The sequence below is a fragment of the Arvicola amphibius genome, chromosome X (genome assembly GCF_903992535.2).
Source record: "Arvicola amphibius chromosome X, mArvAmp1.2, whole genome shotgun sequence".
In the NCBI taxonomy this organism is placed as follows: domain Eukaryota; kingdom Metazoa; phylum Chordata; class Mammalia; order Rodentia; family Cricetidae; genus Arvicola; species Arvicola amphibius.
Genome location: NC_052065.1, coordinates 19,567,203 through 19,711,381, shown reverse-complemented (window position 1 = coordinate 19,711,381; position 144,179 = coordinate 19,567,203). Strand labels below are relative to the sequence as shown.

At 39.8% G+C, this 144,179-nt stretch overlaps 2 protein-coding genes and 1 pseudogene across 5 annotated transcripts; 2 read left to right on the top strand and 1 right to left on the bottom strand.

Annotated features, from left to right (window-relative positions):
* The first annotated feature begins 25,534 nt into the window (after positions 1 to 25,534).
* Foxr2 (forkhead box R2) lies at positions 25,535 to 26,440 on the top strand. Its single transcript, XM_038315938.1, has one exon. The coding sequence runs from the start codon at positions 25,535 to 25,537 to the stop codon at positions 26,438 to 26,440; it is 906 nt and encodes a 301-aa protein (XP_038171866.1).
* Positions 26,441 to 36,778: 10,338 nt separating this feature from the next.
* Positions 36,779 to 75,170, top strand: Rragb (Ras related GTP binding B). Of its 4 annotated transcripts, XM_038317252.1 has the most exons (11): positions 36,779 to 37,389; positions 38,175 to 38,208; positions 41,843 to 41,942; positions 46,492 to 46,575; positions 48,416 to 48,482; positions 50,856 to 51,078; positions 57,058 to 57,153; positions 59,281 to 59,403; positions 61,770 to 61,861; positions 68,767 to 68,882; positions 70,277 to 75,170. In XM_038317252.1, the coding sequence occupies exons 1-11, from the start codon at positions 37,298 to 37,300 to the stop codon at positions 70,372 to 70,374; spliced, it is 1,125 nt and encodes a 374-aa protein (XP_038173180.1). In that variant the 5' UTR covers positions 36,779 to 37,297; the 3' UTR covers positions 70,375 to 75,170. The 4 variants fall into 4 exon arrangements, with proteins under 4 accessions (XP_038173180.1, XP_038173178.1, XP_038173177.1 ...); XM_038317250.1 differs by lacking the exon at positions 46,492 to 46,575 and having other exon boundaries at positions 70,503 to 75,170; XM_038317249.1 differs by lacking the exon at positions 46,492 to 46,575.
* A 536-nt stretch (positions 75,171 to 75,706) lies between these two features.
* Positions 75,707 to 85,802, bottom strand: LOC121677016 (annotated as a pseudogene).
* Positions 85,803 to 144,179: the final 58,377 nt, after the last annotated feature.

Below are 144,179 nucleotides of genomic sequence, written 5' to 3'. Positions count from 1 at the left end.
AAAAGCGAGTGTGAGGGCACAGGAGGAGGTTGAAGTGGGAGAGACAGAAGTAGAAATGATGGAAATACAGTACTCATGTATGAAACTGTCAAACAAAATTAAAATTTAAAATTTAAAAATCAGGAATAGGAGTGAAAAGGGGACCATGATATGGTGAAATAACAGAGACAGTAGTAGGGTAAAAAGTAATTTAAGAGAGAAATGGGAGTTGGAAGTAACTTGAAGAGGGGAGGAAGCTCACCACAGAGGAAAGTGAGAGAGAAGGGTACAATAACGGTAAGGATGTCTGACGAAGTCCTAAGTAATCATATTACCTACTTACCTAAATTACATATAATACATATAAATCTATGTGTATAAATATACTCATATCGCCATAGTTTAAATGAAATCTTCCCCCAGGGCTGGCAATGCTCTCATGAAGAGCCATAACCTATCTTTAAAAAGTACCAGGCGTGAGAAGCCCCCTTATGAGTTGTTGGTTATGGGAGTCCAAGTGACTCCCCAAGCATTATAGGCTATTGTTACTGCCCTTGATTGCCCCCCCCCCAGCAGTGGAAGGTAAGGCCCTATTGCTGAAGGCACCATGCACTTTAATACGGAGCCCAGAGGCTCCTGAGCTGGAACTAACCTGAAAGCCTCTTCCCTGAGGACTAGGTTTCATAGGACCTGATGATCCCATGCAAGATTCCAAGGGAGAGAAGTGACCAATGGTCCTACCCCAAATATAAGACTGTCTGAGCTAGTGTCTAGTGCTGTGACAGAACACCATGACCAAAAACAACTTGGGAAGGAATGAGTTTGTTTGGCTTACATATCCCGAGTCACGGTACACTGAGGGAAGCTAAGATGGGAACTCAAACCAGGAAGGAGGAGGCAGAAGCTGATTGCAGAAACCACGGAGGTTTACTGCTTACCGTCTTGCTTTCATGGCTTGCTTAGCCTGCTTTCTCACAGAACCACCAGCCCAGGGCTGGTACCATTCACAGTGGGCTGCAGCCTCTCCATCAATCACTAGGTAAGAAAAGACCTAAAAGACTGTCTTTAGACTGATCTTACAGAGGCTTTTTTTTTCAATTGAGGTTCCCTCTTCTCAGATGACTCTAGCTTGTGTCAAGTTTACAAAAAACTAGCCAGTACATAAACTACCACAATGACCAGCATGCCATGATAATCCTAAGGGTATAATTATAGCACTCCATATCTTGGCAGTAACCAACAGTTCTCTAATTGGACTTAAGTCCCATGTAACATGAGGGAAATCATGCCTGGTACTGGAAAGCTAGCCAACTACCAGGATCTAATGAGGTGATGGATCATGGAGGAGAACCTACCACCAATCCTTTTCTAAATCAATATAATTGCTAACTGCATTCTAAACACTTATTCTTATACTGGCAGGTAAGTGTGGCTCACACCCCTCAACAAGGAAACTTCTTTTTGTAATAGACAGAGACTATTACAGAATACTGCAACTGATCAAAATGCAGAGTACAAATGATTCTGTAATGCCCAGCCCCAACTAATCCATCTGCAACACAGCTCCTATACCTGAGGCTCAGGGAACACTGCAGAAGAAGAGACAGAAAGAATGTAAGAGCCAGAGGAACAGAATGTCTTCTGCTTTGAGATTGTGTCTCCTAGAAATGTCAGGGAAGCTATACCCATGAAGTCTTTTTTTTTATTTCTTATTTTTTTTCTCATTTCTTTATTAAAGATTTCCATCTCCTCCCCTCCTCCTCCCCCTTCCCTCCCCTCCCTTCCACCCATACCCCCACTCCACCCCTCTCCAAAGACAAAGAGCCATCAGGGTTCCCTTCACTATGTTAAGTCCAAGGTCCTCCCAGCTCCCCCTAAGTCCAGGAAGGTGAGCAACCAAACTGACAAGGCTCACAGTGAGCCCGTCCATGCTGTAGAGTTCATGTTCATTGCCGTTGTCCTTGGTTTCTCAGTCCTCCTTCACCGTCAGCCACATTCAGAGAGTCCGGTTTGGTTCCCTGTTCCATCAGTCCCATTCCGACTGGACTTGGTGGTCTCCCATTAGATCTGTCCCACGGTCTCAATGGGTAAAAGCACTCCTAGCGGTCCTGGCTTCCTTGCTCATGATCTCCCTCCTTTTGCTCCTCATCAGGACCTTGAGAACTCAGTCCGGTGCTCCTATGTGGGGCTCTGTCATTTTCTCCATCCAATGCCAGGTGAAGGTTCTATGGTGATATGCAAACTTGTGCAACCCATGAAGTCTTAACAATATGACTGCCTAAATAAAACCAATAGTCATGAGATGGAAGTTTGATGGGAACCCTAACCTAGATAAAGAACTACATGCAAACCAGGAATGCTGAGAGTGGGAGAAATAGTCTTCCCCAAGAAAGAGCACACCAACTGATCACACAATGCCAAAGAGGCAGCTCTGAAATCACAAACATACAAGTAATGGACACATTGGGCATGTGTGTGTGAACATATAAACATATGAATATATATGTTAATATGTGTGTGCCTGTGTATACCAACAATTGAAAACAAAAGGCCAGAAGCTGTAAATGTGAGAGAGAGCAAGGGGATAATACATTGGAGGAGGTGGCAACAGAAAAATAAAAGGGAAAATGTAATAATATTTTAATTTCAAAAATTAAAAATTAGATTGGAAAGGGGACATATAACCAAAACCACATAAATAATACCACATAAAGAATGAGACACAAAACAGTGACATAAAAGAAACTAAAAATTAAAACAACACACACTACCAAACATAAAGAAACAGAAAACTCGAATATATTAAAAAATAAATTGTAAGATTCATTTCATAATCAAAAATCTACCGAGGATCAGATGGCTTCATAGATAATATGGTTGCCTAAACAAGACCTGAAAAGCGATAACACCAGTTGACATGCCAACATGGATGGGGGAAATTTCACATGGCCCCACCCCAGAAGAGCAGCTGTATGCAACTGATAGCGGCTAAGACAAGAAAATTCATTCTTCTCTAAGTACGAGACCACTGAAGTGCTCAGCTTCTTACTTCTTACACATTTACTTAGGAGCAACACTAAAGTTGGAGAGAGAGGTAGGGAGAGGTAGAGGGGGAAACGGGGGGGGGGAATGAGAGAGAGAGAGAGAGAGAGAGAGAGAGAGAGAGAGAGAGAGAGAGAGAGAGAGATATTGACTGCCTCGCTCTCAGGCCAGCCTACATAACAAGACAGTCTCAAAATATTAAGAATCAATAAAGTTACAGGCTAAAAAAAATATGCAAATTTTAGTCATATGTTTGTGTTCATTAATGATGAGCTAACTAGAAAGAAAATCAGGAAGTCAAATCCATTATGTTTTCAAAAAATAAAAATATTTACTTATAAATTAACCTAAGAAAGAATGTAAGGAACCTATGTGCAATGTATGTTTGCCTGTAGCAGGATCCTTTGTAAGGAGTAGTTTCTGTATTCACCTCAGTATGCACCTGTATTTTCCATATACCATAGGCTGACTCAACTCAAGGCTCTTCTACTAAGAAGCCTTTTCATTTCCCCTCGTGTTCCCTCTTTTCTCTTCTTTTGGTCTTTCGATAAGGAGTTTATGTCCTGGATGGAACTCACTCTGTAGACTAGACTTGAACTCACAGGGACCCGCCGGCCTCTGCCTCCAGAGTGATGGGATTAAAACTAAAGGCATGCGCCACCGCCCCACCCCCGCATCCCTAATCCCCCACCCCTATCCCCACCCACAAGCCAGGAGGCCTTTCTTTATTTATGCTCACCCACAGCAGTGAAGCTACTCCTTGTAAGGCCTGCACTCTTTACGTATGGGTTCTCAACATGCGACAGGCAGATTTACGGTTGACGCAACCACGCAAAGATACGCTTTATTTCTATTGGCAGGTTTAAGAGTAGTCCCCGCCTCCATGACTTTTTTATTCACAGGCCAAATCTAATACTTACGTCAGCAACGTTTTCATATAAGAAAGTCAGTTGAGACCTCCTTCTGGAATGTTCCCTCGGCTTTTGCTAGGACAGGCAATAAAAGGTTTCCCCAGCTAGTTCCACTCGTCTGTGCAGCTCTGCGACATTAGAGTCGTTTGTCTTCAATATAGGTAGGCTTTTGGTGATAATTTCACATACCCGTGGTCTCCTGTCAATATTAGTACTCCTCTAGGAGTTTACTCAAACTTTCCACAATTTTGTTTTAGTCAATTTCCTGAATAGCATTCGGTATTCCTACAAATATTATATTTCTAAAAGCTGCAGAATATTCTTTAGTGTGATTTTGCTGTTTATTTCACCGGTTTCTATACCGACAGATATTGAGCCATTTCTTTTTTCATATTCCAACATATCTGTAAAAGTGGCATAGTCATGTGTCTCTGTGTTAGCAGTTTTGGGTCTTCAACTGTATCTCGTGCTTTCTTTAAATGCTGATACTTTTCTAGGATGTCCACCTAGAAGCCAACAAATCTTAAGGTACCCCCCTGATTGTAATTTTTATGGGGGAACATGCCATGGTGCATGTGTGGTCAGAGGACAACTTTCAGGCATCTGTTCTTTCCTTTCACCGTTAGGGATGAAACACACACACACACACACACACACACACACACACACACACACACACAAAGAAAAAGGAAAAAAAGAAAAAGAAAAAACAAAACAAAAAACCATCTTTTGAAGTTAACCCATACAGAAATGTATTTATGTATTTGAGATTCTGCTCAAACTTTAGCAGAATAGTCCTTTATAATGTTTATATTCAAATTTACATAGCCCTTTGTTCTCAGTGGCTATCAGGTTGCTTACTTGCTTTTTTGTTTGTTTGTTTATTTTTTGAGACAGGATTTCTCTTTGTAACAGCCCTGGCTGTCCTGGAACTCCCTCTGTAGACCAGGCTGGTCTTGAACTCTCAGAGATCTGCCTGCTTTTGCCTCCCTAGTGCTAGGTTTAAAGGTGTGCACCACCACTGCCCAGTCACTTTTTGTTTTACTATTTCACTGTCTTATTTTTTTTTTATTTTTTAGTCAGTCTTCCTCTGAATAAACATCTGCCCAAAAGGGTACCAGTCAAGCTTCTTTGAAAACTTGGTTCACATCAATGTTCTGACTTTGCAACTTTTCCCAAAGTTTATCTCCTCTAATTCAAACTGTCTCTTTGCTTCTCTTTAATACAGGCTATGCTTGGGAATATATGTATACACACAGAGACACACACACACACAGAGCAACAACAATTAAAAAAGAGAGAAGCCATGAATTTGAAAGAGAGCAAGGAGGGGTGTATGGAAGGTTTTGGAGGTAGGAAATGGAAGGGATAAATGATTTGATTATATTATACTCTCAAAAATAAAAGAAAAATAGGAGGTGCAGAAATAAATTGATAAATAATAACCTATGTAAGACATAATGCCAGAAGATAAATGTGTATGATGAATATGGAATAATCTCTCTTGTATATATACTTAAAACTACAATTTCTAAGTTCTAACCCCTAGCTACTTTCAGAATGGCTGCCTATATGTGTGTGTGATGTCACCTTTTGTGTTGTTTAGCTTGAGCTTCCTTTAATAATAATGAGGTCTCTAGTTTTTTTGTTACTTGGGTCTTTGTTTTTTTTCCTGCAAATAGAACTCTGTATGTGGTTTGCCGGTTCGACGAAGTTGCTTGCTCTTTTCTTATTGATATGCCGGAGTCCCTTATGTGGTCTTAAGTCTTTAATGTGTTCTTAAGTCCCATATGCATTCCTGAGTCTCTTAGGTCATCCTGTTTGTGTTTTCTATAAATCTTCACGAATTTAGTAGCTTATTTCTACCCTTCATTTACATTTTTGTGGTGTCTTCAAGTAGCCATGATTTTTTAAATTTTATGTAATTGAATTGTTGTCTATTTCTAAGAAGTCCTTCCTTACTCCAAGTATACAGTGAATCCTTTTCTTTGTAGTTTAAGAAGAATTCTAGCTTTGATTATCTTACACTTGTGTCTTCATTTATTAACCAACATATATATTGAGGCTCCATATTTTTTAGGCAATAGGAATATCTAATTGAAATAGATAAATGTCAGTCCCCATTGACCTTACTGTCTAATGGACTTAGGTAACAGATAATAGTTTGATAGCATAGTAGGGAATGAGTGCTAAGGAGACAGAGTGCTTTTCATAGGACTTAGTTGTGGACTCGTGTTGTTCTTTGTCTTTCCCCATTAATAACATGGCTAAGTTGTAGTCTAGATCTATAACAACTCTTGGTCACTGGTATGACAAATCCCTTTACTGTACTTTCTTTTTGTAACTTTAAGTATTTCCTTTTCTCTACAATATTGGGATTAACTTTAAAAGATTTTGGTTTTTTTCAATACTAAGCATATATATATATATATATGTGTGTGTGTGTGTGTGTGTGTGTGTGTATGTGTATATGTATATGTGTGTATATATACATATATATGCATAGTACATAGCTTTTCATTATTATAGGCAACTTTTATGGTTTTGATTTTTTTCTTTCCTCCCCTTTTGATAGGAGGCATCACTGATATTAGATGTGTTTGGGTTTTCAAAGCAATTGCTCATTTGTAACTATAAATTCCTTCTGAATACCACTTTATTGCACCTCAAAAGTTTAGAATACCATTTTATTTTTGAGCTTAGAATATGTTGTGATTTTCATTCTGGATATTTTTCACTGCTGAGGATTTTATTCATAAATTGTTTTTTAATCATACATTTTTGTTTAGCATGTATAAAGTACATGATACTAACGACTTGTAAGGTGATATTTCAACACATATATTCGGCACGAGCTAATTGAATACATTCTTGTTTTATCCACTCAATGTCTCCACCACTTCCCAACCTCAGGCTGTCCCTGCTCTGCATTTAGGCAAACAATTTTGGCTTCTACATTTGAAAATTTGCAAATTTCAAAAATGTGACACTCACATTTCTTCATCTGGATGTAACATAATGACCTCCAGTTCCCAATCATTTTAATGAGAAGATTTTGAAGATTCTAAGCATTTTTTTTGCTTCATTATGATTGCATTTGATGACGTTTTTCATGTCAGCAATGAAGCATTTGTGTGCTATAGATTGTTCAATGTTTTCAAACTTCCACTGTGTTTATGGCAAATTTTTGTAAATTCTTAAAATTTTCTTAAATTCTCATTTTCTGTTTCTTGCCACTCTTTTCAGTTGCATTCTTCAAATCTTCCCAGTATTATTTTTCTTCATCTGTTCAACAGAGGGGTTTGAATTTTGGCTTGTTTGTGCAAATGTCTGCTTGCTTTCTATCAGTTTTGCTTCATACACTTTTCCTAGTTTTTACATGCATTCAAATATATGGCTTATTGTTTTCTCCATTGTTGTGGAGTACTCCTTTTTTGCAAGCTTTTTTATTTATTATGTATACAACCTTCTGCCTCCATGTATGCCTGCACGCCAGAAGAGGGTGACAGATCTCATTACAGATGGTTGTGAGCCACCATGTGCTTGCTGGGAATTGAACTCAGGACCTCGGGAAGAGCAGCCAGTGCTCTCAACCACTGAGCCATCTCTCCAGCCCAGAGTACTCCTTTTTAAATGCAAACATACATTTATTTTTATTTATGTGTACTTGTGTGTGCCTGCATGAGTTTCTGTGTACCCCGTTCGTGCCAGGTGCCCATGGAGGCCAGAAAATGTTGGATCCTCTAGCACCACGGTTCCAGGTGGTTGTGAGCCTCCTGATGTAAGTGCTAGGAACTGAACCCAAGTCCTATGGAAGAGCAGTAAGCAAATACTCTTAATTGCTGATCCATCTCTTCAGCCCTGGAACATTCTTTTTATTATTGATATTGTTTACTGCTTATTGTATTTCCCTTATAATATTGCTACATGTCCAATTTCTGTTTTGGTAGAGCTTTTTTCTTTTTTCTTTTCTTTTTTTTGGGGGGGAGTATTTTTTCAAGACAGGGTCTCTCTATGTAATCCTGGCTATCCTAAAACTCGCTCTGTAGACCAGACTGACCTAAACCCACAGAGATCTGCCTGTCTCTGCCTGGACTTAAAGGCATGTGCCACCACCACCTGGCTGATATAGCTTTTTAGTTTTTTCATTAATTTCTGTTACCTACATATATGTATTTTTTAAAGATAGGACATGATAAAGATACCTAATAGTGACCTCTAGCTTCGGAGCATGTGCTCATACAGATGCGCATATACACACATATACATGCACAAACACATCTATAAACAATACACATCTTATCTTTTTAATATGTTAATTTTTGCTTTTATTAAGAGTAGCTTTAATAGTCTATAACTCAATTCCAAAAATCTTTTTAGATATAGTTGTGGTCTCTGAATGTAGCCTATGATTAGATGTGCAGGCTCCGTGGTAGCTTCAGAACACCTGCTTTTGGCCTTCTTGTGGGGCAGTGACTTGCTTAACCCTGGACCCAACTTGTGCCTGCACCAGCCTGACCAGGGACTCCAGACCTGGTGTGGGGCCTGCACTATCAGCCTCAGCAAGAGGGGAGAACTGTTGGTGCTGTTTGCCTGCAGCTTGGCATAGCATGTCACACTGGTACCAAGTTTGTTATAGAGATATGCAGGTTTAACTTCTGAGACAAGAAAATGTATGACAGATTTGTGTGACCAAGATCCCTCCAGATGCAGACTACTTTGTAATTGATAGTGGGACTGCCACCTGATGCTTACAAACCATAGCCTGCTACCTTGTGAAGATGTACAACAAACCCCTGAAATGTAGAAACGATCCACATGTCAAGATAGAAAGGAAAGATGCTAATGACTGGCTGGCTGTGTGTGAACTTGAGCAGATAGCATGATCCATTTGATGCTTCCAGAAATCTACAAATCAGAAAAATTACAGGCTGGCCAGCGATGGTAGTGCATGCCTTTAGCCTTTAATCCCAGTACACGGGAAGCAAAGGAGGGCAGACCTCTGAGTTCCAGGCCAGTTTGATCTACAGCATGAGTTCCAGGGCAGCCAGGGCTACACAGAGAAACCCTGTCTCAAGAAACCAACAAAAGAAGAAAAGAAAAGAAAAAAAAAAGACAAGAATGAAAAATTACACTCTATGTTCTTGTTTCTTTGCTTGCTTGCTTGTTTGTGTTTTTGAGACGGGGTTTCTCTGTAGTTTTGGAACTTGTCCTGGAACTCAGTCTGTAGACCAGACTGGCCTCAAACTCACAGAGATCCGCCTGCCTCTGCCTCCCTAGTGCTGGGATTAAAAGTGTGTGCCACCACCGCCCAGCTCTATGTTCTCTTGATGACCAGTCAGCTCATATAGCAGTTGAGCTGAGGCATTACCTGAAGGCTTCATTCTTGGAGGAGTAGCTGCCACTTCACCTCTGACTACAGTGGAGTTCAAGTGAGAATAAAATGAAGTGAATGTCTTTCATCCCTTAGACGTGACCTAACCACTTGGAGATGTAGGTCCTAGCCCCCACAGCTCGATAGCTACAGGGCTTGTGAATTTTATGGACACTCATGATGGCAGCTGTGGAGAGGCTGTAGGTAAATTAGCTGATAGACTAGGAACAATAATTGAATCCCAATTTTTAAGCACACTGTCTCTACTCTTGAGATCCTAGCAAGAATACCTTGGGTAGCATTGATCTTATGATTAGCTCAAGCACTCTGCTCAGATTATTTATTTTAAAGGCAAATCTTATTTGCCAAGGGATGACTGAAGCTTGAAAAAATGGCAGAAAACCTCCCACCCACATCAGCCTACTGCCCCCCATTCTGTTTTTCCAAGGTTACTTGAGAGCAGTAGTAGTAAGAAACAGGACATTTTGGAGGTTAGGATAGCTATAACCCTTCCAGAATACCCCAACTGCTAGAAGAAAGTAGAATTTTAGGGGGAAAAACATGAAAAACTGTAGTTCTTAGTTCTGATTAAATAGCATAATCAGGGTTCACATTAACATACCAGGGACTGAAAATAAACTTTCTCAGTAGGTTTGCTACCTAGTGTAATCTATACATTCACAGTGAAAGAAGAGAGAAAGCAAACAAATAAATAACCCTCAAGAACTCTCCTTGGAAAACATAGAAGCTGTGGCTAATGATAAAAACCTTATTCTGTGTCAAGGAATCTGGAAGATGAAGTTGCAATTGAGGTACATTGTAGACTAGAAGTGATTCCTATTTGGTCAGTGCAAAATTCAATTATAGAGTTTCTCTTCAAGGGCTGGAGAAATGGCTCAGTGGTTAAGAACACTGACTGTCCTTCCAGAGGTCCTGAATTCAATTCCCAACAACCACATGGCTTACAACCATCTGTAATGAGCTCTGGTGCCCTCTTCTGGCCTGCAGGGATGCATATGGGCAGAACACTGTATATATAATAAATAAGTAAATCTAAAAATAAAATAAAATAATTATTTAAAAAGTTTTTTAAAAAAATGGTTTAGAGTTACTCTTTGTACCAGATACTACAAAGTATCAATGTTCAAGTGAAAGCAGAAAGCTAACCGTGAAGAAACATGGATGAATTGCAACCAGCAGATCCAAATCCAGCACCTGCCAGTGAAGAGTTCTGACCTTGAACACATCTCCCCCGAATTCCAAGCAGTTCATGGTGTTTTTAAAAAAGCAATTTAAATTCATTGTATGAAAAACTATGAATGCTAGATGAATTGAGCTGTTAAAAAGGGCACTTTTAGCTAAAACTACAAAACAAACTGGTTTTCAGAAATGTTTAGGAAAAGATCTTTTGATAATCTTTTTTTTTTTACTCAGCGGGATTAATTTGTTTGGATTATTTTGTTTATTGATATATTTTTCATTCATTTATATTATTGTATATGTTCTCTGTTTTTCATCTTCTTTCTTGGCTTCTTAGTCACCCTCTTCTGTTTGGATGTTATAAATGACATTTATATTCTTATTATTTTGAACTTATTATATATAGATATATAAATGGATACCAAATTGTACAAAATTCTATCAAAGCCATCAGTAATCCTGTCCTATTGCCTAACTGTGACAGTGTCCTCAGTATGCTTGAATCATCTATCTAATTCTTTCTCATTTTTGGATATTTTTATATTTTTCTGTTTTCAACACAAAGTATTAAATATAACTTGTTGTCTCTTTTCATCTGTTTTCTCTGTTTTCATTTGCTTATGGCTAAAACTTATTGTATATTTTTGCACGTAGTGGTGATCTCTAAGAAACCTCTGACAATGTCTTTATGTTGTCTTCCCACTTGACTAATTCAAAAAGCTCAAAGATCTACGTTATTTCATTTCAATATTTCAAATATTTGTAGCATCCACTGTTACCTGCCCCATCTAATTGATGGGCCTTTAAAAGAAAGGGTTTTGGAACCTGCAAGTTGTTCTTAAGGTTATTTTTACGGTTCGTTGTCATCACTGTATAATTCTTTTTACATAGGACACGAGTAAACTATTGCAATAAAAGCTAGAAATGAACTGCAGGAATGAGTGAGCACAGACTACAAAGAGAATAAGAAAATACTCTCTGGCTAGACAGATGATCTAAAAGTTATTCTGGATGGCATTTACATATATGCATCCATTTTTTCAAACTCGGTCAAATTGAATATGTACATCCCATGCATTATAGGTATTATTTCTAATTGTAAATGTGTAAGAAGGCGGCACTACTTTGTAGTAAGCATCCCACACAGAGATCTCAGCACCTTCTGTGTAGAGTCAAATATTCAAACATCTTACTGCAGAAAGGTCTCGGTAGAGTCCGTATAAACTATTGGGGAAATTCTTCAAAGGAAAGAAGTATTGGTATCTGCATGTTCTCCAAATTACACAGCAAGTTTGCATCAAACAGAGCTACAGTCTCCAGTGCCATCATTACATTGTAAAATAAACTGGTGGCTTTGTGCCTGCACTCTGGCTTTAACAATTAAAGTCTTAACATAACTAATTAGTCCGCTTCTGCCACAGCCTCAGCACCAGGGTCTACTATTGTTTCACTGCTGCAGCAGATTAGGGTTAAATTGTCATCTCTTTAGTTAGGCGCATTCCTCTGAAGTCTGGATTCTAAAGGCATTGTAAAACCCATTTCTTCATCATTGTGATGAGTTCATTTGAAATAATCCTTTAAATATGGGTGATTATTTTAGATAAATAACATGTCAGGAGGTGTCTGACGACCTCTCAGAATTCTGAGGACCACTATAGCCCATAAGCCCTTCCCGCTATTTCTTTCTTTTCTGCTATGAGGTCTTTTTTTCACTGCATCTAGGAGTGTTTTGTGCTGCTGGTTTAAATATGAAAATGACATCACTACTCAAATCTAGATAATTATCAGTAGTTTCTTTTCAGTTATTCATTCTTCATCATTCACCTTACACTCCTCTAAAGAGCCTATTAGATGGATGCTCCATAATCTCGGTATAGCCTCCATTTCTTTGACAGTGCTTTTGTATTGTTATTATTCCTACTATATGTTGACTGAGTCCATGAGTACTGGTATTTCCCATTCATTGATCTCTTCTGTGACCACGAAATTTTTATTTACCTATTGGAAAAAAAAGTTACATTTATTGTATGCGTGCGCGCGTACACACACACACACACTTGTGTGTGCACATGCATGTACCACATATGGAGGTCAGAATATAACTGCTTCAGGCATTCCCTGGGAACCCGAAGGCCACTCATGCCAGGGAGATGGATAGGCTAGCTGCAGATCTTCGCTTCTCCCTCTGCTCCTCCAAATCCAAACCCCCATTCCCAGCCTTTCAGCATAACACCTGCTGCAGCCTCCCTTCCCCCTCTTCCCCATCTCCAGTCTATCGTGCAAATCTTCCCCTGCTAACCTCCCTGCGGCCCTCCCCCCCCCCCCCCCCCCCGGCAATGCTTATCCCAGCCCCCAACTCCAACAGACACTCCCTGGAAACACACAGGCCACTCCTGGCAGGGAAGCAAGTAGGCTAACTGCAGATATTCAGCTATCCCCACTCTCCTCCAAATCCAATCCCCCAGCCTCAGCCTTAGCTCTGCAGCAAACCACCTGCTGAGGCCTCCCTTCCCTCCCCCGCCCCCATCTCCATTGGATGACACAGACCGTGCCCTCCTAGTCTCCCTCCCCCACTCAGTGCTTTATCGCAGACCCCAACTCGGGCAAGCATTCGCTGGAAACCCGAAGGCCACTCCTGGCAGGGAAGCAGGTAGGCAGATCTCCACCTCTCCCTCTGTTTCTCCAAATCCCCCAGTCTCATCTCCAGCTCTGGAGCAGATCACTTGCTGCAGCCCCCCTTTTCCCCTCTGCCCCCATCTCTAGTGGATCCCACAGATCTCCCCCGCCCCCGCTCTCTCTTTCCCTACCCATTGCTTTATCCCAGCATCTCATTCCAGCAGGCACTCCCTGGGAAAGCACAGCCAGAGGAACAGGTGGGCTGACAGCAGATCCTCACCTCTCCCTCTGCTTCTCCAGGTCCAATCCTCCCAGCCTCATTCCCAACTCTGCTGGAGAACACCTGCTGCAGCCTTCCTTCCCCTCTCCCCATGTCCAGTGATCACCCAGATCTTTCCCTCCTTTTCTCTCTCCCTCCCCTCATTGCTTTGTCCCAGCCCCCAACACCTGCAAGTACACCCTGGGAGCCTACTGGCCACTCTGGGAAGCCAGTGTGCTGACTGCAGATCTCCATCTCTCCCCCCATTCCTCTACCGTCCCCCAGTTACACCCCCAGCGCTACTGAGGATCTTTTGTTGTGACCTCCCCTCACTCTCTACCCCCATTCCTAGGGGACTAAGCAGATCCTGGTGGAAGATTCTGCCTTTCTTCCTCCTGTGCACCCCCTTACCTCCCCTAGCCTATCTCCATCCCTACCTGTTAGCTCCCAATACTCAGAAACACATTTTCATTGGAAACCCTGACCCCGATGGCCACACCTATCAGGACCCCAGATAAATTTCCTACAGGGCAACAAACTGAGCAAAACACCCACCCAACAAAGACAAGACCAGTTATCAGCACTACAATCTTCCCAAACCCGGATGCTGAGACTCCAGCATAAAAACACAATCAATAACAGCCAGGGCAATATGGCTCCACTAGAGCCCAGCAACCCTACCACAGCAGCCCCTGAATATTCCATCATACCTGAAGCACAAGAAAAAGACCTTCAAACAATCTTTATGAATATTCTAGAGGTCCTTAAAGAGAAAATGAATAAATTCCTTAAAGAAATCTATGAAAACACAAACAGTGGAAGGAAGTGACTAAAACAATAGTTCAGGACCTGAAAGTGGAAAAGGAAACAATGATGAAAACATAAACTAAGGGAAATCTGGAAATTAAAAATTTAGGAATTTGAACAGAAACCTCAGAGGCAAATCTCACCAACAGAATACAAGAGATGGAAGAGAGACTCTCAGGCTTTGACGACACACAAAAACGTTAAAGCTAAGAAATTCCTGGCACAAACTATCCAGGAAATCTGGTACACTCTAAAAAGAACAACTGCAAGAATAATAAAAATAGAGAAAGGAGAAGATTCCCAGCACGAAAGCACAGAAAATATTAAATCATAGAAGAAAATTTGCCTAACCTAAAGGAGGAAATGTCTATCAAAGTACAAGAAGCATACAGAACACCAAATACACTGGACCAGAAAAGAAAGTCCCCTTGAGACATAATACTCAAGACATTAAATGGGAAAAAAAAGAATCTCAAAATCTGCAAGGGAAAAAGACCAAGTAACATATAAAGGCAGACCTATTAGAATTACACCTGGCTTTTCAATGAAGATCCTAAAAGCCAGAAGTCTTAGCTAGAGCAATAAGGCAACTGGAAGAGATCAAGTGGATACAAATGGGAAGGAATAAGTAAAGTATCTTTATTTGCGGATGATATGATAACATACATAGGTGACCCTAAAAATTGCATCAGGAAATGCCTACAACTGAAAAATACTCTTCAGCAAAGTAGCTGAATACAAAATTAATTCACAAAAATCAGTAGCCCTCCTATATACAAATGATTGACAGAAGAGAAAGAAATCAGGGAAACAATGCCTTCCAAAATAGTCTCGAATAATATAAAATATCTTAAGGTAACTCTAGTCAAGCAAGCGAAAGGTTTCTATGATTAAAAAAAACTTCAAGACATTGAAGAAGAAAATTGAAAACATATCAGAAGATGGAAAGATCTATCATGCTTATGGATCAGTAGAATTAATACAGCTCTCTCATGCCTATGCGTCAGTAGAATTAATACAGTCCTCATGCTTATGGATCAGTAGAATTAATACAGTAAAACTGACCATCCTAACAAAAGCAATCTACAAATTCAATACAATCTCCGTCAAAATGCCAACACAATTCTACACAAACCTGAAAGGACAGTATTCAACTTCATATGGAAACAACAACAAGAAAATAAGAGAGCTAAAACAATCCTGTACAATAAAAGAACCTCTGGAGGTGTCACCACCATCCCCAATTTCAAGTTGTACTACAGAGCTATAGTAATAAAAACAGCATTTTGTAGCAATAAAAAACAGTATTGGCACATACAAAAAAGACGTGTCGATCAGTGGAATCGAACTGAAGACCCAGACACAAATTCACACACCTATGGACACTTGATTTTTCTATATAAAAAAAAAAGCCAGAAACACACCCTGGAGGAAAAAGCACCTTTAGCAAATGGTTTTGGTCAAACTGGATAGCTGCAGGTACAGTGATGCAAAAAAAAAAAAAAGATCCATACTTAGCACCCTACACAAAACCAAGCTCCAAGGCTCCAAGTACATCAAAGACCTTAGCATAAATCCAGTTACACTGAACCTGATAGAAGAGAAAGTGGGGAAAAGCCTTGAATTCATTGGCACAGGAGATGACTCCTAAACAGACCACCATTAATTAGCACAAGTACTAAGGTTAACAACTAATAAATGGGACTTCATGGAACTGAAAAGCTTCTGCACAGCCAAGGACACCGTCAGTCAGACAAAATGACAGCCTACAGAATGGAAAAGGATTTTTTAAACATATTTGATAGAGGACAAATATCTAAAATATAAAGAATTCAAAAAACTAGTTATCAAGAAAATGAACAACCTAATTTAAAAATGGAGTACAGATCTAAACACAATTCTCATAAAAAAGAAATTCAAGTGACCGAGAAACACTAAAATAAATGTTCAACATGATTAGTTCTCAGGGAAATGCAAATCAAAATTACTTTGAGATTTCACCCTACACCTTTTTTTTTCACAATGGAAGAAAGAGGGCATCTTCAACAAATGGTGCTGGCATAACTGGATGTCAACCTGTAGAAGAATGAAAGTAGATCCATATCTATCACCATGCACAAAACTCAAGTCCAAATGGATTAAAGACCTCAATATTAATCTGAACACACTGAACCTGTTAGAGGAGAAAGTGGGAAGTACTCTACAACAAATGGGCACAGGAGACCGTTTCCTATGCATAACCCCAGCTGCACAGACATTAAGGGCAACATTGAATAAATGAGACCTCCTGAAGCTGAGCAGCTTCTGTAAAGAAAAGGACATTGTCACTAAGACACAAAGGCAGCCTACTGACTGGAAAAAGATCTTCACCAACCCTGCAACTGACAAAGGTCTGATCTCTAAAATATATAAGGAACTCAAGAGACTAGACTTTAAAATTCTAATGAACCCAATTAAAAAATGGGGCGCTGAACTGAACAGAGAATTCTCAACAGAAGAAGTTCAAATGGCCAAAAGACACTTAAGGTCATGCTCAACCTCCTTAGCTATTAGGGAAATGCAAATCAAAACAACTTTGAGATATCATCTTACACCTGTCAGATTGGCTAAAATCCAAAACACCAATGATAACCTTTGCTGGAGAGGTTGTGGGGTAAGGGGTACACTCATCCATTGCTGGTGGGAATGCACACTTGTGCAACCATTTTGGAAAGCAGTGTGGCGGTTTCTCAGGAAATTCGGGATCAACCTACCCCAGGACCCAGCAATTCCACCCTACACCTTTTAAAATGGCTAAGATAACAAAAGTGAAAACTCATTCTGACAAGGATGTGAAATAAGAGGAAGACTCCTCCATTGCTGGTGATTGTGCAAAATTGTACAGCCACTATAGAAATCAGGGTGGTAGTTCCTCGTGAAGATGGGAATCAATCTATCCCAAAGTCCAACTATACCACTCTTGTGCATATACCCAAAGGATGCTTAATCCTACCACTGAGACACTTGTTCAACCATGTTCATTGCTGCTCTTGTCATAATAGCCAGAAATTGGAAACAACCTAGATAGCCATCAACAGAAGAACTGATAAAGAAAATGTGATATATTTACACATCATGAAATTGGCAGCTAAATTGGTGGAACTAGGGAAAAATCACCCTGAGTGAGGATCCCAAACCCAGAAAAAAGAATACGGTATGTATTCACTTATATGCAAATATTAGCTGTTAAGTCAATGGTAATCAAGCTGCAATCGGTAGAATCACAGAGGGTATGTATCAAATAAGGGACTATAGGGATCAGATGGATCTCATTAGGAAAGGCAAATGGGAGAGTTATGAATGAATTGGGGTGGGCTGGAATGGGAGGATAAAATGGGAAGAGGAAACAGAGAGGGAGATGAGGGAGGGAATACAGGAAGAGACAACTAAATTAAGGACAATTTGAGAGGTAGTATGGAAACTTAATGTAGTAGAAGCCTCCTAAAATATATACATATATGAAGGTGAGTCAAATGAAATAGACAAATAATGGGGAAGACAGAGTCCCAACTGGCCATCTCTTGTCACCAAATGAAGCTTGTCAAAACTATAGGTTGCTCTCCACAAACTGACAGCAAGGTCCCATTGTTGAAGACAATACCAACACAACTCATTGACCATGGAGAAGTCAAGCTGGTGCCCACCTAGAGCCTTCACCCCTATGTTCCAGCATCTTTAGTACAGGGAAATACTCTGAGGGCTACCAAACAAGAAATGTAAACACCAAGCCAGCCACAAACTATTGCCTACAATAGTGTCCTGCCTACAAGATGCTAAGGCAATGGTGGCACAAAGCTTGTGTGGGTGGGGATAGATCACTCCTCAACCTTGTGAGTCCTGGGAATTGAACCTGGGCCATCGGACTTGAGATCAGGTACTTTGCCCATTGAACCATCTCACTGAGTGATTTCTCACATTTTAAATGACTTCCTTCTCATTTATGTATATGTTCCTTTCTTTATATGCATTTTAATATATCCAATTTTCAAATATCATAAGTAGATGGATTTATTGTAACATGTATGCATTATATAGTTGTTAGGTTTTCTTATTAATAAATTTTATGTATTTATGATGAGTTTTCAGTCTAATTTTAATTAAAACTTGATTTTTTATTCTTATATACCTTTACTTTTTAGTTTATGTGCCTTGTGATGATTAATCTTGATTGTTAACTTCATTGGGTTCAAAGGCATCTAAGAGATCAGTAATGTACACTGGGTATTCCATGAAAGCATTTCCATAAAAGATTTAGTACAGGGACTTCATCTTTTAGGTAGTACCATCCCATCACATAGACTTGCATTGAAAACAGAATAAGATGGGAGAAAGGAGAAAGGCAGTGGAGTCCAGGCTAGGGCTCTCACTCTCTGTTCCTGTTGTGCAGTCGGAGGTGTTTCCCCCCACCCCCTTCTCTCCTTCTTGACTTTTGGAATCAGTTTTTGGGAAGAACTTTTATAAGTTGGTCATACCAGCTAAAGAAAGCATAAAACACTGTAAGTTGAGTATCATAGGTAGTAGAAGTGGGTTCCCAGATCAGGGTGCGTATATAAATATAGTCAGGGAAGACTATGTTTAGGAGGCTTTAGGTAGCCACGAGCACTGTATTGGGAATTAGACTAGAGGGCATTCAGTCAGGCAAAGAACTTATGTGTATTTTATCTTATACCCTAAGACTGTGGAAGACTGGGTTAAAATGCAATGGACTAATATGGTACAGGAAATTTTATGGCATACTAGCATTGAGCTTTGGAAAAGTTGGACAGACTTGGTATTTGCCTAGAAAAGAGAAGCCTATTGAAGCTTAGTAGATTATGGCAGCTTTAAGCATTAGGACAATTAAAATGAAGTCAAGTAATTTGCATCATGGCAATAGGAACAATGACTTGAGGGAATCTGAGAAATTGGCCAGACCCCACCCATTTCCATGTCAAGAATGCAAAGGAAGCCGGGCGGTGGTGGCACACGCCTTTAATCCCAGCACTCGGGAGGCAGAGGCAGGCGGATCTTTGAGTTTGAGGCCAGCCTGGTCTACAAGAGCTAGTTCCAGGACAGGCTCTAGAAACTACAGGAAAACCCTGTCTCGAAAAAAACAAACAAACAAAAAAGAATGCAAAGGATTTTTAGTTCATTGGAAATACTGTTTAGAGGAGAGAATTGGTAGGATAGGGCACACCTATGCAAGTATTTCCAGAGTTCAACTACTCAGGCACAAAGATTTGTTCTGAAGTTTGTTGGGGCCAAAATAAGTCTTTCTCCAAGTTGTTCTGCATATGTGTTCTTCCACAATGAACAATATCTAATGCATACTCCATTTCTTCCTAAAATAGTTTTGGTTGCTCCCTGCTGGCACTCGAACTTTCAATACACTGCTGGATGTCAGGAGGAGGATTCTGGGAGGATTACTGCCACACTCTGGACTTCTAATTCCTGCTTGGTGTTCAAAAGGTCAGCAAGTCAATGACTTCAGCTCTCTCATCAGCTGTGTAAAGTTTCTGAGATTTGTTGCCTTGTGTGATGTATCTCTTTCTCTGTGCAATTTTATTCCTTATATGTTTGAAGAAAAGATGAGGGGTTTACCAAAATATGTGAGCTCACTCTGTCAAGTTAAACTGGCTACTATATACGTAGACATTGAACGTATGGGTACTGCTGTGAATTGCCCTCTTGAGAATGACAAAAAAATGACAGATGATGTGGTGTGAAGTATGTACTAGACCTAAGAGCCTGACACTTCTCTATGGACTCTATATTTTTACAAGTCATTTAATACCTATTATAAAACGAACTCTTGCAGTGGATGCTGTGACATTTGCCCCAGGACAGCCATCTAGACAAGCTTTTTATTTGATTTAATTTTGGTTTTGTTTCACAGAACCTCTTTTGCTTATCCAGAAAGGTGAGGCCATAACTTTAGAAGAGAAGTAGTAAGAGATAAAGGAGCTATTAGCCTTCAGGCTGTCTTATAATTTAAAAGACATTACAAATAAGTTAGGACATAATTTTAGGGCATTTAAATTGTTAAAATGAATAAAAAAATTGCCTGAGACTTTTGAAGTCATAATGCAGAGTTCAAAGAACCTTTAAAATTAAGCATTAAAACCAATTCTCAAGAATATTTCCCCATATAGTCTCTATAACCAGTCCTTCTTATCTTCTAATATGGTTTATGTATGAAACATTCATGATTAGCCTATACTTCAGACTGGAGAGATGATTCAGTGGTTAAACACATGCTGTTTTTCCAGAGGATCCAAATTTGGTTCCCAGCATCCCTGTAGAGAGGCTTACAACCACCTGCCACTACAGCTCCAGAGGCTCCAACAGCCTCTTCCAGCCTCCACAGGCACCTACACATATGGACTTACATACATACACACACACACACACACACACACACACACACAGAAATAAATAATAAAATAAATTTTAAAAATATTTTTTAAAGAACCCATATTTCTCTTCAAAAGAATAACATAAATAAGATCTTATATTTATGGAACTTCATATGTCAAACATTAAAATTAGGTATTAATATACATTATAAATTAACTTACATTATTTCATTTTATATCAGTGACTAATTGGGGTAAGTTTTTTTTCCTTCCTTCCTTCCTTCCTTCCTTTCTTTCTTTCTTTCTTTCTTTCTTTCTTTCTTTCTTTCTTTCTTTCTTTCTTTCTTTCTTTTTTTTCAAGACAGGGTTTCTCTTTTGCAGCCCTGGCTGTCCTGAACTCGTTCTAGCCTGGCCTTGAACTCACATGCCTACCTCTGCCTCCCAAGTGCTGGGATAAAAGGTGTGTGCCGCCACAATCCAACAGGATAAGTTTCTTATTATGCTTATTTCATAGATGAGGAAACTTAGCATGTCCTGGCAGAGATAAGTTGATGAATAAAATGACAGTAATTGATTCTCGATGCCTACTATAGTTTCTTACAAACATGGCTTCAAACATACCTATACTGTGTTCAAAATTCAGTTCTGTTGTGACTTTTCTTGCATTTATTTGTTTATATGGGGGTGTTCAGATCACACGTATATGTGGAGGTCATAGGACAACTTCATGGAGTCAATTCTTTCCTTCCATCATGTGACTCTCGGTGATCAGACTCATGCCATTGAACATGACGGCTAGTGTCTTTATCAACTGAACCCTCTTGCCATCCCCAAACACCACCAATTTTGGTACCTGGATGTGAACTTTAATCTGATTGCTAGAAAGAGAAACTAGTAAAATAATAAATTCCTGTACATGCTTTTTGTACACCGAGGGCAACTCATTACTATTTGTGTTTTTCTTACTGCTCAACTTTATTAAATTCAAGTAGCTCATGAACCAGATGTTCAAACTATTTTTAAACCACCTTTTCTTGGCCATCTAAACATTGGTTATCAACTTGATGAACTGACTATCCTAAAGGTTATAAACAGTAACTACAAATTTAATGTGGCTTTTCTAGAAGCAAGTTAAACTGCTTAAGACGTATATGAAGCCTACACAAATACAGCAATTAAAAATACATCACATACTTCCTTTTAAGTCTACTACAAGATATAAAGACAGTGGGTTTAACTTATTGTTTTTTATTCCTGCACTTGTACTTTTCCTCCTCTCTTTAACGTTACACTTGCTTTATTTTGATGCCTTTTCAGGATTTTACTTCTTTTGAATTTCATTAACTTTACCCAACTACCTAAAACACACATCTCAGCCTTGCCAAGGTAAAAGAGTAAAACTGATTTTCTGGGCTCATCTTATAGGTGGAAATGTGTGCGGTGGGTTGGGAGTTTTGCAGAACAGCACTTCATTTGCATCTCTTAGAGCTGTTTCTTTGCAACTTGTTTCCATCAAAACTGAGGCATTCTTTAATTTATGCATGGCTTGTAATCCCCATTATCCTGACCTCTTACTATAAACTTAGTCTTTTAGCATTATTCAGATTTATAAATTCATTATTTGCATTTCATTATAATTTGCAGATAAATTTGTAGATAAGGGATGGGATCTTTTTTGATTATTCTCTTCTTTAAAATACATTTTAATCTACTGGGTTTTTTCTACCTGATTTTTATGTGTATCCATCAGTGTTTATCATTCTTCCAAGTTCTTAGTTATGTGTGAGTCCCTCTATACAAGTGTGTGATTTCTGATTAATAAATGATTCTTCTGTATAAATTAGAAAGAGGCACCTCCTGCAGAATGACAGCCCCAGAACTTGGGTGCCTGGTTTTGAAAACAAAGACTGGACAGATTTTCATTTTCTATTTTTGCGCACCCTTGAACTTTACACAATCTAAATATTTATACATAACAGCCATTGATATGATACTTGTTTTTTCCAAAATAATTTATGATTAACTCATTGCTTTTCCTGTGTTCTTTCCTGCTTAGCCACTTATAGAAACAAGTATATATCTGTATTTGCATATGCTTAAATAGTCATGCATTTTGCTATATAAAAAGAGCAAACCTTAACTACTCTGAAATATTTGTTCTTTTCATAAGCTTTGAGTATATCATCATATACTCAGTCTTTTACTAAAATAGTTTAAATTAATGACAATACATGTGTTCAAAAAATAAAATTTAGTTATGGAAGCCTCTTGGTGGTTTTCCGTTCTTTTAATACTGCCTCTGACATTATTGAGACAATTCAGGAGATTCGTAATAGCAAAAGGATTTTTTTTTCATGACCTAAAACATTAGCTATCTCCTTTACCAGTTCTTTAGAAGAGAAGCAATATCAGGGCAGAGGGATGCTTTGGAATATCGAAGGAGCTGGGTGTGGTGTCTCACACCTTTGACCCCAGCAATTCAGGCTAATGAGATGTCCCAGTAGGTAACCACACTTGCCGCCAAGCCTAATAACCTGAGTTCCAGGGGAAGGAGAAAACTAACTCCTGAGAATTGTCCTCTGAGTTCCATTTCCATGCTCTAGCATGTGAGCTCTCTCTCTCGCTCTCTCTCGCTCTCTCTCTCTCTCTCTCTCTCTCTCTCTCTCTCTCTCTCTCTCTCGCTCTCTCGCTCTCTCTCGCTCTCTCTCTCGCTCTCTCTCTCTCCCTCTCTCTCTCTCTCTCTCTCTCTCACACACACACACACACACACACCTGTGCACACATACACGAGAATACACAGTAATGAACTGGTTTTATTAAGCACTCTGAGAATTGAGCTCTATTCTCTAAAGATGAAAGAGATATTCTGTAACAGTAGAGCCTGCCTTTAAAGAACAATGGGCTGCGTTGACCAGATACGCTAGAACTATCTGCATTATCTATACAGCATGGGGTTTTTATTATTTTTACCTAAAGATGTCTCTTTTTAGTAATGACAAATGTGGTGTTTTTTTTTTAAAGGTCTGGTTTTTCTCAGTACACCTTTAATGGATTTTAAATTGTTTCATATCTGGTCAAGTTAAGATTTTTAAGAACTTCATTTTTAATTTGTAATAAAAAGTTTACAACTTGATTTTTTTCAAAAATGTCAACAAACTGCAAGCACCTGTTAATTAATAATAATAATAATAATAATAATAATAATAATAATAATAATAATAATAATAATAAATAGAACAATGGGCTGCTGAAAAACTCAGATATTGCCAGGATGTCTGGAAATTGGCACAATCTAAGTATTTCAGTTTCTATCGCATGCTTTCTCCAGGCCAGTGCCCTACTGTAAAAGGGATCCATTTATATGGAAGTGAAAACAGCATTTCTTCAGTCTTAAAAGATGAGAAGGGATCCAGCAAAACAATTTAATGGATAAAGGTGCTTTCGGTGCAAACTCCATGACTTGAGATAAATCCCTGGAATGAATATAAAGATGGAAAGAGAGAATCAACACCACAAAGTTTGCCTCTGACCTCTACAGACACAATGGCATGAATGCCCCCCTTCTCATACACACAAACAATAAATAATACTTAAATGATGAGTAGGTATTAGCTAAACCAAGGTACTTGGGAGAAGGGCATTCTATGGAGAAGCTCTTGATCAAACGGACACAGGAAAAAGATACAGTGAAAATCCTAGCTGGTTAGTATTTTTGACACATGAATTATGAAGCAATAATACTAAAATGATAGCTATGTTGTAGGATTCTGTATTGTGATACAGAATCAACAGAAATTAATGTAGTGAGTAAAGGCACAAGCTCTACATAGCTTTGAAAGTCAGATTCACCATTATTTAGCTGTGTAATTTATTCTTAGAAGTTTTCACTACATAAGGAGAGAATGATTGCTTATTTTATAGAGTAATTTTTGGCATAGAGTTAGTCATGTAAAATACTTACAGAATTCAACAAATATTGTCAATTCATGCTATTGTTATTAATTCTTATATTTGTGCAGTAGAAAAGTCATTCTAGATATTTATACGAACAGTATTTTTGACCAAATTAGTACCTGAAAATAGGAAAGCATAGGGAATTAATGCCCTTTAGTAGTTGCCATGGTCATTTGCTGGAACCTTTTCTGATATAGTCCTATATAATGATTTTAGTGAAATCATATACTTTATAGATTTTTTGAGACTAAGTGGCACCTTCCTTTTGTTTCTTCTTGAGAATTTCTTTAACATGAACCTACATGAAAGGTAAGCTCTCCGATGATGTAGCAAACCTTTGTCGGTGCAGTGTTTAAAGTACAGCTTAGAAACCATAACCTAGGAAGACACGCTGGAGAAGTAGAAGCCTGCAGTCAGAAGAGTGCAGAAAATAGCTTGAGTGTGAGTCTAATGGGCAGCCTTCTTATAGGTACAAATATAGTCTACAACTCAGTTTTGTGCTTACTTTATGTAGTACATTGGATAGATCAGCAGGCCATGGGTATTGTAAAAGGCTAAGAAAGGAGTATAGATCCAGCTGGCCTGTATTTATTTAGGTATGCAGTTCTAAATATTCTGTAAATGTCATTTCCCATATCTGTGACATAGGGTTAATAATATGTACCACGTTATCTTACAGAGCTATCAAGACACCTTTTGTGGTCAACAGTGAGAAAACACTTGGAAAAGTTGGAAAGCAGGTTTTTCTGCTAAAATGGTCTTCTTGGTTACTGTTTTGAGCTGTGTTCCAGAGAGCTAAGGCTTCTCTGAGCCAGACTTCTGATCAGTGAAGTTATCAGTGTCCTCGTGAGAGCACTCCCAGCAGGCCTACTGGATAGATTGTACTATAGCTGAGACATCTTGTGTTAAATAGTGCCCTAGCCAAAACAACAAACAACAAACTAACAAACAAAAACTTTCCAAAGTGCCAGAGAGACTTTACAGTTTGAAAGTTTCCCTCCATCTCTCTCTAGGAAAGATGGATGTAAAGCTGAAAGAGCGGGAGTTTTGGTACAGTCTCCATGGTCAAGTCCCCGGAATGCTGGAATGGGACATGGGGAATGAATTTTTCCTGCCTTGTACCACAGATCAGTGCTCTTTCGCTGAGCAGTGTCTTGTCAAATACAAAGTTCAACTGCTAAAACCACCAGCACTGCCTCAAGAGAGGAAACCCAATCCTGATGATGATGATCCCCCCACGGAACCCAGCTTGTGGATGTGGGTGAATCCCAACATGGTGTACCCCGCCAACAGCAAAGAGGTTCCAAATCCCAGTCGTAGAGTTCTGCCAAGTGCACCAATCCCAAAGACTGATGAGTCGAGCTGCTTAGGGACTCAGAGGGTGTTACAGTCCCTGTCTGTTCTCCACACTGAGCATTGTCAGCGACAAAGGCTGCCCGTTTTATCCACTGAAGCTTTCACAGGGCAGGAGACTGAGGAACAGGGATGCACGTCCTCTAAGAAATACACCAAGAAGCACACACTGTACCTTGACCCACACCTGGACAAGGAGTCCTGGCCACGCCCTCCTCTCAACTACAGCCATCTAGTTGCCCTGGCATTAAAAAGCAGCCCTTCCTGTGGCCTCAATGTGCAACAGATCTACAATTTTACTCGACAGCATTTCCCCTATTTCCGGACTGCACCAGAAGGCTGGAAAAACACCATTCGCCACAATCTCTGTTCCTTGACCTGCTTTGAAAAGGTGCCAGTCCCCGTTGAGGAGGAGACAGATGGAAAACCTCGCGCGTTCCTATGGAAACTCACTGACGAGGGACACCGCTTCTTTCAGGAGGACACCCGTGTCTTGGCCTATGCTCGAAAGGAGAGCATTAAGCAGTGCATGCGCCAACCAGAACTGATAGACCTTCTCTTTCAACTTTAATGTTTTCTTCTTTTCTTGTGTGCGTGTGTGTGCGTGTGTGTGTGTGTGTGTGTGTGTGTGTGTGTGTAAGTGTGCGTATGCATGCTTTTGTATGTGTGGGCACATGTGTGTATAGGCCCAAGGTTGACATTGAGAATTTTCCTCCATTGCTCTTCCACCTTATTCTTTGAAGTAGGGTCTTTCAGTCAAACCTAGAGCTTATAGATACTGTTCGTTTTACTAGCCAGCTTGCTAGGATCCCTTGTCTCTGCTTTCCAAAGGCTGGGATTGTAAGCAGGTCCTCATGCCCACCCAGTTTGGCTCTGGGGATCTGAACGCAGTTCCTCTTGCTTGCATGGCAAGCACTGTAGCTGCTGAGCCATCTCCCCATCCTCCTCTTTCGTCTTTGAAGTACAATTGCTCACTTTCTGGAACAGTGCCCTGCTTACTGTACCGGACTAACCTTTACTTATTCGTAATCCTACCCTATTTGATTAGTGCCAAGCCTATCTCTAGCCACCGTTAAGTAGTCAGAGGCAGCTACAGATAGGGCAGAGATTAAATCCAGATGTAGAATGATGGAAAGTTCCACAACAGCTGCAATTGCTCTGTGCTTTGGGCAGAGACAGAAAATCGTAGGAACGATGGCAGACAAGCTAAGGATAGAAGAGCATATTACGTTTATTGGAGTAAAGTGTGAAATATAAAGGACAAATGCAAAATAAACCCAGGCTATGGGAACCTTGGGTGCCATGTGAAGGTATATGTGCATAAAGAGAGCTAGACTTGGTGTTTAAAGTCTGGAGACTTAAATATTCCCCTCTACCATTCATCAATTGCGTCTTCTTTTGGAGTGACCTAACAGCTTTGTTCTCTTGCTATCCAGCTCTGGTAGTGACAAATGCAGGCAGCTGTTATTTGGTTGAATATTGAAAGTCTTTAAATTGCTTTTGTATTAATTCTAAGCTTTTGGATGACATTGTATGGTGCTCATTCGTGTTTTTCACCAAACTTTATTTGAGAAAATGTAAAGTCCATCTTTAGGTGTTAAATGCAAACCCATATTTGTGAAGCCTAGATAATTTGTGTGTAATTAAAAAGAGGTGGGAAGTTGCCATGGAAACAGGGAGACATCCTTCCTGGAAGCAGGAAAGCATTAAAATTGAAGTGCCTTTTGAGTTAGGGTTGAAGAATAAATGGGAATTCGCTGAACACATAAACTGGTGTTTATTATAGGGGCAACATTATAGGGGCAACAGTGTGAATCCTGTTAGCCAGGTGTTTGGCGAATTCTAGGAACATACATACACTAGAGCCCTGAGTCACTGTATTAAAGCTAAGCAAACAGCTTGTAAGTTGTACTTTGTGTGTTTAGGGCTCTACAGTACTAAAGACATAATTTGTACATTGCTAAAAAGCACAAATAAAATACCAACATAACAAATACTTCAGCTTTTGGCTTTCTAATTTCAAAATTCATTTTTGTAGGTACTAAGTTCATTAAATTTAAATAGTTTTTGCCTTTTGTGTTAATGCATTTTTAAATATATGCTAACATCTAGAAAATAGCTTTTAAATATGTATTTAGTTGCCAAGTATTCAATGAGAGTATTAAAATGTCTTTACAATATAAAAGCAGCTAATTTAATATGATTACAATAAGGGAGATTTTAATGACTTACTACAGTAGACACAAAACTGCTTAGGTTTAATTGCAAAGGGTGAATAATCAAGCAAAATTATTTCTGAAAGTAATTGTAAATGCTGCTTCTGTAACATAGTTACTTTGAAAATGTTGATAGGACACTCGGGAAATAATAACATTTTCTAGCTAAAAGACTTGATGTTTGTTTCTTGGCTTTCACAAAATGGACACTTCCGAGTGGAAGATGCTGTTCTGAAACTCAGAAGCCTTTTCCTTATAAGCATGATCCCTGATGTGTCTGTTCTGTGTTTTCCACAAGTGAGACTCTTCATAGACCCTCTTTGTACATTTCCTATGGAGAGAAACATCCATTTTAGGAAGTCAACCATGTTTGCAACCTGACACCTTTAGGTTTTCCATCCCTGGAGTGGCTCTGGTCCTTCCTTTTGCTCTAGCTCCATGAATAAAGCAGTCACTCGCCTCAGATGATTCCAGAGTCACTGAGTTTCTCTTATTTATTTGAGCCCTTTGAAGTTAAACAGAATGGAAAAACAGATATGCAGTTGGCATAGGATTATATTCTCCTAAACAGTGTTATCTATAGGTTTCATTTGTCTCATTTTAAGACTTACCACACACACACACCCCCCCTCCGTGTGCATGCTGGCATACACATGGATGTCCAGGGTTGATATCTGTAATCATCCTCAGCCACTCATTCACCTTTTACACTGAGCTTCAGTCTCTCACTCAAACGCAGGTATCACAAATTCGACTAACCTTGCCTGCTAGATTACTCTGCAAATGCCCTTTCTTCTGCTTCCGAGGCTGGAATTATAGGCAGGCTACTACACCCATCTGGTATTTGTGTAAGATTTTGGGGATTTGTACTCTGGGCCTCTCACTGGATCAGGAAGTGCTTTAACCCACTTAGCCATCCCCCAGCACTGAGAATTGCCTTCAATAAGAATCAGGTAAGTAGCATGTTTATACTCCTTGTTTTGTGTTTTAAAATTTACTTTTATTATTTTTAATGATATAGGTGGGGGAATGTGTAACCCCCGCTTGGCAGGGTCAGCTATTCAGGGTCCTCTGAAGGGGCGCTAACCTGCAAGACATGAGCTGTAAAAGAGGAAGGAGACCAAGCAAGATTCTATTGTCAAGGTCTCCCTTTATTGGGGTGAAAGTTACAGCTTATATACCCTTGAATGGGGTGGAGGTAGGTAGGCAGGAACTCTGCCGGGGTGGAGTAAGCCGAAGCATGTGATTCATTAACATTGGAGTAAGGGGTGGGTTCCCTTAACAGATGTGATCCATTAGCATTGGAGTAAGGGGTGGGTTCCGTTAACGGATAGCTCTCAAGATAGTGGGATGAGGGGTGGGTTCTCTGTAAACATCCTTAGGACAATGACCTCTGCTATCCCTGTCAGGACGATGTTCCCTGACAAATCTATCCTTAGGAAAATGGTCCCTGACAGGAATGTGCATACAAATGCAGTACCCCGGGAGGCCAGAGGCCTAGGATCCCCTGGAACTGGAATTACAGGCGGTACTTTGTGCCATGTGGGTGCTGGGAATCGAACTTAGGGCCTCTGGAAGTGCAGGAAGTGTTGTTCTTAACCTCTGAGCCATCTCCCCCCAATCCATGCTTTATTTTTAACCTGGAGAGCTTTTGTCATCTTCATCGTCTATAAAAAAACAGTATAAGGATTTCTGTTAAATCTACCAAATCTCCACCTTTAATTTTTCTAGATCTCACAAGTTCTTTATATCGCCAGGCAAAATACCTTTGGATATTATCCCTGCCATCACCTAAGTTTCAAGCTCTTGCATTTGGGAACATTTGAAAGCAGCAGGCAATGAAGCAACTCCTTTCTGTGTCACCACTAATGTCTTAGTTTTTTTCTTCTCTCAAAAGACTTGTTTCTCTTATTATCCATGTCAAGATAACCTTTATGTCATTTAAATCATTTTCATAAAAGGATTTGCTGCTTCCCCAGTGGGTTCTCACCAGCCCTGAACACTTGCACTTTCCCTTCAAGTAGTAAGTTACTTCACTGACATCAACAGCATTCTAGCACGAAGGCAAGAGATGCAAATGGTACTATGGTACTGTGATATTAATTATCAGCTCTTTTCTGATGATGTCAAGTTTTCCTAAGACAATGTTCTGCTCAGGGAGGACCCATAAGACTGAATCTTTAGGGAAGGCAGCAGGGAGCAAGAGTAGCTGTTGGGAACCCTAGCAGACTGTGGAGTTGCATTCTTTGTTGTTTGTTAGTTTTTTTGAGACAGGCTTTCTCTGTGTAGCTCTGGCTCTCCTAGAATTTGCTTTTTGACCTCCAATTCACAGAGATCCGCCTGTCTCTGCCTCCTGAGTGCTGGAACTAAAGGTGTGAACCACCACCACCTGGAACTAAAAGTGTGTGCCCACCACCCACAGAGTTGTGTTCTTGAATGATGATGGGAACATATACAGGGCCTATTATAATCTCAGGTTTCAGGACCAGTAACAGGATTTCAAGAAGGGAAGAGGAGCCAGACAGGTGTTTGAGGTGTCCAGAACAGGGAGAAGTGGGCTGGAGAGCTAAGCCTCCAGCTTCCTTTGTCTTCACGGCCATGAAGCCAAGCAGCCAGGCTCGGTGACAGCATCAGTGAGACAACTATGAAAAGTACTCTTGGAGACAACTTAGTTGTTTCTTCCCATTGTGGAGCCTGTGTCTAACCACCCATAATGCCTTGTGGCTGTCGCTAAGAATGACTTTGGAGCATATATCTAGTCAAATATCAAATTGAATAAGACAGTCAAAGTCATTGTTGTCAATGGCGCTGCAACAGGACATTTTTTGAAAAAGAATAACTTGTATGATTGAAACCTGGAGTTCAATGCACCTTCAAGCACCATAAGTCTTTCTGGTCTCTTTTGCTAACCATTATGTCTTAATTAAAACAGCAAGCAGAGCCAGGCAGTGGTGGTGCACATCTTTAATCCCAGCAGTCGGGAGGCAGAGGCAGACAGATCTCTCTGAGTATGTGACCAGTCTAGTCTAAAAGAGCTAGTTCCAGGACAGGCATCAAAGCTACACAGAGAAACTCTGTCTTAAAAAACAAACAAACAAACAAACAAACAAATACAGTAAGCAGCTAACCATTCCTGGTTTAAGGAGGTGAGAGGGTTCTAAAAAGATAAAATGGATAATGGAACTAGACATCATTTTCATTTTGTTTCTATTCAGCCAACCTGCAGGGATTTATTTTAGACAAAAAGACCTAATTTTTATTTCATGACAAATTGCCTCGTGCCTTAGGAAAGGTAAAACAAAGAGAAATGGAAGAGGGATTGCTCCCCTAAGGTTAGTCTGATAGCATATATAGAGGCTGTGGGTTTGGCCAATTGTCAATGACTATTTTACTTCTATAAACAAATTATTTGAAAACCCCTTTCTTGTCACCTGTAAAATGAAAATAAAATTAACTTCTGGAAAGTACATTACATGGAGCAGTTATCTGAAGTGGCCTGCTACATGATACATCCTGATTCTTCCTCAGAATTTATTACCGCACACATAATTACATGTTCTTGCCTAGAGGTCACCCTGGCCCAGTAGCTGGCTTCTCTCTTTGACATAGGAATGAAAATGTCTAGACTTCTTGTTTAGCTTATTATAGACAAAATAGAGAAAGATAAGATTGGCCCAATTATCATTTAAAACAGCTAAAAGACCTCATAGTAGATCTTTTAAGTCATGTGAGCTTTAGTGAGGAAACAAGTTTGAATTCTTAATTCTGTCATCTGGACAGTAAATAGGAATATATCAATCATGCAGAATAGAAATGGCCCGAAAATATATAATATAAGAAATTAAATTCTAACCATTTCACAACAATTCTAAAACTTCTTTATTCAATCATTCAGAATAGATAAAACATGAATCTAACACAAATACAAAATGACTAACATACCTCAGTTGGTAGTAGCAGCCTAGCATGCACAAAGTCCTGGATTCAAGCCCTAGCAGTTCATATAACTGGTGTGGCGACATATACCTATATTGCTGACACTCAGGAGTTGGAGGCCAAAAGATTAGAAGTTCAGTGTTATCTTTGGTTATGTGGTGAGTTCAGCGCCAGCCTGGAACACACCACATCCTACCTCAAAAAGAAAAGAAAAAATTAAAATATATATTGGGGCTGGGAAGATAGCTCATTCAATCAGGTGTTTGTCATGCAAGAAAGAAGACATGAGTTCAATCCCCCAACACACACCTAAAAACACTAGGCACAGTAGTGCATACTTATTCTCCCAGCACTGAGGAGGTAGAAATAGGCAGATTCCAGAGGCTCTAGCCAGTGAATCACAGTTGCCATTAGAAATTTAGTCTCAGGCTTCTGAGGAATGACACCTGGGGTTGACTTCTGGCCACACACCTGCACACACATGTAATTTTTTTCCCTCATTCATTAAGAAAACTTCACATGTTACAATTGTTTCTAAGACAAAGTCAAACCTCAGGTTTGTATCATTAAAGGAACACTAAGATGAACTGCAAGTGTTTTTTTCCAACTAGAGATGGGAGAGCTCAGTATACCTGGGCCTAAAGGACACATGTGCACTGTGCTTTCCAGGTCCTTACAGGCCGAGAGTTTCGAGGGAACTCAGACAATAAACAATGCTCAATTTTTGACAATCAAAATGACACAATGAGCAGTTTCTTGTTGAAATACAAAATAGCTCTTTAGTCTTCCCTCCATTTTTTAATAAAAAATAATTTCAAGGAAACATTATTTTTGCTTACAAAGTCCCAGCAGTGACCTTATTAGAGTGAGTCTCATACTTTTTCCTCTTCTAGCAGGCTTCATGTGGGTTCCCAGGTGAAACTTGAAACTTTCTGGATGCTAGATAGCACAATCATTGACACACAATTCCCCCACAATACTTACAAATTCGAGAAAAATCTCTTTCAAAATCCCCAAACATACTCAGCTGGTTGGGCCCATCTGGGAGTGACTTTATTTACGTACTTGAAATTTTGGGGACCTTGTAAGCTTGGTGCCATTCTGACTTTCTCAGTAGAGCTTTCGAAAAATTGATCCCAGAAAGGCAACCTTAGGTCTCTAAAACTGCATGCTCTTATCAAATTAAATGAGTTTTGTTCTCAAACCTGACATAGCAGTTGAAAACGACAATCTAACAACTGTCCAATTATATCCAGGTAACAATGAAGAGAGACTCTTGTTGCCTCTTCTTATGTCAAGTTACCTTGCCATTAGCATAATTATATTCAGTAAAAGCTTCCAAATTCTGGTGGAGTCAGACAAAGAGACAAAAAAAATTAACTGTTTTAACTTTGAAAATCAAGATGAATGAATTAAAGTGCTCAGCAGTGACTTTTTTCTTCATAAGGAAAACTAAGATCTATAGCCACATTTTAAGATGAACGACTATGCGGAAAGTCAACAAGAGAGTGGTGTAACTTTCTAATATTCATAGACCTAAGGAATCGTAGAAAGAGAAAGAAAACATCCTGACATATGGTACTCAAGCTTCACGGCTGCAGGAAGTGAAGACCACCCTTTGCAGGGAAGAGGCAGACTCCCAGTAAACTCTCCCAGTGTGGATGCTGGCGACTCAAGTGTCTAAGTCCTCACAAAATTGCAGCCCACTTCTATAAACAGTGTGAAAAATGCACAATAACCTTGCCTTGGGAAAGGACCTTACATCATCTCCCAGTGAGCCACCAGGGTGCTGCAGCCAGAAGTTGTCTCAACAAGGAGCTATTGTGTGAGCTGGCTATTGAATGGGTCAGAAATTCCTGCATTCTCCCCCTCTGTGGGAACCTGGAGAGCCTATTGCACTGGCTAAGGGATTAACTGCCTAAACCCAATCTGTCAGTAAGAGTGATTGTGAATAGAGCCCACTTAGTGCGTTGCTCTGTAGGGTATGTGTGCTGTAACACAGCAGGGATTGCAAATACTGCTTTCCTAAACCAGATCAGCCTTCCTGTGTAACACTGGTGGCGTGGCCAGCAGCATGTAGACCCGTGGCCAGGACTAAATGCAGGTGCCCATGAGATTTCCACCATCCCTCCCCACTGTACTATGCTCAGTGCTTCTTACTGGTAGGGTGATAGGGGCTACTATGGTTCCCATAGGCACATGCTGAGGGGACCTTGAGCAACCTGAGAGCTCTGGCCATCACAGTAACAGCCAGGAGCACAAGCCCAAAGATATTGAGAGGAACTATGCCTGATTTCAGCTCTCTTCCTGCTCTTGGGTATACACCAAGTCAAGGGCCAAATGCCAGACTTCACCAGCTTCCCAGAGGAAAAAGTCATGCTATGACACTCAGGCAGGATCCTTCTGCATCAGTCTCCTGAGCATCTGGGATAACAGGTCCATCTATCTCACCAGCAAGAACTCTTCTTCAGATGAGCACGTGATCTTACATTATCTATGTCAAGGAATTTAGGAAAATTGAAGCTCTGAATCCTTTGTGGGAACTCACCAGTTTCCTTGAGTGTTTTTTCCCGTGGAAAGCATGAATACAGGTTGGGATCTTTCTATTGGCATCTTTTCATCACTTCCTCAGAACACTTTGACATGGACGTGATCTCATACTATGTACCACTTACTGACAGAATGTTTCTTCTTATACGATCTTCTCACATCCTTACAAGTTTATGCCTCAGGGCTCTCAGACATTCAAAGTGAGAGTATATTGGGTCTTTTGGGCCAAGCGCCATTCTGCCTTAGGTCATTTTTTTCTTTGTAGCAATGAGTCAGTGTTCATAGTAAGAGAGTTTAACAGAGCTTGGTTGGAATTTGTTCTGCCTACAAACAGTGGTTGAAATATAAGCAACTATTTTCACTTTTCTCTACCTCAGATTACTATCTGTAAAGTACAAATTTAGTGTGCTGCTCTTTAGAGGCCCCAAAGTTTTAATATATGTACTCTAAAGTCATCCTATTTACAGTTAACTTATTTCTCTTTTTCGTTGAAATGCCTCTGTCTCAGTTTCTTTTCTGGGCCGGAGATAAAATACTCTGACGAAAGCAACTTAAGGGAGAAAGGGTCTGATCATTTTGTTTGGATCAGAGTTTCATGGTACAGTCTGTCATGGTGGGGAAGCCATGGCGGCAAGAGTATGACAGAGCTGCTTGTCGTTCATCCACAATCAGAAGGGAGAACAACAGATGCACACATGCTAGTACTTGGCTCCCTTTCTTCACTCCTACAGTTCATGACATGTCGTCTAGGGAATGGTGCCACCCACTTAAGCTCCAGTCACCTCATCTTGGTTAACATAATTAAGATAATCCCAGAGATTATTACTCAGAAGGCAATCTCTCAGGTGATTCTACATTTTTTCAACCTGGCAATTAAAATCAATCATCACAATATTGTACATATTTACAGTACATACAATGTGATGGGGTGATGATAATTTTATGAAGAGCATAAATCTTCAGATTAGGTCAATTCAATCAAATCAAGATAGAATACACATAGTAAAGCCATAAAAACCAACTATTGCATCACCCCAGGGACTAGATACACATATGATAAAAACAAGAGTGAATTGAGATTTACCAAAATCCAGGATAGTCATTACATCTGGAAAGGAAGATGAAAAAGCTCAAAATATATTAGTAAGTTCTTATACTCAAACGCCTTATAGGGTGAATGGAGTTTTTTTTTTTGTTTTGTTTTGTTTTGTTTTGTCTTTTTGGTTTAGTTTTTCAAGACAGGGTTTCTTTGTGTAGCCCTGACTTTCCCGGAACTTGCTTTGGAGACTAGGCTGGCCTCTAACGTACTAAGATCCACCTGCCTGTCTTCTGACTGCTGGGATTAAAAGCGTGTGCCACCAACACCCAGCTGTGCATAGGTATTTTTGTTCTCTAAATTACACACACACACACACACACACACACACACACGCACGCAAATATATTTTGATAAGTAGAAAATTTATGAACTACTTCCATTATTGCCAAGGGGCATTTAGAAGTATTCCTCTCTTATTAATTTTCAGGAACATCTTGGGAAAGATGAGGAATGTTTTTTCTTTAGATTTTGAATAGAATTTAGCTATGAAGCATGGTCTCTTATCAGTTTTGTACTTTCCTAACTTCTTATGAGAGTACATTCTCTTATGAGAATTTATTTTCCACACTAAATTCTGTATGAACAAGTATTACATGTTAATCAGAAAATTTAAAAACACATTTGCAATTTTTTTAAAGCTAAGTGGTGAATGTGCTACACCCTGTGTGTGTTTTGGGTCCTGGCAATAACAACTTATTGAGAATTTTCTATGTGAAAGACAGTTAAAAGCACTTTACATATACTAATTTTTTTAAATTATTAGAACTGCCATATGGGCTAACGGAAGGAAAAGTTACCACAATAGCCTTTTCTGCACAAACTCCTAAGCCTGAGCAGCCGTGAAAACAGGTACCTTGCTGGTACTGAAATTGCAACCTTCCCCTTTAACTCTGAGCAGCGGGTGGGCGGGGCCACGTCCGCCAGTTTCCCAGTGCCTGCAGGCGGCCTTCAGGGCCTGTGGCGCGGAAATGCGAGTCCGGGCCACGTGACGGCGGGCGGCACTCTGGCTTCCCTAGAGCCGTCTCTATGGTATTCTCCCCAGCTCCCCCAGCCCCCCCAGGATAGCGGCACGTGACCGGCCCGGACTACGGCAGGTTCCCACGTGATCCTGGCCTGCAGTAGCGTGGCTGCGGTGAGGCTCCTGCGCTCCTGAAGGGCGGGCACAGAAGTCAAGGCGGCCTCAGGCGGATTCTCACTGGTGGCGAGGTTGGAAAGAGCCCCCAGGCGGTGACCGCTTTGCTTCTGCAGCTCGGGTCAGCTCGTTCCGTTAGCTCAGCCTTCGCGGGCTGCGCTGAGGGACCAAGTTCCCTTTGGGTCTGGAGCCCTTGGGGAGTGAGGCTCCAACTCGGGACCAACTCCTCAGCCACCTTGCCCTCCCTCTCCTCCATCTCTTCTTCGCACGCCGCGAGTCGCTGGTCCCTTTGGGCTGGCCTGCTCGGCCGTGCCAGAGACTAAGTTCGGGGCGGTAAGGGTAACTGTGGGAAACGCGGCCCCCCAGTGGACAAAGGCGGAGGCAGGACTAGAGCAGGCCCAGGGCCGCGGGCGGTGAGCAGAGGCAGTTGAGGAGGTGAGCCGGAAGACAAGAGTACTGCGCATTTAGAAGGCACTGTGAAGGACTTGTTGCGCGATGGAAGAATCTGACTCCGAGAAAAAGACGGAGAAAGAGAATCAGGGCCCAAGAGTGGAGCCTCCACTCGGGGAACCGGAAGGATCGCTTGGGTGGGTGAAGGGTATATTATGTTGTACCTAGGAGGGAGGGTGTGCTAATTGGAAAGAGTATGGCGAACGGCAACAACCCCTAACCTCCAGGGATAAATTGCTGTAATTTACCCGCATGGTTGATTGATATCATGCCCTTGATGATAGACGAAAACGGAGACCAGAAACAGCCCTTTGCCTGTAGCTGAGATTCCTGGTTTATGCGTAGTGCTCTAATTGAGGCAGTTCTGAGTTGTTTTGCGTTTTCTACAAAGGTGATTTGGTGATATCACCTCGTTAGTGCTAAAAAGGGGGAGAGGACATTTACTGACCAATGACGTACAGTTTGATATGCCTGTTTGAGAGCTGCGTTATATGTACTTGATGCCTTTAATGAATGAAATGCAGCTTGGAAGGACGATTGAAGGTCCAAAGATGCTTCCAGCTTTGAAAATGAGCTAAATTAAAAACATAGTATTCAAATTAAAAATATTGTTTGACTTATAAAAGTGCAGAGTATTGTGTTAGTTTTATGACAAATATCAGATCTTGAATTTAAATTGTTTTTATTTCTAAATATGTCTTCCCAGGAAGCATCTCCTGAGCTAACGAAGGAAACAGGGAACATAGACCCAGTTTTATAATTTAGAAAAATGAAGACTTCTGAAACGAGGTCTCCTGCGTACTTAGCTGTTTTAAACAGTATTTTTCTGCTTCTCTCCGTTTACTTGCCTTTTTTTTTAAAAAAAACAAATTTCTAAGGCAATTAGATCATGGAAACACTGGCTTTTGGTTTATATCTACAGGTGGGCAGTGCCAAACGCAGCCATGAAGAAGAAGGTAAGATGTGTTAGGTACATTAGAAACATGAAGAAAAAGGTAAGAAGTCACAGTTCAGGAAATCTGTCTTTTTCTGGACTGTGGCAATAATTTATATGGTCTTTTGGACTCTCATCCCTTTATTTACTGCCAGATTCCATTTGTCTAAAATTAATCTCATGGAGTCAAGCCATATACAAATATTACACAGCCCTCTGCGTGCACATTGATTCTTTAACACAAATCAAATGTTCCATGTGTTTTGCTAGTTGGAATTGAATGTTCTTTGCTTTGCACTTCATTGGGACTTAGTTATTATCCCTAAGACTGTAGCTCTGAAGCAAATTTCTTGACCTTTGTGAGATTTCGTGCCACCTGTGAAGGGGTCATAGCCCTCCCAAGACTATTAGGAACTTTACATGAGTAAACTCCCTGTAGAGCTCAAATATAATTATCCTTGCCTTTTCATGAAAAGGCCTAATACTTTTAGCCTGACTTCATCTAAAATTTAATTCTGTGCCTTAAGTTTGCTAGGAGGATGTTTTTGATGAAATGTCTGAAGTTGCTATCAACAGGATGCCTAAAAATGCCAGAACTCTCTACATGATTAGGTAAAACTTTGATTTAACCATTTTACAGTGTACATGCATTAAAGAATCAGTTTGTATCCTCAGAAATATATAGTTATTGTTTCAATTACATTTTTTTTTGCAAAGGACGGGAAAACTTCCATATTAATTTTATACTGGCTAAACAGTTACATTTTCTTAGGGAGGTAAAGCTATAAATTGTTGGGTTGAATAAATCCATGTCCGGTATGTTTTCATTAATGTTCCTTATATTTTATTAATGTTCCTTGTAATCAGATATTGCAATAAAATATATTGGGACTGAAGGTAGAGACTAGGTATCCCTTTCATTTGAAAATGAGATGGTTATGAGAATTGTATTTCATCATTTTTGTGTTTAGAAGAACTCTTTGAAAGTCATTTTTAAATTTTTTTATTCTGCACACCAACCACAGTTTCTCCTCCCTCCCCTCCTCCTCTCCCCCTCCCCCATCCTCTATTCACTACACAGAAAGGGTAAGGCCTCCTGTGGTGAGTCAACAAAGCCTGGCATACCAAGTTGAAGCAGGACCAGGCCCCTCCCCCCTGTATCAAGACTGAGCATGGTAACCCACCAAAAAGTCAGTTCATGTTCCAGGGATAAATCCTGGTCCCACTGCCAGGGGCCCCACAGAAAAACCAAGCCACACAACAGTCACCCACATTCAGAGGACCTAGTTTGGTCCTATACAGGCTTCTCAGCTGTCTCTCCAGAGTGTCAGCAGTCTCTGTGGGCTTCCCTATCATGATCTCGACCTCCTGCTCCCTGCTCATTTAACCCTCCTCCCTCTCTTTCACTGGACTCCCAGGAGCTCAGCCCAGTGCTTAGCTGTAGATCTCTGCATCTGCTTCCATCAGTTACTAGATGAAGGCCTATGATGACAATTAGGGTAGTCCTCAATCTGATTACAGGGAAAGGCCAGTTTAGGTACCCACTCCACTATTGCTAGGAGTCTTAACTGGGATCATCCTTGTGGTTTCCTGGGAGTTTCCCTAGCCCCAGTTTTCTCCCTAACCCCATAATGGCTCCCTCTATCAAGATACTGCTCTCATTGCTCTCCCTCTCCATCCCTCCCCCAACTTAACCGTCTTGGTCCCTGAGGTTCTCATCCTCCTTCCATTCCCCTCTATCCACCCCCACCCCAATTTACTCAGGAGATCTTATCTGTTTGAAAGTTATTTAGTGCAAGAATATGTGGCATTATTCACAGGTGTCTTTCTTGTGTTAAATCCTAACACAAGAAAGAGACAGTTGTCATTGCATTTTAGTTTTAATGGCTTGTTCATTTTTTGATGAAAATACTTCAAGCTTTTGTTATTTATTAGGTACTGGAGATAAAAAAGGGCACAAAGGATACAAAGAGACTCCCTCTGGCCTTCAACAGTTTGAAGTCCCGAGAGAGTTCCCAAAACAAGGGACTACAGAGCTTTATGGTCTGCAATGATATAGTAGGACCACTAGAGGGCAGGCAAGATACCTAAGTCAGCCTAAGGCAGTGGTTCTCAACCTTCCTAATGTCTTGACCCTTCGATACAGTTCCTCATGTTGTGGTGACCCCCAACCCTAAGATTATTTTTGTTGCTACTTCAAAACTAATTTTGCCATTGCTATGAATCATTATGTAAATAACTGTGTTTTCCAATGGTCTTAGGCAAACTCTGTGAAGGAGTCATTCAACCACCTTGTAGGGGTCACACCCCACAGGTGAGAACCACTGGCCTAAGGCATTTGGGCCAGAGAAACTATGGGGAGGATACTGGAGATTGAACCCAGGGTTTCACTTGTAGGAGGTAAATACCCTAGTACTGAGGCACATCTTCAGCTCCAGAGAAAATTCCTGAGATGATTGTTAAACCAAGTGTTTGTTGAAGGATAGGTGGGACTTAGTTAAAAGAAGACTAAAGGATGGTAGAGAATACAGAGTGAATACAGACATAGTCAGGACTCCCTAGAGGGCTGGAAACAAAGAGACTATATGCTATTCATTTAAATGTGACTGGATACTAACAGTTCTGGGCTAGGAGAATCAGTAGGTGAAGAAAGAAGTAGATAACCTAAACCAAGAATGGCCTTGTATATAATTTTAAGTGCCCAATTTTGTGGGGCATAGGAAAGTTAAAAAGAAAAGACAAAAAACTGATGAAAGAAAGTTATAGAAAGATGTGAAAGGGATGAGATCATGGGCTGGAGTGAAAAGAACTGACCTTGAACAGAGAAGTAGGAGGACCTTTTCAGTTACTCTGAAATCTGCTATATATATATATATATATATATATATATATATGTATAACCTTGAATTATAGGAGAATAGGGTTAGTTTCCTGTTAAGATGATAGTTTTCTTTTTAAAAAATTTATCTTAATTATTTTTTCAAGATTTATTTTTATGTGCATTATTATCTGTTTTCTGTATGAGGGTGCCAGATACCCTAGAACTGGAGTTATAGTTGTTAGCTGACATACTGTAGGTCCTGGGAATTGAACCTGGGTCCTGTGGAAGAGCACTCAGTGCTCTTAACTGCTGAACCATCTCTCCAGAAAGATGGCATTTTTCTAACATTGTTCTAAATAAATATTATGTATAATAACAAGGAACTGCAGAGATGGCTCAGTGGTTAAGAGCATATATTATTCTTCCTGAGGACCTGAGTTTGATTCCCAGCAACCCCATCAGGTGGCCTTAAAACTGCCTGTCATTGCAGCTCCTAGAGGACCTCACATCTCTGACATCTGCAGGTACTTGCATTCATTCATGTGAACAAACCTCCCACACACATATGCAAAATTAAAATAATAGAAATAAATCTTTAAAAATATTATGCAGAATAACAAACTCACTGCCATTGTATTGCTAAAATGATGTGCACCTGGTAGCAGGTAAGTGCTTGGCCTTTGGAATGTTATTTGGGGAAGATAATGAACTAATTACAGGTGTCCGTACTGGTCATTGGTACTTACACTTCAGGAAAATGCCAGCTACAGAGGACAAATGGATCCCTTTACACTAGATTTGTTCTAGATTACTAACGTTTTCCCTTTGTCTTCAGGTGCTGTTAATGGGTAAAAGTGGATCGGGTAAGACCAGCATGAGGTCTATTATCTTTGCAAATTATATTGCCAGAGACACACGTCGCCTTGGTGCAACAAGTAAGATGTTTCATCTTATTGTAAAGCAAGGTGACCTTGGCTATTAATAATCCGCATAACACACTTGATTGCAGCAGCTTCGGAATGCACAGGTTGATGAATTGGCTTTGGAGCATGCTTTCCCTTTTTGCATTTCTCCTCAGAATGCGTGGTCTAATTCTGGTTATTATTTCTCACTATCCTTGGGAACTGCTCTCTTTTCTAGGTTGCTTGCAAAGTGGGATGCTCTTAGCTAACTTCTTGTGTATCCTGCTGTTTCTTAGGCAAGAATAGGGACCCTTTGCCTGCTTATTTTGTGGGGAGAATGTTTGTTTGTAACTTTTTATTCCAAGGGGAACATATAGGCATTAGCTAGCATACAGTAAAACCGTATGTAAAAACGGTTTTTAATGCAGGAGTTGGTCCTTGTCCTTATTAAAAGGAAAACTTGGAAAATAGTAAGGAGTTCTACATTCTGCCATTTCTCTTTCTTTATACACCTATAGCTTCTCTTTGGAGCATCTACTCTGAGTCTAGCACTTTGTGACTAGACTATTAGTATAGACTTCTGGGAAAGCATGGCTGCCAGAACAATGAATCAAGAATCCTGGGAATACATTATACTGAATCAGATTGTTATTTCATTCTCAAGCATCTAAACATTTCTGAAGTCTGCTTTGTTCTTGGCTTCTGGCTGAGGAAGGCATCACTCTGCTTAGACTTCAGAGATTTCAGTCTGGGTTTCTAGCATCTTTAGTATGTTTAGCGACAAGTTAGCATTGTTCTATAAGGTGTCCCAATCTGATTTTAAGAATAATAAACATCTTTTAAGCACATTATGCTCCAGACTCTGAGATATAAAGGAGAAGAAACTTTATTTCTGCTTGGGGTTGGCATATAGTGTAGACTTCAATAATTTGAGCAGAAACTTGGTGATTAGAAAGCTGTTTCCGCTGGGCGGTGGTGGCACACACATTTAATCCCAGCACTAGGGAGGCAGAGGCAGGCAGATCTCTGTCAATTTGAGGCCAGCCTGGTCTACAAGAGCTAGTTCCGGGACAGGCATCAAAGCTACAGAGAAACCCTGTCATGAAAAAAGAAAGAAAGAAAGGGGGGGGGGCTGGAGAGATGGCTCAGAGGTTAAGAGCATTGCCTGCTCTTCCAAAGGTTCTGAGTTCAATTCCTGGCAACCACATGGTGGCTCACAACCATCTGTAATGAGGTCTGGTGCCCTTTTCTGGCCTGCAGGCATATATTGTATACAGAATAAATAAATAAATGTTTAAAAAAAAAGAGAAAGAAAGAAAGCTGTTTCCTAGATAGAGTCCCAAGTCTACTTTCCTTTCTATTCTGTTCTCTGCACATATTTGAGAATACACAATATCTCAATTTATCTTATTCATTCCCTGCCTCCGAAATTTTGTTATCCTTACTTTAAAACATCTCTGGTTCCTCATTTGACATAATTTTGAATGTTTTTAAGGACTTGTTCAAACTTATCACTATTTTTCTTATACGACATGAATGCAAATGTGGTTTTATCAGAACAAGACAGGCCTACTACATCTCTTATTTTGGGCATTACTTTGCTGTCAGCATGGTGAAACTCTACCTTCTTGTTTTGAAGCACCCTTCATTTTACGGAATTGTAATAAAAGCCCCCATTCATATTTGCATATATTTTATTCAAGCATACACATCGTTTGGTTTTTGTACAGTTCATAATTTGAACTTAATAGTGAATCCTTACATTAAATGGCTCATGTTTATTTTAGAATCCAAGCCATTGGGTTACAGTTTTCTTATGCATAATAAAAAGGAGTTCATATTTTCATTTTAATTACTTATTCTCTCACTTGATGTGGTTCTTATCCTTTGTAGTTATATACAGTTTTATTGATAAATATCTGTTACTGTAAAAATGTTGGTTCAGATAGTTTCCTATGGCTTGTAGCACTTGTAGAGCTGATTTCTAGCCTCTAAAAAGTGTACTCGTCCAAATGTTTTTCTGTGTCTTGATTTGATACATTCAAACTTTATCTTCCAGATTGAATAGATAGGCCTCCTATCTGTGTGTTTTTAGTAGAGTAGAGATGCTTATTGAAGTACTATGACTTTTATTCTTGCTCTCATTTACTTTAGTTTTCATATTACCTTTATTCTAACAGATAATGAAAGTATAACTTAAAAATCACATTCTGCTAGTAAGTGTCAGACTTGGGATATTTGTCTGTGCTCTTCTTTATTATGACACAGCCTGTTTATATTTCCACTACTCAATTCCTAGAAAATTTTTTCTTCATATTTTAAATCCTATACACTTCGTTGAAACATCTTTTCTTAGTACCACTGATTTCCGTTTCTAACTAATCAACAGTTGGTTTATTACCATGAATCCGACGAATAGTTTCATAGCAAGATTTTCACTATTGAAACTGCTGAAAATAATGTTGATATAATTCAGCAGCATTATAAGCATAATGTTGCAAATTATATAATCTTGTTCATTAAAATAGGCTATTTATTATTCAACAAGTATATACCTAGCAGTGTCTCTTGCCAGACTGTCAGTAGGATAGGGCACTTGCCCCTAAGAATATGTCAAGTAGTAAACTGATTGGTTAATATTTCCTGAATTTCCTTAGAGAGTATAAATACAATGAAAAATATTGGTATTAATGTTTTAGCATATTATCAAAACTGGTTTGTCACTAATGAAGACAGATCTGTGTTTGTTGCTAAATGTATAGATGAGTTCAGATTACATATAGTGCATTGCTTTTTATTTGTTATCCCTTTTGATGCAGCTACTGATTTTCTTTAAAGGTAGCAAAAAGAGTACTACTTTTACAATGTTGTTTGACTTTAATGTATTAGTATTTTACTGGTTTGTCATTCCTAAAAAAGTTGTTTTATTTTGTTAAATTTAAAGCCTCCTGCATTTTGAAATTTGAATTAAAGAAGAAACCATGATGTAATTAATTCATTAGCTAGATGTTAAAATGTGTTTGTTGGGATGGTAAATTTGCCACTAAAATGATTATGAAGTATTTTAATATCAAACACTGTTGACAGCTCCAAGATTTTCTGTCTTCTCAAAATTCTATTCTCTTGGCTTTTTATTTAATACTTTATTGCCCTGATTTTCTTCCTTTATCTTTAACCACCCCTCCCTGCTTTTTAAAAAAGATAATCTTTATTATAATGTTTTCTTCTTTCTGCCCCGTAAGTGTAAGTGATTCCCCAAAGCTTCGTTCTTTATTCTTTGCAGTTGCTCTCATGATAACAGAGCAAGAAGGTTATAAAGAACCATGGGGACACACAGTAATACAACATTTAACCGGGAAGCAGGAAATGGGATTTATATGTAAAATGCTGTATAAGCCGAGATTGACATATAAGATAGTCAACCTATGAGAGAATTTTAAACAGTAAAATAGTAGCATGATCAGAGCTACAGTTTTAATTCAAAATAATACTTGTGAAAGCTTCAAATGTTATTTAAATATAAAAAGTCTACTTTGTTTTTTATTGTCAAGCCACTTTCCTAGAGACAACCACCATTAGTGCTTCTCAGGTTACCATTCTGACCCTCTGCTCAGTGCATACAAAATTATGCATGCACAGACATGGTCTTTTTAAAGAATGGTATAAAACTCAGCAATTTGGAGGAATTACTATATGTGTAATGTGGACTAGAGTTTAGAGTGATGGAAGGGTAGAAACAGGTACCATCTGTAAGCCAGAGAGCTGGATTTCACTGAACTGGTGACTGGATCTCAGAATTTTCAAGGTTTTGGAACCGTAAGAAGTAAATTTCTATAATTGTAAAAAACTTTGAGAGATGGAAGGGGCTTGATTTGGACTAGGGTAGTAGTAGTCGATATGGTGCGAAGCTACTGTGTTGGGGGATATGCTTAGGTGACAGAGTCAACAGAACTTTCTGGGGAACTTGGAGGGAATTATGAGGAGAAAGAAGACTGGGAGGATGAGAGGTTTTAGATTAGGCAGCTGGTTACATTCACCAAGGTGGAGCCAACTGAAAGGAGAGCTGAATTACATTGAATAGATTCCATTTGGGATGCTTACAGTACAGACAGAACACATCGAGAAATCAGTACTGGAGTTACCTAGTTAGTATCCAAATGATAAAATAATATGTGACAGTTATCTTGCCCTGGGTAAAAATGTTTTGATGAGAAGGTGGCCACTGTTAGAGCCCCAAAGACCCCTAACATTTAAGGGACAGAAAGAAGAATAAGAGTCCATGAGGGAGGATCTTCCAGAGAGTTTGTAGATGTGATGCCAGAGACCAAGAGAAGAGAATTATTTTTGAGGAGAAGTGAGTAGTCAACAGTGTCATGCTGCAGAAAGTAAGGACTAAAACATCCACTGGATTAGGCAGTGGGACCATTGTCCACTTGATGATGAGAACTGTTTCTGTGCTATGGGAGTAGAAACCTGATTTCTATCCCATATGCCCCATATTAAGTCACTGAATCCTGTCACTGCTTTTGTCTGTTATTGTCTTTCCCTTTCTCAGTAGCACTTCTTTCCATTTTTTTTTTAGTACTAGACCGTATACATAGTCTTCAAATTAATAGCAGTTTGAGCACCTACTCTCTCGTAGACTCTGTTGGAAATACAAAGACATGTAAGATATGATTTCTTTTCCAAGGAGGGGGAAGTAAAGGGTAAAGGGGAAGTATTTTGTGCATCTACTATGTGCCAGGCACTTTTATGTATATAGCTCTTTGAATCCTCATAGCAGTCCTGGGAGGTCAGTACTATGTTCCTTCCTTCCTTTTCACAGAAGTGGAAGCTAATTCTAAAAGCTTTCATGACTTGCACAAAGTCATACAGAGGTAGCGCTGTCATATAAACTAAAGTCTGTTTGACTTTAAAATCTGTATGATGTACATTATCACGAATGGTTTGTGTCTATATATTATGAAACAATAAAATTGTATAAAAGTAGATAGAAGTTGGTTTAGATAACAGCTTGGGGATAGACACAGGAAATATTTCAATGTGATTGAGTTGACTAGCACATAAATTATATAGAACAAAATTGTTAGACTGTGAAAATTATTCATGGTAAAATCTTAAATTATTCCTTCTTGAGATTTTTAGTGCCTGGCAGAGAGTAGTTGCTTAATAAATGTTTGAATGAGTTCAGCTTATGGTAAGTGGGATTTTTGTCAGGCAAGGAGGACTTTTGGAGGGGGTGGGAATTAGTTTGGATTTTAGAATTACCTTTGAAAGGAAGAAGGGATGGCACTTTGTAGCAAAAGATGGAAAAGGCAATGGATTGCAGGAGGGAACCATTAAGCAGAGGTCGCAAACAGCCTGTGTGCTGGATAAGGCCTATGGTTGTGCTTTCTTTGACCTTGTGCATTGTTTGAGAATAATTTGAAGTTATAATCTCCTGTAAAAGTTTTTGTAAAGATCTAGAATTCAAGCTACTAAAAATGTTGAAGATCTAGTAAACCTGAGCCAGTAGTAATTTTGCATGGCAAATAAACAAGATTTGAGTAACTATCAACCTCTGTGAGCCCATGGTAGATGTTTACCATCACGTTTAGCTAGCTTAAAGGGTATAGGTTTGCTCACATGGCCTGATTTAGCAAGTTTGCGACCCCTGAATGTGAAATGTGTTGAGGGGGTGGGGAGGTAATAGGGTTGAGGGGACTATGAATAAAACATAATAGGTTGAAATGAAAGGATTGTTAATGGGAATTTCTGGGGATTATAAAGGTAGATTGGAAGCCAAAGTGAAGGACCTTGAGTGAAGGACCATTTTAAATATGTAGGGGCCATTGAAAGTGTTTTGAATGGGGAGTGATGTGTTCAAAGTAGTGTTAAGAAGATGAACCTTGCAGTAGCCTAATGGATGGTGTAAGTAAGGCTTTCTTGTAGTGTAGGCATGAGGTAGTAAGGGCCCTCCTTGATGTTGAATGGTAGAGTATGAAATAAAGAATGAAATTAAGAGATACTAAAAATGATTCAAAGAGAATTGAACATGGTCAGGGGAGTCAAAATTAGTAAAATCAATGAAGTCATTAACTGCTGAGGAAATCAGTACAGAAGTTAGTTTTGTTATGTTTTATGTTTGTTTTCTGTCTTTAATTTTTTTGGGAAAGTTGGAGAAAGAAGGTGGGGTTGGGAAGATCTGTTAAATGATGTATGTCACTGTCTTCCGTGTTAAAACTTAACATTAATATTATAATTGGGGATTGTTTCTGCTTTGGGTACTAAACTACTGAAACTTAAAAATTACTGACACAAGGCAATCCTTTAGCTTAGGGTAGTGTAGGTGCCTACCTTGCCACTAAACCACATAACTAAGCTGAAAATCACCTTCTTGCTATGGCTTTGAGCATTTCACTCCACTTTGGTCCTTCTAAACACCATGGGTTAGTGTTTTTTTTTTTTTTCTTCTGATCGTAATGGTCTTTACTGTAAATACTAGATTTGTAACATTTATCTTCCAGTTGATGTAGAGCATTCTCATGTTCGATTTCTGGGAAACCTGGTTTTGAACCTGTGGGATTGTGGTGGGTAAGTACTATGTGCCCACTTGTTTGTGAAGCTGATAGCAATAATGATGTCATCTAGTATAATCAGCAACTACACCTAGAATAACTATTATTTTCATAGATCCACTGCCTAAAAATATTTCAGAATTATCAGTTCATTAATAAAGATGTTTTTTGTACAACTTTGAAAATGCCCTCTACATAAAAGATATTTAAGTAGCTCTAATCTAAGCTCCATCTAAGTATATATAATATGGGCTAGATCAGCCCTCTTTGGAAGTGGCGTAAATTAAATCTATCTCAGTTTCATTGATACTAGTATTGAGTTCTTAGCTATTTTTATTATACTAAACTGTTCATAGTCATCTTGGTAATTACTTCTAGGCAGTCTTATCACTTGTAGATTGCATTCTGAGCATACAATATCTGACCAAGTTACCTATTATTGGCAGAATAAGAGAGCACTTCCTTTTATAATCAATGCAATCATCAAAAATCCCTGCACAAATGTACACTTAATATGCCTGTGTGCTGAGTTCATATATATATATATATATATATATATATATATATATCACTGTGCTGAAGCAGCAGTAGTGAATGCATAGTGATTAAGAGCATAGGTTCTTTGTCTGGTTCAAAGTCTCTGTGCTGTAGCTTCACCTGTACAATGGAGCAAAATAACCAACTTGTTGGTTTATTATAATGATTAAGCAGGTTGAAATATATACAATATATACTGTAGTGTCTTACAAAATAGATATTATTGTCCGGTGGATATTTTCTAGCTCAGTGAGTATTTTGACAAAATAATGTAAGACCTAAATACTCTTAAGGAAGTAACTCTTTTCTTGCTAGCACCTAGATTAATACCCTAGGATATAAATCTTCCCTCATTTTGATTGCTTGTAATTCTCTATGTCAACAGATTTATCCAAGTTCCTTGCTTTTAGGTACTAAAATGTGAAATTCAGTTTTGTAAATCAAGTATCTGTAACTTAAAGAATTTATGATTCTTCCAAGGTTGCACAGCTGTTATTAGCAAGGTGCAGGATTAGAAACTTGTAAACACCACCCCATATACACCGCTAAATGATACTACTGTTTTATTGATGTCCTGCTATTGAGATTGTTTTGGAAAGCAGCACCCAACCTAGGAGCAGAGAGTAACATTCTGCTGAGAAGTCATCATTGGAGTCATTTTCATATAGTTTAGAATATTTGGCTGAAGTTATTCAGCAAATGTTCATTAAGCATTTACCACCCTTCTTTTAAAATCTGTGAGACAGTGGGAGATAATATTAGGGATGATCCTTGGCTGGTTGTATAGAGAATTGAACACTATTAATTAAAAACTCATCCAAATAAGTGTAGTATTGCACTTGTGGTAAGTGTTGTAAATGACAGGGATGTGTTGGTAAAGAGCCTACAGTAAGTGAGCTGGCTCAAGGTAGGGATGGTTTCTATGAGGACATGTGGATTGGACTGAAATCTAAAGGAAGAAGGTGGGATTAATTAGATGTAGTGGTGAAAGAGTAATCAATATGTTTAAAAGACTCATGAGTTAAACCATCAGCCACTCAAAAAATAAACAGAAGGTGTTTAAATTGAAAGGAGAGAGGCCAGGCATGGTGGCATGGTAAGTATACAAAGGTAGATGGATCTTTATGAGTTTGAGGTCAGCTTGGTCTACACAGTGAGACCCTGTCTCAAATACAACAGCAACAACAAAACAAAACATAAGAAGAAAGGCAAAAAAATTTTTTTTCTCATTTTTTTTATTAAAGATTTCCATCTCCTCCCCCTTCCCTCCCCTCCCTTCCACCCATACCCCCACTCCACCCCTCTCCAAGACAAAGAGCCATCAGGGTTCCCTTCACTATGTTAAGTCCAAGGTCCTCCCAGCTCCCCCTAAGTCCAGGAAGGTGAGCAACCAAACTGACAAGGCTCACAGTGAGCCCGTCCATGCTGTAGAGTTCATGTTCATTGCCGTTGTCCTTGGTTTCTCAGTCCTCCTCCACCGTCAGCCACATTCAGAGAGTCCGGTTTGGTCCCCTGTTCCATCAGTCCCATTCCAACTGGACTTGGTGGTCTCCCGTTAGATCTGTCCCACCGTCTCAATGGGTAAACGCACTCCTCACGGTCCTGACTTCCTTGCTCATGATCTCCCTCCTTTTGCTCCTCATCGGGACCTTGGGATCTCAGTCCGGTAAAATTTTACAGGCTTGCAAGTTATGACTGAAATAGAGTAAGGTAGAGCTCAATATGTTTGACTGTTCTTTGCTCTTTGAATTGAAGTTTAAGATTATCATTCTCTTGATCGAGCTAAGAAAATTTCAAGCAGTAGTGATTAAACAGAGGACTTGTTTACTATCTAGATTTTCTTTCCTACCAGACAAGACACCTTCATGGAAAATTATTTCACTAGCCAGCGTGACAACATCTTTCGAAATGTGGAGGTTCTAATTTATGTCTTTGATGTGGAGAGCCGTGATCTTGAAAAGGACATGCACTATTACCAGTCATGCCTTGAGGCCATTATGCAGAATTCTCCAGAAGCCAAAATCTTTTGCTTGGTACACAAAATGGATCTGGTACAGGAGGATCAACGAGACTTGGTAAGAAACTGAAAAGGTGCTGTACCAAATGGTTAGCATGCTTTGTAGACTTTTTTTATAAAAGTGTAGGTAAATTTGCAGCATTCCGTATTTCAGAATTAAGAAGATATGACTGACCATGTACTTTTACTAAGTAACTGTTATCATTTAAAAAATAGTTTACTACCTCTATTGCATTGTCACAGCTAAAAGACCCACTAGGGGTAAGAATGAGGAGAGGTGGCTCCTGTCACTGGACTGATTTCGGGAACTGCTATGCACTAGTTCAAGTGCCTCCAAGTTTGTCAAGCACTATTTACAGTCCCTCACAATTACGCTAGCATGAATGAATTTGTATACATGAGTATAACTCAGACATGACCAAGAATGATAGAGTAGGAAATATCAACCTTCACCTCAACAAAAACACATAAAACTGTAATTCAGAGAACTCAGCGACTCAGTACAGAAGAGGTGTAGTGAAATAAGCAAATTTTTAGGTAAGAATCTATGAGATCTGGGTCTGGTAAGATAGGCATAAGTCTACCTTCAGTTTTTCAGTGTAAAATAAGAGCATTAGATAATAAGGTATAAGATAAGAAAATTCTCTCCGTGTCATAGATAAGAACTAAAGAAAAGCAGTTTTAGATTATAGAAGATATAGTTTCTCTTTGACTTGGAGTATATCTTAAGGAACACCTCGTACTAAAGGATTTTTTGGTAATAGCTTTACTAAGGAAACATTGTATGCCACTTGATGTGTGTGCTAGGAATCAGGAACTAACCTTGAGCCCTCTGCAGAAGCAGTAAATGTTCTTCACTGCTGAACCATCTCTCTGACTCCTTATTCTGTTATTTTAAAAACAATTTTAAGAGCCGAGGGTGTTACTTAGTGGTAGAGTGCTGCCTGGCCCATTTGATGCCTTGAATTAAATCCCCAGTACACCGCAATTTTTAAAAATTACTTTTTAGCCAAAATTGCAATTTAAAAGCTAGAGCATTCCAACAAATGAGCTCCTTGTTGATGTTTCAATCACTTGTAATTTCTCTTACAGTTTTTAATTGGTCATATAAATACTTTCCAATATATATTAATGGTCTTTTAATATATATAGTTAGTATATTTTAAGTTAAAATATCTATATATCAAAATATATAAATATATATTCTGAGAAAGTCATTAATTTCATTGAATATTAATTTTTAATTAATATATTATTAAACAGTATATGTTATATTTAATATATAATTAATATTAAATATTAATTATTTTAAACAGAAAAGTTTCAAATAAAAATGACTGTATGTGCTTCTCAAAATAATAATTTCAGCTAAGATAAATATTTTTTCTCTTTTTTTTTTTGGTTTTTCGAAACAGGTTTTCTCCATGTACCTCTGAAGCCTATCCTGGAACTTGCTCTGTAGACCAGGTTGGCCTCAAACTCACAGAGATCCTCCTGCCTCTGCCTCCCAAGAGCTGGTTTTAAAGGCGTGTGGCACCACTGCCTGGCCCTAAGATAAATATTTCTATGTATGCTTATATATGTTTGAGTTTTCCAGAGAAACAGACCCAATCAGATGTGTTTGTTTATAGAAAAACAAAGATACAAACAAATGGGAGGGTATTTCATTTAAGGAACTAGCTCAACTGATGCTGGAAGCCTTCTAGAAGGAATCTGGAACCTGGAGAGCAGAGAAGATAAGCTATAGACCCGAAAATGAGAATATTATACATATAGGAGGAAGTTAAAGTATCCTTATTTTCAGATAATGTATTTCTGTACATAAAAGACCCTAAAATCTCCACTAGTAAACTCCTAAGCTATAAGCACATTCAGCAAAGTAGTGGGATACAAAATTAAAACAAATAAGTAGCCTTCTTATACAAAAAAAGAAAAGTTGATTCCTATACCAGTAGAAGAGTTGGTATTTTAATCATATCTGGTCCAGTAGTTATAACTTGCAGTCAGAAACTTCTTGAGCACATGATACCCCACCTTCCAAGAGCTATGTCTTCTACAAAAACTGAATAAACAGACTGAGTAGAATTGCATCAGCATCTTTTCTTAAGTTGACCCACCCTCCTCTTTCATTCAAGAATTTATAGATTTATAAAGTGGCACAGATCTGGATACCATTTGAGAAACTATGGCATTTTATGATTTGTGCTAGATTTTTGGTCATTTGACCTAAATTATTTCATTTATGTAGATCAAATAAGAATGTAGTAGATATCGCTTCTAGATCATTTATAGGAGCACCATGATCAGGTAGCCAAAGCTATAGGTTTCTATTAGTTTAACACTTCTGTTCAATAAAATAAGGATACTCTCCTTGGTTTTTGGGGAGGGGGGAGTTCAAGACAGGGTTTTTATGTGTAACAACCCTAGCTGTTCTTCTAACTCACAGAGATCTGCCTGTCTATACTTCCCGAGTGCAGGGATTAAAGGTATGTGCCATCACTACCCGGCTCTCCTTGTATTTGATGATGAAATATTTCCACATTGTTCTCACTACTATAACACCCACTTTACCTTTGTATTTAGGTTTCCCAGTTAAATGGTAGCAATTACCACTGTAAATTTTGGCCTACAGAGAAAAGTGATCAGAGAGCATGGGATGGAAGTTGGGGTTCCTACAAATTTGTTTATCATCAACATTGTGTTCTGGAACCTCCCAATGTTGATGAATAGGTTATAAATGACAAACCTTGAGGACTGTGAACTCCCTATGTATTAGATTCCTTCCTGCGTAGTAGATCAGTACAGATCTGACATTTTAGCTTCAGTTAGTATAGGTTGTGTTTTGATTCATTTCTCAGGCAGTTACAAGAACACTTTCTTTACCCATCACTTACAAATCCTCTGCTTATTGGACCTGTATCAGTAAATTTGGCCCGAGTGAATGTTATGTCCTTTACACCATATTCTACACCTTTAATATCTGTTTTCATAGTTATCTCTGTTTTTTATCTGTATTTATTAGAAAAATCATGTGGTTCTTTTAGAGGGTAGAATAATCTTCATGGTTCATGCTTTGTATACCACCTTCAGGATTCTTCTGAATGTGTATAGACATAGAAGCAAAGGGGTATGCTAGGAGTAAATCAGAACTCTCCTGTAGTTACTTCTGAGGAGTCCATTTCAGTTTCTTAGGAAAAGTTGGAGTATTCTTAGATAAGAACGTAGTGGCTGTCCAATCTTCAGTCTACAGGCCCATCATAGTATCCAGCAGACTTTTCCATGAAGCGGGAAATTTCAAAGACAATTCAGTCACTTTCTTCTGTGTCCTGCAGAATGTTGTCTCTTACAAGTATTTGATTAGTATTATTTGATATCTGAATTTCTTATCACCCACAGACTCCCTTGAGTATTCTCATTTCTCCTTGAAATGACATCTTTAATTCTAACCTGATTAGAGAATTAATCTCAGTTACATCAAAATCAATTCAGAAAACTCATTTTTAAGATTCTGCTCTAACTCTTAGAATCTTTCTGACTCCTATTCTGAGTAAATTCCCTGAGCCTTTGGTGTCGGGCAGGATTACAGACATCCCATTTAGAGTTGAGTGTGCCAAAGTCTCTCAGTCTGGGTACCATGTCCAGTTGTGGGTCTCTGTTAATTACCATCTACTTTAAGAAGAAGCTTATCTGAGAAGGGTTGAGTGATGCAGTGATCTATGGGTATAACAATGTGTTTTGATTCCCAAGATTTATTTTATTTTGAGAGAGAGAACACAAGAGAACATGAAATTGAGTGTATAGGAAAGAGGGGAGGATCCGGGAGAGGAGTTTGGAGGAAAGGTTTGATCAGATTATATTATATAGAAAAATTTTTGAATAATTAAAAAAGGTTTTACTCTAGAACCCACTCTTAGTGTTAAAATCTTGTATTAAAGGTTCTCCAGAGCAGCAGAATTACAGAATGTGAAATGGGGGAAAGAGGGTAGAAGTTGAGATTGACTTATTGTAAGCAAGTAGTTCAACTGAATGAAGTTTGGTGAGTAGGCCAACATAAAACTTCACTGTTATACTTGAAGTAAAAAGGCAGTGTAGACATGTCTAGGGGAAGGGTGTTTCATAGGACTCCCTCATAGTCTGGCTCTTACAATATTTTTGCTCCCTGTTCTGTAATGTAGAGTAGATGGATGCAGGAGTTGTGATGTAGAACTATCCATTGGGGCTGGACCCCACAAGATTTGTTGGGCTCAGCATTGTGTCTAGTTGTTTTCTATAATGTTCTTCATTTGCTATTAAAAGAGGCTTCTTTGATGAGTGGTGGTGGCTACACTTATCTGCAGGTATAAGGATTAAGATTTAGAATATAATAGAGAATTAGCATATCTAGAAAAGTAGTAGATTCTCTTCTAAGATCCATGGCTTCACTAGTCCCTGGAAGTTGACTAGATTTCTAGTACCAGGCATGATTTCCCACTTGTTGGACCTTAAGTCATATTAGACAGCATTTGACTACCTAGTACAAAGTGGTTAGCCCTGAAATAAAATACACACAGACAGCAAAAATGAACCCGGGACAGGCAGTGGTAATGCACACCTTTAATCGCAGCCCTTGTGAGGTAGAGGCAGGCAGATCTCTATGAGTTTGAGGCCAGCCTGGTTGACAGAACGTGTTTCAGGATAGTCAGGACTGTAATATTAGAAAGCCCTTGTCTCAGAAAACTAAATAACCTCAGCAGGTCGTATTTATATATTCATGCCTCTGTGTGTGTGTGTGTGTGTGTGTGTGTGTGTGTGTGTGTGACAATAAGTACCAAAAAAAAAGACAATCGGGGAGAAGAAAGGAGTAAAAAGGAGAAGACTTGGAGCATCTGGGAAGAGGAAAGGCAATGTAATTAGATTTTAAGTTAAAATGTAATTTAGGGACTGGAGAGATGGCTCAGCAGTTAAGAGCACTGCCTGCTCTTCCAAAGGTCCTGAGTTCAATTCCCGGCAACCACATGGTGGCTCACAACCATCTGTAATGAGGTCTGGTGCCCTCTTCTGGCCTGTGGGCACACACACTGACAGAATATTGTATACATAATAAACAAACAAATAAATATTAAAAAAATGTAATTTAGGGACTGGAGAGATGGCTCAGCGGTTAAGAGCACTGACTTCTTCCAGAAGACCCGGGTTCAGTTTCCAGCACTTATGTGGCAGCTCATAAATGTCTATAACTCCAGAATCCAACACCCTCCCAGAGATAGATATATATATATATATATATATATATATATATATATATATATATATATATATATACACACACAGGCAAAATACCAATGCACCTAAAATAAAAATAAATAATTATAATGTAATTTAAAAATCAAAGAGAATTAGACATCACTGTGTATACACCCATACTAGCAACTTACCCACTCAGGGAAATATCTTGAGTATACATGTTTTATATACCTATTTTCTCTGTATATGTGTGGATGTATACATAGAGACAAATCCTAGCTGGCTAGAGCATAGTTGTTTGTATGGGTTATATATTTGTTGTAAATTAAGTCTACTACACATATGTATTTGCATATATGTATGTAATATATGTTAGAGAATATTTCTATAATGGAGAACGAAAACATTTTAATTTATAAAATTTTAATATAAGTGTTGCCATATTAAAATAACCTAGATTTGGCAGATTGGAGGGTGTGTTTATGTGTATGTGTGTGTTTATATGTGTGTATGTGTGTAAAACACACATATATGCTATATGTACATATAACGTATCGTACAGATAACTCTGTATGATCAATTTCATTTTCTAACAGTGCTCTCAATAAATATTTAGCAAAACCAGGATAAGTCTGAAGAAATCTAGTAGCCATTAGCACATTTGTACTCTTTTTTGAGAAATAATACTGATGGTTCTTATGAAGACAGAGTAAGGATCCTTGTCAAAATATGGTAAAATAATTACACATCAGATTTTGTAGTAAAGGAGGAGAGCTGTTACATGCTGATCCGTTTATTGGATTTTTTAATTCAGATTTTTAAAGAAAGAGAAGAAGACTTAAAGCGTTTATCTCGTCCATTAGAGTGTTCTTGTTTCCGAACATCTATCTGGGATGAAACTCTGTATAAGGTGTGTATGATTCCTCCATTTCCTACTTTTGGAGCATGATAAAAGTTAGAAGGATATTAACAAAACTAAAATATTTAAAACTTTCATAGCCATCTAGATTTGTTGTACTAAAAAGAAAATAATCTTTAACAAATTGTTCAAAGAACATCAGAGTTAACATCAAAAGAATTGAATTTTAATCTTAGGTTGGGTTGACATTGTTACCAATTTTGCCAGTTTGAATATGATTAATCAGCTACTTTTCTTTGTCATAGCAAAAATGTTGCTTAATATCCTCCATCCATTTTGACCTGCTGTGGTCTTGGGGATTATTTTGGTATCTAATATGCAAGTATTTCTACATGCTTATGGTATAAACTAATCTGCCTAAATTCACATAGCAATGGAAGAAAACCATTTAGTGGAGAAATGGGAGAAGTGAATTTTAGAATGAGATATGATACATGTAAAGTATATTATAACTTGAATTTCAGGCCAAATTGGAGACTAGAATTGATCCTTCCTCGGTAGCATTGCTGGAATGATTATCATTGCAAGTTTGCAAGTCTAGAGGTTATCTTAGTAGTTCTGTGGATGAAGTTGAAGTTACCTTAGTGGTACATAGTCTCCTGCTTCTTCCATTTGTCTTGCTTACTAGTGGTTTAAAGATTGATTATTTCTGTATCCTCACGTGGTCAGACCTTTCCTTCAGACTGCTTCTGGTGTACATTGACAAGTGTGACGCTGGGTGGCAAAGGATCCTTCTCTATCACTGGTAACTAGAGCTTCAGTTTCAACTCGTCTGACAAGTGTCTACAACCAGATGCACAGAAAGAAACCTGACTTGCCAAGGAGAAAAGCCACTGGACTTTTAAAAATAGCATTTGATTTTTTTTTAACTAATTCATTCTTCCCCAGTATGATGTTGACCCAGGCTCACTCTAATAACAACATTTTGAGATACCTGTCTAGGAAGTACTGTTCCAGATTAATATGGGCCGAATTTCTCTCAAAGCCTTATTCCCATAGAACAGGTAACCGTGAATAAGGATGGACATGACGCACTGATAAGAACCAGCTGCGGTGTGAAGGATGGCAATACATAATACGACCAAAGACAATTGGCTAATCACAACACTGCTGTGAGTGACAATGTCTCTGCTGTGGTTAGCTTTGGTGCCTTCTCCAAGGTAAATTCAGCAGTGACATTAACACCAACCTGGGAACTTGGAACACTATGCCTAAGTAGTAAAACTAATTGGAACAGAGACATGGAACTACTACTATCTCTTACATCAATGTTGCATAGAACTGACTTAAATTTTTATATTGTTTTATTCAACAAGCATTCATTGTCTATCTATTGGATGCTGTCACATTCACAAATGACTAAGATAGGTTCCTGACGTCTTAGGAGGAGACAGAAGAACAAAGTACACCTAACCAGAAAAATAGTAAGAGTGATGGAAGTGTTCTAACAGAAGTATGAATACAAGCACCTGAAGAGGATTCTCAGAGGGTGAAACTAATCTCGTATGCATGCATTGGTCATACTCCTGGATTAACTCAGTTTCAGGCAGTCACACTATAGACTTTTGAAAATTCAATTGAATCAGTAATTTTTACAGATGTGACCAAACTTTTGAAAATTATAATCCCAGTTGTTTCTTGCATAATGACCTGTTATGTCTTTGAAGGGTGGGTCCACTTGTCTTTGTGGCTCTGATACCAAATTGGCTCTTGGATATATGCAGAATATAGCATTATTTCTTCTTTTAAAGCTGTGTATAATGTTGGACTTCAATATTTGTTGGATGTCTGGGTTAGAATGATTTTAGCACAACAGATCATACTTTGCAACTTCTTTCCTAAGGCTGCATGATGGTACTAAATTACCTGTTTACTCATGGAAAGACATTTCTCCAGCATTTTTCAAGTGTTTGAACTCTAAAAATTCAACTCAAGGATACAAATCAAGTGTTAGGTTAATTTGCTTGTTTGATTTTTGTTATATTTAACATCTGTATTTGTTTTGGACTCAACTATCAATATATCTTGCTGTCTGTGTCTTGTAGGGTACTTACTCATTTCAAAGGCCTAGAACTGTCTATCTGTTAGTAATAGTTGATTGTGCTTCTGTCCTGTTAGGCTTGGTCCAGTATTGTTTATCAGCTGATTCCTAATGTTCAGCAACTGGAAATGAACCTGCGAAATTTTGCTGAAATTATTGAGGCTGATGAAGTACTTCTGTTTGAGAGAGCTACCTTTCTGGTAAGGACTTTCTGCTCTACAGATGTATTTCAAGCAGGCTTCTTGCATTCAGAGGACAGGATGTTACTACTTTTAGGAAGAACCACCCCCTTTTACATCAGCATATATGGTCTTACTTATAAAGCATTATTGTCTGCAAGTGGTATGGAAAAAGTCCTTTGGTAACTAACCTTTTAATAGTAAAATTTAGATTTTTGCAGGTATGGCTTATTAGAGACTTGATTAGTTCTACTAATAACTATTTAACTATGATAAAGGAATCTTATTACCTACTGAGCTTTAGTAAGAAATACAGTGCATTTTTCTTTTAAGAAAATTCTTTCCCCACCCATTTATCAAAAAGATTGATAAATATGAAAACTTCTAACATGTAAAAGGCTCAGTGGCTTAAGAGTTTAGATTGAGAAGTAGAGCAGGTAAGAGGAATATTAATAGTACCACTTTTCTTATAAATTGAATTTAGCAATGATATCGGGGTATGCTGTACAGGCATGAGTCGGTGATGCAAAAATCTGTATTATTGATAGATATTTTAAAGATTTATTTTTATTTCTTTGAGGGGGTGCCACTTATGTGTTGGGTGTCCATGAAGTCTGGAAGAAGATGTTCAGATTTTTTTTTTCTCAAGACAGATTTTCTCTGTAGCTTTGGAGCCTGTCCCAAAACTACCCCTTGTTGACCAGGCTGGCCTGGAACTCACAGAGATCGACCTGCCACTGCCTCCCAGTGCTGGGATTAAAGGTGTGCACCACTACCGCCCAGCTGGTGTTCAGATTTCTTGGAGCTAGAGTTACAGGTAGTTATGAGCTGCCTGGTATGGATGTGGGGAACCAGATTTTTGTCCTCTGGAACACCAAGAAGCATTCCTAATCACTGAGTCATCTCTTCAGCACAGTGAATACATTTGGAAAATAGTAGTGGTCACTGGGCAGTGGTGGCACACACCTTTAGTCCCAGTTCTAAGGAAGCAGAGGCAGTAGATGTCTGAGTTCCAGGGCAGCTTAGTCTACAGAGTGAGTTCCCGGATAGCCAAGACTATGTAAAGAAACCATGTCTCAAAAAAACCAAGGAAAGTAATTGTAAAAAGCTAATTTGTCAGACACATTTCCTGAATAATTGGTAATAGACTCATTTAATGTACCTCTCAAAGCAGCTCCCAGTGAAGAATTTAGTTTCTGATCTTTACCAGTGCTAGGTGAGTTTAGACAAATGTTTTAGTCATTCTGTGTTTGTTTCCTCTTCTGTAAAACCAAAATATATTGCTTATATCATAGATTTATTGTGTGCTTTAAAATGGGACAGTGTAATGGTAAGCAGCCAGCACAAACCTTGGCATTTAATTGGGAGCAAAATAGAATATATGCATGTACTTCTTCTATCTTTGGTATAAGAATTATATTTCAAATATTTAACATCATGTCAAAATTTCCATGACAATTTTCTTCTGGCAAATGAGGTGGATTTTCCTCTGCTAGAAATTTGCAACTTATTTTCATCTCTTAGGGTACTCGTGGTTTATTAAAATTGAAAAGTATTTTTACCTGGTGTGTGTATTTGTTCTGAATACATTAATTTATGTCAGTACTTGGATAGTCAGTACTTAGGGTCATCTAGTAAAGGTTTTTAATATAATTCCAACAGCTACTTTGTTACAGACTTCTTCAAAATTATGTTAGAGACTGCCCAAGAGCAGCTAGATAATTTTATGTTCTCTTTATTTATACCATTTTAAATCAAAGACCATCTTGTGAAATGTTAACAAGCTAAAATTTAGTGATTAAGGTAATTGAGAAAATCACCAAGTGCTCCTTGACTAGGATAAGGTATGCTCTGATAAACTCTTAACTTGAAAACCTACCCAACACTATATCTTAGCAATGCAAATGCTCCAAAAATGATCCGTTCTTTATTTTTATAATCTTGGAATTCACCTTCATAGATTGGGACTTATGGCTCACTAGTGCTGTTCTGTATCATAAAAGAGTATTGTACAATATTTGTACAAATACAGTATATGTATAGTATATTCCAAGCTTGGAAAAATTCAAAATATGATTTCTATTGAATGTGTATTGCTTACTCACCATGATAAGTCAAAAGTCATATCATCATGAGACAAAAATCATTTCTGGAGAATACACAAATTATCTAATAAACTTATAACAAAATGATCCTGTGTATGTTATCTGAATGAATATGGAAATCGTTGACAAGGACGTTGGACAGAGGGCAAGAAACAGGATGCCAGGTAACAGCTCACTTCTTAAAACCAAGATGACTAAAGTACTAATAGATGTCTGTTTTAATTAGTAACAGAGGTGTGGGTATTTGCATGGATTCAAATTACAATCTCTCTTTCTTCACAGGTCATTTCTCATTATCAGTGTAAAGAACAGCGTGATGCCCACAGATTTGAGAAAATCAGCAACATTATTAAACAGTTCAAGCTGAGCTGTAGGTAAGAGACTTTAAATGTTAGCTGTTAATTTCTGGGTAATATTTATCGTTTCTGAAATTTAAAGAAACTAGTTGAGTGTACATTTATGTTTACAATAGTTTGCTTACAGAGTTCTAAGAGAACCTACAACTAACTGAAGAGCAGTCCATTGTCTTTTTAATATAAGCATAATAGTCTTATATTTTAAACATAAAAAGTTCAAAAAGGGCAAGTATATTATGTTCTTCATGGGAATTTCAGAGAGTAAGTTACTAAATTCAGGAATTTGAAAAAAATAAGCCAAATCCATGTATTATGTGACCCAAACTTGTACAGAACCGTATAAAAATACTTTTCAGTGGTGATGGCACACACTTTTAATCCCAGTTCTCAGGAGTAGGAGGTAAATGGACCTCTGTGAGCTTGAGGCCATTCTGGTCTATGGAATGAGTTCCAGATGGCTAGGGCTACACAGTGAAACCCTATCTTGAAAAACAACACAAAACAAAAACCTCAAGTATCCTTTTGAGATATTTGATACCATTTAATAAATTAAAGTAGAGAATATCCAGAAAGGTGTAGAAAAGGAGGGGGGAATTTGTGACCTTGTGAAGGAGAAAAGCCTGGGCTTTTAAAAAGAAGGAAACACTGTTGCTAAGAAGGAAATAGGGTAAGACTATCAGCAGCATAAAGTAGAACAGCTGAAAAGTGTTTGCATGGGAGAAGTGAGAGGTATTGAAAAGAAATAAGTTGAGTTGAGATGGAAATAATTATCTTCAGTAGAAACAGTGAACAAGTAGACCAGAATATAGCACACTGCCTCCACTGGGATAAGGGCACTAATAATACCAGGGAGAAGCTGTCCAATCCTGAGCATGGGTGTCACAGGAACAGTTATCTGGAGATAGACAAGCAGTGGAGACACAACTAGGCACTGGATACACCATGAGCATTGATACTACCAGGGATAGCAGGGTAGAAATGCAACAAGAGAATATGGAGCAAGAGTCCCAGAGTGACTAACATGAAGTAACATAGTAACAACATAGTAACACAAAGGAATTATGCTGGACCTAGCATGCTGTTATAGATGGACACAAGTATATTCTTGGGAAATATGTATGGATCATTAGCAAATACATAGCAGGGATCTGGTTTCAAAGACGGATCCTATGACAGAAGTAAATACAAGTATAGATCCTCATGGAAACTGTGGTCAGGAATAATCCAGTATCAGTCAGTAGCTGCCAGATGGATTGTTTACGATGGGAAAACTCCTAAGAAAGCAAGTACAATACAGAAACACCTTGCAACAGGGAAGACATACCCATAGAATGCGTTTAAATTTCAGGCACTAACAGCTGTCTCTTTACCTACAGAAACAGCTAAAGGAGCCAACCAAAGTGGAGAGGAATTATATTTATCCCAAAAGAAGAAATACTAACATTATAATAATTATTGTCTCATTTTAGTTATTTTTATTTTGTATTTAGTTAATTACGTTATATTTCGTTAATTTACATGCTTGTATTTTAATTATTTAATAGTTTTGTTTTCATTTGTATCTTGCAAGAATAAGCTTTTATGACAGTCTTTACTTTTTCTGTACCTGTTCTCTATTATTTCTCATACCTGTAGCCCTATACTTTCCCTTTATTATACTTTATTTTTTCTTTTCCCTTTTTCATACCTTTTCCTCCTTTTACTTTTTAGTTATTAAATACCTTAGCTATAAGCAACTAAGGTACACTTCACCACAGTACCTTAGTCCCTCTGTCTTGAAACTTAAGGACAGAAATGAAGTATAAACCAAGTAAAGGCAGCTCACCATGATGACTCACATAAAATAAACCAAACCAGTAAGAAAAGAAATGGGAAAATTATAAACTTCACCCAACAGATACAAAAACAACAAAGCATCACTAGAGAGAGAAGGAACCACTGTGACACTGTGTTCATGTGTACAGATGCACACAGCTCCTCCGTACTGGAAACCAAAGATAGTGAAATACCGGAAATTTAGAAAAGGACTTCAGAGTACTGCTTTTAAAAAATAGCAGTACTCAAATAGAGGATTCAAGAATCAAGAAAACTTAAGGAAATCAATTTAGGGCCTAGATACAAAAGTTGTCAAAATGGATAGAAAGGTCAGCAGTGTGGAGGAGAAATTAAAAAAAATGTAGAAAATATTTACTAAGGAAATTGAGATTCTGAAAAAGAACTAAATTAAACTTCAGAAAAGATTCTATCAAAAAATACGGTGGGAATGATTACTAACATACAAAACCAAGCAGAAAAATAGAATACAAAAATTTGAGGATAAAATGCATTCAGGTAGACAGACAGACAGACAGACAGATGCATAAAATTAACATGACCAGCTAGTCTGTGGTAGCACACATCTTTTTAATCCCAGTACTTGGGAGTTTGAGGCCAGCCTGGTCTATTGAACAAGTTCCAGTACTGCTAGGACTACAGAGAAACCTTGTCTCAAAATACCAAATGAAAAAAATTTAGCATGACTAAACCGTGTAAAAATTATGAGGATATGTTCAAGAGCCCAAAGCTAAGAATCTGGGAGAATAGCTAAGATAACGTGTTAGGGCATCTAGCTAAAGAGATGGCTCAGTGGTTAAGAACACTTGTTGCTTTTGTTAAAGGATCTGAGTTCAGTTCCCAATATATTCAATGAAATTATAGCAGAAAATTTCCAAAATCTAGGGTAATTGACAACCAGACACAAGAGGCATTTATAACTCCAAGTATCCTTGACTTGAAGAGCCATTACATGACAAATCACCCAAAATACAAAGCAAAGAAACAACATCAAAAGCTGCAAACATCAGAATAACATAAAATCGCATATAACTGAGCTTAAAAGATGGAAAAAAATCACATATGTTTCAAGCCCAAACCAAACAGCTGACAACTAAAATTGCTATGTCCAGGAAACCTACCTTTTTAAATTAATAAAATAAGAACATTTCACAATAAGCAAAAACTGTGGTAGTTCATGACTACCATATGAACACTTTTAAAAATATGAGAAAGTACTACAGTACAGTAGAAAGTCCGCATCATAAAATTACAGAAAAGACGAAATTTTATGAGGAAAATATGCAGAAAGGATAGCTGGGAACGAACCCATAACATTTAACACAATAAAATAGCCCTGTAGGAAATAGTAAACCTTAAATGCAAGTGTCCTCAGTTCCTCATTTAACTGCTTCATACAATAAACTCACTTCACTGGCAAAGAAATCTATACACATGTAGCTAAAGAATGGAAGTCAACTCCTCAAGCAAGTGGAAGCAGAAAATAAACTACCACAGCTATTCTAATACTTGATAAAGTATGCTTCAAATGGAAATTAGAGAGAAATTGGGAAGCTACATAATAATATAAGGAGCAACTTATTAAGAATTTATAAGTTATAAATGTATATGTACCAATTGTTAACAGCATTTAATTTGCTAAAACAAAAACACAACAGCATGAAAATACAGATGGGTCCTGATACTTTTGATTTTAATATGCTTCTTTAGGTAGGTCATCCGAAGTGAAAACTAACAAATGTCAGAGCTCTGCCATACCACAGATTAAATAGATTTTATAGATGTCTGCAGGATAGTCCATCTTACATCCATGGAACACACATTTGTTTCTGCAGTCCATGAAACATTCTCTGAATTTAATCACATAAGTTACCAAATAAGCCTTAACCAAAGAGATCAAATAATTATTTTTATTTTGTCAGATTATAATGGGACTAAAACTAGAAAGGCAAATAACAGAAACACAAAGGAATTGTAGAAAGTAACATGCTTTCTACATGAGTGATAGACTAAAATCAAAGAGGAAGTTTAAAAATTCCTAGAATGAAGTGAAAAGGATTGTGTAATTTACCATAATCTGTGGTATACAGCTAAAGCAGTTCTAAGAGAAAAGTTTATAAGTCATGAGTGCTTACATTAAAAATCAGAGACATCTCAAATAACAGTGGTGTACCTCGAGGTCTTAGAAAAAGGAGAACAAGCTGGGCTTTTGTGGCACACACCTTTAATCCCAGCACTCCTGAGGCAGAGGCACGCACTCTCTGAGTTCAAGGACAGCCTGGTCTACAAGAGCTAGTTCCAGGACAGGCACCAAAGCTACAGAGAGGGAGGGACGGAGGGGGGGGGGGGAATAACCAAACCTTAAATTTAAATAAATTAAGTGTATTGAAGTAGGAGTCAAGAAATAATACAAACCAGGGCAGAAGTTAGGAAAATGGAGACTAAAGGATAAATATATAGAATCAGGCAACAAGATGCCTCCTTATAAGGCTAAACATGAGTGATAAACCTATAGCTAAACTAAACAGAAGAGAAATAAGTAATAGAATCAGAGATGTAAATGGGGATGTTGCAGCAGATTCTAGTTAAATCCAGGAAATTATTAGGGAACACATTGAATACTTATATTAAAAAATCTCCCAAAAAAACCTGGAAGACACAGATAGATTCCTAAATATTTATAACCTACCTAAATTCAGTACAAAAGGTGTAAATACCTCAGACCCATATCATGTAGCTAGACTGAAGTACTAATTAAACATCTCTCTCCACAAAGAGACCTAGAACCAAGTGGATTCACTACTGAGTTTTACCAAACATTTAAGAAACATGTAAATCCAATACCTAATAATAACCTGTCCCATGAGACAGAAAGGGAAGGAATACTACCAAATTCCAAATTAATTCTATGAAGGAGTTATGTTGTTACCATAACCAGATAAGGGCACACCAGAAATAAGCCAGGTCAATTTTCCTGATGAACATAGATGCAAAAACTGTCAACAGAGTCCTTGAAAACTAAATTATGGAACAAAGATTATATACCATGACCAACGTGCTTTCGTCCCACAGATTCAAAGTTGGTTCAATGTATGTTACTCGATAAGTGTAATATAATATATAAATGAACATACGGATAGAACACATATTACTAGATGCAGGAAAGGCTTTTGACAAGGTTTAGCAATTTCTCATGATAAAGGCCTGATAAAACTAGGAATAAAAATAATGTATCTCCCCAGATGGTGGCAGCACACGCCTTTAATCCCACCACTGGAGAGGTAGAGACAGGCCAATCTCTATGAGTTTCTACAGACAGTATTGTTACACAGAGTGAGTTTCTGGACAGACAGGATTGTTACACAGAGAAACCCTGTCTTCAAAAAAATTAACTCTACATAATAAGGGCTATGTGTGTCAAACCTGTAGCTAATCAACATATTCAAAAAATTAACAGGATACAAAATCAGCATTAAAATAGTAGTCATTATATAAACTGAGCAGGTATTTTTATATTTAGGAATACACACACAAGAAAAGGAGATGTGTAGATAAATAGAATAGATGATACAGAAATAAACACTACTGCTACAGGCCCCTAATTTTGGCAAAAATATCAGAAGTAAACACTAGGGACAACTTAATTGCTTCTGGGGAAAACCATCTGGATATTCACATGTAGAAGGATGAGACTAGGCCCATATCTCCTGCCCTGCAGAATAAAAATGATCAAAGTTGTTATTGACCTGAAACTCTAAAACAACTAGGTAAAAATAAATGCAAAATACTTCAAGATATAGCAAGGAATTTTCTCAAAGCAACTTCAGGTGCTCAAGAAATAATCCCAAGATTTGTCCAGTGGGATTACATGAAATTGAAAAGCTTCTATATCGCAAAGGTAACAATCAGCACATTGAAAAAACTTTACAAAATCTGTCAGATTAGATTATGAATATCTAGAATCTATTAAGAACTCTAAATCTAAAAAAGTCTTCCAATCAGTAAATAGCAGGTAAATTATATAGCTATCAGAAGAAATGTATATGGCCAATAATTGTTTAAATAACAATTATTACCTTAGTCATGAGGGTAAATGCTAGTTAAAAACATCTTCATTATCACATCTTAGTGCAATCAGTCTGGTTTTCATCAAGAAACACAGACAACACATTTAGAAGCACATCAGAAGGAGGAGCAAGTCCTTGTACACTTTACAAGGTATAAACTTATGCAGGCACTATGGAACCAGCATGTAAATTTACCAAAAAACTAAAAGTAAAACTTCTGTATGACTCAGCTAAAATACTTGGCATATACTCAAAGGACTCTATATGTACAGAGATATTGAACATTCATGTTATTGGTGATCTATTAACAGTATCTTCAAAATAGATCCAGCTTTAGGTACCTATGAACAGATTCACAGCTAAAGAAAATTTTGTGCATATACAGTATGGAATATTATCCATCATAAGGAAAGGAAATTTGTGACATTTGCAGGAAAATAAATGGAACAGGTAATATGTTTAAGTGAAATAGGCTACTCAAAAAATACCATGTTTTCTCTCATATGAGGAATCTACCTTTAAATTTGTGTCTTTGTATACAGGTCATAAAAATAAGAAATGGGACCGTGAGAGAGTAGGAAGATATCTTAAGTTGTATTAGAGAGAAGAGAGGGAAATATGATGCACATGACTTGAAAATAGATAGGTGCACAATTTGGGGATAAGGAAACTAGTGGTGATGGGAGAGGGTTTTGGGAGAATGGGGGTGTAAATAAGAACAAAGAGAGAGAGAGAAAATGACATAATGAAACCCATTATTTTGTCTGCTAATTATGAGAAGTATTAGAGAGTCATTGGGAATACTTTGTAATACATGTCAAGTTTTAAGCTCATTTTCACTTTTTAGTCTTTATCAATCCATATCCTGTTTCTCAGTCTAGTCACTCTTTAAACATGTTGATTCATCAGTACAGTTTCCTTGGAAATTTCAAAATGATGAATTGTACTATAAAACTTTCTGGTATAATAAAGGGCAACTTATTTTAGTCTTTTCTTTAACCACCATTTTCCTTTCTCCCATAGCAAGCTGGCTGCCTCTTTCCAGAGTATGGAAGTGAGGAACTCTAACTTTGCTGCTTTCATTGACATATTCACATCCAACACTTACGTCATGGTCGTGATGTCTGATCCATCCATTCGTAAGTTTAAACTTGCCTGACATAGTTTAAACCTCTCATAATTTTTAAAGAAAGGCTGAAGAGATAGTACTTTATTAAATATTTAATAATTATTTTATAATGATGGTGGTTGTATAAGAGCATTTAAGTTACTTAATCTCACTGTTCATTTAAAAATGGTAAGTGTGGGGGGCTGGAGAGATGGCTCAGTGGTTAAGAGCATTGCCTGCTCTTCCAAAGGTCCTGAGTTCAATTCCCAGCAACCACATGGCTCACGACCAACTGTAATGGGGTCTGGCGCCCTCTTCTGGCCTTCAGGCACATACACAGACAAAAAATATTATATACATAATAAATAAATATTAAAAAAAAATGGTAAGTGTGGTAAATCTTACATATATAATGTATAATATACATATATTAAAGCTACAGTTAAAGAAATTAGTAGTGGTAGTAGTTGTGCTAAATAATTTTATTTAATAAGCTTACATTTTAGAACTGAAAAAGAATTTTTCTCATGTATTATGTATGTTTTTCTTAATGAGGATTTAAGAAAGCAGGCTTTTTAAGATTTTTATTGCTGTAACAAAGATACTTTGACTATGGCATCTCTTACAAAGAAAACATTCAATTGAGGTGGTGGCTTACAGTTTCAGAGGTTAAGTCCATTATCATGATGGGGAGCATAGCAACGCGCAGGCACACATGGAGCTGGCTAAACTTGACCAGAAGACAGCAGGAAGTTGACTAGGTAGTTTCCTGAGCATAGGAAACCTCAAAGCCTGCCTCCACAGTGACACATTTCCTCCAAAAAGGCCACACCTCCCAGGACTGCCACACCTTGTGAGCTTATGGGAGCCAGTTACATTCAGACTATCACAGCAGATTAGTAATTGCAGAGTTTAAAAAAAAATAAGAACCCAGATCCCAGAACTTTTAAAATACTAGCAACATAACCTCTAAGTTATTAAAGGTGAACTACATGTTCCACAGCTATATATTTCTGTTATGAGCATTACGGGGTAGTATTTTTTATTTCCATGTTGTGGAAGCCATGTTTGCTACAACCATTAGACTAAAGGTTCTCAGTGTTTCCAGAATATTCCCACATGTTTACATAATCTGTCTTCTAGTTTTATCTATTTTATGTTAATATTTAAAGGTAGCATCAGATATTTCTTGAGGTCTATTCTGTTAGTCTCAAATCAAAAGATTGTGAAATTTTATGTTTAGGATATGTGAAAATCTGCTTTAGAAATATCAAATCTTCATAACTTGAAGCTTCCTTCTCCTGTATGTTTCTCTGGCATACATTGAAGGATTTGTATCTTTTAATTTATTTGCTTTTACTAGAGAGACATTCCTTTGACTGCTCTTCTTACTCTGTTGGGTGTCTCCCCACCCCCCACCCTCAGCTTCTGCAGCTACTCTGATCAACATCCGCAATGCCAGGAAACACTTTGAAAAGCTGGAAAGAGTGGATGGACCAAAACAGTGTCTTCTCATGCACTAAGCATTGCTGAATATTGTTTCCCACACTAAAATTGAAACACTGTTTCTTAATTTTATTGTTGTATTCATAAATGTAGACTCTAAATATTGTGATGCTTAACACATCTGTATTTCTTCTCTACTCCCCAGTCTTACCATTTAACTTTGAATGCTATTTATTCAAATAGCCAGTGAGGAGTTAGAAGATGGGGTGTCCATGAAGTTGGTGTAACATTTACGTAGGTGATATATGTAAGTGTTCTGATAACATGATTCTAATGGTGTTTGTGTTCTGATAACCTGCTTTAAATAGTGTATGCCAAAGTCCTTCCCAGCATCCTCTTGTATTCATTATCAAATATATACATGTAAGTTTGAAGTATTACTGTTTTCTCAGCATGCATTAAAAATATTCCGTAACTCAGCCAGGCATGGTAGCTCATGCCTATAATCCCAGCATTTGGGAAGTAGAGACAAGAGGATTGCTGCAAGTTTGAGGCCAGTTTGTCTGCATAGGGAGGACTAGACCAGCCAGGGATATATATCAAGATTTTGTCTCAAGAAATCATATATATATATGTGTGTGTGTATGTGTGTATGCATATACACACATATATAAATATATGTATTCCTTAACTTGGATTATAAATAAATGTTTGCTGTTAGGGATTTCAGTGTCTGTGTTTCTTTTTCTTATATCTTGAATTTTGCTCTAAGAGATGAAAGTTTCATTATTCTAGAGAAGAGAATTTGCTTATTAGAAAAAAGTTTAAAATAAAATTAATTGAAGAATGTAGCCAGAATTTTAGCACCAAGTACTAGAAAAGACTTTAAATGTCTGATATCTGTGGTATATGAAGCTACTGCACAGAATAATTATGTGAAATCAATATTTAAAAAATAGCTTATCTATACCTTATGGATTGACAGCAGTTGGAAAATCTGTGTTAGTAATCCAGGCCTGATCTTGATTGAAAATTTCCAATGCTGGTATAACTGGTAAAAGCCCTGACTGCCAGGACAATTTTGCAGTATTTAAGTTTTCCCTTAACTGCAATTGTGAAGGATTATAGTCTCCGTTTCCCTAGAGCCCTTTTAAAGGGGGGTATGTATAACTGTTTTTAGGTCTCCAAAAACAGTATATTGCAAAACACAGCTTATAGTTTCCTATTTAAATTCCTGACTTCTCTTTGAAGCAGGAATGCTTACTAACAAAATTGCAAGCCTTATTATTTTAGTCAGAAATTTAGTCCACAATTTATTATGGTTCAAATAATACCTTCAGAGCCTGAGACACAGGGGTCAAAAAAACAAACCCCTTGAACTCATGGGCTCTTTATTTAAATAAGGGAAATGGACAGTAACCAATTATGTATGTTATATTGGGAGACAAATGTACTATGAAGAAAAATTATAACAGTGTTGGAGGAAGGCATTGAGGTAGGCAGTATAGTTACCCACTTCTAATTCCTTGAATTTGTCCATATGTTACCTAGCAAGGAGAAATTAAGGTTACATACATAATTAAAGCTACTGTTCAGCTGCCCTTCAATGAAGTAAGATTTTCTTGCATCATCCATGTAGCACCACATATAAGGACACTTTAAATTTGGATGAGGAAGACAGGACAATCAGTATCAAAAGAGACTGTGAGAAAGACTATAAATCACTGTTAAAAATGGAAGCAGTTGGCCACTAGGAATTTGACCATGCACCAGTGATATACGCACAACACAAAATAGATTTGTTTTTTCTAAGAGGTGGGGGTGGGGGACAGACATGGGAAGACAGGGAGGTGAGCATCGTTGGGGTGTATAATGTGAGATTCCCGAATAATCAATAAAAAAAAATTAAAAGGTAGAAGCAGGTAGCCACAAGCCTATTGTGGAGCCACTAGGAACTGACAGAGGGATGAACTGGCTTCTAGAACCCCAACTGCCTTAAGAAGAAAATAGCCATATTGACACCTGGAGTTTAACCCTATGAAACAAATCGTTCTTTTGACCTCTAGAACTATAATAAATTTCTATTATTTCAAGCTACCAAATTCCTGATAATCCGTTAAAGCAATAAATGAAAATATATTGGGCCTTCTCAAGGGAAAAAGAGGTGGGGTGGCATGGGGTATGTGTGTGCATGCTGGCGCATGTGCGCACGAGTAAGTAAATATAGGGATTGGCTCATGTGATTATGGAAATCTGAGAAATCCCAGGGATCTGTAGTTGGCAAATGAGACACATAGAATAGCCAACCAATCATGTCTCAGTCTGAGTTCACATGTATCAAGGATCTTGGTCTGGACTCTTTTTATCTCCCAGACCCTTATGATCTCCATCAAACAAATTCAGGCGAAACACAAAATGTAATGTCAAAGACAGACAAAGTTAGTTTAGAGTATACAGTCATGGAGCAAGGGCAAACAATGGCCAGGGAGACCAGAGCCATGATATGTAATTTAGGCAGATAAAATACTATATTTTAAGTGTTTCTCTAGACTAAGTGGCTATTCCTGAGGGACTTTGTCCTGTCCAAGTGACTGATAGGCTTGTTTGGGTTATATATTAGTTACTTTTCCATTGCTGTGATAAAATACCATGACCAAGGTAACTTGTAGAAGGAAGCATTTTATTTTCTTGACTTTATGACTATCATGGTAGGACAGCACGGACAGTAAGCAACATGCATGTTGAATGGAGCAGCACCTGAGAGCCTCAAAGCACCTCCTCCTAATCTTTCCCAGCAAATCCATCAACTGGGGACTAAGTATTCAAGCATGAGCCTATAAGGGCCATTCTCATTCAAACCACCACAGCTTATGTCTTACTAGATGGGGAATGATACATCCTTCTTTATCAGTACTCACATAAGGTTTAGGGGTCCTGGCACCAGGTTTAAAAAGTTATCTGTTTAACTTTTTATGCAGTTAAGGATATGACTCAAATCCAATTTTTCTGACAACTATTAAAATCCTGATAATTTTTCTGGATTTTTTATTTTCCAAGTTGTTGACTATGAAGAAAGGGTTCAACGTAAATATCCTTTGAGCCTCTAATACCTAACCTGCTGTCTAATACAAAAGCTAGGGAAACAACAAGATTGATGGTATAAGATCTAGTCTAAATACTGGCCCAAGAAAGCCAGTGTTGTGTAAAACAGGAAGAAAAAGGATGGCTATCCCCACTTAGGTCGGTCAGGCCAGTCTCTTGCTGCCAGAAGGATCATCCCGTATTTTCTGTTCATTTTCATCAGATGAGGCTCGCCCACATTAGAGAGCCAATCTGCTTTATTCAGTCTACCAATTCAACTGTTATTTTAATACTAAAACAGGGTCATGGACATGATATATTTGTACACCTTATGTCCATTCAAGTTGATAGAAACTAATAACAGGGATTCATTTCGTTAGGGAAAACAGAATTAGCCTCCTTGATGAAATGATATTTGAACAAAGACATTTCTTAGGGAAGCATTATCCAGACAGAGGGAATAATTAAGTATAAGGTCTATGGTTTGGGAGGACTCTTGAAATACTAGAGGAGCAGCAGCAAGGTTAACATAACTAAATGGGGGGGGCGAGAGAAGTTAGATGAGGTGGTATGATGAGTTTATTTTAAAATTGGGGGCAAGCAAGATTGCCTAGCAGGTAACGGCGCTTCCCAAACAAGCCTGGCAACCTGAGTTCAGTCCCCAGAACCCAGGTAAAGGGAGAGGGAGTGAACTGGCTCCACAAAGTTGTTTTCTGATCTCCATGTGTAACCATCACATGCGTGTGCACAAGCACATATGATAAAACTTTAAAATAGAAAGTAAAAGTAGGTGAGAGAGGAGAGTATCAGGGTTTCCTTCCTTCCTTCCTTTCTTTTGTTTTTGCTTTTCAAGACAGAGTTTCTTTGTGTAACAGCCCTGGCTGTCCTAGAATTAGCTCTGTAGACCAGGCCGGCCTTGAGCCCACAGACATCAACCTGCCTCTGCCTCCTGGAGTCCTGGGAGTAAAGGCGTGCACCACCACTGCATGCTAGGTGACTGAAGAGTTTGATGTTTATTCCTATTAATGTTGGAAAGCCACTAGAAAGGTTTTAGGACTGATATCATACTTTCAAAAAAATGACTGCCACTAGAAAACAGACTGGAGATAGAAGGAATGAAGTGTAGGCATTTGTAGCAACAAATAATTTGCAATTTGGGCCCAGAATAATGAAAATTCGAAGGATTCTAGCTAGTTTCTTAGAGCCAAAAGGAGTTCTTAATGAGGTGTGCCCAAAAAGAATCAGGTAAAAGCCGAGGTTTTTCGCTTGAGCGATGAGATTAATAGAGGTGTCTGAGACTAAGTACCTGCAGGAGAACCCAGCTTGAAAAAGGAGTTGGGAACTGCATTGTGCTATGTCAGGCATGAACAACGACATAGCTGCATATTCCAGTATACCAGTCTTCACTCAGGTGACATGAAGCCTAAACATTCACATTTAGTCTTGAACCAAGTAAACAGTGAGTAGAGATAAAAGGAATTAGGAAGATATTTAAAATAGTAGCTACTGAAAAATGGAAATAACTTCTCATGGGCATTGTGATAGATGGTTAAAGGGTCTTAGTGTGACTCTTTGACGGAAAGTAAGCAGGCCAAGAGAGCAAGCTTTCATCTTCCATGTCCTTGGCATAGGCTGCCAGAAGAAGACATATCCCAGATTAAAGGTGGATCTTCCTACCTACCTCAGAAGATCTGAATTAAAAGTGGGTCTTGCCATTTCAAATGATTTAATTAAGAAAAATTTCCCACTGGGCAATGGTGTCACATACCTTTAATCCATGCACTCGGGAGACCAAGGCAGGTAGATCTCTATGAGCTTGAGGCCAGCCTGGTCTATATACAGAGTGAGTTCCAGGTCAGCCAGGCCTACACAAATAAACCCTGTCACAAAAAAAAAAATGAAAGAAAGAAATCCTTCATAGGTTTATCTAGCCACTTGGGCTTTAGTTAATTCCAAATGGAGTCAAGTTAACAACCAAAACATAAGTCATCAAAATCCACCCCTTGTCAACTTGATACACAATCATCTCCTTATGACATGCTTTATTTCCAAATGAAAACATTAACTAGGTCATAATTGTGCCTAGCATGATAAAACTATCTCATATACAGTTGTTAATACATTATATATCTAACCAGATCATAATTATGCCTATCATGATAAAACTATCTCATGTATAACTGTTAATGCATTATATATTTAGCCAGGTCATAATTATGCCTAGCATTATATCCCTGATACAACCACAAATGAATTATACAGTTTAGGATAGGTGACAATGTCCCTTAAGGGACATTCTTTTTAAATATGTTAACCACTGATATTCTCTTAATTGGTGTCCACAGAAGAGGTCATCCTATCCACTTTGTTATTGAACTCCTCTGCTGAAGTCACGTTTGATGAGCATGTACATGGGACACAGGTATCTTCACATCCTTCTCCCATTTGCAAAGATCTGTCCACATATTTCTTCCCCAGAGGTCTTTCTCGCCCACTTTCCAATCATGTTCTTTCCAAGTCCCTGACCATCCAGGCAATCCATTGGCTACAGCCCATGAATCAATGAACAGTCACACATCTGGCCATTTCTCCTTCCAAACAAAATGTATGATCATGTGTGCTGTTTTAAGTTTAAGTCGACTATGAAGATTTCCCTTCACTGGTGTCTTTCAGGGTTGCCCCAGAAAGGCGTTGTAATACTTCAGCCCTCCCCTTCTGGGTGGTACCTGCATAATGTACATAGCCATCAGTAAACCAGGCCTTTGTCTTCTCTCCCTCAGTCAACTGATGTTAAAGAACATTCCATGAGGCTATAAGGTGCATACTTGGCAGCAAGCAGCATTATAGCAGGAGGAGAAACCATAGGCATTTGGGCAGTGTCTTCATGTGATTTGTTTGTGCCTTCAGGATCTGCTCAGGCCCATTCACATACAAACCACTTCCATTTGATAATAGACTGCTGCTGTGCACATCCTACTTCGTGACTTGGTGGGTCAGATAACACCCAGCTCATGTTGAGCAGCTCAGGTCTCATGGTAACTTGGTGACCCATTGTCAAAATTTTCAGTTTCCACTGAGAAAAAAATAGCAGGTCAAGAGCTGTGTCTCAAAGGGAGAAGAGTTGTCTGCAGAGATGGCAGAGCATTGCTCCCAAATCCCAAAGGTCTCTCCTGTGATTCACCTGTAAGGGCCTGCCAGACGCTCCAAACAGCTTCCCAATATACCACTAACAGCTCATGTTCCTTCGGATTTGCCAGATCATATGCCGCAAGTGCTAGAGCAGCCTGCGCGGCAGCCTGGACCTGTTGAAGAGCCTTCTGTTCCAGGCTACACACAATGATAGCAGCTTTGCAAGTCATTTGGTATATGGGCCAGAATAACAAACACCCTAGTGAGGAATGTGCTTTCTCCAGAATTCAAATAGGCCCAGTAAGTGTTGTGCTTCTTTCTTGGTGGTGGGAGGGGCCACCCTTTTCACCTTAGAAGGAATATCTCTCCATGCCCCATACTGCTGCACTCCAAAGAATTTCACTGAGATAGAAGGCCCTTGAATTTTGGTTGGATTATTTCCCATCCTCTGATGCATGTATTTGTTACCAACAATTCCAAAGCAGTTGCTACCTCCTGCTCATTTGGTCTAATTGGCACAATGTCGACAATATGGTGAGCCAAGGTGATGCTTTGTGGAAAAGAAAGACAATCAATAGCCCTTTGAACTAAGTTGTGACACAGCTGGAGAGTTGATATATCTTTGAGGTAAAACTTTGCAGTTTTATACTGCTGGCCTTGCCAACGGAAAGCAGATTGCCTCTGGTGGTCCTTATGAACACATACCAGAAAAGAGCATTTTTGCTTGATGAATAGCTGCATACCATGTACCAGGACATGTGTTAATCTGCTCAGGTAAGGACACCACATCTGGTACGGCAGCTGCAGTTTTCAACAATCAACTGTCATTCTCCATGATCCATCTGTCTTCTGCACTGGCCGGATAGGAGAGTTAAAGGAAGATGTGGTGGAAACCATCCCCCTGCATCTTTCAAGTACTTGATGGTGGCACTGATCTCTGCAGTTCCTCTGGGGATGCCATATTAATTTTAATTCACTATTTTCCCTGGCAGAGGCAACTCTAAAGGCTTCCCTTTAGCCTTTCCAACTCTAATAGCCCTCACTCCACAGTCAAGGAACCAGTGCCAACTTCTAAATATATCTATCCCAATTACACATTATAAGACTGAGGAAGCAACCACAGCATGAGTTCTGGAAACCTTTCGACCCACTATAAGATTGACTTCAGCCAAATCTTCATTAATCAATCACCTGACCTCCACAATCCCTTATGTTAAGTGGACTGCCACAGTGTTTTTTGGGGTCTCCTGGAATTTGTCAATTCAGAATCAGTATCCAACAGATCCTGGAAAGTCTGATTGTTTCTTCCCCCATTGTACAGTTATCTTTGTAAAAGGCCATAGGTTATTTCGGAAAGGACTGGAGAAAGGGTAACAGTTAAACAGAATTTATCAAGCTCCTACGTCCGGAGAACCTAGTCGTCCCTTCATTCAAAGGATTCTGGGTCTGCAAACTGGCTCAAGTCTGGAAATTGGGTTACAGTCTGAGATTCCCTTTTGCCACAATCCAATGGAACCTTTCTCATTTGTTTGAGAGTTTTCCCCACTTATACAGATCAAACAAAAATGCAGCATGCTTATCTATTTCATACCTGGAAACACCATGATTAGCCAGTACCAAAGGTACATATGGGTCATGCCTTCATAAAACCCACATTGCCTGTGTCAGGCTATTATGGACATTGCGTTGTCTATGCTGTTCATTACAATAACTATGATCACCTTGTCTCTGGAAATTTGATACTGCCACTTGGCCCCTGATACTTTAGGGTCCAACTAAACTCATTGCATTTGATTCATTCAGCTGAGCAGCAGCACATCCAGCCCTAAGGTCTGGAACAAGGAAAATGGCAACAGCAAAGGTCTTCAGATGTTCTGGTACCCCCTCACTGTTTTGTGTCATACAGGATTCATGAAGGCCATATCTTCTGGGCCTTCTTCCCATTGTGAAGATTGAGCTTTACAAAGCGTACCAACACTACGATTGCAATTTCCCTGAGTCTTAAAATCCTTTCATCAACATTAAACCAAGGGATATCAGGCATCTCCAACTCCTTTTCAGTAGGTCATCTTTTGACAATAGCTTCAGCCAACCAATCAAATGCTGGCATCTTTTATTTTGACTATTTAAGTTTTCATATTAGACCCGGAATCTCCACTCAGTAGCCCCTTATCAATAAACTCAGCCTGATCTAGTTTTATGTTCCTTCCACTATTATCCCACACCCTTTGAATCCATTCCCACATGTATTCCCCAGACTTCTGCTTGAATGAAATAGCAAACTCATTAAGCTCTTTAGTAGCTTAGTGCATCTTTTCCTGCACTACACTTTCTACCTCCCCTCTAGGCTCCTGCTTTGCCTTGAGTCTGGTTATAGGTCTAGAGGTAACTGTTTCTGGGCCCTGAGGGACAACAGTATTGTCTTGCCTGCCATCACCTTCAGTGACAGTCACTGCTGGTTTAGCAGACAACTCGGGATTGATTTCCTCAATCAAAGCAGAAAGGGCAGTATTTCAGGGGGTGGACTGAGGGTACATCTTCTGCTGAAGATGGAGGGACTACTTCCTTGGGTGAGATAAACCCTTGAGAATCTAAGGATTCAGAGTTCTCAACTTCAGTGGGGTCCTCCCATGTCCTCACCACAAGTTATAGAATCCCATTTTTAACCAGTACCCTTACTTTAATTGCTGACACCCTCCAAGGTTAAGATTTGAATTTTTGCTGTAATTCAGCAGTATTATACTGAGGGCCTTGATTTGATTTTCCACAACTTTCGCTCTGGCTGCTGGAGAAAACATTCTCTTCCAGGGCACATTTTGAAACCATAAGAATGTTTATGAGCATTTGGAACCAGTTGATTTTATCACTGAATTCACTGTTGTCCTTCACAATATTTTGAGATGGGAGAAATCAGTTAATTTTATCATGGAGCTCATTCTTTTGTCAGTTTATCCAGGGATGATAAGAGCAACCAACCAGTGTCATCATTTTCCACAAATTGTCTAAAGTTTTATATAAAGTCACCAAGTCAGTTGCCTGTCACAGTTAGTAAATTAGGGTAATCAAATGTATTTGTAAGTTTGTAAAATAGTTCACACATATCTCTACTCTATGAGCTTCTAGGAGAGGTTTCAGTAAAGCCTATTCTTGATAACTTAAAAAATTCATCTGGTAGCTGAAGGGATGGCTCAGCAGTTAAGAGCACTAGTTGTGGGGCTGGAGAGATGGCTCAGAGGTTAAAAGCATTGCCTGCTCTTCCAAAGGTCCTGAGTTCTATTCCCAGTCAACTACATGGTGGCTCACAACCATCTATAATGGGGTCTGGTGCCCTCTTCTGGCCTGCAGCCATAAACACAGACAGAATGTTATATACATAATAAATAAATTTTTTTTTTTAAAAAAAGAGCACTAGTTGCTCTTCCAGAGGTCTTGAGTTCAATTCCCAGCAATCACATGGCAGCTCACAAGCTGTTGTCCCATGGGATCTACTGCCCCCTTCTGGTGTACAAATGAACATACAGACAAAACACCCATATACATAAAGTACATAAATTTTTAAAAATTATGTACTTGGTTTTTCAAGGCAGGGTTTCTTTGTGTAACCCGGGCTGTCCTAGAACTAACTCTGTAGAACAGGCTGCCTTTGAACTCAGATCAACTGCCTCTGCCTCCCAAATTCTGGGATTAAAGGTGTGCACCACCATCATCCCACTAATAAATCTTTTTTTTAAAAAAAATAATATTTACACTTCTGTTGCTCTAGAGCAGTGGCTCCCAACCTGTGGGTCATAACCCCTTTGGGTTGCATACTAGATATCCTGCATATCAGAAATTTACATTATAACTCATAACAGTAGGAAAATTGCAGATATGAAGCCGCAGTGAATCATTTTATGGTTGAGGGATCACCACAACATGAGATGTTTAAAGTGGTAACAGCATTTGGAAGGTTGAGAACTACTGCGATAGAGGAACAGAACTGATAGAATGAAGCTCTATCTAATATATATGTGTATGTATGTATTTATTAGAGTGGCTTACAGGCTGTGGTCCAGCTGGCTAAAGAAGGGTGGCTATGAACAGAAACTCTAATAATCCAGTAGCTGTTCAGTCCATAAAGCTGAATGTCTCACTCTTTTCTCAGTATATGCTGGAATCTCAAATAGGCTCCAATACCAGTGAAGGAATAGACTTACCAGCAAAGCGAGAAAAGCAGTCATGCCCTTATATAGTCTTCCATCAGAATGTGTGACCCAGAGTACATGTGGATCTTCCCACTTCAAATGATTTAATATTGAAATTTATAGTTTATATATCCAATGCTTCCATCAGGCCCCTCAGTTGTAGCCAGCAATCTCCATGCATTCACATAGCCCCCACCTTACTATTTTTTTTATTTAATATGGTTTTTTTTATATTTAAAAATTTCCATCTCCCCTCCACCCATACCCCCTCCTTCCCTCTCCAGGCCAAGGAGCCATGGGGGGGGAGTTGGGAGGACCCACCTTACTATTTAAGACAGGATGTGTCACTGGCTGGCCAGCAAGTCACCTAGGATTTGCTTCCATCTTCCCATCCCAGCTCAGAATTATAGACACTCACTACACTTGACTTTCACATGAATAGTGAGGATCTGAACTCAAGCCTTCATCTTACATAGCACTGCTTAACCCAGTGAGCCATCCCCGAGGTTTCATGTGCTTTGATACTCTTTTGTTTTGTTTTGTTTTTCAAGACAGGGTTTCTCTGTAGATCAGGTTGGACTTGAACTCAGAGAACTGCTTACCTCTGCCTCCCAAGTGCTAGGATTAAAGGCATGCATTACCACCGCCTGGCTGATATTCTTTTTTAAAAATACCACCTTATAGTTCAGTATCACCATTTAAACTGTAGCCGTCATGTCCATACTTCATGGAGCAGAATGTTTTAGAATTTCAGTAAGTTCCTCTCCCTCTCCCTCCCCCCCCCCTTTCTCTCTCTCACACACACACTCACACACACATACTCACACCATTCCGACCTCATTGGCCAGAATCTAGTCATGAAATTAAGAAGTGTCAAATTTTCATTAGGTAAATGGAATCCCCAAATTCAATAACATGTGTTTCTCTAAAGAAACTGGAGAATGGATGTTGTAATAATAATAAAGTCAATTTTGCTACAAGCTTCTATATCTGGAATGAACTGGCCAACTGCAGTATGCATAGACCACCATTAAAGAAAGTCTTAGCAATCTTAAATCTGTAAAAGGAAAAATGTTTCTTTGGGTGCCTCACTGTTTCTGCCTTTAATAATAAGTAGGGGGAAAGAAGGCAGGATATTGTGTTTATTTTTCAGCTGGGACGGTAGTTTCTCTTGAATAATTCAAATGTACATCTGGGCGAAATAACTAGTTGCTAATTTAGGATTTCTCATCATGAGTTGGTTGAAACAATCACTGAAAAAGATGAACAGGTAATTTGAGGAGGTATAAAGCATATAGTTTATTGTTAGTTATTTTCTTTAAATTATAGAACTGAGAAGAAAATGTATATTTTAGGGCACAGTAGGCTAGATATGTTCATTTATCTTGCCATGGAGTAGATTTAGCTTTAGGATATTGGAGGACAGCTTGTGTATAGAAGATATTGCTGCTTGTTCCTGCCATCTCTGTGGAGGGCCATATCAGTGAAATAGAAGGTGCCATAGCAGCATGGTAGCTCTTCTTGCCAGGAGCACATATCGACACGTGGCTTCAACTTAAATGGCTTGCTTCAAAGGACCGCCAAATGGAAAGTAATCCTACACAAGCCCATATATGTCCAGAGAATCATTACTTTCAGAGACTTTGCAAGATAGGCTTTGGTAATTGACTGGTTGTCCCTGGCCAACCACTGCTTGAGTGCCCTATTCATGGTATTTACTAGGGTTTCTTCCCTGTGTGTTTTTGAGTTGCTGTTGGACAGATACCAGAAAAGGGGGCTTTTTGTGACTAGTGCTTTGATGTTACAGGATGGGCTCAGCGTCACTGCATTGTGTTTTTAGGAAGAGTTGAGACCCCTGCTTTTATTAGTAACTTTAATGTTGCTATGACCAGTACTATGACCGACAGTAACTTGAAGAGGAAAGGGTTTGTTTCAGCTTACAGTCCCATGGAGCAGTTAGGAAGCAGAAAGAAGCTGGAAGCTGATGCAGAGGTCACAGTGGACTGCTCCTTATGAGCTAGCTGTGTCTGCTTTCTCATAATACCCAGTACCAGCCAAGGGGTGGTCCTGCCCCATTGAACTGGGCCCTCCCACATCAATCATCAGTCAAGGGAGTTCACCACAGGCCAGTCTGGTAAGGCATTTTCTAAGTTAAATTTCCCTTTTCCCAGATGATTCTAGTTTGTGTCAAGATGATATAAAACCGCCAGCACACCTTACTTTTATGTTACACTAATCTGAAAACCATCTCCAAAGGGTTTGAGCTACAGATGAGACAACAAACTAATAGAGAAGACACCAGATGGACACCATACAAATAACTGTCACAAGGCATTTGGTAAAGGATTTTTGTAAGCAGACAGTTTTTTTTCACAGTACTTTTAGTTTTATTTAACAATCCCCATGAGTCACGGAGTTCCTGGATATCCTGGATGCCCTCTAGTTTTCATGACCAGCAGCAGTGTGCCAATGTATGGCACATTAATTGAAATCCATGAGTAGACAGTGATAAACTAGGATTCGCTGTTTTGTATAATTTATGAGCTTTACAAATATATAACGACAGTATCATGCAGAATGGTTTCCTCTAGGCAACCCCTCCATCTGGTCATTCCGTCTTCCATACCTCCTGCTCAGTTCTCTAGCATCAACTGTTTCTTTTGAAAAATGGCATGTAATTAACGTCATACTGTAGAATAGCATTTCCTTTTGTGGACCTACACTGAGAGGGGTCACCTGCATAGTCATCAGTGTAAGAAAAGCTCCATTTCTCCCTGGAGCACCTACTTAAATCTTTCTTATCTCTGGGGTAAAAGATTTACTTAGATTCTACTTTCTCCCCTAAGGACCATCTTAACTCTTCTTTTTATAGACAAACTTTGTTAAGCTCCCATTCACTTCTTGGCCTGTTCCAGTCTGCTGTCTCTCCTCATCATTCTACTAGAACAGCTCTTATTAACGTCTCCAGTACAGAACATGTTACAAAGCCAATGGACACATTCTCTACTCATCTTACTTGACTACGAAGACAATACTTGGCACTGTTTCCTTACTCCTACTCTGTTTCCTTACTCCCATTTTTAGATCACTCTTCCTTGATCTCTCCATCTCTGCCTCTTGGGCTAGTGTCTAGTTTCTTCTCAAGTTGATAAAAGCTACAGCCACTTGACATGAGGAAACCTCAATTGAGAATTAAGGTTGGCCTATGGACAAACCTGTGGTGCATTTTCTTGATGAATGATTCATGTGGGAAGAACCACCCCTGGGCTGGTGGTCCTGCAGCTATAAGAAACCAGGCTGAGCAAGCCACAGGGAACAAGCCAGTAAGCAGCTCTCCTCCATGGACTCTGCATCAGCTCCTGCCTCTAGGTTTCTGTCTTGAGTTTCTGCCCTGACTTCCTTCAATGCTGGGCTGTGATGTCAAAGTGAAAAGGAAGTAAACCCTTTCCTCATCAAGTTGTTTGTGGTCATGGTGTTTAATCACAGCAACAGAAACCTAACCAAGATGTTTTTTTTAAAAAAAAAAAAAGCTTATTTAGGGGGCTGGAGAGATGGCTCAGCTGTTAAGAGCATTGCCTGCTTTTTCAAAGGTCCTGAGTTCAATTCCCGGCAACCACATGGTGGCTCACAACCATCTGTAATGAGGTCTGGTACCCTCTTTTGGCCTGCAGGAATGCACGCAGACAGAATATTGTATACATAATAAATAAATAAATAAATATTTTTTAAATGCTTATTTATTTTCCTTTCACTGTATATTCTGCATATAGAAACTCAAAGGCTTTAAAATCCATTGTATATGAAGCCTTCCAACTTGCTTTCATGATCTGCCTGTGTCATCAGTGTAAGTACTCATATAGTATCTCTAAGTATCTCTACTGGAATTATATACAAACCCTCCAAATTCACCAAATTTAAAATCAAGCACATGATCACCCCCAAAGATCTTTTTAATATATAATTTATTTAGCATTGTGTGCATTTATATGAAGGTGTCAGACACCCTGGAACCAGATTTGTAAACTCCCAGGTTGGTGCTGGGAATTGAACCCAGGTTCTCTGGAAGAGCAGTCAGTACTCTTAACTGCTCAGCCATCTTTCCAGCCCCCACCCCCAAAGATCTGAATGGCAAAGGGTCATACAGGTTTTACATAAGATCATATGTTATGAAAAAGAATCTGGGAAGAAAGTTGATTGAATGCTCTACAATTCTGTGGTGTTGAGTGGGATAGGGAATACAAGCTGGAATGAGGTGTGGATATTTTACTATTGCTTTGTATTGACTGTCCTGCCACTATGATAAGATGGGCATGTGAAAGGCATTTAGTATCTTCCTATATATAATTCATTTTCACAGTCTATTTAGAGGCCGTATTTTACTCCTTTGAGTTAAATAGAGAAATTTAGCCACTATATAGGTTACTTTACTCCTGCAATGTTCACGCCTAACATTTCTGACATCAAATACGCAGATTTTCTTAACTGAAAGAAAGTAAAGAGATAATAGAGTTTCTTACTCTTCTCATTGCTATGACCAAATTCCTGGCAAGATGTAACTTAAGGGAGGAAAGATTTATTTTGATTCCCAGTTCAGGGTACCATGAAGGCCAGGAGGACAACAGCATCAGTTTCCTGTCTTTGACAACAGAAGGCTGCCTGCTCACATCCTGGGAAATCAGGAAAGATGCCAGAGATCAGTTGGCTTCTCCTCTTCCCCTTTTTATTTTGGTCAGGACTCCAGGCCATGGTTGGTGCCACACAAGTTCAGAAACAGTCTTTCCCTCCTTTCTGAATCTTCTCTGGAAAAACCCTCAGACACTGGAAGGTATGCTTTATTGACAGATACCCCAGGTGTTTCTTAATTGTTAGTTGAAATGAACCATGATAATTTCTGAGACTGGAAACTAATAGTGTTGGCTGTCAACTTGATTGGCTCTGTAATCAGCTAAACAACATGACTCCTCATTGTTCCAGAGTGGGTGTCACTTTCCAGTAGTGTCCCAGAGAAAAGTAGTGCTGCTGTTGCTTGTCTGCCTTTGCTCCTTGCTGGTCAGTGCATCTACTGTGTTGCTGTTGCCGCTGCTGCCACCTTCACTGACATCAGAACCCATCTTCTTCAGCCTTCTAACATAAACTGAAGACTAACACTCTCCAAGAATCCTCCAGGCTTCAGGACCAGATTGGGACTGCGGAGGCACCTGACCTTGTGGACTGAGCAACTACTGGATTCTCAGTCTCTCCAGCATCCAGACGCCATATTGGACTAACTGGCCCATATCATGTAAGCCAATCCCTTTTCACAATATATACTCATTCTTTGATTCTGCTTCTCTAGAGAATCCTTACTAATATAAGAGTCGTACCTGTCACGTAATTATATAACCTTTGGGGTAACAGATTAAAATCTATCTTTTGCTGTATATCTGTATGCTCCATAAGTACAAGAACCATGCCTTGTTGCCTACTATTATATCTTTTGAATTAACATAATGCATGGAATGTGGGAGGTTCAATAAATCTTTATTGCAAAAAAAGTAAACCTGAATGAGTCATCTGTGTCTCCTGGTGTGATACTTTGCATTCATCTAGTTGACTTTTACCCTTATTCTTTACCCGACCTTGTTTGCCCTCTTAAGTTGAAAAAGTGAAATTAGGCAGAGCTGGCTTGAGAGTAACACCAAGCGTGTTTTTAGACTGTTTTGTTAGGTGTGAAAGGTGTAGACAGAAAACTTTTTTTCCAAATGAGCCATCTGTCTCTTTATCTTTCTTGTAAAACAGTTTATCATTCTTCATTTTGATCTTTTCCTGGTCTTTCTGCTCTTTCAAATAATTTCAATTTTTATGTATTTTCAAAATCAGAACTGAAAACATACTAGATGCAAGTGAAACATTTGAAAATGTGATGTTTGTAAGGTTAGCAAAAGCGATTATTACATGGCATTCTCGTGAGACTTGGGAAGGTGACTGGAACTTCATTGCCTATCACACAGAGACTCACAATCAGAAAGGGGCTATAACAGACTTGTAACCACACTTTGGGGTGACATCTGTTCGAGTCCAGCCTCAATGGAGTTCACACTCGCACGTTCCAGGGTGGGGGTGTGTAGATTAGAAAATTTAGGTAGGAGGAACAGATATGAACAGAGAGACCTAAGATAGAACCAGGAAGGTTATCCAGTGAATACTGAGTACGCCCATGTTTATTTTCCATATGCTTATATACCCCAATCCAAAAAGGGAGAAGAAGGCAAAAGCCTGCTTTAACATAACACAAAGGACAAACAGAACAATTACTTGCTTCAGTACTTGAAACATCAAGCAACTATAGTCTTTAGTTAAGTATTCTGTTGTTTAGACAGTACACAAACAACCACACCTTAGTGGGCAGCCACTCCCTGGGCCAAACCTCCTGTCACATCCTTAAAGAAGCAGGAATAGGCTTGAATTCTCTGCCCTTTTGTCAAGGTGAAGCAGGTCTTACTAAACACCAAGTAACCACACCCTAGGTCAGGGTATCTTGTTTGTAGTCACTCCTTAAGTCAGACTTCCTGTCAATAACTTTGAAAGAGCAAGAGTACGCCTACACTCTCTGACCTCCAGACAAGATGGAGTGGACCCACTTCTGTGGAAACCCCACACAGACTGGCTCCTTGTGTCTCCTCTGATAGAACATGACTTAGTTAAGAAGAAAAAGTGCCAGAATCTCCGTGGTTGTATTACCTAGAATTTCAAAGCTTAATTAACTCCCAGGTCAATGACCTGTGGTTCTGCATCTGCATATTTTCCTTTTGGTTCATGCTATTATGTTGCGCAAACCCAATAAAGAGAAGAGCTTATGATCCAAGCTCTTAGAAATTGTGACGTCCTGGTTTCTGACTGCTTTGTGCTTCCATTGATGACCACTGTTGAAGCACTTATGAGAAATAAAAATGGGAAAGCTGTATAGCCACTCACTCAAGCAGACAAAATGTTTCTCTATCAGCTCACGAACTCAGATGTATTGCATTGAGGCACCAGGAATGAAGCTTTCACATTCCAGCTCTGCTGCTAATACAAGGTAGTGGGTGGTGTTATGGCTATTCTTGGTTGTCAACTTGACTCTATCTGGAATTAACTAAAACCCAACTGGCTAGGTACACATGTGAGGGATTTTTTTCCTAATTAAATCATTTGAAGTGGGAAGATGCACTTTTAATGTGGATCTTTTGAGCTGGGAAGATAATCCAGGCCATACCTTCTGCTGGTTGCCTATATAAGGACATGGAAGAAGGAAGCGTTTGCTCTTTGCCTGCTTGCTCTATCCTTGCTAGCAAGTACATTCCTTCTCTGGCATTACAGCCTATTTCTTTGGGATTCTAACATATACTGATGACCAGCTGAGACAGCCAACCTCGTGGACTGAAACAGCTACCATATCCTTGGATCTCCCATTGGTAGATGGATCTCCATTGGCCATCCTTGGATCTCCCATTGGTAGATGGATCTCCATTGGCCATTGTTAGACTAGCTGGTCCACAGCCCATAATCTACTCTAAAATATATATATATATATATATATATATATTCTATACGCATAGAGATTCTATCAGCTCTACTCCTCTAGAGAACCCTGACTAATACAGGTATGTTCTGCCTAACTCATTCGTTTGCTCTGCAGTCAGCTGTAATAATTTTACATAGTATAGGAATAGTTCTGGGTTTACAAGATCTTTTTTCTCTTGCCTTAAATAAATACGTTTTTGTGTTTTTGGCAAAGTAGATAAATATCTATATTGTGTGTGTGTGTGTGTGTGTGAGAGAGAGAGAGAGAAGGGAAGGTGGAGAGGGAGAATATGATATAGACATACATGATACTTATATTGCAGTATCAAAGTTACTAGGATATGTTTAGCAATAACCCAGAGCCAAGAGTTTTGAAACATTACCTTCTAATTGAATAGGTGAAAGAGTTCCTCCATCTCATTCCTCTAGAACCTCTTGATGATAAACAAGAAGATGCCCATATCTTGATACCCATAAAAAAAACATCTTGGTCGTATTTACCACCAACTCCCTCCCCTCTAGTTACTATATTCTTCCACCACTTTTCCTCCCAACTTCATGTACTGCTCTTGTTTTGTAGAGACAATATCTCACTGTGTAACCCTGTCAGGTCTGAAACTCACTATGTAGATCTGATTGGCCTAGAACTCACAGTTATCTGCCTGTCTCTGCCTCCTGAGAGCTGGCATTAAAGGTGTGTACCACCACACTCAACCATGTATTCTTTTTATTTTTATATTCCATTCAAAATTATTCAAAATTTAAGTATTTTGAAATACATGTAACAAAAGAAATGAAAGACTTCAACATCTCCCAGTACCCATATGGCAGCTTACAACTGTCTGTAACTCCAGGATCCAGCATCCTCACACAGATATACATACAGGCTAAAACACCAATAAAATAAAAAAAAAGAGACTTGAACATTAAAAAATATCAAGATATTGAAAAAGGAAGTCACAGAAGATACCAGATGATGAAAAGATATTCCATGCTCCTAGGTTGACAGAATTAATACTGGGGAAATGGCCACACTACCAAAATTAATTTACAAAATTAATACAATTACCTGTCAACATTCCTTAACCTCTGAGCCATCTCTCTCCAGACCCCTGTCAATATTCCTATGTCATATGTCACAGGCTCAGAAAAAAAATAATACAAGATTCCATATGGAATCAGCAAAGACTATGAATAGACTAAAAAACCCTAAAGAGTAAAAACAATACTGTAGATATTACAATAAGAGTCCTCAAATTATACTCCAGAACTATAATTATACAGTCTGGTACTGACATAAAATAGACAAGTACAAAATGGAGTCTAGCGGAGCTCCTGGAATTAGAGGAAACCCATGCCTACTTTACATTGGAAAAAGATTTAACAAATGGTGCAGGCAAAACTAACTACATTTCTACTCGCAGAGGAATGAACATAGGTTCTTTTTCTTTTCTCTTTTTGTTTGTTTTCGAGATCTTTCTCTGTTTAGCTTTGGAACCTGTTCTGGAACTTGCTCTGTAGACCAGGCTGGCCTCAAACTCACAGAGAACCACCTGCCTTTTCCTCTCAAGTGCTGGGATTAAAAGTGTGCAAAACACTACCCAGCTTGCTTGCTTGCTTGCTTTATTTATTTATTTATTTATTTATTTATTTATTTATTTATTTATTTATTTATTTTGAACTTAGATTCTTATCTTTCACCTTGCACAAAAACCAACTCAAAAAGAATCAAAAAGGATTAAAACCTGAGACTGGAGGCTGGAGAGATGGCTCAGTGGTTAAGAGCACTGATGGCACTTCCCAAGGTCCTGAGTTCAATTTCCAGAAGCCACATAGTAGCTCACAACTCTACTTCCAGGGGATTCGACACCCTCACGTCACACAGATGTATATGCAGGCAAAACACCAGTGCACATAAAGATAAAATTTTAAAAACCAGAATGATCCTTCAATTCAGCAAGGTAATATGAATCCATTTAATATAAAAATAAAACCTAATATTGAAACTTGTAGAAGAAAAACAAAGTGTACATTTCAAGACACTGGGGTAGGCAGGAGTTTTTTTAACAGAGCACCAATAGGCCAGGAATTACTTCCCAAGAATCAGCAGGTGGGAGTACATTAAAAGAAACACTCTGTCCAATAAGGGAACCAGTGAGCAAAGCAAACAGCGTGCAGAATAGGAGAAAATATTTAGTAGCTGCACATCAGACAAGGGACTGATATCCAAAATTTACAAAAATAATTAGAAATTAAGCACCAAGGTAATATAACTGTCAGTCAAGAGAGAGAGAGAGAGAGAGAGAGAGAGAGAGAGAGAGAGAGAGAGAGAGAGAGAAATGGCCAATAGCTGTTTTTTAAAAAAGTGTTCAGTATTCCTAACCATCAGAGAAATTCAAATGAAATTATTTTGAGAAAGCGTCTCACCCCAATCAGAATGGCTATTATCAAGAAATCTGAATACCAAGGTTGGAGAGGATGTGGAGAGGGAGAGAATGAACCCTTATATATTGTCGGGGTTTTAAGTTAATGCAGCTGTTGTGGAAACCAGTTTGGAGACTTCTCAGAAATTAAAAGTAGAACTAATATATATGCCCCAGCTAAATTCCTCGTGGGCAAATACCCAAAGAACTTCACACCCTATCATAGAGGTATTTGCACCCCTACAATTATTGCTGCTTTATTCATTTAACAAGGCCCCAGAATCAACCTAAAGGACCATCAACATATGGATAAATAATGAATAATTGTTGTATATATTTAAAAAATTGAGCTGGGTGTGGTCGTGCACACGTTTAATTCCAGTACTTGGTTGGCAGACGCAGGCAGTTTGAGGCCAGCCTGGACTAGAGTGAGTTCCAGGACAGCCTGTACGGTTACACAGAGAAACCCTGTCTTTAAAAAAAAATGGAATACTAAATCCACTAAGAAAATTTTCAGGAAAATGGGCGGACTCAGTCTGTATAATATTAACCAAAGTCACACAGTCTCAGAAAGAAACAGATGTCTCCATCATGTGCAGAGCCTAGCCAATAATATATGTACACATGTAAACACATGTACGCAATAACATGTAGAGAAAATACAAGGAAAGTTGCATATTAGGAGACAGGAAAGACTGAATACAAGTAATGGACATGAGCTATGAAAGAGGGTAGAAAGCTAAATTGTTTTTCTGGTTCTAACTCTATTACAGACTTCTTGGGGTTGGTGGTGAGTAAATGCATAAAAATACATCCAATAGTGAAAGTGTAAAATCTCTGTATTCTTTTTAAACCCATTGAGTTAGTTCACTTAGTGCTTCCAGCATGTGCATAGCCATCCTCTAAACATGGGTAGCCTTTCAGGGTCCATATCCCCCCCCCAAAAAAAACCTAAAACCTGACTCCTTCCCACAGAAACCATCAGTTGCCAATAGAATGTCAATTAATGCAGATACTCAGACATGGTCAAAGTAGAGACTTAAGAGACTTGAGAATGCTCAGCCCCTCAATGGGACATCCATATCACACCCTTTCTCCCTATGGCTCTGGGATGAACTCAGAAGGATCACAAAGACTAAGAACTAGAGGTAGTAGAGGATTGGTTGGCAATCATTTTCCTAACATTACAGGACTGTTGTTCACATTCACTCACAGTGGCTATGACGGGATGCACAAGCCCCACACAAAAGGATGGATGTGAGCTGTGAAAGAAGACATGAAGCTAATTGTTCTTTCTAGTTCTAATCCCATTATGGACTTGGGGTCTTACGGCAATTGGTTTGAATATTACTGCACTCAGCTTCTTAAGAGAAGGGCTTTTTAGTGCCATTGGGCCATTGGCATTTAAGGAGCACTATGGTACACAGATACTCTGAATAGAAAACAGTTTTGAAAGAATACAAATAAAACAGTTTTTGGTTGGTTGGTTGGGGTTTTTTGTTTGTTTGTTTTTGTTTTTCAAGACAAGGTTTCTCTGTGTAGCCCTGACTCTCCAGGAACTCACTCTATAGACCAGGCTGGCCTCGAACTCAGAACTCAAGAGATCCTCCTGCCTCTGCCTCCCAGGTGCTGGGATTAAAGGCATTTGCCACCACCGCCTGGCTAGAACAGTTTTTAAATTAAAATAATGCACAAAAGCAAAATACAAGTTATAGATACACACACACACACACACACCACACACACAGACACACACACACACCAGTCTTCAGTATCCCTAGACTTCTACCCATGAGTGATATTCATAACTAACACTGCTTTATATATTATTTTAGCAATCTTTTACAAATTCACAAATCTTCTACAGGTCATATTTTATAAAAATAACATTCTACTAATACAACAGCTTTCTACTTTCTTCACTCAGCTGTGTAACTTATCAGTGGTTCTATGTTAATAAGTATAAAGCTTCATTTTACAGTACAGTATTATAGTCACAGCTAGAAAATCTACATTTTATTGCTTTCCTATTTATAACTTGCTTAGTTTATTTCTTGTGTTTTGCTATTAGAAACATTGTTACTGTTAGATCAGGATTGATCTAGGTGGCATAGAAATCAAAGAAAGAATAAAACAACCCTCGACAGGAGCAGATTGTCCTTTAATCAGAACAATGAGAGATGACAGTCTCTCCATGGGAATAGGAACCATGCATACGTGGTACATGGAACGTGGGGGTTTTATGTGCAGACAGAATTCTTGAGCTGGTAGATTCCATCTGCAGGGCTGTTCCCCCCATGGTTTCAGAGCTATAATTATCAGCGGAGGTTGTGTGGTGTTATCAGGGGAAGCGTGGATGTTCTTCTTGAAGGGGAAGGGAGATTGCTTAGTTTATGAGACCAGACCATCATTTGGGCTCCCTTGTCAGGAGCCTCCCAGATCCTAGAGGCCTGGCAGATGCTATCAGCCTGTCCTTAGTGTAGGAGGCCCCACAGTTTCAGGCTTCCTTATCTGGAGCTTCCAGCATCCTGGCAGCCTGCAGATGTTAGTAGCTATCAACATTCCCGCCCTGGTTCCTTAACCAGCCTTAGGCATTTGGGGCATTAGCCCTTTAGCTATAATAAATATCTTTCCAGAAGAGCTGTGGAAAATTACACAGAATTGGACCAGTGTCATGAGTGCCCATTACCAGAAACGTAGATGGACATGTCTGTGTCTTTCCAAGGTGTCAGAATTTGTTGAATAACAATTCCAAACTGTATTAGCAGCCTTGCCAAGTAATCCCAATTTCCCTTGAGGCCTGGTTGTTGGAAGAAAAGTTCTTTGATTTAACTTTATTTACTAATATTAAGTCTTAGTTCACACAAGACTTGTTTCTGTGTAAGTTGCAGATTGGTCACAAAGGGTTAACAAAGCCTCAGACATGTTGGGGAGCTCAAAGAAGGATCACTGGAGGCCGAAAAGAAGTGGTCCAGACAGTCTGGGGAAGGCTTCTTCAGTACAGAAAGAACTTTGATGCAGACACTGAAAAGTCCAGCCACAAGGTCACAGGACTGAGCCAAGGAGGCTTGGGCCTGATTTGAGGTGCAGAACAGCGTCAAGATAACAGTTGGAACAGGCCATGCCAGGAGTCAAGATTGAGCTGAGCTGAAACCCTTGAGGCAATAGGATTCTCTACGTAATCCTTAATGCACAAATCAGTTTGTTAGCTGATAGACTGTGGAGGCTGCCTCAGTCTTGGTGCTACGTGTCTCCTTTTGTTGTACTGTATATTATTGTACGAGGTGATGTGTTTGTTGTCTAAGAGCATTTTCATTCAGGTATATGTTACAGCCTGGGCACAGTCCCTGCCTTCCTCCTTACCCTTCTCACCACCCCTCCTGGCAGTCTCCTTTGTCATACTAGAGACTCACTTCTACCTTCATGTCATATATGCATACATATGTATGCATACATACATACATACATACATGCTTGTATGTCTCTGTAAAATCGAGGGATAGTGTGTAAGAGAAAACTTAGGTTAATCATCTTTCAGCCACTTTCCTGCAAGTGACAAAACGTTTTTCTTCTTTATGGCTGGAAAAAATTCCATTGTGCATGTATGTCACATTTTCTTTGTTGATTCCTCTGCTCTTGGACATATAAGCTGTTTCCATGACTTACCTACTGTGAATATTGCTGCAGCGAGCATCAGTGTTGCAAGCATTATATCTAGTTGTTACTCTTGGCTCAGGATTGCTTTGACTAAATGCCTTCTTCTGTGCATCCATATGAATTTTAAGATTGTTCTGGCAAGAATTCATGGGGATATTGATGAGTATTGCATTGAGTAGAGTTCTTTGGCAGTATAGCCATTCTCACTTATTGATTCTTCAAATCCAGAGCACAGGAGGTCTTTCTATCTTGTGGTATCGACTTCAGTTTCTTTCTTTGGTATTCCCGAGTTTTCATCATGCACATCACGGAGGTCTTTGCCTTCCATGTTTAGCTACACTGCCAGGGATTTTCTTGAGGAAATCATGAGTAGTATTGTTTCCCTCATTTCCTCCGCAGCTTGTTTGTCATTGGTGCATAGGAAGGCTGCTGATTTTTTTTATTTTTAATTTTTAAAAAATATTTATTTATTTATTATGTATACAATATTCTGTCTGTATGCCTGCATGCCAGATGAGGGCACCAGACCCCATTACAGATGGCTGTGAGCCACCATGTGGTTGCTAGGAATTGAACTCAGGACCTTTGGAAGAGCAGGCAGTGCTCTTAACCTCTGAGCCATCTCTCCAGCCCTGCTGATTTTTTTCTTGTTTTTTTTTTTTTACTTTTTTATTTTTTTCCTGCTGATTTTTTTTAGATTAACTTTGTATCCTGCCAGTTTGCTGAAAGTGTTCATCAGCTCTAAGAAGTTTTTTTGTTTTGTTTTGTTTTTGATGGAGGCTTTAGGGTGTTCTATGTATTAAATCTTATCTACAAGTAGTGAAACCTTGACATTGGAGTCCCTTTCCTCATGGAGTCCAGGTGAGGGTGTTGCACCTTCCTTGGTCTGGTGTGTTTGATAAGTCCTGGGGCCTAGTTTTTCTTACATGGTTGAATACCCCTGTGTGTTTTAGTAGAATTAATCTACCTTAATCTCTCAATCTACTTTAGTAAGTTTCCAGGATGGTTCCCTTTGACTTTTAGGAATAAGTCATTTGTGAGTCTGGTACTGCAGACCCGTGCTGGTGCTTATGTGTCGAATGGAGTGTGCTCAAGCCCGCTGTCTCTTCACTGGCACGCAAAGTGGAGCATTGAATTCTGCTTGTAACATGGAGTTGCCCAATGTTTTGCATTGATATTCAGGAATTTAGAGCAGGAACAACCTGATTTCAGTTTAGGAGAGTGGTCTATTTGTGTTGGTTTTATAAACCAGGAACAACATGGATGCAGGAGCAGTACAAAGGTTCACTGTTTACTCCCAGTCTTAACAAAAACAAACAAATAAACAAAAAACAGGAGATACAAATTAGCAAAGAAAAATAAGTTCCTTTTTTGGGGGGGGCCACAACTAGAGTGGAAAAACTTCAAAAACTTCATTTGCTTTCCTCCTGTCTCAGTGTTACAACAATTTTTTCAATGTAACGAAAGCTAAGAACTATCTATACGTTTAACTATGAGCTAAGGTATTAGAAGTGTGAAAATCTCTTCCTGATGCAGTGGGTAGGGTTCCTTCTGATGTTATAGCTTCAGAATTTATCCGTAGCATAGGACTGTATGAAGAAATTTTAGTTTTTGAAGTCCAGTTGTTGATTCCCTGTTCACCTTACAGTACTGAGTATTGTAATGGTTGGTTTCCTGGAAAAGCCACAAATATGTTAAAACTTCTACAGACCTTCTCATTAGAAGTTCCTGATGGTGAGGACTTGGAATGTTGCAGATAATGGACCGAAATCATCTTGGGCGATCATTATCCTCTTTATCGCGCATGCATCAGTCACCTCTGTTTCTGCCCTAGCATCCTCCTGACTGTCAGATAACCATTGAAAAAATGTGCTACCCTAGCAGGCCATTTGCTTCCAGTGACTCAAACGCTAAGAATAAGATAGCATCTGAAGCCTGTGATGCCATAAGGTAGGGTCTGAAATCAGTAGCGGATTCCTCTGCATTGCCTAACTATTGACCTGATGACACCACCCGTGTATCTTGTAAATGGTTCATTGTTTTCTTTTGTTCCATAACTAGAAAGGGTTCGTAGAAGCATTTCTGTGATAGAACATGTCCTCCATGACAACCAGAATTGCTCCTGGACCATGGTCACTCATGTGGCTCAGAATAAACCCCATAGTATTTCTTTTGGAATGGTAGTTGTGATCTAAAAATACTGTCGTATGAACCTTCAGAAATTTTCTTCTCTGTAAAAGAGGAAACAGTAAGAATGAATTTTTTTTTCAGAATCTTGAAAATTAACTCAGGCTGACAGTAGTCTGAAAACATTTATCCAAGTCATGTGGGTGATCGTGGTGTGAAGAGCAGTTTTCCACCCTGTAGCTTGTCTTGTTGCTCTAGTTCCTCCTCAGCTCCCATGTGGACTTGAAAGCCAGCCATCAGCATGATAAACCCGAGCCTGGCAACCACAGGAGCAGGGGCAATGGAGCCTGCGCGCTTTCAAAGCTCCATTCTTAGAAAATACTCGGTATTTGAACTGTCTGGGAGTTTCCCATAAAAGCTCACTCACAGCGCTTATCTGTATTTGACTTCATTCAGAGCTCACTTTATCCATTTCCCATCGGGTGTTCACAAAACCAAAACCAAACCAAAACAAACCAAAACAAAACAAAAAACCCACAGGCAGTTCTTGAACGCTGAGCTGAGTCAGTAGCATAATATTGAGAAACAATTGGCTACCAAAAGAAAAAAACATAAAAGGCAAATCTGGATTGAGGATTCCTTTGAACAGTTCTGATATATTCTGGGAAGCCAGAAGTCTCCGTTTACACTTCAAATGGTGAGCATGTTCAGTGAAGATTCTTATTTCCAGGTAACTTGAGAATCAGTTAAATCAGGAAGTAAAGCCTGGGGCTGTCTGGTAAGCAACCTAATTCTTAAAACTTGTGTCTCAGTTAAGGTTTCGATTGCTGTGATAAAACGCTGTGACCAAAGGAACTGGGGAGGAAAGGGCCTCTTTTGCTTACACTTCCACATCACAAGCCTTATCAAAGGAAGTGGGCAGGGACCCAAATTAGGGAAGAACCTGGAGGCAAGAGCTGATGCAGAGGCCCTGCAAGAATGCTGCTGACTGGCTCACTCCTCATGGCTTAGCCAGCCTGCTTTCTTAAAGCACCCAGTACCACCAGGCCAGGGGCGGTACCACCCACATGGGGCTGGGCCCTCCCACATCAATTTCCAAGAGGAAAAAGCTCCACAGGCTTGTGGATAATCCAGTCTTATGCTGGCAGCTGCTCAACTGAGGTTCTTTCCTCTCAGGTGACTCTAGTCTGTGTGAAGCTGACAAAAATAAACTAGCCAGCACACCACTTAACCTCTTGTCGGCTAGCTGTACAAACATCACTCTTCAACACCAAACTTTCCTGTTTGTTCCTAACATTGCATGTTAATTTTATATCACAATATGAAGCATTCGAATTTGAAAACTGCCACAATCTTTTAAAAACTGAATACTTTAGAAGTCTAGACTCTAAATTATCCAAAGTCTCCCTTAAATACAAAGTCTCTGTAAAATTCCAAAATCTCTTAACTGCAAGTGCCTGTAAAATGAAAAATACGATACATGCCTTTCTACTCCAAGAAGGAAGAACCAGAAGACAGTGACAATCAAATCTAAGAAAACTGTAGTCCGACACTGAAAATTTCAGTGTCAGACTTCTGGGACCCACTTATGAGGCATTTCTTGTCAACAAAAATTGTAAGACAAATAAAGAAATACATGGCCTGTATAGAGGAAAAATATAGTCAATATAGATGTTTGCAAACTAATACAAATAAGCAATCACATGATGTCATACTGGGAACTAAAAAAGGTTGCTCAGCAGTTAGAGAACATACTGCTCTCACAGAAGATCTAGGTTTACACACACACACACACACAGACACACACACACACACCACACACACACACACACACACACACACACACACACACACACGGCAGCCCGTAACCTCTGTAACTCCAGCTCCAGGGCATCTGGCTGGTACCCTCTCCTTTTCTCTTTGGGCACCAGGGCCCCACATGGTTTCTAACCATACATACATGCAGGCAAAACACTCTTAAATGAAAATAAATACACAGTTTTGACAATGTTAAACTAAAGAAAACTATGCCTCATATAGTACGGGAAAACTATATCTCAACAAAGAGAAGATATCAATAAAGAGATCAAAAATGTATAATGATACCAAAGAGAGGTTCTGGAATACAGTAGAAAGCAATGTAAGATTGTTCAATCTTTTTCATTTCTGAATTTAAATTATTTATATTCATAAGTTTAAATTATGGTATTCCCATTAGAGTTCACAGTGTATTTTAAATTATCAACATTTATGATACCAAAGATTGTATCATTTTCAAGTATTTAAAAATATATAGGTGGCTGGAGAGATGACTTAGTGGTTAAGAATGAGGTTGTACTTGCAGAGGACTTGAGTTCGAATCCCAGCACCCACATGGTGGCTCCCAATCATCTGTTATCTCTATTTCCAGGGGTCCTGATGCCCTCTTCTGTCTTCTGTGGGCACCACACAGTGGGGCATAGACATACATGAAGGCAAAACATCTATACATATAAAATAAAAATAAACAAATCTTTAAAAAATCTATAGGCTTTTCTAGATATCAACTTCAAAATATAGAAAAGCATATTAACATAAGAACTGCAAAGGTTGTCAACTCTGATTTCACATTGGAGCTGTAAAAATATATGGGTGGCTAAGTCGCACTTCTGTAGTTTCTGACCACAGTGGTGTGATGTATGGCCTGTGCCCCATTAATTCTAATTCCAGTCAAGGTAGGCCACTAAGTTTTTAAATCATGCTTATTAACTCGTATGACTTAAACCAATTAATGGGGTCTATTCTGTCATTTCCATGTATACATATATCAACCTTTGATTTATTTTTCCTATTATTATCCCAATGCCTTTTCTTTACCATAATAAAAATCTATGGTTTTGAGATAGTTATGTGAGCAAAAAAGTTTGAAGACTCTTATAAGGATGCTCTTTGTTCCTTCTAAGCCCAGCACCGTTCTTTGAAGGGGTCACTATTGGTCACGTAGCATCAGATCCTGCTCTCATATATTTAGTCCACATAATTCAAGTGTTCCCAAACATGATTCCTTCACCCTCAGGCTGGGGTTTGCTTACAGTACTGCCTTTTTTCTGGTTAATCACTTTGTATGCGCCCTGTCCCCTAACGTGCTCCAGAGAATCCTACAATGCTGATGCTACCATTGCCTTCTATTTTCTTATGAGCTCATGTAAGTAACCCCTTACCCATATTCCTGTAACTAACTTCAGTGAAACTCAAGTTTTGGGTTTGGGACTGGAGAGATGGTTCAGTGGTTGAGAGCACTGACTGCTGTCTAGGGGATTGGAGTTCAATTCTCAGCGCCCACATGGCAGCTCACCACTGTCTGTTATCCAGCTACAAGTGATGGATTTGACAGCCTCACACAGACATACCCCAATGCTCATGAAATAAATAAACATTAAAAAACAACTCACTGATTCACCAAGATGGGCTTTAGTAGTACCTGTACTTTATTCTGTCATGAGTTCCCTATCTGGGATGAGTAGGTGTATGTGTTGCTTCTCCCCAGGAAAAGCTTAGTCACACAACAGAAGCTGTGATGAATTACCCTTCAGATGGGTTTTGTTAGGAAAAATGATGGCATCAAGGCCACAAGCTGCCATGTCTGCCGGGAGGGAGAGTGAGTGGGCTGTGAGGTTCAAATATGAGATCCATCAGGAGAGATAGCCACCAGGGATAGCCGATAGCATGATGACTTCCTAAATGAAAAGACCCTTTGGTTCCTAGGGGAGCTAACACATTGCACCATGCAATGTTGTGCAATGCGATTTTAAGGGGGCCATAGGCTGACTTTTCATTCCCAAAGAACAAAGGGTGTGTCCTGCTCTCATAGGTTTTCGGTAGGGGGAGTTCCATACCACATGACCTAGTCTGTGCCCTAAAAATCTGGAAGGCACTTGAAAGTTAGAATTCAAGGTTCTTTGGAGTCTGAGACAGAGGGAGACTAACCTTGTCTGCAGTTGCAAAGGGGAGGGAGGGAACTCAGCTCCAGGAGAGCTGCAAGATTACAGCAGACAGCTGGGGTCAAGGCCTGATTTCTGGGAGGGAGAGAGAATGGCTAGGACTGTGGTTCTCAACTTTCCTAATGCTGCGACCCTTTAGTACAATTCCCCGTGTTATAATGACTCCCAACTCTAAAATTATGTTTGTTGCTACTTCATAACGGTAATTTTGCCACTGTTAGGAATTGTAATGTAAATATCTGTGTTTTCTGATTGTTTTAGGCGACCCCTGAGAAAACAGAGGGTCGCGACACACAGGTTGAGAAGCACTGGGCTAGAGGGACTGTAATGTACCTGTAGTGTCTATTGAAGATCGGGTAACTATGACAACTTTGAGCTGAAATCACATGGGTTGGCTCAAAACTGCATTTCCATTTACTGCTTCAGCTGGTTAGCTCAGAAAACATGTTAAAGGTCTCAGGGAGATAGTACTTGGAGCTGTCAGAACACCATAGCCGAATGTTTTCTTCAAATAGGCTTTGGCTTTAGCAGAACACATTCTTCAGATCAAATATTTTCATGTACCAGGCTCTCACAAAATTCTTATCCATGTTTTCTTGGAGACATTCTCGCTCTCATGCATGCAGCATGGGTCTCTGCATCTGCCCCAAGCTGCTATCTGGGTGTGGCTTTAGTGTTTGTGGTGTTTTTCTCACAGTTTTCTTGAAAAGTGTTGCCCTGTTGCACTGAGAGAAGGTGTTGGCCTAGTTTGTCTTTTTTGTTGCTGAGCAAAAGCACCTTGGGGAGGAAAGGGTTTAGGGACCTTACAGCTCACAGTCCCTCCCGGAGAGAGGTCTGGGCAAGAGCCTGAGCAGAAACTGAAGCAGAGACCACAGAGGAACACTGCTCTGTAGGCTGGCTCCTCTGGTCTTTATCACAGTCCTTTCTTATGCAACCCAGGGCCACCTTCCCAAGGGGGTCTCCACCCACAGTGGGCTGGGCCTTCCCACACCAATCTTTAGTTAAGAAAATGTCCGGACAGGCGTGCCCATTGGCCAATATAATGGATGCAATTTCTCAGTTGAAGTTTTCTCATCTCAGGTGACTCTAGAAGACAAAAGCTAAGTAGCGCAGGTCTCAAACTTAGTGATGATAGGATCAGCACAGAGTCTCAGACCACTCCTTAGAAATGGTTGTCCTCTTTGAAAGAACTCCCATCAGAGAGAAGCTCTGAAACTAAAGCATAAGTCCCTTATCAACAGATTACTAGGCCTCATGAGAAAGAGACTTTCTCTTTGAGTCCTTGAATTTTCCTGATATCTTTAGCACACTGTCAATAATTTGAATTATTCATCCCAGTAATGAATGGTATCATCACTGAAGTGGAAACATCATCAGGGGTTGCTGAACCTATGCCAGTAGTCTGAGGCTTTCCACTTCATTTCCTGCGGGCTCTGTGGTTATGTCATCTATTGTTCCCATGAGAAAGTGTCTGTGTGCTCTTAACACCAGCAGCCTCACTGACTACAGTCCTTGAGTATAGCACCCAGGACTCTCACACCTGTTCCTGCCTCATCCAGCCCCCTTTAATGAAATGTTCTTGCTTTCGGGAAGCCTAAACCAAATGTAATACTCACTGAATGCATGTGGCAGTAACTGTGTTCAGGACTGTACCAATTTTATTCCACTATTTACTATTTGGCAGTCTTCTGATCAAAAGAGTGCCATTTCATTGTTGTTTTCATTTGGCCTTCTCTGATCACCATGAAAGGAAGGCTAGCTTTAATTTGTTTTGATTTTTTTAAATTGCCCGTGTGTTAAAAACCCTTCGCTGGCTGACCCTTGGGGAATTTTAAGGATAGTCTTTGTAAAAAAAGAAAACCTCAAAAGACTAACTTAGGTGATCTTTTTACATAAACTTTGTTAAAATTTCATCTTTGAATTATAATTTTGAATATTTTAAATCCTTATATAACTAAAATCTTTAATTAACACATTTGTAAAAGGAATGACTTTTGCCTGTCTGGTGATACATGCGTCTTGCCTGGATCATTACATGCTTCTGTATTGTTCGTTGCTACTGATATGTTTAGTATAGTCAGTGTTTCTAGAGATGTGGCACAAATTCATAACTAAATAAATACTTTGAAGTTTGTAAAAGGTTATTTTCCCAGTCATTGTCTTAAGTTTGTTTCCTCAGCATCTACTTGCCTCCTTGGTTTATTTCTAGGTATTTTGGTATTGATACTATTGTGAACAAAATCATTATCTTAAATTATCAGAATTTTTTCATAGCCGTGTAGAAATATAATTAGCTTCACATTAACTTGTTTGTTGCAATTTACTAAACTTTTATTGAATCTTTAGGGTTTTCTACATGTGCAGTCATTTTCCTTTCCCGGTTTGATGTCCCCTTTCTGACCTAATTGCTCCAGCTAGAGCTCCTTGTCACTAGGCGTTGGACAGAAGTGGTGAGATGGGGCACCTCGTCACCCAGCATTGCTCTTCACTGCTGGAGTCTTGGCCAGCCCGTGTTGTGTTCGGTATTTCCTCCCATTTCTGGTTTTCCTCAGGAATGTATATTAATTCTTTTTCAAATGCTTTTTCATCTATCATTTGAAAAAACAACAGTCTTATGTCCCCCCCTTTAGTCTATTAATATAACATGTCTCATAGATTGCCGAAGGGTGAGCAATTTATGTATACTGGGAATAACTCTCACTTGGTGTTTAATATTTCTGTGATGCTTTTGAATTCCATTGGCTAGTATTGAATATTTCTATGTGTATGAATGTGTTGCCTGTATGTATTTATGTACCTGAGAAGGCCAGAAAGGGGTATCAGATCCCATGGAACTGTACTACTGATGGTTGTGAGCCACTGTGTGGGTGCTTGGACCTGAACCCAGGTCATCTGTAAGAATGAGCAGTGCTCTTAATCAATGAGCCATCTCTCTAGCCCCAACATTAATTTTTTAAATATATTTTTATTGAGCTCTACATTTTTCTCTGTTCCCCTCCCTGCCTCTCCTCTCCCCTTCAGCCCTCTCCCAAGATCCCCATGCTCCCAATTTACACAGAAGAGCCTGTCTTTTTCTACTTCCCATGTGGATTAGATCTATGTATGTCTCTCTTAGAGTCCTCATTGTTGTCTAGGTTCTCTGGGGTTGTGATTTGTAGGTTGCTTTTTTCTTTCTTCCTTCCTTCCTTCCTTCCTTTTTTTGGTGGGGGTGGGGTTTGAGACAGGGTTTCTCTGCATAACAGTACTAGCTGTCCAGGAACTAACTAACTCTGTCACTCTTGTAGACCAGTGTGGCCTCAAACTCACAGGGATTCACCTGCCTCTGCCTCCCTAGTGTTGGTCTTAATGGTCTGCGCAGCCACCACCACCCAGCAGGCTGGTTTTCTTTGCTTTACATTTTTTTTCCTGCAGGCCAGAAGAGGGCACCAGACCTCATTACAGATTGTTGTGAGCCACCATGTGGTTGCAGGGAATTGAACTCAGGACCTTTGGAAGAGCAGGCAATGCTCTTAACCACTCAGCCATCTCTCCAGCCGTCTTTGCTTTATGTTTAAAAGCCACTTATGAGTGAGTACATATGATAATTGTCTTTCTGAGTCTGGGTTACATCACTCAAAATGATGTTTTCTGGCTCCGTCCATTTGCCTGCATATTTCAAGATGTCGCTATTTTTTCTGCTGTGTAGTACTCCATTGTGTAAATATACCACATTTTTCTTATCCATTCTTTGGTTGAGGGGCATTTAGGTTATTTCCAGGTTCTGGCTATGACAAACAATGCTGCTATGAACATAGTTGAGCACATGTCCTTGTGGCATGATTAAGCATCCTTTGGATATATACACCAAAAAGTGGTATTACTGGGTCTTGAGAAAGGTTGTTTCCTAATTTTCTGAGAAATCACCACACTGATATCCAAAGGGCCCAGCATTAATTTTTAAGTGCTTGGTAGAATTCAGCAGTGGGGTCATCTAATTCTGGATTTCCTTGGTGCAGATATATTATTACTGATAAAACCTTTCATTATTTTTATTTAAAGATTTGTTTATTTATTTAATTTTTGGCTTTTTGAGACAGAGTTTGTCTGTGTAACAGCTCTGGCTGTCCTGGAACTCTCTCTGTAGACCAGGCTGGTCTTGCCTGCCTCTGCCTCCCAAGTGCTTGGATTAGAGGTGTGCACCACCACCACCCTTAAAATTTATTTTTATTTTTAATTATATGTGTGCATGTATCTCTTTGGGAGTATGGGTGTGTGAATGCAGTTGTGTGTGGAGACCAGAAGAGGCCATTATGGAATGCAGGCAGTTGTAAGCCACCCAATGATTTGGGTGCTTGAAACTGAATTATGTAGGTCTCTGAAACAATACTACATGCTCTTAACTCCTGAAATATCTCTCCATTCTTACTAATTGAATTTTCTTTCTAGTTCTAAGAACGTTCCATTTTTTTCCTTATTTTTATTCTGGCTCCCACAATCCTTCCTCCCTCTCTTCTACAGGATTCCCTGAGCTCTGCCTACTGTTTCTGCTGTGGGTCTTTGCATCTGTTTCCATCAATTGCTGGAGGAAGTCTCTGATGACAGGTGGGCTATGTCATGAGCCACCATTTTTGTGGTGACTTTTGCCGCATTTCTAGCCATAGTAGGCAGGTTCGTGCTTTTCGGGGTAGGGGTGGTGGATGGATAGAAATGGGTAGATAGAAAGAACAGAGATAAGAAAGAAACACAGAGATGTAGAAGAGTGTTGAGAGGTCCACTCAGCGAATCCTGAATGCTGGATTTCTGATTTCTGAGTTCGCCTGTGTTTATTTTCCATATGCTTTTATATCCCCGATACCAAAAGGGGGAAGAGAAGGCGGAAAAAGCTGCTTTAACATGACACAGAGGACAACAAGAATAGTTACTTGTTTCAATTCTTGAGACATCAAGCCATTAATTCCTGAATAAAGCCATTTGATGTTTGGTCAGTGAACACACTCTAGAACAAGTTTCCTGTAGGCAGCCACTCCCTAAGTCAAACCTCCTATTTCAAAAGAAGGAGCCGAATTCTCTGACTTTTGGTCAGGGTGAAGTGGACTTACCTCTGTGAGCCAAGTAATCACACCCTAGGTCAGGATATCTTGTTTTGTAGCCACACCTGTTGTCGACAACTTTGGAAAAGTCAAAAAATAAGCTCAACTCTCTGACCATTCAGAACAAGGTAGAAAGGCTCACATTTTTAGTGCTAACACAGGGATCCATCAGTCTATGAGTATAGCAGCAAGAATGAATCTTAGAAATCATTCACGTGACGTTGGCCTTCCTTCCTCCTTCCTTCCTTCCGTCCTCCTCCCGTCCTTCCTTCCCTTCCTCCCTCCCTCCTCCCTTCCCTCCTCTCTCCTCCCGTCCCTCCCTCCCTCCCTCGCATCCCTCCCTCCCTCCCTTCCTCCCTTCCTTCCTTCCATCCTCCTTCTTTTCTCCTTTTTCTGTCATTCGTGTTTTGGTTCTACCCTAAGTCTCTGAGCCATCCAACTTTAGTGCCTGGCATGGGCTCCCTGTCTGGGTTTGGGCCTCAAGTTGGAACCAGTCATGGTTGGTCACGTCCATAAACTCTGAGCCACCATTGTACTTACTAGCACATCTTGAAGGCAGGACAGGTGTATATTGAAGGTTTTGTGACTGAGGTGGTGTCCTAGTCCCACCACTGGAAGCCTTGCCTGGCTACAGAGGACAGCCAGGTCAGACTCTGTATCCCCCATTGCTAGGAGGCCTCGCTGAGGTCACTCTCATAGATTACAGGAATTTTCCACTGCAATAGGTTTCCAGTCACTGCCCCCCAAATGCCCGCCCCAAGTCTGCCCTCAAAATCTGTTCTATTTTCCCTTCCCAGGGAAAGCCATGTGCCTCTAGAACCCTCCTTGTTACTTAGCCTCTCTGGATCTGTGGATCGGACTGTGATTATCCTTTACTTATCAGGTAATATTCACTTATCAGTGAGTACGTTATCATGTTTGTCTTTCTGGATCTGAGTTGCCTGAGGAAGACAACCCAGATCACTCTGATTTTTAATGCAAGCATTTATAGGTCTAAATTACCATGTAGGACTGGATTTAGAGTCTGGAGAAGTGGCTTAACAGGTTCATTTTCTAGCATACATACAGTATGTCACAACCATCTCTTATTCCAATCCTAGGGCATCTAACTTTCTCATCTGGTCTCTGTGGGTACCAGACACACACTAATACATACAAAATACAAAAATAAATAAATCTTTAAGACATTGCTTTTAGAACTGCATTTATCCCACAAGTACTGGTATGTAATATTTTCATTTTAAAATTTCTCCCTAATTTTCTTGATGATTCATCATCTCTTTACAGATTGTTGTTTGATCTGCATGTTTTTGTATATTCTCTATAGTTTTTCGTGTCACCAATTTCTAGTTTTCTTATATTGTAATCAGATATAATAAAAAGAATTTTACATTTTTATATTTGCTAAGACTTGCTTTGTATCCTAAAATATAGTCTATTCCTCATACTGCTGAGATGATATTTTGCAGTATTGAGGTGAAATTTTCTGCAGATGTGTTAAGATTGTTTGATTTATAAGGTCATTTATCTTTGGTGTTTCTTTGTATTTTCAAATTAGCTGTGTTGCTCTGGATGTGACTTGCTCTACAGTAAAATTCAAGTTTTCTTTTTTATCGGTGGGAGAGTTACACATACACTTACATTCTAATCTCAAGATTGTTTGATTCATTGGTTCAAAATTAAGGTATTTTCTAAAAGATCATGTAACTCATAGGAAACAAGCAAAGAACTATAAATATCTAGGTCTTATTCATTATTGTTTTCAAACAGAATTTTAATTTTGTTGTGTGACAGATTTCTCCTGGGGAGACACAACACATACCTGTCTAATCACCCCAGATAGAGAGCCCATGACAGACCAAAGTATGGATATCATCAAAGTCCAACTTGGTGAACCAATGAGTTTCACTACCTGGAGGGGGAAAATAAAACATTAGATTATATTAAATATAAAGAGTAATTTTTCATCCAACCAGAATGGCTACCATCAAGAAAAAAAAGCAGCAAATGCTACTTTTTGTGTGTATGAAAGTAAGTCAGTCCAGGCACTCTGAAAATCCATGTAAAAGTATCTCACAAAACTAGAACTTCAACTACCATATAATACATCTATACTACTTCTGGGAATATAGCCAAAGATACTACATAGACAACTGCATATTTGTGTTTTCTGCCGAACTAGCCACAAGAGCTAAGATTTGGAACTAGTATATATAACGTGTGTGTGTGTGTGTGTGTGTGTGTGTGTGTAAATATTTGCCAGCACCGAGAAGGGGAATGGAACACAAAGTCTCACATTCATCAAAAAGCTATTTGCAATTGACACCTCTGTAGTGATATTTGTATTTTAATAAATAAAGCTTGCCTGAAGATCAGAGAGTTAAACAGCCACCCTGGTCAGCCTTACAAACCACACAGTGGTAACACACACCTTTCATCCCAGTAGCCATACTAGTCTGCCATAAAAACCAGCCCTAGAGAGGAATATAAGACAGGAGAAGACAGCTCTCAGACAGTCTCATTCTGAGGTTCCTGGAGGCTGGATCACCATTTCGGACTGAGGTAGAGGTAAGAGTCAGTAGCTGGTTGTTTTGCTTTTCTTACCTTCAGGTTGAACCCCAATATCTGTTTCTGGGTTGTTTTTTTTTTTTTTTTTTATTAATTGTACTACACACCTCCTAGGAAAGAGAAATTCAGTGTTTTCCAAGGCAATGTCATTGTGTATATCAACCACAGCCCAGGGCATGCCCTGTGCCCAGGAGTAGTTGACCAACACAAAATGGATTACATGTTTTGTTGTGTGTGTGTGTGCATGCGTGCACACACACACACACACACACACACAGAAGTATACCCTTTTTGCTTTGTTCTTCTTTGGTATTTTTGTCTTAGTGATTTTTCTTCTTTCTTTCAGTTTGACTGTTTTGATGTTCGTTTTCTGTTATTTTTCCTGTTGCTTTTTCTTTGGGCAGGCTGGGGGCAGAGGTACAGAAGGAGAGGTAAAGAAAGAGGGGAAAGAGAGTGAGAATGGAGTTGGGTTGGTAGGGAGGTCTCCAATGAGATCTCCAAATGATAGTCTTCACTTATTATTACCAGCAGAGATTTGGGAGGGAGTAGATCAAAACAGAGTGTGGCAGTAAATTGTCTGGACATAAGTGTCACTCGATTAGGTACTGGTGTCATTGCTTTGCCTCTTTGAGTTTTGTCCCCACATCCACTGCTCTTGTATGAGTGCTAACATCCATCTTCTGCTAGAATATGATGTAGGGAGTCATTTCCTCATCCGGATGCTCCTAATGAAGGTCCTCTATCATCATAATGAAAATTGTCTCCAAGTCCTTCTCCCTCTCTGTCTCCACAGTCTCCAGTTCTGGTTGTTACTGCTGCTAGTGCTACTTCCCATGCTTTTCCATGTGTTCCAGACTTCACTTCCTTGTTCAGCCTGAGCTCTTTTATCCTCAGACTTCCAGATAAATGTTTAGAAGGCACTACACAAATCAAAAGGGACATACCAGTATTTATTTTGCATAATACTGAAATGACAGCATTTCATTTTAGAGGTATTTTTAAATTTCATAATAAAGTAATGGGTGAAACCAAAATTCAGCACATTTACAACTAAATTGCTTGTATTAAACATGAAATACAATTATTATAAGATCAATATTAAGCATGTATTACTATTTACACAATTACTATAAAATTGAAAATACAAAATAGTATTTCAACATAATAAGCATATGAAAAATTAAGCAATGTTCAATAGTAGTGACAAGTCAAAAATGGAATAAACTTGGTATTTTAAATGGGTGAATTTTTTGATAAGTTATATTTTAATGAAGTTATTTTTAATAAAGAAGATCTGAATGTGGAAATATATATCATATTCATGACTGAGACAAGATAATATAACAGCAATATTAGTTATCTCACAAATTATTTGTACATTTAATGAAATTTCCATTAAAATTCCTTATAAATAATGGAAGGATGAAAAGCAATAAATCAACCAAAACTCAGGACATTCAATAGAGGATATTTATAAGCAATTTGCCAAATTGTAGGCCCAGGTGGTTATGTTATGAAGAAATACTCAGCTTTACTCTACTCACAAATACACAAAATTCAAGCTACATGGAGGGATGATGTGCCGTGACGGCAGAATAGGAAGTCCCTGCTTATATTCTCCCCCAGGGCAACAATCAGTTCACAGATATTCATGGCCTTTTCGAGAGTTTTGGAATTGAGGTAGGAATTTGTGATATCTTTGTGGTACTATGGCATAGCAGAGGTCTTTTGCGAGGAGAGACCTAGCCCAGATGACAGGCTCATTAACTGTGGACTTAGCCCTCCCCCTTGGGCCTGAGTTCTTTTATGAGAACTATCTGCTAAGACACCTGGTAGAAGCTATGCTTATTTATGCCTTAGATGACAGGCACATAAATCTCAGTCCTAGCTCTAGGCCTTGAAATCACCTTGAATATTGACTCCAGTTCCTGTGGTCTGAGATCTCCGAGTGTTGCTGCCCACACAAGAGCCGAGGTGTTTCTCTGCAGATCCTAAAATGGCCTTTTTACTGGGTCCAAACCTATGGCCAGAGAAACATATATGAGAGAGAGGTTTGGGAATCCACAAGGAAAATAAAAGGATGCCCAAAATGGGGAGGAGCAAATGGGCAGTAGAGCTCCCTGGTAGAGTGGAGGGAGACAACTGCTTCGGGCAGTTAAGCCTGGTTGGGCAGCCCTCAAGGTACGCTTGCTCACAGCTGACCACACTCAAACTCAGTCGGGGTCTTTGATAAGACAGCGACTCCTCTGCTGGATGGGTTGTCAGTAGAGAGAAAACCCATTTTGTTGTATTATTTGACTTGGAGGCAACAGCCAGGTGTCATCTTGAGCTTAAATATCTATAAATATTATGTTATTAGTATAGATAATATTATAAATATTATTATAGAATAAAACATTTGGTCAAATGTGGATATTAAAATGATGAGTAGCACTAAAATAACCTCTGGATCTGATGTCTAAAACAATCTGTAAAAACTACCTAAAACATTGATGAAGAAGAACTAATTCTAACACACTCTACTAGGTCAGCATTATTCTGATATAAAAGCTGTAAAAGGTACTGTCAGAAAAGGAAACCAATATGAGCCCTCTCTTCCCACCCTGTGTGTGTGTGCGTGTGTGTGTGTGTGTGTGTGTGTGTGTGTGCATGTGTGAGAGAGAGAGACAGACAGAGACATGGAGAGAGAGACAGAGAGACAGACAGACAGAGAGAGACAGAGAGAGAGACAGAGACAGACAGAGAGACAGAGGAGAGAAACAGAGAGAGAGAGAGAGAGAGAGAGAGAGAGAGAGAGAGAGAGAGAGAGAGAGAGAGAGAGAGAGGGAGGGAGATGTTGGAAGCATTCTTTCCTCTACAATTTGGGCAAAACCAAAACATAAAAAAGAATCAGAGATGCCTGAACAGGAGACAAAAACTTTGCATTGGGTGACTGTGGGTACATTCATATTTCCATTCCTTGATACCCAGACATATGAAGTCTAGTTTTGGTAGAAACAGCATTGTATATCGACTTTATATGTCTGGGTAGAATTTTCAAAAGGCCATTCCACTGTTCCTGCATTGTGAAGGGGACCCTTGTAGTAACAAATCTACAAGCATAGAAACATTGTCACATGTGATTATTTTTAGAAAATGAGTCATTGATCAGATATACTATTGTATGAATTCCATAATGGTATATAAGAATCTTTTAAGTACATAAATAAGAATTCTGACATAAATATTGTATTCTAGAAAGACAGCTGATTTGGGGAACTATTTTATTTTATTTTTATCTATGAGTATGCATGTGATGTGTACCTCTCTGTGTTTATGATGATGTGAGTATAGGGGCCTGCACAGGCCAGAGGCATCAGATCCCCTAAACCTAGAATTACAGTTGGTTGTGAGATGCTTGATGTGGGTGCTGAGAACTGAACTCAGGTCTTCTGGAAAAGTCCAAAGTGCCTTAAACTACTGAGCCACCTCTCCAACCCCAGGAAGACAAATTTCTTGAGTTTATTTACAGCTTTAAAGACTGAGCGTTCTATTGTCTATAATGTTCCCTATTGTGCTCAGTAAAGATCAGCTAAGAGAGAATGCTGATAATACGATTGAATTTGAAATACAAAAATATTGTATTGTTTTCAGGGCTCCGAGCATTCGGTTCCTTGTGCACGGTATATCTCACTTCATTTTCCTCAGAGCAGATGGATAGACTTAGCAGTTCTGAGAAACCAGGCTTATCTGTATTCGAGGCTCATTTCACATTGTCAAATGGGCCTTGCTGTTGCTACTGTCTGTGAATAAAGAAACAAAATTCCCCAAGCCTCAGCCCCTTGAAAAACTTTACTAAACAGGCCAGCATGGAAATTTGGAAGTCATGTCCTGATGTCTGAGAGAGAAAGAGAGATGGTCAAAAGTACAGAATTAATAGGCCTTATCAATTAAATGCATGCTCCTCTAACATGGAAGATGTCTGATGATTTTGGTCATTGATGTTGAATGCTAAGAAAAAGCTTCCCACATGTTGTGGGAAGTCCTTCCTCAAGTCCTTTCTCTAGTGGCTTCTAAAGGTAAAGGAGTTGAACTACAGTAGATTGACTGGTATTTTCAGATCTAACATGTTTCAGAGTTCTATTCCAATCCCCATCATATGTTATTCCAAACTCCCTTGACGCAAACTAGCATCTATGAGTAGTCTGCCATAACAAGTATTAAATATGCAAGAGTCCGGGTGACTGAACATTTCCGCTATGTGTCATCCAGGCTGGCCTCGAACTCATAGAGATCTGCCTGCCTCTGCCTCCTGAGTGCTGGGATTACAGGAGTGCACCACTACTTGACTCCTTTTTTATGTTCTATTCACTATCATATTTCATCCTTTCACCAAGTTCCCCATAAAATAGAAATTATATACATTAATAAATGTACAAATAATAAAATTTGGGTTATATACAAGTTTATTTGAGAAAATATCAAAATGTATCTTTCCTGAATGTGTACTCAATAATATAATAATGATGATGATGTAATATTTGGTGGTCTGTGATATCCATATATATATATATATATATATATATATATATATGATATTTGGTGGTCTTTGATGTCCATATATATATATATATATATATATATATTCGTGGGAAGCAGAGGATTCTCTGAGCAATTGTTTAAGGAGTGAATGAAATCCTGAGCAAATGTGTATCATTGCCATGAACACCGCCATATCAAGGACCCAAAGCCTTAGATCCACGGAGATGATAAAGCCCTCCCCGGGTCATGCTCAGAGAAATGGCAGTCTTTCTCTTTAGAGTAGGAATATTGACAGTGTGTACAGAAAGCGTCAACAGCAGCATGCTTCTCCAAGATGTTTGCAACCTGAGGCTGTTCCCCTTCAAAAACCTCCATCCAGAGAAGCTAACCCCTCCCCCTTCTGCTATACACAATAAATACCTTGTGCTTCTCAGTTGTGTAAGAGTGCCCTCCATCAGAGTGAACAATCCCAGATTTTCTGTATGTGTATCTGTCATTTATGAGTTATATGTTGTATCTTCTTCCCCAAGTTTCCCCAGTCAGCCCTCGAATCATGCTTACTGGATACAATAATAATGAATAATTGCCCAGAAATAAAACTGCCCTTATATGGTACAGCTTTTCTTGGGCTTCTTGACATCTGTAATTGCAGGATTACACTGGATCTCAGCATGGACATTTCAGCCAGCTGCTACTGACTTACAGGGAGTGGGAAGGCATGCTTACCTTTACTAAGTTCTGTCATGATTTGCTGAGATGCCAAGGGTCATTAAGGTGTCTTGAGGCCATATGCCCTGCTCAATATAGCTGTGAACTTATGGGGCTGATACATCTTGAGCCAAATGGGGGTTCCTTTGTTTAACCCAAACCATACTGTCTCTCATCAGATGCTACACCAGGGATTTAACCCTTTGTGGGAGTTGGGTAAATTCAGGGAGGTACAACTACTCACATAAATACTCCAAGTATAAAATGCTGGAATTAGTGTATCCCATGGCTGACTGTTTTAGCGAACAGCCTTAGGCAATGTTACAAAGCACACTCCCCATGGAAATTTCCTTCCCAGATTGGCATGGTGACTATTGCTGCTTGACGAAGTTCTACCATTTTGACATTGCAGACCGTACTTCTCGAGCACGCTTTTACTTTTGTTTTTAATGGTTCTCAATATTAATGTCTTTCCTTTTGGAAAATTTTGTGTGGACTTCAGTAAAAGATAAAAATATGTACAATGATAGCCTCTCTAAGCAAAATAATTCTTTGGGAAAAAATCCCCGCCATCATGGAACTGGGAATTCCATTGTGCCCTCCTAATTACACCAAACCCAGGAAAGTTAGATAGAGATTTATTAGACCCACCAAGGATGATTCCCAAGGATGAAATGCCTACAATTCATATCCAGACCCTGAGGCCATTAAGAGCAAGTGTTCAGTTAATAAATGGAGAGAACTCAGAATGGCGCAGTGTGATGATATCTTGTTCGTAATCTAACAAATAAAGCTTGCCTGGAGACCAGAGTGCAGAGCTAAACCACTAGTTAGCCGTAGAGACCAGGCGGTGGTGGCACACACCTTTAATCCCAGCACTGGGGAGACAGAGGCAGGCGGATCTCTGTGAGTTCGGGGCTACTTTAGGCCTCAAGATTGAAGCATCTAAAAGAAAGAGCTCACACAAAGGTGATCCCAACATTTAGGATCCCATGCCTTTAATCCCAGCACTAGGGAGGTGGAGACAGGAGTGATATGGCTGGGCAGAGAGAGGAATATAAGGTAGGAGACAAGCGCTCAGATGCAGTCTGAGGTTTGGTAGAGACAGCATTCAGTCTGAGGATTCGAAGAGACAGGATCGCCCCTTTGATCTGAGCATTGGTAGAGGCAAGAACTCTCTAGTGATCGGCTGCTCTGCTTCTCTGATCTTTCAGCATTTAACCCCTATATTTGACTCTGGGTTTTAATTATTAAGACCAATTAGAATTCATGTTATAGTACAGTAAAATGGAAAAAGAGTAAGACGTCAGGACCTTCCCTTTTGAGAGCGTGTAATAAGGGGAACAATCCCATATAGTAAGACTAAGAAACTGTAGTATTGCGTCTGCTCTCCAGAATTCCTCAGGCATTTGGATAAGGATTTCCATTCCCTTGGGATTTTGAGGAAAGTGCCTGCTTGAGAAGAGAAAGCAATCCTTCTTTTTATCTCTAGCAAAAGGAACTTGTGGCCCTGCAAGTAAAGCGTGACTGCTGCCTGTTGTCAAGGTCAATACTAGAGTCCTCAACAGCTGGTCTCATGCCACACCTTAGCTCACTTGCCCCTTGTCTTCAGTTTAATAATATGTGCAACTATAGAATATAAAAGGCATAGTATTTTTTTCAATTAAAGGCTGCTGGCATCCATCCAGATTCACCCTCGGATCATGTCTGTCTCCTCCTTCTCCTCCCCCTCACCGACTCCACACATCCTCTTTGGGACCTGAAATCACACACACACACACACACACACACACACCCCGAAGCAGGTCTCCAGCCCTAGATCATTTGGCTATTAGAGAAATTGGTCAGGTGGATTGAAGGAAAAACTTAACCGCTACCACTGCTTTGGTGGAGACGTAATTACAAGCTGGACACATAGAACAGTCCAGTTATCCTTAGAACATCCCAACCTTCCTCATAGAAAAGAAACTAAGTAAATGTAGGTTGCTACCGGATTTAAGAGGTACAAATAAAGTCACACAGGCAATGGGGCCCCTGCAGCCAGGACTGTTGTCGCCTACTGCTGGTCCATCTTGTTTTCATGGAAATTATAGTTGACTTAAAGAGTGACTTTCCACCGTTCCACCACATCCTGGGACTGTAAAAAGGTTCCTTTTACCTGTCTCTTGCCTAGCACTTCCAATGGAATATCTTTCTTACGGTCTGAAAAGCAGCCCTACTATGCGTCAGGAATTTGTTGCTGAAGCTATCAAGCACATATGCAGCAAAATCCCTAAGGCTTATAGTATCCATCATACGAATGATATTCTAGTCAGCCACCCTGACTGAAAGCCATCCATTTTGGTCTCCCTCCAGTGCTCTTTGGTTGCTTTGGCAGGTAGATGTTCTTCACGGCTCCTCATTTGGGAGAGTCAAATCTGTGAATGTTTCGGTGGTAGATACGTAGTCTCCTTTTGTTTATGCCTTTGTTCACACAAAGGAGGCTGTAAAACATATGGCCACTCACTGCCCTGCTGCATTTGCCTTCAGTGCCTCAAGCAGGGCAATGCTCCTGCTTATAGCCCTTCCATCTTCGAAAACCTTTGTGCCCAACAGAAAAGGGCTCCCAATATGCACATTCCTTACAACCCACAAGGACAGGCTAGTGTAGATCCTCTTATGGCTGAAACAACCATTAGAAAAAATGAAGGGGTGGGGTAGAATTCTCTAACGTACCAATTTTCGAAACTAAGTTTTATGTACACTAAAAATTTAAATCATACAGAAGATGATCTGGCAGCCAAGGAGTGCCACTGGTCCCCAAGAAACAGGAATAAAACCTGTGTGTGATGGCAAGATGCTGTCATGAGAAAATGGTTTGGCCCGTCCCCTGAGCTAATGCAGAAGTGGGCCTCGGCTGGTGATACAAGTTTGAGGGTACTCCTCTGATCGCCTGGCCTCCATTCAGCTCATCAGGGTACGCTGCAGCTTTGCAATGTGGACAGGATTTAATATATCACAAGGATCATTACCAACACATATGTATGACAACAGCTCCTTCTAATTGAGAGCAGATATATTTGGGGATCGGCTGGGTGTTTGAATTCACAATAATGATAGCGTGGATGTGGCCCAATTATGTCAGCATATCTTAGCAATACAAAAGGCCTATGATCAAACTGTTCCTCTTGCTATTATTGTAAAAATGATCCTTGATGAGCTTCAAGGCTTCATTCCCTTTAACTTGTTAAAGCATTCCTTTTGTTTTTGCTGTGCACAACAGCAGTTCTGGCCTTTCTTAGCATTGTTACAATGTGGTATGGAGCATTGTAGTGAACTGCCCTGGACTAATCATGAAGATTGATCCTAAATATTTAAGAAGTAAGAACCAGGGAGATGTGGTGAATTCAGAAATCCCTTAGTACTGAAGGTGTGTTTTTAACTCGAACACTAGCATGTCAAGGACGTAGTGCCTCGCTTGGACCCACGGAAATAAGAAAGCCCTCCCCAGGTTACCATCAGGGAAATGGCAAAACCTTCCCGTGTCCATGTCCAAGTACCAGTGTTGACTGTGTGCAGAAAGCATCAGATGGCAGCTTCCTCCTCCCCGTTGTTTAGAGCCTGGGCCTGCTCTCCTACGGAGACCTCCCACTGAGAGTTGCAACCCCTCCTCATTCTGCTGTGCCTAATGACTTACCAGCTTGTTTGGTAGGGGCTGTTTATCGGAGCCAGCAGAGTCCAGCTGATTCCAGCTTGTCTCTCTCTCTCTCTGTGTAACTGTTGTTTCTTCTTCATTGTCTGCCGTTTCTTCCTTCCCTCGTAGCTCCAGGCAGGTTTCTAGGACCCAGTTGCACAGGATCCAGCATATATTCATGTGGTTATTCCTTGCGGCCACTCTCTGAAATAGGCATCATTATTGCATATCCGTGTGTGGGGGGTGGGTGGGTGTGTGCACATAGATTTTTTTCACTGAGAGATGGTACTCAGAAAAAAAGGCCTTGTTCACTGTCATGACCACATCCCATGGGGGGGCGGGGAAGGAACACTTGTTAGGGTCATGAGAAGAAAGAACACATGCTTGGAACAAAGAAAATAAAAGAGAGGCATGAAATAAATGTCTCTTCTATGGCTCTTTTAGAAAAACAGTGATTTCTTGTGCTTGAAATATAAAGCAAATGGGAGCCCTAGGAAGATAGGGTTGAGGTCTTGGTGCCCCTCATCCTTTATGAAAGGATCAAGTATCTAGGGGTAAAAAGAAGAGCCAGATTTCAAAACTATCAGAAGGGAGTTCAGGAAAACTCAGATCAAACACTGGCTTGAAAGCCTTGCAACCTGAGTTGGATTTTTTTTCGTTTTGTTTTGGTGACAAGGTTTCTTTGGTGCCTGTTCTGGAACTAGCTCTTGTAAACCAGGTTGTCCTCGAACTCACAGAGATCTGCCTGCTTCTGCCTCCCAAGTGCTGTAATTAAAGGTGTGTGCCACCACCATACAGCTAAGTTGAATATCCTAAAGTCACATAAAAGTAGGAGAGAACCAATTACACCACGGAATACAAACACACAGACAGACACACATACCAATTACACCACAGAATACACATACACACATACACACACACCAATACACTACGGAATAATATACACATTACTATTGTTAATTACTGGAGGTGAAGTCAAATGACTTACTTGCTCACTAATCACATGTGAGTACACAGCTTTAGGCAACTGAGTAAACAGAAGGCCCACATAGATTTGAAGTCCAGAAGAAAGCTTGAAGTCAAGGAAATAAAGGTTGACAATAAGCACACAGAGCAATGGCTAAGTGAAACCGTGGCTTGAGTGAGGTCTTCACAGGCAAAAGTGTCAAAGACACATCATGCTAAAAGACAGATGGAGAGGTTATCAGCCAAATCTGCCACACAGGACGTTTTTATGTGTGTCGTTTGGAGCAAGTTTTTAACCTTTCTGAGTCCGTTTCCATATGTTTAGACACAACAGGATTGCCCCCTTTATTCAAGACATGAAGGCTAATGCTAACGCACGATTGAAGCCCAACTTCCTTGTGAGAATTCCTGTTAAACAGTTTTTGCTTCAGTGCTACTGCCTCTCTTTGCAGTCTTGGCTCCGAGAGTTTCAGAGCATAGATTATGCTGCTGCTGTATACACTTCTTCACAGCTTTTATTTGCTAATCTTTTCTATAGTAATTATAATACCAAAAAGTACCACCAAGATTGTTCCCAGATGTCACAAGGTGCACAAGTTACAGGACAATGACGGAGTACAAAGATATCCATGTTTATCAGCCTAATTGGACTCACTACGTGCAATAGTTTGCTTTTCCTTTAAACCCTGATTTTGAGATTAAGTTTTAATTTTTAATTTTCTTTTAACTCCTTTCTTTTCTTTTTGTTTCTTTGAGACAGGGTTTCTCTGTGCAACAGCCCTGGCTGTACTGGAACTCACTCTGTAGACCAGTCTGACCTCAAACTCACAGAGATCTGCCTGCCTCTGCCTCCCAAATGCTGGGATTAAAGGTGCGCCACCATCACCCAGTTGGTGATGGAATTTTTAGCTTTTAATCATGGAAGAATTTATTACTTATAATTTCATGCCTAACAATTTCTATGTGAATTTCATCACCAAAATTTGCATATAGTAAGCTTTGCTATTGTATTGTGGCAACTTCATCACAAGAAATTGTCAATGAAGATTTTGGAGAGGAATCTAAGAAGTATTGCCTGAGTTAACATTGGCCACATGGTAAACGTTCACAAACAGTATTTCACTTCCTCCTTGCATCTCAAGCATCGCAGACACTGTAGATGTTTGAACAAAAGGCAAGTTTGCAAAGTTATAATGTGTAAAAATATATAACAATGTCTATAAATTCTCATTTGAATTACATAAATTTCTACCCCACTTTTTCTTTAATTAAGAATAGTATCTCTGCATTCTTCAATCTATATTCCCATCTAGTGGCCCACAGAGGGAACTGCCTGCAATTGAATTTCCTCTTGATTTTATTTTTTTCTAAAACCTGGAAAAAACCAAGAAAGATATTATGACCTAGTTAAAATCACAGATAGCCTCACTGACCCAGAGGTGTCTATTAAGAAACCTTGGACAAGTTTCTACTCATTTTCTATGGACTTTTTACATCAGAGAACTGAACCCAACAACTATAGACTGTTTTAACTTTGTTTTACTTTAGTATTATATTTGAAGTCATTCTCCATGCCATTAGCCACTTTGCAAACATAATATTAAAGACTGTACAATATTCCAACGTTTGTTAGATTGATTGTTCTTAAAACTTCAACACAAACATTGCAACATTGTGCCTTGTATCTCTTTGTCCATATTTTTCCTATTCCTTAAATTTGAATTCTAGTCGAGAAATAACTATCAAAATGTGTTTGCTTACAAAAGGAAAAGGACAGCCTGGCGGTGCTGGTGGTGCATATACTGAAAAGCCGTCTTGGGGGCGGAGTCTGGGCTGAGGCAACTCCCAAGGGAGGGGACTTGGGATGGTACTTCCACCCAAACACACACCTTTAATCCCAGCACTCGGGAGGCAGAGGCAGGTGGATCTCTGAGTTTGAGGCCAGCCTGGTCTACAGAGTGAGTTCTAGGACAGGGCTCCAAAGTGAACCTCTGTCTCAAAAAAAAAAAAAAAAAAAAACAAGAAATAAATAAAGGAAAAGAATCTTGTCTCTATGTCAATGATCTCAAGAGTGAATTGGAAATAAAGGATAAAAAGGAAGGACTATGTATGGTGGTGATCCCCATACGAGGATCACAGTCTCTCTAATGAAGAAAGGATGGAAAGCGTGATGGTTCAGCAGGTAAAGGCACTGGCTGCCAACCCTGACCACCGGAGTTCAATCCTTGGAACCACATGGTAGGAGAGATCTGATTCCTGTAAATTGTACTCTAACTTCCAAACAAGCACCATAGCATGTACATGAACACACACACACACACACACACACACACACACACACACACGCACGCACGCACGCACACACACGCACACACATAGCCACACAAGAGAGACAAAAATAATTACAAATTTCAAGTTAATAAATGAGTTAACTAACTCACAATGGGTAGGAGCTGCTGATTCCTGGATGTGAAAAAAGAGCTATCATGTCAAAGAAAGAGCCCCACAGCCCCAGCTCATCTCTGGTCTGGGGAAGCCAGATGTGTCTTCTGGATCCTGGGAGGGTCCTTATTACAGAGGGAGAACATTTTCTTGACCCTAGGTGCTTTTGGAGTCACCTGAATTAAAATTCTGAACTCAGGACTTGGTGGGAATTTCTGTGTTATATCTTGAGTCAGTCCTGCTTCTTTTAGCCAACCATTTTCTCTGTTGAGACGTCTTTCTACACATTACCTTCATGTTTTAGAACGTAAAAGCCCGCTATCCTCAGCTCTCTCATTCACTACCGAGCAGCTCCTAGGATGCCACTGTCAGTCACTGACAAGCTTACATCTCCAGGATAAAAATAACAATGAATATTGGTCTTATCTTGCAATCTCAGTAATCATAAATAAATGCGGATGCAAACAGAAGTTGGTGGTTAATGTAAAATAGGTGCTTGGGTGTGTATTTGTGAATCCTTTCTCTTTTAGAAGGCTAAATAATACAAACACTACGTGGCTTCTGTACCCAGCCACGACAAGCTCAAAAGAAGCCTGAGTCGCAGTAGTTTACCTGAAGGCTATATCTGGTTCTGAGAAAGACACAAACTGAGACCACCCAGGTACCACCCAGGAACAGACCATCCAAAGGAAATTCCTAACATTCCAACCATTGTAGATAGGATCACCTGCCAGCACACACCCATTGTTTTTCACCAGGACACCCCTAGACAAATGTCAGCCAGCCACAGGTCCTGAACCTTAGAAATCCCTCACCCCAACCTCTGCTATTATAAAAACCCCCACCCTAACTGAGCTGGGACTCTCCTGATCATTCCAATAGTTGGACACACAGAGAGTCCAAGTTTGAACTTGAATAAGAATAAAGGCTCTTTGCTTTTACAGGACTCGGTCTCCTAGTTGGTTTTGGGGGGACTCTGTGATCTTGACATAATAGCTTCCATGTTTTTAAAAAATATTTTTTATAATTGGTGAGATGAATTGGTGGGTATTTGTCACCAAACCCCAAACCCCGCATTTGATCCCTGTGACCCACATAGCAGAAGGAGAGAACCAACTCCAGAAAGTTGTCCAGTCATTTCTTAAAAATATTTTTTAAAGGCCTTCTAATTTGGGTCCTTATGATAGTGCAGTACTAGACTGCACTTTGTTTCCACTTAAAGTAAGAGAGATGATAAAATCTTATAGACATCTAAATCTTTACTGAACAAGAACAAAGATCCAGGTTGGCAGTTCAACCTTGAATATAATATGCTTTTAAGTGCTGGTTTCTGTTTTGAGACAGAGTCTGTATACCACCCTATCCTCAAACTCGTGATCCTCCTGCCTTAGCCTCCCTACATGTAGGAGTCTAGGTGTAACATCATACCCAGTCTGCATTTCCTGTGTTCAGATCCCCAGAACCCCTGGACATGTTGGGTGGATGTGGCAGGCCACATGTAATTTGGGGGTACGAAAGACAAAGCAGAGTCCTGGCGCAATCTGGCCATTCCAAGTGGCCTGTATGAGCAAGCTCTTGATTCAACTGAGATGAATAACGAAGGGAGACCCTCGATGGTGACCTCGGGCCTCTGCATGCACATGCACACAAGTGGGAGAAAAAAGGCACAAAGAAGATACGATGACTCCACGTGCATCTCCAACTCTGGGTGTAAAACAATGGAGGGAAGAAATGAGAAGCTTTCCATCAGGTTTTTTCTCCTAAGAAAAAGAAAAGAGTAAACTCTTTCCTTAGGACTATGTAATCAGAACTACTGGAAATGCATTAGATGAAATCAAGAAAGTGTAGCATTAGAGCATGTCTTGGTTTCCCAAAATAACTGCCCAGGACCATGGGTACTCTAATGCCTGGGAAATAGGACAAATTGCCCACAATTTGAAAGTGATAGTCATGACATCAAACAGAAAATTCTGAAAATTCTAATGTTTACTTAGATTGGTCAACCAATTTGAACTGTAATAGAGAGATCCGTAGTGAATACTAATCATAACTGAAAACACAATTAAGAAGCCGTGCCGAAGTTACAGATTTCTCTGAACATCTGCTGATACCAGGGACCAAAAATATGTTTGGAAACGCAGCTATAATAATTTGAATCCATTAAAAAAATTTCAGAATGATGCAACTTGAGCTGTGATTTTAAAACAGATCATTTGTGGGAAGAATTAGGTATGGAAAAGTGAATGAAAAATTGTCATGCCTAGGCATGAAATGACTTGGAAGAAGTGTTGTCTAGAGGTTTCTTAGCAATAGGTGCAAGCAGACGGCTGAAGTGATGGCTTTGTCTAAGATTTAGAATGGGAAAAGCAGAAGGGCCTTATAGTCATATGAAGATATGTTGGACTGATCCACCAAAAACTGCAGAAATTGTGGTCCAGAGACACGAGGCGCTAGAGCATACATACAAACAGTAGAAGCAAGGTATTAAAGGTATTAACTGAAGCCCATGCATAGATTGCTGTTACGGAATATTGGTTTAAGATGTGTTACATTTGTTTATGCTGTGGAACATTTGTTTAATGATGCAAAGGTGTGTTGCGTCTTTTATGATGCATTTGTTTAACTCTGTGAAGCTGTGTTACTTTGCCTGTCTAAAACACCTGATGCTCTAATAAAGCGCTGAAGGGTCAATAGTGAGACAGAAGAAAGGATAGGTGAGGCTGGCAGGCAGAGAGAATAAATAGGAGGAGCAAGAGAACAAGGGAGGGGGATGCTAGGGGCCAGCCACCCCTCTACCCCTACCTTTACCCCTCCTCCCTCCCCCCAAGCCACCCAGCCACACAGTCAGCCATGGAGTAAGAGTAAAAAGTAAGATAACTGGGCAGTGGTGGCTCATGCCTCTGACTCGGGAGACAGAGGCAGGCAGATCTCTGTAAGTTCGAGGCCAGCCTGGTCTACAAGAGCTAGTTCCAGGACAGGCTCTAAAACTACAGCAAAACCCTGTCTCGAAAAAAAACCAAAACAACAACAACAAAAAAATCCCAAAAAAGTAAGATATATAGAAGTAAGAAAAGGAAAAAGTCCAAAGGCAAAAGGTAGATGGAATTATTTAAGTTAAGAAATGCTGGCTAGAAATAAGCCAAGTTAAGGCCATGCATTCATAAGAAAGAATAAGTTTCCATGTGTGATTTATTTGGGAGCCGGGTGGTGGGTCCCCCAAAAGTCAAAATTGTAAAAAAACAAAAACAAAAACCACCACCAACAACTATAGATTGCCTCTAAGAAATTCCACTAATTATTATTTTTAATTTAGTTTAATTTAATGTGTGTGGGTGTTTTGCCTGTATGTATGTCTGTGCACCATATACATGCAGTGTTGAAAAAGGACATCAGATCCCCTGGAACTTGAGTCATAGATGGTTGTGGCTACCATATGGGTTCTGGGAATCCAACCCGGGTCCTCTGGAATTGCAGCTAGTACTCTTAACCAGGGAGTTGTCTCTCTAGAACTGTCAACCAATTACTATTTTTTCTTTTTGAGACAAAGTTTCTCTGTGTAGTCTTGGCACTCAGTTTTTAGACCAGGCTGGCCTCAAACTCAGAGATCCATCTACTTTTCCTTCCCAACTGCTGGGATTAAAGGCATGTGCCACCATGTCCTCTCTTTGACCAATTATTTTAATTGGTATTTCTGTTAAAGTTGGCCAGGTACCATAGAGACTTGGCTTAGTGACTCTAAATATCCTAGACTCTTACTCTTGGCACCCAACTCTTATATGCTCATGAGCTCGCCCTGAAAATTCAGGAGCTTTATCCATACATCTTCACAAGTCTCATTCTAGCAAGGATTTTGTCATTGTTGTTCTGATTTGAAAATGTTATCTACATCCTAGCTATATTAAAATCCCAAGTATATTCTAAAACAAGAGGGAGACAGGATTTATCAAATATCTTAAGCTCTTTGGTTGTTTTTGGAAGCACTGAAACAGAACACTTAGAGATCTGAAAGGCCTCCTGAAGGAGGTAGCTGTTTAATGAAGCTTTGCCATTAACAGCTAAACTAAGTTTAGCTAACTCTGTTCTCTTTAGGTATTTGCAGGGATAGCTTTTTAATTCATTCACGTTCGATGTGTGTGTGTGTGTGTGTGTGTGTGTGTGTGAGAGAGAGAGAGAGAGAGAGAGAGAGAGAGAGAGAGAGAGCGCATACACACCTGTGTGTCCTTACTGACAGCTATAATTTGGAAATCACATGCCTCACACAGGCGAATGTACTGGAACTGGGTCTACAACCAGTGCCACTCTTTTTGGAGGTTCAGAAACTTCTGACAGAGGGGCCTGGCTAGAGGAATTGCTCACTGAGGTCATTCTTGTATCATTATCTTCTAAATGGTTGTCACTTTCCCTCTCCTTCTCTGTCTTCCCCATTCTTCCTCAGGCTCTCCTCTCCCTTCCTCATCTTCCTCCTCCTCCTCCCCTCCTTCCATCTCTTCCATCTGCCATGCCCTTCTTTTCCTTTTTGCTATCCCTCTCTCTTTCCTTTCCTCCTCCTGCCATACACTCCCTTCTCTTCACCCTTCTCCTTCCATCCCCCACCATTACTCTCTCTCTCTCTCTCTCTCTCTCTCTCTCTCTCTCTCTCTCTCTCTCTCTCTCTCTCTCTCTCTCTCTGTGTGTGTGTGTGTGTGTGTGTGTGTGTGTGCGTGTGTGCGTGTGTGTGTGTGTGTCCCAGCAATCATGGGCTTAGCAGACACCTATGCTACTTATGTCTGCCCCTAGTATATTCTAGTATACTCTGTCTCACCTCAGGCTCAAAGGCAATAAATCCAGCCAGTCTTTTTCTTTCCCAAGGCAGGTTTCTCTGTGTGACCCTGGCTGTCCTGGAACTCACTCTGTAGACCAGTCTGGCTATGAACTCACAGAGATCCACCTGCCACTGCCTCCTGAGTGCTGAGATTAAAAGTGTGTGCCACCATCACCTGGCAAATCCAGCCAATCTGAAGCGAAAGAAATCCTCCCTCATTTCAGGTGTTACTTGGGCATTTGTCACAGGCCATTGGTCATGTCTTAATAATATTTGTTAACCTATCATCCAACCCCAAAGCTGGGACATTGCTAATAATCTACTTCTGCTTAGCTTTTCCCATCTCTTCCAGAAATGGCCTGAAGTTTTATGCATTTGCTGTTTTGTTCTCTGTGTGTGAAAAAACACTGTCTTGTTTCATTCTGGTAGGTTTTGTACTCTGTTCACAGCTGCTCAGCCATGTCTTCTAGGACTTCCTTTGTGTCTTGGTTACTTTTCTTGTTACTCTGATGCTCACTTTCTCCTTTTCATACAGTCATGATGTAGGTGTGTCTTCTATCTATTTGATGATTTCATTGGATAATTAATAAAGAAACTGCCTGGCCCATCTGATAGACCGGCCCTTAGGTGGGTGGAGTAGACAGAACAGGAAGAAGGAAGTGAGGTAGATGGCTCAGTCAGATGCCACGCCTCTCTTAAGTTAGGCAGACCACCGTGCCTCTCCTCAGAGAGAAGCCAGATGCGATGAAGCTCCAGCCCAAGTTGGACGTATGCTAGAAACTAAACGGTAAGGCACCACTTCATGGTGCTACACAGATTATTAGATATGGGTTAATCAAGATGTGAGTAAGAGGCTGAAAATAATGGGCCAGGCAGTATTTAAAAGAATACAATTTGTGTGATGTTATTTCGGGTGCAAAGCTAGCCCTGCCGGAGCCGCATGGGATGAGAAACAGGCCTGCCCGCAGCACCTCACTACAGAATGGCGCACAACGTGGATAACTGAATCCACAGAAAGCCTGAGAAAGCTTGGGAAAGAATAGAGTAAAGCATGTTTTCTTGGTAGCAGCAATTTATCGGGTTTGGCTTTGCTTGCTAGAGCAAGTGCTCTCATCTAAGAGAGGCTTCCTGACTCAGCTTTAGCTGCAAAACCCTGCAGCCCTTTTAAGAGGTTCTGCCATGAAACACTTAAACAGTGTTGATGAAAAGCTGAACGTGTGCTTTTCGGTTTTCAGCCACAGCAGGAAAAAAGTTGTGCTGTTTTAAAATGCTGGCGTTCTGGTCTGTACTGCCAGGACAAACTCTGACTCTTTCAAGCAGGCGGTCCTGACTATGGAGCTTTTGAGTGTTGTTTAACACTGTTGCAGCTTGCTTGCTGGCAGGGACCTTGAACCGCCACAGAGTTGTGATAAACAGGGCTACAGCCAGTACCTCTGCCAGAGGCTGGAAAGCTAAGGAATGGGCTGGATCCAGCCACCAAAGTCATGGCTTTAATCCTACCTATATTGCTTGGTAAATTAAAGACCCGTGTGGTCAGAAAAAGAGAGATATACAGTAAAGAGAGATTCAAAGACAAAGAAAACCTCTAAATGGTTTGCAGTGAGTTAAAAATACATGCAGGCTAAAAGTTAAAGTTCTTACAGTTAAAAAAAAAAAGAGAAAGAAAGAAAGAAAAAGGAAGTAGTTTGTTGTGGTGGTTTACACCTTTAATCCCAACACTTGGGAGGCAGAGGTAGATTGACCTCTGTGACTTCAAGGTGTGGCAGGACACACCTTTAATCCGAATGCCTGGGAGGCAGAGACGGAAAGATCTCTGTGAGTTCAAGGTGTTGTAGCACACACCTTTAATCCCAGCACTGGGGAGGCAGAGACAGACGGATTTCTGAGAGTTCAAGGACAGCCTGGTCTACAGAGTTATTCCAGGACAAAGATATACAGATAACCTGTCTCAAAAAATAAAAGTAAAATTAAACGAAATAGAGGTTAAAATAAAGCCGCACAAAGATGGAAAATACACAGAGAATCTTGATACTGTATGCTATTATGCTCTTTTTGAATTGTTTGAATGCTGAGGAAGGAGCAACAGCTGCTAAAAGATATTTGTTTACAAATGCTGCTGAACTAATCCAAGAAAGATATCTTGAAAATACCTTGACTTCAGAAGTTGGATCTAAGGATATGATACTTTGGAAAAGAGATTATTCTTTTGTTTTTACAGAAAATGAGACCCTATGGATTGCATCTATCCCAATATGGTATGATAGACCACGCCCTTCTGAAAGGTTGCAGTGAACACCTTCAGAAAATTACTGTACCCAACTAATGACTGAGATGAACCTGGCACACGTTACACCATGAAAGATCTGATTAACAGCGCCCCCATTCAGCAGGAAGCAGTTTGGAGAGAAATAACTGCGCCCATGTTCCCAAATATTGTTTATAAATGTTCTTTACATTTAAAGGGGGAGATGATATAGATATAAATAAGTTGGATTGTTGTGAATCTTGGTTAATGATATTAAGGTCAATCTTGTTATATGTATTTCTGATCTTGATTAAGGTATTGTGATTGTGTAGTTCTTTTAAAAATGTAATGTATAATTAGGAAATATAGGTTGTTAATGGATAATTGTCGATAATAGTAAAGCTTGTAGTCATGTTAGTTAGATTTTCTAGATATATAGATATATTTCAGTTAGACATTCTTCATACCTTTCAAAGACTGCAAAATATGGCATTTAATGTTTTAATAACTTAGGGTTTTTCATGACAATAAGACACGTCTGCCTCTGGCAGCACCAGCTACTTCAAGAGGAAGATGGGCATCGAAGAGGCTACTTATGGAGTTTGATAGCCATTTTGACAAGAAACTGCTCTTGCCTGGACTATTGGCATAAACTGGACACAAAGAACCCACAGAGGGAGTACTGCTGAAGTTGCCTAAAAGTGAGATGATCTTTCGGGGTTCCTGATTCATGAAAGAGTCTGTGAGACATTCTGCAGGACACAGCAGAAAGTGACTGAACTGCCTTCAAAATTTCCTGCTTCGTGGAAATGTCTGCTGGAAACTATGGACCTGAAGGCTGAAGATGGATGCCCTAAAGGTACAAAAGAACTTTGGGTGACTGTCCAGGTAGCAAGATGTCTCTGTGATTTCTAGAGTTTTGGAAGTAGCTTACTTCTTGTTCACCTAGGTAATATTATATCCTTCTGGAGTCTTTGATGGAGTTGAAGAATAAATAGATAGTTATAGTTTTCCTTAGTTATGATAAAAGATAAAGTAGATATAAATATTGTAACTGTAATTCTTACTTGATAACTGTTTTGTTATATGTAATTTTACTATGTTAAAGTGAAAGCTTTTCTTTTTTGTTTAAACAGAAAAAGGGGAAATGATGTAGGTGTGTCTTCTATCTATTTGATGATTTCATTGGATAATTAATAAAGAAACTGCCTGGCCCATCTGATAGACCGGCCCTTAGGTGGGTGGAGTAGACAGAACAGGAAGAAGGAAGTGAGGTAGATGGCTCAGTCAGATGCCACGCCTCTCTTAAGTTAGGCAGACCACCGTGCCTCTCCTCAGAGAGAAGCCAGATGCGATGAAGCTCCAGCCCAAGTTGGACGTATGCTAGAAACTAAACGGTAAGGCACCACTTCATGGTGCTACACAGATTATTAGATATGGGTTAATCAAGATGTGAGTAAGAGGCTGAAAATAATGGGCCAGGCAGTATTTAAAAGAATACAATTTGTGTGATGTTATTTCGGGTGCAAAGCTAGCCCTGCCGGAGCCGCATGGGATGAGAAACAGGCCTGCCCGCAGCACCTCACTACACAGTCAGGCATACAGCCCCCAAATGGTACCCTTCATACAGGGTGAGTCTTTCCACGTCAGTTAACCTGATCAAGACAATCCCTCACGGGTGGACCCAGAGGCTTATCTCCCTGGTGACTGTGGAGCTCTTCAAGCTGACAGTTAAGATTCACTTCCACACTTTATTTAATCAGCATGAGGTTATTAGCAACTGTTCACTGTGCTGAATGAAGAAGTCATTCATCTTCTTTTGAATAATCAATAGGAACCAACCAAGGAAAGAGTGACTATAGGAGTACTTCAAGTGAAGAAGAGAGTAGCATAAGTGGTTACTAGTGCCAAGGAAATGTTGGGTAGACAAAAGCAGAAAGATGTTAGATACTGGTTACCAAAAGATAATAGCCATTTATGATGAACTCATTTTGGTGCCCCTGTAGTAGGGAAAATATGGTCCAGAAAAAAATGTATGGTACATTATCATAATTAGAAAGAGGATCTTGGGGTTGGAGAAAATGGCTCAGTGGTTTACAGCACTTGTTCTTGCAGAGGCCTGGGGTTCAAGTCCAAGCACCCATCCAGAGCACCCAACCATCCGTAACTCCATTTCCAAATCCCTCTTCTGATTTCCAGTGCAAGCTTTTGATGTACATATAGACAGACAGGCATAATACTCAAATAAATAAAGTAAAATAAGTTAGTCTAAAAAAGTTTTTTTTTAAAAAAAAAGAAAAGAGGTTATGTTGTGGAATATCATTTTAACTATGTGAAGGTGTGTAGCATTTGTCTCCTCTGCCTTTGTTACCAATGCAAAGATGTGTTACATTGTTTTCTGCCGTGTTTATTTAATTATGTAAAGATGTGTTGCATTAGCTGGGCGGTGGTGGCGCAGGCCTTTAATCCCAGCACTCGGGAGGCAGAGGCAGGTGGATCTCTGAGTTCGAGGCCAGCCTGGTCTACAAGAGCTAGTTCCAGGACAGGTACTAGAAACTACAGGGAAACCCTGTCTCGAAAAAAAAAAAAAAAAGATGTGTTGCATTTGTTTCACCTTGCCTGCCTAACTTACTTGACTATAAAAAGCTGAATGGCCACTAGCTAGGCAGGAGAAGAATAGGTGGGGATGGTGGACAGCGAGAATAAATAGGAAAAGAAAGTCAGTTGGGAGACAATGAGAAGAAGAGAATGAGGGAGAAAGAAAGGGACACCCAGGGCAAGAAGTCAGGCAGCCATCAGCTAGCCAGACATGAGAAGCAGTAAAAGTAAGATATACAGAAGGAAAAGAAGGCAAAAAACCTCAGGGCAAAAGGTAGATAAAAAGAAACAGGTTAATTTAAAAGAGCTAGCCAGAAACAAGCCTGAGCTAGGCCGAGCAATCATAACTAATAAGAAGTCTCTGTCATGATTTGGGAGCTGGTTGTTAGTTCAAAAGAAAAAGTCTGGTACAAGATTCCCAAAGTTTCCTACCACATAGAAATGGTAAGTGTTTGAAGAGGTAGAAATCCTGCGTTGTCTTGATTTGATATGTTATATACATGTATTGAATTAGCTCACTGTAGCCCATAAATTTCTGCAAATAATCATGGGTCAATTAAGACAAGAAAGAAATGAGGGCTTTGCATGGAAGTAGAGCATGTGTGATCTATAGCAAGAGCGGCCAGTGACCCTGAGGCCTGAGGGAAAAGCAATAGAAGATGACTTTAGACAATCACCTAAAGGCCAAATCACACAGGGTCATGGAGGCCATGGTAAAGATCCAGGCTTCTGTCCTAAGTGAGATGAGAGAAATTAGGCAGGGTAATGACACAATCTGGTCTCTAATTTAAAAAGTCAATTTGACTACATATGGCAAATACATTGAGAAGAAAAGGTGCTAAGAATTCAATCCTGAAGTCGTTTCTATTCTCATCCCCACTATAAAGACAAGGAAATTAAGACTCCGTGATTTTGGGTGACTTGCCTAGGAATGCATGCAGAACAGGAATGCTACAGAACAGAAAGGATTTATGTTAAAATATTATACTTCGTGTACTAGTTAGAATTCTCTAAAGGAACAGTACCAATTGAAATTGATTTACTAAACTGGCTTACAGGATGCGGTCTAGGTAGTTCAACAAAGGCTGTCTCACAGAGGAAATGTCCTCAGAGGTTGTTCAGTCTATGAGGCTGGAGGTCTCAGCTGTTCTAATCTGGCCCTGAAGGTCTGGAGGATTCTTCGAGAGCTGCTAGTCCACAGTTTATGTTGAAATACTGAGGAAGTCGGTTTGAAAATCAGTGAAGGAATGTCACAGCAACAAGATAGATGGGTTTGCCAGCAAGTTTGAGGACAAGTAGGCAAAACCCAGTTTCCTTCTTCAGTGCCCTTTATATCTGGGCTGTCACCACTTCTGGTCTGGACCAGATTTAAGGTCTGTCTTCCTACTTCAAATAATCTAAATCAGGAAACTGCACACAGAAGTGCCTCATGTCTTTAGTTTTAGTTGATGCTAGATTCACTAAAATTGGCAATCAAGATTACCCATCACAAGTCTATCCATTGTCAACTTGACACATTACTTTCAGCTATTCATATCATGTTTAATTTCTAAATGAAAACAATAACCAGGCCGGGCGATGGTGGCACACACCTTTAATCCCAGCACTCGGGAGGCAGAGGCAGGCGGATCTCTGTGAGTTCGAGACCAGCCTGGTCTACAGAGCTAGTTCCAGAATAGGCTCCAAAGTCACAGAGAAACCCTGTCTCAAAAAACCAAAAAAAACCCCAAAAAACCCAATAACCATGTCACAATTCCATTAAACATGATATAATTATCCCACCTAAAACTATAGACACATTATATAATTTAGAATAGATGTCATAGTCCCTCGAGGAATGCTTGATATTTTATTGTCTCGTAACTTAAATACAATAATATAGGTTTATACCAATTAAATACTGATATTATCTTAATCAATGATACATTTTTTTTTTTTTGGTTTTTCGAGACAGGGTTTCTCTGTAGCTTTGGAGCCTGTCTTGGAACTAGCTCTTGTAGACCAGGCTGGTCTCGAACTCACAGAGATCCGCCTGCCTCTGCCTCCCGAGTGCTGGGATAAAAGGCGTGCGCCACCACCGCCCGGCTCAATGATACATTGTATGATAAAGATATAAAGGAAAGAGAACTCAAATATAGGCTTTTATATATAAATGTGTAAAACTTGTTCTGAACACACTAGAACAGAAATTGGTACCAAGATTGTGTGGTATTGCTCTGAAACCTGACCATGTTGTTTTGGGGAGGATTATGTTGAAATTTGGGGCTTTGTGTGTAAAAAGTCATTGAGTGTTCAGAGTTTAGTACACTATTCTGTGGGAGCTTGAAAGATAAAAACATTGAGAGCAATACAGACAACTGGAGGTCTGCATTTAAAGCTTTAAGGAAGCAAATTGATGTGACATTTTGAATTACAAATCTTTGGTTCTGGTCAGCTGGGGCTTAAGGATAGCTGTGATTAACAAAGAAACAACACCATTTTGCTTTACTGTGACAATTGATGCTAGTTAGCTGGGGCCCAAACCAACCAACCAAACAAGCAAACAACCCCACCTATAATTAACACGAGATCAGCATTATTGAGGTGAAATCTTCTGGAAAGTGTTTCCTCAAGGTATACAAAGTATGTTCCAGAGCAGGACCAAGACTGCATCTCAGACTGGCAGCTGATGGTGGAAATGTGTAAAAGTCTCCTGGATGTTACTGACTTTGACAAACATGTGAGCTGCAGTACTAAAGGAGAACAGCTCAGGCTTAGCTTTGTGAGAGGCCAGGAGAGACCACTGGTGAAGGTGTAGCATCCATTGCAGTGGAAACCCCAGTACTGAAGAAATCATGGAGAGATGTTGAAGCTTGGCACCATGTAGCGTGATTAGAATTCTTACAGATATGGCAGGGGGCCATTGGTGAAGGGGAAGCCTCAGGAATAGTGGAGACCCCACCATATTGGAGATAACAGGGCCATAGGACACTGGCTACTTTAGTGACAGTGACAGGTGTAAAGTGGAGCTGGCTTGAATCTAAACGACAACTGCATGTGCAGGGGGCTGCAGAAGCAGAGAACTGGAGGAGCTGCCCGAGCCCCTTGGAGCCCGAGAGATTGGGAATCCCAGACATCAGTCCTGTAGCTATTCTTACCTCTGGACTTGGGTTTTGCTTTGATTTGACTATGACTGTGCCCTGGTTCTTCCCTCTTGAAATATTCTAGGAACTGAATATTTTAAAGAAACTGAACTTTTAATGTTTGACTTTTTTTTAATGTGCACTGGTTATTTTGCTTGTGTCCATGTCTGTGTGAGGGTGTTGGATCCTCTGGTACTGGAGTTACAAACCGTTGTGAGCTGCCATGTGGGTGCTGGGAATTGAACCTGGGACCTTTAGGAGAGCAGCCAGGGCTCTTAAGCGCTGAGTCATCTCTACAGCCCTTAGAGTTTGAAGACTGTGGGACTTTAAAAAAATAAGAGTGTGCTTTGTATTGTGGTATTGATATTAATGTAAGATCTTGTGAATTAGCAAGAAAATAAAAGTTATGGTTTGACTATGGTATATTGGTGCATCAAGTTGGCAAGTAGTCAACTGTTCTGATTAGGTTGTTATTTTTTTTTTTTTTTGTCAACTGACACAATTGAAAGTCATCTGGGAAAAGGAACCTCAACTAAGAAAGTACCTCCACAGGATTTCCTGGAGGTAAATTTATAGGGAATTTTCTTGATAATTGAAGTGGGAAAGCCCAGCATACTGTAAGCACTGCCACCCAGGGGCTGGTTGTCCTGGGTGGTATCAAAAATGAGGCAGAGCAAAGAGTGAGGAGCCAGCCGGGAAATATCGTTCCTTCATGTTCTCTGCCTCAGTCCTGCCTCCATGTTCCTGCTCTGCTTGAGTTCCTTCCTTGACTTTCCTCCATGGTGGACTGTGAGCGGGGTTGCAGAACAAATAAGCCCTTTCTTCTCGAAGTTGATTTTGGTGATGGTGTCTGTATTACAGTCATAGAATGTAGCTAGGATTCTTCAGAATCTGTCCTCTGAAATATGATACCATAGATGGAGGTAGAATTCAGACAGGTTTATATTTGAGATACAGATTTAGAAATTCATTGGTTCATATTCAGAGCCACGGTACTGTAAGAGATCACACAGGAAGACAATATAGATAGAATAAAAAGGAAAAGAGGAAACTAGAGGTTCTCTAATATTTAGAGCTTAGCAGAAAAGCTGTCTGAAGAGCAGCCAGTAAGGTAAAAGTCAAAACACAAGAGTATTTCTATGCGGGGCAGTGGTGGTGCAAGCCTTTAGTCCCAGCACTCTGGAGGCAGAGGCAGAGGAATCTCTGTGAGTTTAAGGTCAGCCTGGTCTACAGTGCAAGTTCCAGGACAGCCATGGATACATAGAGAAACACTGTCTGGGAAAAAACAAAATCCAAAAAGAAAGAAAGGAAGGAAGGAAGGAAGGAAGGAAGGAAGGAAGGAAGGAAGGAAGGAAGGAAGGAAGGAAAGAAGGAAGGAAGGAAGAAAGAGAAAGAAAGGAAGGAAGGAAGAAAGAAAGAAAGAAAGAAAGAAAGAAAGAAAGAAAGAAAGAGAAAGAAAGAAACAAGTATTTCTATATGAAAACCATTAGAAAAAGAACCCCACCAAAAGAACATCATATTTCCTGGTCAGTTATACTAAATGTTTCAGAATGGCAAAGACATTTAAGGACTGAAAAATGACAATTTGATTTAGAAATAGGGACATCACTGTAGATTTTCAAAATGACCACTTCAGTAGCGTCACAAGGAAGAAAAGCATGCTGAATTATATTTAAAAGTAAATAGAAACTCTCAGAGAGTATTGAGTTTTCACAGGGAATATTATGGTGGAAACCATAAGAAATTTAGACTGGAGCCGGGTGGTGGTGGCGCACGCCTTTAATCCCAGCACTCAGGAGGCAGAGGCAGGCGGATCTCTGTGAGTTCGAGACCAGCCTGGTCTACAAGAGCTAGCTCCAGGACAGGCTCTAAAGCTGCAGAGAAACCCTGTCTCGAAAAACAAAAAAAAAAAAAAAAAGAATTTTAGACTGGAAGCTTCTAAAAGGGAAAGAAAACTCATCTAACTCTGAGCAGCTGGTAAAGTTCTTTCACTTGATGAATGTGCAGTAAACATTTCTTGAGCTGAACTAAATTACATGCAGCTCCTATTCCCTCTCTTAGGAAACTGCATGTCAATCAGAGTGGAGGCACAACCATAGCATGGCGGCATGGCATGTTCTCTGCCCCATATTAAATGTACCTTCAAAATGAGTACATATCCATGAAACCAACATCCCTCTGAAAATACTCAACTGCTCTTTGATAGCTAAGGATCATTGGGGGCTGTCCACCTTGTGGCCATTTATTATTTATTAAGAATTAAAAACTAAAATGCCTTCCCAAGCCAAAGTGATCGCATAAGTAAGTATGTGGAATGTTCTGGTAGGGACTAAGGTGAGCTCATGAGATCAAATGACATCTGAAGAGGCCAGGCACTGATTATTTCCAACCAATTAATGGCCAATAGGAAAGTGTGTATAAACATGGAAAATTAAGTTTTATATAGAAATCTAGATTTTATACAGAAATCTAATTTTTTAACAATGGGTCAGCCTTTTTTTAAAATTTTTATTTTATGTGCATTGGTGTTTTGCAATGGGTATCAGGTCCCTGGAACTGGAGTTACAGACAGTTATAAACTGCCATGTGGGTGCTGGGAATTGAACCTGGATCCTCTAGAAGAACAGTTGGTGCTCTTAACCCCTGAGCCATCTCTTCAGCCCAGAAATCTAATATTTATACAGAGATTAACTTTTACATAGAATTTTCCAATGCTGGTAATCTTTTTGATTTGGCACATACACATGTATGTTTGTGAACATAGTTCCACATATATACTGTAGGCTAAATAAAATATATCTGTTGACATTTAACCTATGAATTGTGGGTTTGTGAGCTCCATTTTAGAGCACTTTTAACTCTTGCTACCAGACTGCCAGGAGTCTCTCCACCATCCTTACTAACATGCTTGCTCTGATTTTCCCAAAGAATACAATGTTGGAGCGAGGCAGTAATGGCACACACCTTTAATCCCAGCACTTGGGAACAGAGGCAGGTGAATCTCTGAGCCTGGTCTACAGAGTGAGTTCCAGGACAGCCAGTGCTACACAGAGAACCCCATCTTGAAAAATGAAAACTAGAGGGCTGGAGAGATGGCTCAGAGGTTAAGAGCACTGGCTGCTCTTCCAAAAGTCCTGCGTTCAATTCCCAGCAACCACATGGTGGCTCACAACCATCTGTAAAGAGGTCTGGAGCCCTCTTCTGGCCTGCAGGCACACACACAGACAGAATATTGTACACATAATAAATAAATATAAAAAAATGAAAAAAAAGAAAACTAGACCCCCCCCCCCAAAAAAAACAAAGCAAGCAAGCAAAAACAATGCTGGCTGTTATTTATTTATTTATTTATTTATTGATGTCAAGAACTATCAGAGGTTCCTATTTTTCTACAAGAGCTACTTCTTACCTAAGGTCTCCATCTTCTTAGCCACTTTAGGGTATATGTAGAGAAGCTTGATAACATACATTATTTTCTCCATACTTCTGTGTTACACGGGTAGGCGATGATATCACAGGATATGGAGATTTTCTTTCTTTCTCTCTCTCTCTCTCTCTCGCTCTCTCTCTCTCTCTCTCTCTCTCTCTCTCTCTCCCTCTCTCTCTCTCTTTCTTTCTCTCATTCATTCAGTCATTCATTTACTGTTTTTTTCGAGACAGGGTCTCTCTGTGTAACAGTCCTGGCTCTTCTAGAACTAGCTCTTGTAGACCAGGCTGGCCTTGAACTCACAGAGTTCCGCCTGCCTCTGCCTCCCGAGTTATGGGATTAAAGGCATGCACCACCACTGCCAGACTGAGGATTTGCTTATAAGTCCACTCTTTTCTGAATGAAAGGATGAAATAAAAGGAGGACAATTACTCCTAAAATAGGAAGAAGATTTTTAGTGTTGATATAAGGGAGAAAGCAGAGAGAGAAAAGGGTACAGGCTGAACGTGCCTGGCAGACTAAACGGGAGCTTGAGAGGAGAGGAAGAAGGAGAGCAAGAGAGGAACAACCTACCCAAAATCTAGTAATCAGGCTAGGGAAAAGGAGGTGAAGACCAGCCCCTGGTAGCAGGGAGGTTTAGGATAGAGGGTGGGGTGAGAAGTTCTGGGAGGAGCCATAGGTACTGAGAGGATTCTGGGAGAGCTGGGAGGAGCCACAGGTTTTGAGACAGCTGTGAGAGCTGGGAGGAGCCACAGCTGACGGAACTGCTCCCAGTGGACTTTGTTATGTTAATAGATGTCTCATTTAGCCATTTGTCCTGGGTTTCTGAGATGTAATGCTTTCCAATGTAGCACAGCTGTCTTCTGCATCAATCAAGACATATTTTTGTTTGCTACACGACTAAATGAGATACTACATATATTCAGTTCAACACGCCAAAGCTCTGTATTGCAGAATGTTTGAATATAAACAAGACTCAGACCAAACTCGTAAGGAAGCTTGTGCAGTCTAGTAAAACAGCATCTAAATATATCTGTAGTCTAAAATAAATTGGAAAGTATTGGAAGATCAGAAAAATCAGGACCTGGTTTAGTTTGGGGCTAGGAAATTGGCAAGAGAGAGAACTTCATTTTTCATTCATTCATTCATACCTCTATGATGAATTTATTAAATGCCCTTATTTTGGTCAGTTATATCACAAGTTTCTAAGAGCAAACTACGAGCAAACTAAGAGCATCCATTACCAGAAGTCTGGAGACTGGGCCTGGTAACACCTGTAAGCAAAACAATACTGAGTTTAGAACCTATGATGGGTAAGCAGCTGAGAATGTCTTGATAATGGTTCAAGGCAGCTCTTTAAAAAAGAATTCTTATTCTTGTAAGACTTTTGTCTTGAGACTAAATAGCTTTTTGTCCTTCTACTGGTGAAGGAAGATGGGAGTCTTTGATGACCTTGCATCAAGGTCAGCGGTAATAAAATTGCTCACACGGTCGTTGCATTTACATACCTAATGCCCTTCATTTGCCTTGCCTACATCTCTGACCAGTTAACTCCAGCAAATCAGCTTGCCTGTTTTTCTAATATCGTGGTACACTACAGGTTTCCTTAAGAACTATATGGGGAAGTATTTGTCTTCAGAGCCCTCTGACTGATGTTTAAATCCCAGCTTTACCATTTCTTTGGGTTGGAGTTTTGGACAAGTAGTTCTACCTCCCAAGGCTTCTGTTTTCTCATCTGAAAATGAGGATAATAATAATAATAATAATAATAATAATAGCCAACTCATTGTGATGTATAATTAAATGAGGTAATATACACTAGTGGGTGTGAATGAATATAATCTCATTATGAAGCAGAGAAAATTCTATTAATTTAGATGGTCTTAAGTCTCCAAAAAACTATGCTGATGGAGGAGTGTCTATGTGTTACTTTCATTATTAATAAAGATACTGCCTTGGCCCTTTAAGAGACAGAAAATTAGGTAGGCGGAGTAGACAGAACAGAATTGTGGGAAAAAGGAAGCAGAGTTGGGGAGAAGCTTCAGGCAGTCACCATATGCAGTCACCATGATTCTCCTCTCCGAGATGGATGCAGGTTAAGCTCTCTCCTGGTAAGCCACACCTCGTGGTGCTACACAGATTACTAAATATGGGTTAATCCAGATGTGAGTAAGAGGTTGAAACTAATGGGCCCGGCAGTGTTTTAAAAGAATACAGTTTCCATGTAATTATTTTGGGTAAAGCTAGCTGGGTGGCGGGACACACCCCCGCCGCTCCTTTCTACACTACGCTCCCTGGAACTGTTAAGAAGCCTAAGTGAGAAATCAGCTACCAACTGCAAATCCTAAAGACAACCCAAAATCACACTGCTAGTAGACCACAGCTTCTACCAGTTAATCTCAGTGTTAGCCCAAGGGTAAAGTATCTAGACAGATATTTTAAGAGATAATAAAGGCAAGTTGTTTATTAAAGGTATCTATGTCTTTGATAGTGTCTTTTTTGGCTGTTTAAAAATAGATACTAGTCTGGACAGTGGTGGCACACGACTTCAATCCCAGCTCTCGGGAGGCAGAGGCAGGTGGATCTCTGAGTTCAAGGCCAGCCTGGTCTACAGAGTGAGTTCCAGGGCGGGGGGGGGGGGCTACACTGAGACCCTGTCTTGAAAAACAGTAACAGTAAAACAAAACCAAATAATAATACAATAAAAATAGGCATTACTCAATATAGACAAAAACAAATAATTGAATACAATAAAAATAGATATTACCCAATATATCTCTGAAGATACTGCCCATAATATTTTTTGTTTGTTTTTCCTATTTTATGTTCATTGGTGCTTTGCTTCCATGTATATCTGTGTAAGGGTGTCAGAAGCCCTGGAACTGGAGTCACAGACAATTGTGAGCTGCCATGTGGGTACTAGGAATTGAACCTTGGACCTCTGGAAGGGCAGACAGTGCTCTCAACTGCTGAGCCATCTCTCCAGCCCCAATATTTTCAAACATATATTTATTGGCTTCCCACTATACGGCAGCCAATACATATATATATATATATATATATATATATATATATAATAGATATATAATGTTATAAAATACAAGTATATATATATTTGGTTTTTCTTTTTTCAAACATTTTTCTTGGAGACAGGATTTCTCCGTGGCTGTCCTGAAACTCATTTTGTAGACCAGGCTGGCCTTGAACTCACAGAGATCCACCTGCTTCTGATTCCCGAGTGCTGGGATTAAAGGTGTGTACCATTGCCACGGCCTGGCACTCTTTGTTTGTTTGTTTGTTTGTTTGTTTTTTGAGACGGGATTTTCCTGTGTAGCTTTGGCACCTGTCCTGGAGCTCGCTCTGTAGAGCAGGCTGGTCTGGAACTCACAGAGATCATCCTGCCTCTGCCTTCCAAGTGCTAGGATTAAAGGTATGCGCCAGCATTGCCAGGTTCCTGGCCATATTTTACATATTTGTCTCTACAAAAGGATGTTCTGAAGAATTGAAAGTGACCCAGGAGGGGAAAATGGTCAAAGTTGGCTCTAAGATTTTCTTTTTTTCTTTTTGGTTTTGAAATCAGGTGTTATCACGAACTAAAAAGGACACTAGAAACAAACGTATTTTTTGTTTTTTTTTTAGCTTTTCAAGACAGAGTCCTGGCACTAGCTCTGTAGACCAGGTCGGCCTCAAACTCACTAAGATCCCCCTGTCTCTGCCTCCCGAGTGCTGGGATTGGCGTCCGCCGCCACCACCTCTCAACAAATATATTTTCTCATGGGTCACTGTAGAGCTTCACTTCCTGCCCATGGGATGGGTCCTTTTCTGACTTTTGAGTTGCCTGTTTTGTGGAGTGGGGTGGTGGTACTAGAAGGCTTTTTATGGTTTGGTAAAGGTATCACACAGATTTCTGGGTTTCACTGCAGCCTCTTTTTCCATTCTAGTCAGAAATTTGGAGTCACATGGATGAAAGGTGATGACAGTATTCCCCCCCCCCACCTCCGTCCCCGCACCAGGCATAACTTGGAGAAGCCCCAAAGGCCACGAGAGCTCTTAAGCCCCTTCAGTGCACGAGAGTGGGCGGTGCCAAGGAGGGCGTTACAGGAACTTTCTGGAGTTCTGGCTGGCTAAGGAAGAGCTTTCACCAGAAACAAAGTTAGTGACCCGGCCTGGTGTGGTGGGGCTGAGCCTGGCTTGGCCGGAAGGAGTTTGGGTGGGGTAGAGTGAGCCAGCTTCTGGACAGAGGTGAGGAGGAGAAGCTTCCACTAGGAGCTAACCCCAGCTTCATAAACCCAACAAAAAGGTCTGGGGCATTGTTAAAAAGGCCCCAGGATTCTGTCCGCCCATCTAAGAGGGAGGAAAACCCCAGTTGTGTGATGCAGCTTTAAAGGGGCTGGTGATTGACAGAATGTGTAGCAGTGGATGGGGTGGAGCCGCTGGGTGGGGTCTGGGACAGGCAGCTGGGAGAAACCAAAAGGGAGAAACAAGCAAACCATTGCCCCAGATATCGCTAAGGCTGGGCAAGGGACGCTCCTGCGAATGAGGGGGAAAGGAGGGTTTTCGATCTTACCACCACTCTCACCAGGGGCTAACTCCCTCACACCCTTCTGTCTCGTCTTAAGATCAGTACTACGGAGTGTGCCGGCATCTCCCTAAGTCTCCCTGGGCTTGGCTCACGGGGCGAGGCGGCGAGGACCCGCGCGCGCTCTGGCCCTGGAAGGGGCTGGCAAGAGAGGATGCCTTCGGAGGCGCGGAACCCCAAAGTAAGTCCCTTTCATTTTGCGCGGCCAGCACCTCGCCTTCGGCCGCCCTCGCAGGGTTTCGGCGGGGCGGGGACGTGGCCGCATTTCTTCGGGTGCCTCACTCCAGGAGGAAAGAAGGGTGGGGCAGGGTGGAGTAGGGTGGAGGCGACGGGTGGAGGGTGGTGCTCTCGCGCCCAGAGAGGCCACGCGGCCAGCCCGTGCGCACTGAAGCGTGTTGTGTGTTTACAGCCTGGGTTTCCACTCCTGGTGTTACAGCTTCCCTGCCACCCTTCTAGCATTCTTTCTTTTTGTCACACTCCAGCATCCCTATCAGGTTGCTTGAAACCTCAAGCTGCGAGCTGGGAGGGCTCCATCTTGCCTAGCTTCTTAAAGGGGCAGTGCACAATTTTACCTAGGGGCCCGTCTCTACTTGGACTGGAAATTCAGTTTCAAGAAGAATATCTGTGTCTTACCTTGTTTTAACACTACCTGTTTATTGGAAGGAATTTATGTGCAGAGAGCGGCACCTCCTTCCCCCAGCTTCCCCTTCAAACTTGGTTCTAATATCCAGTGGAATTTTAGGAGGTGCAGCGTGGGCATTGATGCCAATATGCACATTAGTTAACCACAGAGTCAATTGGCTCTGCAGTTTTAGCTGAAGAGAAACATTTCCATTTCTTAAGAGATAACACTGCAGTTTAGATGACTTGAACAAATTAATTCATTCTACAAATATATATTTAATGCCAACTTTATTGCCTGTGGCTGATTATGCTGCTGGACAATGTGTGTAAAATCTCAAGGCCCTGCAGAATGCTGTCACTGACTCCTTTATTAGCTGATTGCTGGCCAAGACCTCCTCCCAGGATATGGAGAGGAATGTTGAATTTGATCCCAACATTTGCCAAGCATCTCTAACATACACACTCCTAGTTCATATGTATTTTCTTCCTATCGATGCTGGGAATCCATATACTCAAACCAAAGGAACTGGGAGCACAGGCTGGGTAACAGGATAGCTAGTCAAAATGGCTTGCAAAGTGGGTGTGTTGGTACATGCCTGTCGTGTCCGCACACGGGAGGCAGAGGCAGGTGGATCTCAGTGAGGTCAGGGTCAGTCTGGCCTACATAGTAAGATCCAGGCCCCCAGAGCTACAGAGTGAGACACTGTTGTAACAAAAAAAAAAACAAAAACAAAAACAAAAAAAAAAACAAGCTTTGGAAGAGAACAGGGCAGATCTTGCATGCTCTATCATTTTCACGTTGGTGTCTTATCCACTACCTTGTGTTGGGAAGGAGGGCCTCACTAGCTCCCTCCCATTAGCTAAAAGGAGTTGGTATAACAAAAATTCAGTAGAAATGGCTTTTATGGACCAGGGACACCTTGTACATGTGTTTCTCTTTTGTTTCTGCTTAGCGAGGGTGAGGGTGGCAGGATTGAGGATGAAACTTAATGGTGTCTCCACAGACAGTCCACCAGTTAGCTGTCTCTGGTTTAAATGCACAGATTCGCTTTCTTCTGTAATATGCTGGGTTTCATTGCGTCTCTAGGACCAGTTCTCATCAAGGGAAGGTGTCTGTTCTAGGTTCCCCAGCAGCATTTTAAAGCGAATAACAATCCTCTATCCTGTGTCTCCTCGCCTCTATCCTGTGTCTCGTCTGTAGATCTTCTAAATTTCAAACAGTCTTATTATTGAGTTGGCTGGATTCAGATAAAAAAAAAAAAGACAAAAAAACCCACGCTTCAACATTTTTCCTGTGGCCTCCTGAAAACAAAGGAAAACACCTTCAAAAGAACCACTCCTGGTTGGTTTTGACAGCGGGAGTGTAGTCTTGTCATTGAGTCAAAAGCCACTTGTGCATACCATACCTCCCCTTGAATGGAGGGTGGGGAAGGAACTGTGTGTTGATTCCACAGCCACTATTCCGCCTTTGGTATTTATGTCATTTATTAGGGGCTGTTGTATTTCTGTTTTAACATTTGCTTGTCTCTTGTTTCACATTTGTTGGATTTTCTTTGTGGGGAATTTCTAGTTGTATATATGGGAACTAGGAAATGCTTAGCTGTCCATATTGTTGTTGAAATATGCTTAATGCCTTTCTAGGACAATGGAAACTTTATGAACCTACTCAAGGAAAGCAGAAATTTTCTCCAAGGGTTTTAAGTGGCTTTTGCGTTTTTTTGGCGTTGTTCTGCTTCCTTGAATTTTCATCTATGACAAGGAAAAGGGGTTTCATGAGAGATAAGTGTAAAAACCAAAAAACCCCCAAAACAAAAGAGAGTATCTCTCTCTCTTTGTCTCTGTCCACCTTCTGTCTCTTTCTCCCCCTTCCTCTCCCTCTACCTCTGCTTCACCTCCCTCTGCTTTTGTAATTCTGTAGCACTAGTCCAACCCTCAAATTGCCTTTTGGAATGCCTAGACTTTCCTATACTAGAAAAGTTTGGACAGCTTTGCTTAAATCCTGTTTTGGTTCTTATTCAGCCCACAAAAGTAGAAAGCTGCAAAAGAGAAAATTTCAACACAAAATTATATTGTATCATAATAGTCATTTATTCATTTAGTTATTTCATGTATTATTTCAATTTTTAATGAATTTATTCATTAAGTCATTTACCATCATGGAGATGCTCTTGGAAGACAGCAAAGATATGTGTTGGGTAAAGAACTAAATTAGTAGGAATAAAATATGGCATGCTGGGGAGCGCTACTTAATCCAGAATAGTCACGGGAAGCCTCTTTGATACAATACAGAACAGTATATCTCCTGAAATCAGGGAGGTAGCTATGAGGATATTTGAGAAGGGGGATTTATGTGGTGTGTTCCAGGACTAGCAGGAAGCCCATTATTGCTAGCCATGATAGCAAATACCTGGTA

Bases quoted from the DNA above. Each gene is read 5' to 3' on its own strand.
- Foxr2 (XM_038315938.1), top strand. From the start codon at position 25,535: ATGGATGTAAAGCTGAAAGAGCGGGAGTTTTGGTACAGTCTCCATGGT.
- Rragb (XM_038317252.1), top strand. From the start codon at position 37,298: ATGGAAGAATCTGACTCCGAGAAAAAGACGGAGAAAGAGAATCAGGGC. The intron at 59,404-61,769 runs GTAAGGACTTTC...CTTTCTTCACAG, and splicing joins TTGAGAGAGCTACCTTTCTG to GTCATTTCTCATTATCAGTG. The intron at 68,883-70,276 runs GTAAGTTTAAAC...CCCCACCCTCAG, and splicing joins GATGTCTGATCCATCCATTC to CTTCTGCAGCTACTCTGATC.